The 142,278-nt window shown below is 39.9% G+C and overlaps 2 protein-coding genes across 2 annotated transcripts; one reads left to right on the top strand and one right to left on the bottom strand.

Moving 5' to 3' along the window:
• Positions 1 to 39,461: 39,461 nt before the first annotated feature.
• Positions 39,462 to 60,052, bottom strand: LOC130866211 (elongation factor 1-alpha 1-like). Its single transcript, XM_057757434.1, has 3 exons — positions 59,927 to 60,052; positions 53,340 to 53,400; positions 39,462 to 39,961 (listed from the first exon to the last, which is right to left on the bottom strand). Exons 1-3 carry the CDS (start codon positions 60,050 to 60,052, stop codon positions 39,579 to 39,581), a joined length of 570 nt encoding a protein of 189 aa, XP_057613417.1. The 3' UTR covers positions 39,462 to 39,578.
• Positions 60,053 to 91,754: 31,702 nt separating this feature from the next.
• Positions 91,755 to 95,827, top strand: Avpr1a (arginine vasopressin receptor 1A). Its single transcript, XM_057757915.1, has 2 exons — positions 91,755 to 92,938; positions 95,244 to 95,827. The coding sequence occupies exons 1-2, from the start codon at positions 91,957 to 91,959 to the stop codon at positions 95,528 to 95,530; spliced, it is 1,269 nt and encodes a 422-aa protein (XP_057613898.1). The 5' UTR covers positions 91,755 to 91,956; the 3' UTR covers positions 95,531 to 95,827.
• The last annotated feature ends 46,451 nt before the right edge of the window (positions 95,828 to 142,278 follow it).

Raw genomic sequence — 142,278 nt, 5'->3', positions numbered from 1 at the left:
CAGTGGGCTTGTGAGGAGTACCCATCACTTGCTGGTTGGCTCACAATTAATTCAACATAAACACACCAAATCCATCTTACGCTCAAAAATAAGAGGTAACAGTTACCACATTAGTCAAGGAGGGCTCATCTTCTCTAGTCCCAAACAAGCAATAAAGAACAATAGCAACAGAGTCTGGTCTCCATTAGTGTCATCACGTTTCCCAAATTATTGAGAACCAACAACGACATCGTTTATGTATTTGCTCATTTGTTGGCTCAGCGTTCATACACTATTCTCATGTGATCAACTTAATTTTTCCCACTTCAAGAGTTGTGTGGAGAAGATAGGATGATGCACACATCTGACTAGTGTGCAATCAGAGCAGAGAAGAACACACACACAGTACGCAACGGGGAAGCAGGATAAATGATTAGTTAATGTTGGAATAATTGTTCATTGTTTGGGTTCATTTTTACTTTTATTTTTGAGATTATAATTTAATTACAATATCTCTCCCTTCCTTTCATCTGTCCAAGGCCTCCCATATACTCATCCCTGTTCTCTTTCAAATTCATGGCCTCTGGGTTTTTTTTCTTGTTTCTGTTGTTTTATTTTTTAGCTAACTAATTACATAAATAATAAATTATTATTTATTTACATAAATTACATACTGGTTACATAAATTATGAGAATTTTTATTTATAGCTTTAATATACATCACATGAATGTCTTATGCTGGGTTTTCTTAGATCCAAACTCTTAACATAAATGCTCAGTTGAGGGACAGTGTTCAGGCATAAGTAATAGGCCCTTCATTTCAACTACATTTTGACACACACAGGCCTTTTGCTTCCACAGATAGTGTAGGTGAAATCTTGTGTATAGATTCTGGAATCCTTAGAAATACCTTCTTGTCCAAGGTTATGTTTCTTGGCCTCAGAAAGGAAAAAGGTGGCCCAGTGCTATCAGAGAAATAATAGTTCTTTCTCATAATCTCCTTTGCTTACATTTTCTATCTACCTTGCAAAATTCCTGCCAACATACACCAGTGACCAACCATGGATACTGGAAGAAGAATTGACGATAAAAAGAACCACAGCCAGCCAAATGTGCTCTCCCTTCACCCAAATTCTCAGCCACCGTACAAGAGGGATCTGTACAGAACTGAAGGCAAGCAGATAGAGGTCTGGGGGACAACTGACATTTAACAAAGACACATCAAGGTTTTGTGGAAACTATCCCCACTAAGAAAGTATTGGAAAGTCTACATGTTTCTGTGGCAACGGCTGCTCATGCTGTATCCTGTGGGACAGAAATACAACAGCAAACACAGCTGTGTATGAACCGAGTCATTTTTATGATCTCTGTGTATCTGGGCAGAAAATAGAAAGAACACATTTCTGGGCCCTTTTTTATTGTTTTTATTGAGATATATATTATTCTCTGCTCCCCTCCCTTCTTCCTCCCTCACTTTCTACCCTTTCATATGATCCCCATGCTCCCAATTTACTCAGGAGATCTTGTCTTTTTCTACTTCTCACGTACATTAGATCCATGTATGTCTCTCTTAGGGTCTTCATTGTTGTACAAGTTCTCTGGGATTGTATATTGTAAGCTGGTTTTCTTTGTTTTATGTCTAAAAGACACTTATGAGTAAGTACATATGACATTTGTCTTTCTGGGTCTGGGTTACCTTACATTCATCCATTTGCCCACAAATTTCAAGATGTCATTATTTTTTTCTGCTGTGTAGTACTCCATTGTAAAAATGTACCACATCTTCTCTATCCATTCTTTGGTCAAGAGGCATGTAGGTTGTTTTCAGGTTCTGGTTATGACAAATGCTACTATGAACATAGTTGAACACATGTCCTTGTGATATTATTGAGTATCCTTTGGGTATATACCTAAAAGTGGTATTACTGGGTCTTGAGGTAAGTTGTTTTCCAATTTTCTGAGAAATCGCCATACTGAAGTACAAAGTGGCTGTACCAGTTTGCACTCCCACCGGCAATGGAGGAGTGTTCCCTTTACCTCACATCTTCTCCAGCATAAGTTGTCATCAGTGTTTTTGATCTTGGCCGTCCTTACAGGTGTAAGATGGAATCTCAGAATCGTTTTGATTTAAATTTCTCTGATGACTAAAGATGTTGAACATTTTCTTAAGTGTCTTTCAGCCATTTTAGATTCTTCTGTTGAGAGTTCTCTGTTTAGGTCTGTACCCCATTTTTTATTGGATTATTTATTCTTTTGATGACCAATTTCTTGAGTTCTTTGTATATTTTGGATATGAGTCCTCTGTCTGATGTGGGGTTGGTGAAGATCTTTTCTATTCTGTAGGCTGTCATTTTGTCTTGTTGACCGTGTTCTTTGCTTTACAGAAGCTTCTCAGTTTCAGGAGGTCCCATTTATTAATTGTTTCTCTCAGTGTTGGTGCTACTGGGCTTATAGTTAGGAAGTGGTCTCCTGTGCCAATGCGTTCAAGTGTATTTCCCACTTTCTCTTCTATGAGATTCAGTGTATTTTGTTTCATGTTGAGGTCTTTGACCCATTTAGACTTGAGTTTTGTGCATGGCGATAGATATGGATCTATCTTCATTCTTTGACATATTGATGTCCAGTTATTCCAGCACCATTTGTTGAATATGCTTTATTTTTTCTATTTGATATTTTTTGCTTCTTTGTCAAAAATCAGGTGTTTGAAGGTGTGCGGATTAATATCCGAGTCTTCAATTCGGTTTCATTGGTCCTCCTGTCTGTTTTTATGCTAATACTAGGCTGTTTTCAGTACTGTATCTCTGCAGTGGAATTTGATGTCAGGGATTGTGATGCCTCATGAATTCTTTTATTGTACAGAATTGTTTTGGATATCCTGGGTTTTTTTCCTTTTCCGTATGAAGTTGAGTATTGTTCTTTTGAGGTCTTTGAAGAATTTTGTTGGGATTTTGCTGGGTTTTTGCATTGAATCTGTAGATTGCTTTCAGTAAAATTGCCATGTTTACTATGTCAATTCAACCCACCCAAGAGTATGGGAGATCTTTTCATTTTCTGGTGTTGTCTTCAATTTCTTTCCTCAAGGATTTCACATTCTTGTCATATAGGTTTCCACTTGTTTGTTTAGAGTTATATACAATTAGTGGCTGTTGTGAAGGGTGATGTTTCTCTGATTTCTTTTTCAGCCAATTTATCAACCGTATAAAGGAGGGCTACTGATTTTTTTCAAGTTAATCTTGCATCCTGCTACATTACTAAAGGTGTTTATAAGTTGTAGAAGTTCTTTAGTAGAATTTTTGGGGTTGCTTCTGTAAACTTTCATATTATCAGCAAATGGTGAGAGTTTGACTTCTTTTCATTTCTGGGCCCTTTTGTTCCACATTTATCATTTCCTTTTTCTGTGAAGCCAAACTCATTACTTCCTCCCCTTCCTTCTCCCCATCCTCCTCTTGCCCCCTCATACCCCTCTTTCTCCCCCATCTCTTTCCTGAGTCTTTCTATGTATCCCACACTGAACTTCAACTCACAAAACTTGTGCTTGTATCCCCGTGAGTGCTGGGATTCAAGGTGTGCAGCTGTCTCAGCTAGGGCTCTCAGTTATAATACAGTTCTGGCTGTCTGTAAGATTTGGGCAGACACCATCCACACTAAATAGTTTTATAGTAATCTTATGTGAATTGTTACCTCCGTGACACTCAGGCCCTTGTTGTAATTTTTGTGTTCTCACAGGGGGTATACGATGACTGACAATTTCATTTTCTGCTTTTTACTGATAAAAAAAAAAACTAGTAAATGGCGGCAATGGGCTTAGCGCCAGACCTTGAGAACATGACAGCGCCGTGGCGCACAGAGCGCCGTGGTGCGCTACAACTTTGAACACAGGCCACAGGATAATTACAGAGCTGGTGCAATGACGTGGTCCAGTTGCAAAAGCATCAACCCTGTGTGACTGTGGAACAAAAAAACAATCTTCTCCATCCATGGTCCTGGGATTCCTAAGAACTGTCAAGATCAGAAAGCCCAGGGGGAACTGGCTGCTGCTAATTAGGCATGCAGAGATGAGTTTTTGGTAACTGGCAGAGATGTGACCTCTGCTGCACTAGTAGAAACATATTTTTTCTTTTAAAGCCCTCTATTTTTATTACATTTCTCTGTAATAGTGTGCAGGGCCTGTGTGGAAGTTAGATGACAGCTTGCAGGACTTGCCTCTCTCCTTCTACTGTGTGAGTCCCAGGGACTCAGCTCAGGTCATCAGAAGTTTAATAGCAGACACCTTTACCTACTGAGCCACCTCACCGACCCAAGGACAGAATGGAAATTCTCCATGAGTAGATGAACTTCATATAAAATGCTAAAGTTAGGACCATGGAGGGAAAAGTCAAGTTTAAGTTATAGTGCTCACAATCTAGTCTTATTTTACTTTTTACCCCACTGAAATTGGCCCCAAGTTTTTAGCTATGACAAACCAGATAGACAGATGGATCCAGGACTGGGAATGGAGCAAAATGGCTGAACAATGTGTATGCAATGTGTAGACCAGAAAACTTATGTTTATGTAGGTAAAATGTTGTGTTGTCAAGAGTCCCAAAGGCAAGCCTCTTTAAGTCAAAGCCAAACCACTTGGTCAGTCTGGAGATGCTTGGGATTTGACTGGGTAGCTTGAGGCAGGATGCAGAGACCTGCTAAGTAAGGGTCCTGGACTATGGACGAGCCATGATGTCAGTGTTTCCTGCAGGGTAGTGGGCTCAGAGCACACAGGCTTAAACTAGAGATAAATATAAGAAAAAAAAGAACTTATCTAGGACCTGCTTGCTGGAATGTAACAGAGATGAATCTACATGAATCTGAAATCCATCCTTTGATTTAAGGAAAAGAGCCTTTTGCTTTCTCTCTTGGGGAAGTATAAGTTGAAATTAATATTAGAGTGTGGGGTTGAATACTCTCTAAAGTAGTTTTGAAAACCTAGATCATTGATCACATCTTTTAGTGGACAGCTAATCCTCTCACCCCCAGCCATGTGTGAAGAATACAGACACCATTTCTTCCTTGTGGAAAACACTTACATTTACAAATTATGATGCCACTCTCAGATGAAGTGGGTGGGATCTACACAATAAATTACCTGCTGTCATCCATAACCCATTTGAAGAATCTAAAAGTGGAGTGAATTCTACAGGGAAAGCCATAAATTTTACACTATTCCTTCTTCTTATTGCTCATATGTTTTTATTTAATCTATAACAAATAATTTTGTTTAACATGTTTTATGTTTGAAAGTTTTTTAATAGTTGGGTGTGGTGGTTGCATAACTACCGCCCAGCACTCCAGGTCTGATGCAGAGGAATTGACAAGAGTGATTGATATGAGTCTGAGGCCAGCCTGGGCTATCGAGTGAAGTCTGCCTTACTCAAAACCTTAAAGGTCTTTTATCACATATAACACAACAAACTAAGTGCATTTAAAATGTCACTTTATTATAAAACTTATTTTGCTTGGGTTATAATCATATTTGTAATTGATGATAAAATTATATTGATCATTAAAAAGTTTAAGAATTACTAACACTAGTAAAATTTGCCATAACAACTCATTTAGTAGATGAATGTGCTAACTCATCTCAATAATTCATACATTTCAAAAAACATTTTGCCTGGTGGTGATGGTGCATACTTTTCATCCTGGCACTCGGGAAACAGAGTAAGGCAGATTTCTGAGTTTGAGACCAGTCTGTTCTACAAAGTGAGTTCCAGGACAGCCAGACCTACACAGAGCAACCCTGTCTCAAGAAAACAAAAATAAAAATTGTTAAAAAACTCGATGTAGGTCCTATGGTAATATCTTGATTAAAAAATCATTGATAAAATTTACTTGAGAAAGTAGATAGTAACAGCTATCTTGAATATTAGTAATATTTCTGTTTGAAAAAATACATATTGATGTATTAACCAAAATATTTTAAGCAGTGTATAGACTCACCATTGGCCCAATCTTTATTAAGTTTTGTTAAGAAGAAGATGGTATGGAGTTACAAACAATATTCATTACTCGGTTTTCAGAGTCATTCCCCTCCTCAGTACTGTGGAGAAGAGAAGAATCATTGTGTGTTTGCAGGGTTGACTCGTGCCAGTGAGATGTTCTTGTTTACTCTTTTCTTTCTTTTTAAAAAAGATTTATTTATTTATTTATTATTGTATACAGTGTTCTGCCTACATGTATTTCTATATGCTACAAGAAGGCACCAGATCTCATTATAGATGGTTGTGAGCCACCATGTAGTTGCTCGGAATTGAACACAGGACCTCTGGAAGAGCAGACAGTGCTCTTAACCTCTCAGCCATCTCTCCACCCCCGTTCACTAACTCTTAATCAGATATAGCTTGCCACGGCCCGGCTCAGGGGAGCCACTCAGACCGTGGGAGAAGTAGGGTCCTGGTAACAGGAAGGCACAAGTTCGGCGAATGACAGACAGACACAACACACAAGAGAGTGGTTGGAATCTGCTGCGATTTTACTGGATTCATGTTTTCATTATATAGTATTCAAACAAAGAACAAATCAGAAGGTCATGTATCATTGGTTGGCACAGTATGAAAGCTTCTTTTAGTCACATCAGCGATATTTCACAAAAGTATATTATCAGGAACAGGTGTTAGACATAAAGCATCCTTAGAAGAGGAAATCTTGTCCTTGGGAATGTAAACCTCAGGCAAGTGGTTTCATCTTATGAATAGAAAGTTTCTGTCTCATTATCGCTATCATAGCCCTTCCTCTTCCCAACCCTTTATCTCATCTAGTGACCAAATATGCCTAATCAGTTCTCTGCACCTGTTGAACTATACTTTTTAGTACCTTCTTATGCAGCAGACACTATGGGGGTTGGGATCTAGCAAGTCTATCCATAAAGTTCAAAGTATAATATAACAGTCTTTGTCCACCAACGTTAACCCATCTATTCCCTTGCTCATCATACATCCCGTGTATGACAAGGGTTCTTATACATTCCCATACTGTGATTCCCTATCCCAGAGCTGTTCCTGAAGAGAATGATCCTTGTCTTGTAGGTATAAAGACTATCATTATTATAAAAGAGATTGTGCAAAGCTCATATCCCGTATAGCCAGCTACTCGAGAAACCTGTTTATGCCTCAGTGGTGGCTAATACCAGGCTCTCTGCCATTGACCTCCAGGAAGCCTAGTCCCATAGGACATGTAGCTCCCGTCCGGCATAATGACATATATCATGTCACACAGATGACACTGGAGTTGGTGTGGCAATAGCTGTTGTTGAAACTTCATGAACCTTGCTGTTGTGATTCTGTTGATTATGTCCCTCCTATGAGAGCTCTGTCGGAGCTACAAGGAGACGAATCAAGACAAGACCCATAGCATCCAATGCCAAACTCCTAAAATCAGAGGGCCATTTTCCCATCAAAGTCAGGTCTCACAGAAGAGGATGGAGAATGAGCTGTGGGGTAGATGAGTACCTGAACATCTCCCTGTGTATTTTCTATAGCCATAGAAAATGTGTCCAGTTTCACTGAGTGTCAATTTCTTCAATATTAAATGGAATAGTAATTCTTACACTGTCAGTTTTAAGTATAGATTTAAATCCTATTTGTGCACATGCTTCCATGTTTCTGGAACCAACTTGATCTTATTGTTGAGCCTTCATCTCTTTTTGGTGCCAGAACACCTTCAGTGAGGGAATTCCACCTATGGTCTTAAAGTAATTTGTTCCAAGTGATTAACCACTTACTATGGGACAAACTCATTCATTTTCAATTTAAAATGTTATCTCCAGGCTCCCTTCTCTTCTCCTTCCAGGGCATTACAGACCGGAAGGTGCACATGTAACTCCTCTGCGTCTCTACTGACTTCTCCTGTGACATATTACTGCTCTTGGTCTTCTGCCAGCGTGTCTGCTCTCTTCTGGTCATGGAGCGTGACATCTGATCTCATAGCAGAGATACACACAGTTACATTTCCCACAACAATGCCAGGGACCTACAGTTAGCTTCACCGTGCCTGTCTGGATGATCTTCAAGAGAGGAAGCTTCATACTCCCATGAAATCTTGTCTAAAGTTTGTCTACTCACAGCCTCCACAAAAGAAAGCCCTCTCTTGTCTCTGCTGCTCCCTGGCAGTTCCTCCCTTTTAAGGTTTTCCCCATTTCAATATTTGGGGTTGAGATCATTGTGATAGCCTATATCTTCTCATTTGGTCCCTTAAAGGTTAAAACCAAGAGGATTAAGGTATGCCTTCAATGAGAATCAAAGAGTTTATTCCTTATATATGTATAAATCTCATTTTACTATTATGTATTTATTATATCTTATATTTGATGCATATACAGATAGATACATTGAAGGTTATACCTACATATTCTGGTGTTTGGTAAACCAGATAAAGTGATGTCCACTTCTCAGTGTTGTAAAGATTAAATGAAGATTCAAAGCGAAGCTTCAGGCATGTGTAGTAGATAGTTGGTCCTTTCTCACAGGTTTCTAGTTAAGCACGGCAAATTCGAGAACAATTCCACTGAAATTTCATTCTGCCTGTCTGGGATTATTGCTTAATTAGAGTGCTTGGTTTTCCTTGCTGGCTGTATTAATTTTTAAGGAAAGAATTCAGAATATTTTGATGCAACTGACATATTCTGTCTCCATCCCGAGTTATGACATAAACAAATTGTTGCTGCAATCTCAGTGTCTCTGGGTGCAGATATTAAGGAATATCCTATCAAGAGAACTGAAAATTACTGAATTAGAAACTCAGTTGGGAGACCGTGGGATCTGAAGGAAAACACCAGGGAGGATAAAAATGTAATTCTGCTTCTGAATTGAATTGCTGATTCACTAAAACATTTGGGAGGAGTTGCCGCACTTTGTGCCTTTATATTTTGTATCTTATCAGTGAGTAAATTAAAAACAATTTAAAAATAAAGGTATAAGAAATTAAAATAGCACTTTATTATTTAAATTAATATTTTACTTTGCGGTATAATGTTTGTCCAGTGTGCAAATGGTCCTAGTGCTGCAAAAAGCATAAATAAATATAAGTGTGTGTGCATGTGTGTGTGCATGTGTGTGCGCATGTGTGTGTGCATGTGTGTGCGCATGTGTGTGCGCATGTGTGTGCATGTGTGTGTGTGTTACTATATATTTAGGCAAAGAGGCAATCAACACTCTTAAAACTGTTTCCTGTGCCAATCTCCCAAAGCTTGCAAGTGTGAGTGCAATTGGGTTAAAGTCATTAGTATCTCTGTACCTGCTGTCTGGACTGCCCATCCCAAATGGTTATTTTACACATTTATGTTTTGTGTATTGTATATGTAACGAGAGTAACACTTTGTCGCCCTAACAGGCATTTTCCTGATTACTAAGGATCCACTCTTTCAATCATCTAGTTATATAATACGCTAACTTTAATCTCTTCCTACTATATTTAATGACTCCTTCTGTTGTTTATCCATATATTTTGGCAATATTTTCCCATTCGAGTTGGCTTGTTTTCTTCTTGACTGAATCATTTGTTGTGGTTTGCACATCAAGTGTCTCTCCCACAAAAGGCTCATGTGTTGAAGTCTTGCTCCTTCGCTGGTGGTGATTGGGTAGCGAGGGGGTTGAATTCATTAGTGTGCAAACTGTTTATAAGTCTATACCGAATCATCCCTTAGGATATGGGGCCTGATTGGAAGAAGCAGGTCATCGAGAGCATTCTTTGATGGGTGTGCCTTGTCCCTGGCCTCTTCCTGTCTCTCTTTGCTTCTTGGCTGTCATGAGGTGATCAGCTTTTCTTTGCCAGGCTTTTCTACCATGAAGCATCTTTCTTGCCACAGGCCTATAAGCAATGGAGCCAGCTGACTGTAGGCCAAGACCTCTGAAGCTTGGAACCAAAGTCCATCTTTCTTCACTTAAATTTTTTCTTTCAGGTATTTACCAAGATGTGAGAAGTCTAACAAACATGCTGTGCTTTATCCATCGCATGTGTTGAGTGTTTTCTGTCAGATTTGTGTTTGTCATTCAACTTCCTTCTTGTGGTTTCCAACAGACAAAATTTTATGCCTCTCATATTAATAAGCAATTGTTCTTTCAAATAATCTAATTATTTTCTAAATTTTAACAGATATGTAATGGTTTTATAAGTGTGTGTGGTATAATGTGATATTTTGACATGTGTATATGATAAAATGAGGCGATTTGCATATCTGTTATTTCAAATATTTACCATTTCTCAAAGTAAAAATTATAATACACTGATATTCACCATAGTCACCCTACTGTGCAGAAGAATGTCTATTGATATCATTTTTCTGAGTGGTCATGATATCAAACTACCTTCTAAATATTTGTGTTTATATCCTTAGATTTCTGCTGCTCCCAACCTTACCTGTAGAGGCTTCTTATTGCTGTGGGTCATGGTGAGCATGGAGGCGCATCACTGTTCAAGGTGCTGAGTGTGTAACCTTGAGATTTCAGCCTTAGATGGACACTAATATCAACACGTCCTCCCAAGGCTCCGGAAACTCACTGAAGAGGAGGCAGGAAAGCCTGTAAGAGCCACAAGATGTGGAGGAGAGCTGTGAAGCCGTCTCCCCTGGATATGTCATGGCTGTCACAACCATGGACTCACGGCAGCTGTGGTTACCTATGCACAAGATGAAGCCAATTAAAAATTCTGGCATATAGTAGGACGGGGCTCCCAAGCCCCACCCCATATGAGGAGCTACTGGCTGTTGATGGCTGCTGGAGGAGGGAGAGTATTTTTTAAAAAATGAATATGGATATTGGTATGTTCATGCCATGAGTGTATGGGCAGCACTAACTGGATTTAGTGGGTTAAAATCAACCAATCTATCAATAAATAGATGCATGAAATTTAATAGGGGGCCTTGGATAAAATTTGAGATAAGAGTAACAGCTGTTCAAGATTCATTATATGCATGCATGGAATTTTTAAGAAATAAATAAAGTAATTGGAATTATTAAATAAATAAACTCAACAAAGGTACTGTATGAAAAATGTAAATTTAGTAGTTTTCTCTACATTAATAGAAAATTATCTGAAAAAGAAAGAAAAAATTCTCATTCACGGTAGCAAGAGCATCAAAAACTGCCTAGAAATAAACCAGTGGGGAGGGAGAAGGAAGAGGATAGAGGGGAGGGGAGAGGCCACTTAAATCAAGGGTTACTTGAGTGATAGTATGGAAACCTATCAAAGCCAGAGGATGGGAAACTTTACAACAAAAAGTTATTTTCTGCATTTTCCATAAGCATTGGCCCCATGAACTCCTTTAGCTTTAGCTAGCCGCACACGACCGACACAATACTGGGCCCATCATCATGTCGTCATGAATAGGAAGGGCCTCATGGGAACTCCCCCGCCCTAAGGGACTACAGGAAGTTAGTTAGCGGTCATTGGGGGAGTGCTGCCAGGTTCTTCAGTGGTGCAGCCTTCACAAGCTGCCCATGCTCCAGAAAATAACCTCCCATCCACACTTAAAATTCTGAACTCAGTGGATCACAAACAAAAGGGAGATAGAAAAGTAAGAAAAACTGGTTGTGAAGGAGGGTTTTGGTGGGAGAGGGGAATGGGAGTGAAAAGAACTAAAATTCATGAAACTGTAAGAAACTGTTACATAAAAAGTAAATTAGTAAATCCCATTTGGTCCTGAAACAAGTCTTAATGTGTTAATTATTCTACTTAGCTTTCTTACTTAAACATTAATGTAAATTTCTAAATCTGGTTAAGTTTTAGGGTACTCTTGACATGCATGAAGAATGGTTAATTTTTAATGCTTTTCATTAGTGAATAAAAATTTAACATCATTGCTGAATTAAATAATGAAAAATGTATTACTGATGATTACAAGATGTAAAACAGAACAAATTTATTTTATCATCTCATGTCTTTGTTAAATAGTGCTTCCTTCAGTATTTCCCCTGTCATATTATAATCTCTCATTGCTTCATATCATTTATCATAAAATTTGGTTTTGGTTTATCTTTATTTTGGATCAAAGATGGCCCTTCACACATGCTGCAAATGCTCTATCACTGAACTCTATCCCAGCCCATTATTTTGACTTACTAGCTTTTTCTTGTGTGGATAGGGACTCTGAACTCTTTCTTGTGTGGATAAGGACTCTGAGCTCTTTCTTGTGTAGATATGGACTCTGAGCTCTTTGGTTGCTGCTAGATCCCAGCACCTGGTAAACCAACTGCCTTTGAGAAGAGACTTTGTGGAATATTAATGAAGAGGCCATGAAGCTACTCCCATTTCCATGACAGGAAATAGAGACAACTTTAGAGTTGTGGTCCAAAATTTTTCCTTTCAGACACCAATTTCTGAAGTTTCTTTTGGTTGAAACATTGCTACCTACTGAAACAGTTTCATAGAATGTCATTTCTCAAGACCCTCCAAACTTTAAATAGTAATGATAAAACATTATCCTACATCAATGAGTTTTTTTAAACCATTGGTCTCATTTATCCTCTGTGATAAAAATTGATGTTCCTACTAAAACATTCTCAATTTATAGCAAAGGAGAGGTAACATCAAATATCAGCCATTGGAGCTGATTGGTGAGAACAGTGTATACTCTTTGTATGACTGATTGTTCATTGACTTGATAGTGTCATCTTTGGCATTCTGTTGAGAGTTGGTACGTGCGTACGCTTTTGTGTTCATGTATGTGCATATATATGTGCAGGCAACTTTGGGTATTGGTCATCATTGTCTACCTTGTCTGAGACTTCATCCCTTGTGTATCACTGTGTACACTAGGCTAGCTGTCCTTTATGCTTCTGGGGGGCCTCGTGTCTCCACCTCCCATCTCAGCCTGGGAACATTAGAATTATAGAACTATGCTTCTCTGTCAAGCTTTACAAAGGTTCTGGGATCTGAACTCAGGTTCCCAGGCTTGTTTGGCAAGTACCTACTGAGACATCATCCAAGCCCCTAAAAGTTATTTTCATAAGTAAGTCTTGTGTGAATTTTTCGAGCAAGTGCTTTATTATTTTTAACTAGGCACATTACCCAACACATTACGTATTTTGAAAGAAGGCTGTTAATATAACTCGCTATATTTCATTCAGTTCTCTATGTGGGATGAGACAAGTTCATGGAAACTCTCATGGGAAAAACATGACACTTGACTGATTTAAACACATTGACAATGTGCTCTAAGAAAAACAGACTCATAATTTTGCTAGGATCAAAGCTCTTTAACTGTAAGAAGTTCTTGGTAAGATGGCCTCACGCAATGGGGTCATACATAGTACATAGCCCAGAAGTTACTTCTACTCTGGTCTAGATAATACATACTCATCATGGGAAGAAGAACCTCGGGAGCCACACAGTTTGGTCCACGTCTGCTTTCTCCGGATTTGGTACCAGTACTCTTGAAATGATAGCATAGCTTGATAGCAGATAAGCTCTCCGATTCACAGGACTAAATTACATAATCGAGTCTCTGTGTTAGCACACCCACAGTTCCTTCTCGATTAATTTTGATGGTGTTTGTTCAGACAGTCTTACTGTGTAGCACAGTCTAGCTTTGAACTAGGGATCTCCCTGGTGTTGCCCCCTGATCACTGTGATTACAAGCAAGCACCACCATGCCACAGATTCTATTTGACCCTCAAACCCATAAAATTAATGTTTATTCTTAATTGTTTATTGCATTTTAAAAAGGAAAACTGAAGCATAGAGAAGTTAAGAAATCTACTCCATCCCAATGAAGCTTCTAGTACCAGACTAGGTTACATCTAACTGAGTTGTTGGTCAAAGGGGTTCCATGGAAACTCCCAAACAACCCAGATTGTTGACAAAGCTATTGGTTTCTTTACACAAACTGATGGCCCGACTGATGAAGATAGCAACTACACAATTCATCTGAATAAAAAGAAGTCAAACTGGTGCTTACCTAAAGTCTTCATCTCTCTGAACTAACGATCACAGTATGGAGAATGCTCTCTACATGCTACCAAAGGAGAAAACTAAACACCAAACCAGCTACAAACTCTTCCATCCACAATGATGGTTCACCTCTCCCCAACTAGTGCAATAGTAATACAAAGATTGTGAGAGTAACTAATCAATATCGAATTGGATCTAAGGCTCATTTCATGAGATGGAACCCATCTCTGACACTGCTTGGGTAGACAAGAATCTGGGAATGTACTTTAATGTCCACCTGATGCTAAAGTCCTCATTCTTTCCATGACTTGGTTTAACACATTTAAATAAGATATTTATTACTTGGAAAATTTGAACTTTATCATCTCTAGAAACAAGCCAGATGATTTAGAGTTGAAGGCAATAAGTCTTCCATTTCCTTTGAACTTGTCCTTCCCACAAGTTGAAGTTCACTATAACAGTGACAAGCACATTGACAGCTTCATAGGCTGAAATTGGTAGTATATGATGAAGCATACATAGCAAAATCTCAGGCGGCTGCTACAGAGGGCAGAAAAACAGTGTGGCACAGCATCAGGAAACAGATGGCCTGAATTTATACCCACACCTGGAGCTGCTTAATAGCGTTCACCTTTCATGCACTACAGAAGGTGTGGAAGGGTCCCAAATCACCTGAAGCAGAGGCACAATCTAGACAGAAAATCCGCCTTAGAGAAAAACAGGTAACGTGTATCTTGAACACCAACTCTGGCATTTGCCCAATCTTGCATCAAAATAGAAAATGTAAACCACAGCTAAATCAATACAGAAACAAACTTGGAGTAGTTCTAGTGAGCAGGACCAGGGACTGTAAGAGGAAGGTAAATTCAGTATCGAGAGGGAGGGGAAATGGAGTAGGGGGAGGAGAAGAGGAGTGGGGATAGGGAAAGGGGAGTGGGGGGAGGGGCAATACTCGGGAGGAGGGGGAGGGAAATGGGATACGGGGACAGGTGGAAATTTTAATTAAAAAAGAATAAAAATAATAATAAAAATTGAGAGCCTGAGGGCAAGGACACTGGTTGAAGGTTAGAATGAGGGAACAGTGTTTGAAGAAAAGGCACTAAAGAAAGCCCTGTGCCTACGTTAGAACAGGGACTATGGATTCTCAAAAGAAGAAATGAAAGTGGGTAATGAAATATGAAAAAGCCATTTTTTTTCCTAATGATAACTTTCACCAAACTATCAAGAGTTTTAAAAAATAAAAATAGTAGTCTGGCTAAAGAGGAGGTCAAATTCACAGTGGGAACATAACTCCTAATGGGAGTTTAAGTGAGTAGTGTATTTCTGGAAAGCGGTTCAGTAATATGTATGCAGAGCCTTAAATATGTTTACATTGTCGAGTGAATTTGACACAAATGTAGATGAAAAGAAAAATTACATATCAAAATAGGAATTTTTATTGATTCTTAGGCAAAAAGGCCAATTATAGACTAATCATATAGCATAAGATGTTATGTATTATGTAGGTAACAAGAATTATGTTTTCCTTCATTGGATATTAAAATATAACCAATGTATTATTTTTAGAATTAAATATAGCATTGTATGAATATTCTGGTGGCCAAAATGTTCTGATATGGTAAGTAGATTTCCTTTGTGTAAAATACATGAATTATAGAACTATACTTGGAAGGGAATGGAGGAGGGAAAAGTGTGTTTCCCTAATTGTTCCAGGCAATAAATTTCCCAAGACTGCAATGCTGTTGTGTCATGGTATTGAAACTAAGATTTGAGAACAGATGTGCAGCTAAGACTTTCTTACAAAGGAAACAAATTGCTTCTCTAGGTACATGTTGTTAAGGAATTAGGCACTCACACTTTTATTTATAAAGGATGATTCATTAAATATAAACAACAAGATATCAGAATCCTATGTTGTATTTTTAGTGTATTATAGGAGTAATATCTATTTTCTTAGAAAATGCATAAAGAAAATGTCTAAATATGAAATAGTATTTTATATGGTTGGTAGCTTGTCAGCTGTAACAAAATCTGCATAAATTTAAAGGCCGAGGCACTTCTCTTATCCAGCATGAGACACTTCATTTATTCAGTGCTTGGACTGACATAGGAGTTCATCGATTTCTCACAATAATTTTATGGCCTCTTAGGGAAAATTAGGAGTAGCTATATAGAGTATAACAAGATGCAGCTATCAAAATTCTGTATTCTTCAATGAGAATCCAGTAGACTTGAGAATATTTCATCAGAGCTGCTACACTGGTAATAAAATAACTTCCTTCTCCACCAGAGTATGAAAAGGACAGACTTTGCTAACTTTCTTTGACTGTGACACAACACTCAAGAAATTAGCCCAAAGCAGGGAGGGTGTACTTCAGTTCACAGTTTCTAAGACATCATTCCACGATCTGCTGGCTTCATGTCTATACGCAGATAACATGGCAGTGGGAGCCTGTTCTAGAGCAGAGTTGTTTATCCTCATGGTGGCTGGAACACCGACAGGTAAGACAAGATGCATCCTCCGTAGATATGCTCCCAAGAACCTGCTCCCTTCAACTAGGTCCACTCAGCTTTGAACTCATGAGTGAACTGACTCATTGATAGGGTTAACATCCTTATGATCCATACAGCTGTCAACAGTGTCATCAGTGGGGGACCAAACTCTCAACACATAGGTTTTTATTACTACTTTATACCCAAACCACAATATTCTGCCCCTGACCGCCAATGACTCAAGTTCATTTTTGATGTGAGAAGTCCTGTGTTGCTTTTACTGGTTAATGAATAAAGAAGCTGCTTTGGCCTGTGATAGGGCAGAATAGAGTTAGATAGAAAACCTAAACTGAATGCTGGGGAAAACAAGACAGAATCAGTGAGGAGCCATGTAGCTGCAGGAGGAGACAAACACTGGAACTTTGCCCTGTAAGCCACTGTCACGTGGTGATACACAGATTACTAGAATGGGTTAATTAAAGATATAAGAGCTAGCTAGCAATATGCCTAAATGATGGGCCAAGCAGTGTTTTAATTAACACAGTTTGTATGATTATTTCTGGTCTAGGTGGCTGGAAATAAATGAGCAGTCTCTGCCTACACAAGTTGCAATACAAAGTGTTATATTTGTTTCATCTATAAGAGTTTCAAAAATTCTAATAGTCCAGCATCCCAAGTTCAAAGTCTCTTCTGAGACTTACACAAACTCTAGACTGTGAGTCTCTGTAAATCCTTGATGCCTAAAAAGTTAGAACAAACATGATTTCTTCGCTGATATAGTTACTCTTTGTTTCCTTCAGTCTGGTGCACCAATAGAATTCTTACATCTGAGTGGGGTGAAGTGGTGACATACAACTCAGGAGTAAAAGCTAATCTAAAGTAAGATAAAGGAGTCGGGATCCTTGGACCTTCTTTCTGCCAATTAACGTATCGATTCAAGAATCAACTTGAGAAATTCATAAATTAACCAGAGTCACTGAAACTAGGAGAGGGATTGGTGTGGGATCATGGTCTATATTCTGTCAATTATATTTTAAATAAATGCTGATTGGCCAGTAGCCAAGTAGGAGGTATAGTCAGGACAATCAGACAGGAAGCTGAGGCAGATCAAGGAGAACAGGAGAATTCTGGGAAGAAGGAAGCCCATTCCTCTGCAGTCTGACCCAGCAAGAGAAGAAGCAAGATGTGACTGCCTTGCTGAAAAAGGTACTGAGCCATGTGGCTAACATAGATAAGAATAATGGGTTAATAATGGGCTATATAAGTTTTAAGAGTTAATATGAAGCCTGAGCTAATGGGCCAATCAGTTTATAACTAATGTAGACCTTTGTGTAATTTCTTTGGGACTTAATGACTGTGGGGACCAGGTGGGACAGAAAACCTCAGTCAACAGGGGATTTGGGAGCACTCTCTGCCAGAGCCCCAATTCTTAACAGTAGGACCCTACAATACCTCAGAGTAAGAGAGTCTTCTTTCATCTTTCCCAAGAAACATCTAGGGATTTCTGTGTACATCGACTGCCTTAACTTTTGTGAGGGCTGTCCAAAGGATTGGCTTCTCTCTGTCAAATGGTGGAATCCCTATAGGACAATGAGATACATTTGGTCAGTAGATGGTATCAATCTGCCTTCTGAATAGGTGCAGAAAAATTCCAGCTTCCACCTTCTTAGGACAGGAAAGAGCTGATCTATGTGTCTGTGTCTAATAACCCAGTTTCTCATTGCCCCACTATGCAATTTTTTTTTGTTTTTTAAAATTGTTTTATGGGGTTAGGGAGGCAGCTTGGTGACAGAGCAAATGTTTACTGGCACCAACAAGATCCTAGGATTTGGTTTTTTAAAAAATTGCTTCATTCTTTTGAGACTAGCTTTATTAATGTAATAAATTTATACTTTTCTCACTGGGGACATTTCTGACCCTGACTGTACCCCAGTCTGTAAATATAGGGCAAAGACTAGCAACACATGACCTAAAGCTGACGCTTTCCTGCTCCATAATACAAACGTGATTCATGACATGTAATTTTCTTGTTTTAGTTGAAAATAATTTTTATACAATATATTCTGATCATGGTCTCCCCTCCCCAATTCCTCTCAGATGCTTCCTACCTCCCACCCTTGAATCCATGTCCTTTCTTTCTCTGTTTAGAAAACAAACAAGGAACAAAAAACTAAACAAACTAGAATTTAGAAAAACTACAAGAAACACACACAGCAAAATAAAACCCATAAAAACACACAATCAGAAAACATAATATACCAACAGAAGACAAGACCTTCCTTCAGGCTTGCTTCCTTTGAGAAGCTTGAGGAGGAGTGTGACCGCAGGACAGATGTGTGTAGCCCAGGACTTAGCTATGTTCAAAGGGAGATCTCTTTGCCTCTGGTCATGATAAGGCCATCTCTGGAGTTCTTGGAGCATCAGACTTGATAAGAATATCTTTATTTGCTTGGGGACTTTGGAGCACATAGTGTGATCTAATAATATGATTTAACATAGAAACTTTTAGCTAAGCTAAACAAATGCTAATAACTTAATATAGTGTGTGGGCTTTTGATGACATTTTATCAGTTCACCTGGAGACTAAGACCAACTATATGGATAACCTATCAGTCTCTCTCTCTCTCTCTCTCTCTCTCTCTCTCTCTCTCTCTCATCTAACTATTGTTAATTTAGCTATCATCCATCTGTCTGTCTCTTTCTTTCTTTCTTTCTTTCTTTCTTTCTTTCTTTCTTTCTTTCTTTCTTTCTATAATCTATCTCTGCCTATCTGTCTGTATGTATGTCTATTATTTCCCTATCATGCTTTCCTGATGAAGACCCAGTGAGCAGTCTGGATGTGACAGTTACTGAGAATTTGCCTGTCAGTCCATACCTCATACCAATGCCAGGAGTGCAATAAGCTCTGACTGCACAGAGGACACCAGACACTCTGCATTTGGTGCTTTTCTGGAGTCTATGTACTTCTTTCCTGGATTATTTTAATCCTTATCTTTGTCCTTATAGTGAAATGTGTGATTACTCTTTCTACTCACTTACAAATTCAAAGTTGGTTTTGGTGATTCCTCTCATCTTGCAGTCTGTTATAACTGATGGAGATCATTTGTTGGGATCTGCCTGCTCACATTAATGTCTCATCTGTCTAACTGCTACAGAGGAAGGGCATTAGGGTAGGGGAAGGGGGGTTATGGAATGATACATTCTGTATTAGTTTTCTGTCTTTCTACAGAAATACCCAATATAAATTACTTTTGAAGTGAAAAGAGATTGATTTATTTGGTGGTTTTAGAAGGTTAAAGCCCAGGATTTGCCAGCTTTATTGGTTTTTATAGAGCATCAAGTCAAAAGTGTGTAGAAGCATATGCTCTCCAACAGCAGGGTCAGGGGAGAGACTGTGTGTAGTCCCACAATCCATTTCTAGCATCCTTCTGATGCTCTAAAAGACCTCTTAGCAAAGCTTGGTGTTTCAAAGATTCACAGAACCTCCCAGTATTGCCACGAAGAGCTAGATGAGAGAGAGAGAGAGAGAGAGAGAGAGAGAGAGAGAGAGAGAGAGACTGATAGGTTATCCATATAGTTGGTCTTAGTCTCCAGGTGAACTGATAAAATGTCATCAAAAGCCCACACACTATATTAAGTTATTAGCATTTGTTTAGCTTAGCTAAAAGTTTCTATGTTAAATCATATTATTAGATCACACTATGTGCTCCAAAGTCCCCAAGCAAATAAAGATATTCTTATCAAGTCTGATGCTCCAAGAACTCCAGAGATGGCCTTATCATGACCAGAGGCAAAGAGATCTCCCTTTGAACATAGCTAAGTCCTGGGCTACACACATCTGTCCTGCGGTCACACGCATGAGAGACGAGAGAGAGAGAGAGAGAGAGAGAGAGAGAGAGAGAGAGAGAGAGAGAGAGAGAGAGAGAGGAGAGGGAGGAAGAGGGACAGAGAAGAGAGATTCGGGTGGGCTAGGCTTTAAAACCTTAAAGCCTGCCCCCAGTGCCAGGTACCATTTCCAGCAAGACTCCTTCTTCTAAAAGTTCCATAACCTTCATCAACAGCACCACCAGCTGGAGACCAAGTATTCAAACATGAGCCTGTGGGGACATTATACATTCAAACTGCTACATAGAGTACAATAAATTCAGCTACTTACTGTGACATTGTTTTACTATGTCAAGAACTATTGATTTCACTTGGTACTTCAGGCCATTAGGAAATAGGTTGATTTAGTTCAATCCTAATAACATATATTAATTCTCAGATCATACACCTTGATTCACATGATGGTTTATAGGTGGTAAAGTAGTCAAGGAAGGGGTAAAACAACCATAGGATTCACAGGAACCTTACTTCAGACAACAGCAGAGGGCTGACAGAGATGCAGAGTCCCTGCTGGTGTTGGATAAGATATTACTGAATGCGATCAACTCAGTCGAAAACTCTTCATGAATAGGATTGCCAATGTCTGGAGTTCTTTCAAGGCATAGAGCTGATGAAGGGCATACTGAATCCAGACAAATGACAGTTTAAGTAGACAGACTGAACTGAGAAGGAGCAGATCATGACTTTATCCCAATTTGATCATAAGACATGTACAATGATTGTTCCAATAGATATTGGTGGGTGCTATGATACCTACATTTTAGGAGCCCCTCCTTTGATATGATACAAAGGGGTTGATCATTTGCCAATCTGGTATGTTTAATAAGTTCATAGGTCTAACTTCTATGACATTTTGATATCCACATGTACCTACACATTCTTGATTTGTAAGTTCATTTGTGGTACTATTTTATAAAGGTAAGTTATTTATTGACATGTCTAGACATATGGAAGTCATTATCATATATAAGAATATATATGACATATATTGTATGTTATCAATATGTCTAGACATATGGAAGTCATTATCATATACATAAGAATGTATATGATATATATACCCTATGTCTAGATATATGTTATTGATATGTCTAGACAGATGGTAGTCATGACCCTTGCATAAACAGGATGAAGAGTCTTCTACCTCAGTATTTCTACTCAAATTAGAACAAATTGCTGCTGTATAAAATGGAGTCCCTTAGGGTAAGGAAGATATAGCCTGAAAGCTGCTATTCTATACGATATGAGCAAGAGACAGAATGTTCTGTACATTTCTTCAATTTGTGAAGTCTTGCTGTTTTTCCCTTGTGGTTAAGAGCAAATTCGGTATTTGTCCATTTTGCTCTTGTAAAACATTTTTACCTCCCGGGTTCCTCCATAAAAGATAAAAATAAATACAAAAGCTTTTGTGTTTACATAGTTGTTTCAGTGTTTGGTTGGACCAGGTCATTTGGATTAACTGGCTAAAAGAGACCAAGGCCAGATTCTCTCTACAGCTTTTTACCTTACACTGGCGAAGGGAGCAGATGCTCGCAGAGACTTTGATGGAAAACACGTCACAGTAGATGTAAAGGTGGGGGTCATACTTCGGAAATGGACAAAAGGGAACATGTCCTATGCCACTAGCAACTAAACAGCATCTAGACTTACTGTTGTCTGTGATAAAATAAATAATCATCTCAAAGATTCTGGTTTCCAATTCATTCCACATTGCAGGGCAATTCTAAAATTTGCCTTTGTAAGTCATCTAGGGATGTATTTCATCTATTCATCTGCTCTCTTTATGATGGCGATATTTATGTAGTTTATTCTTTCTGAATTAATGGCCTAAGAGTTCTCTGCCCTCCCCCATTACCACATTTAAATAAATTTCTCGTAGTCTTGAATAGGGAGCAATGGTCTGTCTCGCTCAGACATTTTGTACTTGTAACAAGTACCCAAGGCAAACAACATGAGTGGAAAGATTATTTATTTATTGATTGATCTCATGGTTTCAGTTCCTCACGGCAGAGGTGACATAGTGGACAGGGGAGCAGAGCTACTCTCTATGGTGGTTGGGAGGGAGAGACACAGAGAGATGCATAATAGTAGGAGAGAGGACAGGAGACAGAGAGGGAAAGAGAGAGAGAAAGACACTGCATTATTAGTGGACTTTCTCCTCTTCCTTTTTATTCTAACTGGGTCCCCAGCCTATGGGATTCTGTGACACACATTTAGGACTGACCCCCTCTAGGTCTACTCTGGGAACACCCTTGTAAGTCCCTCAGAATCTTGCTTTCCTCGTCGTCTAGGACTGCTAAGTCTAATCAACTTGTCAGTAGCGATGAAGCTCCCTAAGTCTACCCCTTGTCAATTTGACACTCAAGTACACCTCCTGGAACTCCCAACACCATGCATATGTCCTCATGCAAAATATACTAAATTCATCTCCATGAGTATTTATTGTCTTGATAATTTTAACATTACTCAAAAGTCCAAAATCCAAGCGTCCTAGTTAGGGTTTCTATTGCTGTGATGGAACATCATGACCAAAGGCAATTTGAAGAGAAAGAACCTTTTTTACTCATGGTGCCATACAAACAGTTCATCATCAAAAGCAGTGACATCAGGAAATCAAGCAGGGCAGGAGCCGAGAGACAGGAGCTGATGCAGAGGCCATGGAGGGGAGGGGCTTACTGCCTTGCTCCCTAAGGGTTGCTTAGCAACTTTCTTGTAGAACTCAGGGCCACCAGCCCCGGCATGGAACCCCTCCCAATGGACTGGGTTCTTCCCCATCAATCACTAATTAAGAGAACACCCAGCAGGCTTTCCCACAGCCCCGTCTTATGGAGATATTTTCTCAGTTGAGGTTCCCCCCTTTCAGATGAGCCTAGCTTGTGTCCAGCTGGCATAAAGCTAGCCAGGCACACCAAATTTAGACTGGGAATCAAAGAAAACTCTTAGCTAGATGTTGCTATAATATTAAAATGAAATGTATGCATTTCAAATATACAGTGGTGTCTTAGTTAGGGTTTTATTGCTGTGAAGAGACACCGTGACCATGGGCAAATCTTATAAAGGAAGATAAACAATTGGGGTTGGTTTACAGTTCAGAGGTTTAGTCCTTTGTCATCACGACAGAAAACATGGCAGTGTGTAGGCAGACATGGTGTCGGAGAAGGAGGTGAGAGTGCTGCATCTTGATCCCCAGGCAGCAGCAGGAGACCTGTGCTGTACACCCTACGGACCAAGCATTCAAACACATGAGTCTATGGGGACTATTTTTATCAAACCACCACAAATGGCGTAGTCAATAGCTACCGTCCCATAATCAAGGTAGGACTTAGACTTCCTGTTTCTACAGCCTTTCTTATTACAGGTGACGTGACCTCTCAGGCTCCCGATGTTTGTGTATGGCTTTCCTTGGCAAACTAACCATGATTCTGGCATCCCCAAACTCCTGACATTTCCACTGCATCTTCGCTTTTCCCCTTAGCACTTCACTCAATGCCCTTTCGACATTTCCCCTCAGGGATCACAGCCCTGAAGAACATTTCCTGTCTGCCAAGTTTCCGTGAGATCTATGAACAATTCTTGCATTCTACGTGACTCCATTATATTGCATGGATGGTGCTAAGTTCTGTGGCCAGCTTGAGAAGTAGCTGGGCCACTTAGCCCATGACTACAGTGCCTTCTGGGTACTTGGGAAGCTAATAAAGGGAACTCTTCCCTAGGCAGCCTTTCGTCTGCAGGGATCCTGGGAGTTTTCTTCTCCCAGAAGAGTCTTTTAAATGAGTTTACACCTTTATATCTTTAAATTTAGGGTGAATAGGTAACCTCCTTAGATGCCCTCAAGGCATCCTTTCTTATTGCCTGTTGTCAAGTACTTGGCTTCATTCTAGTGGGGGCTAATATCTCTATCTTTACCAGACATACCTTTCTTGACATTTTCTGTCTTTCTGGAAAAACTGCCTGATACATACATACATATATATATATATATATATATATATATATATATATATATATATCCCCAGTATATATATTTCTGCTCTGTGCTTTGCTTCCAATTCATACCTGGCTAAAATCAGCCAGCAGAACTCGCTGACTCAGCTAGTATTCTGGGATGCCCAGAAATTTCCATGAACAAGTTAATTAAAAAAGCCCATCAGTAATGATTAGTACTGATTTTCAATTTGAGAGATTCTAGAATCACCTCAGAGATGGGCCTCTGGGCATGACTGTGGGGATTTGTCTGTATTGCATTAATTGGGGGGGGGGGAATCCATCTTAACTTTGGTTTAAGCCATTCCCCTAGCAGAATCCTGGAGAAATGGAGCTGAGTAGAGGACTGAACTCAGGATTTCCTGTTTGTGATTGCAGATGCCATGTGGGCAGTTGCTTCAAGAGCCTCCTGCCTCAACTTCCCCTTGAACCTTGAACCTTCACTTTTCTTGCCTTGTCAGAATAACTCATCATAGCAAAGAAACTAAGCCATCAGCCCACCACAAGTTTCCATGGAAGGGATGGAAGGGAGGTAAGTTCTTTACCACAACGTAATGTGAAGGATATGCGTCCAATTCCAAACCAGGTCCTTACACCTGAAATCGCACAAATACACTCTTACCTCTTGTGGTCAGAACGTTCATCCTCTGAGCTTCCACCAGAATCGTCCAGGTCAAAATGTTCACCCTCGGAGCTCCTACCAGAATTGCCCATTAAATTCTGCATATGGTTTTCTAGAGCTCCTCCTGCCCGTGTTTCCAAACTTTTACAGATTTCCCCTTTTATCCAAACACTTCTGCACTGTTTCTTTAGGAACTTCAATGGAAACAACTCTACTTTTCTGGTACCGATTTTCTGTATTAGTCAGACATTTCCATGGTTGTGACACAATGCCTGGCAAACACCTTAAGGGGTGGGTTATTTTGGTTCTAGAGTTTAGTGCATCATGGTGTGGTGGGCATGGAACATGCAGCTCCCAAGAGCAGAAGGCATTGAGGCTGGCTGCATCAGGGGGCTTGTACTTTCCCCTTTGCTTCTGTCTAGGGCAGTGGTTTTATCAGCCTTCCTGAGGCTCTCAGACCCTTAATACAATTCCTCATGCTGTGGTGACCCCAACCATAAAATTAGTTTTGTTGCTACTTCATGACAGTAATTTTGCTAGTTATGAATTATAATGTGAATATCTGCGTTTTCCAATGGTTTTAGGAGACCCCGTGAAAGGGTCCTTTGACACCTAAAGGAGTTATGACACACAGACTGAGAACCTCTGCTCTATGTCCACAGCCTATGGGATGATGACACCTATATTCATAGTAGATCATCCCCAACCTTAATCAACCCGTGTAGAGATGATTTTTTTAGGGAGGGAATATAAGAAAGATGGACTATGTCCTCAAATATTACTTAATGGAATTAAATAAGAAATTCAATTTTCAAGGCAAAATTGTTAAACCAAACTTCTTCAGAACAATGGATCTGTAGCATTAAAAAATCAAAACAAATGAAAACAACAAACAAATAAAACATTGAACAACCGCAGATTCTGATCTGAAAGAGGTCTTGGACAAGTTCTCTCAGTTTTCAATAGTAGAGCCAGACAGCAATTGGGAGATTATTGTAGTAATGGGGCGAGCAGGCCTGCTTTTCGTCCTGCCTGGCTCCTGCATGGTTAGCTTTACACCCGAAATAACAACACACAAATTGTATTCATTTAAATACTGCCTGGCCCATTAGTTTCAGCCTCTTATTGGCTAATTCTCACATTTTGCTTAACCCATTTCTAATAATCTGTGTAGCACCACAAAGTGGTGGCTTACCGGGAAAGATTCAGCATGTCTGACCTGGTGGCTGGCTCCATGGCATCTGACCAACTATGCTTTCTTTCTCCCAGCATTCTGTTCTGTCTACTCCACCTATCTAAATCCTGCCCTATCAAAAAGCCAAGGCAGTTTCTTTATTAACCAATGAAAGTAACACATAGACAGATGACCCTCCTCTATCAGATTAACCCTGGGACAAAAGTATTTATTTATCATGATAAGTTGGGGAAGCAGAGAGTCATTGACTATATAGTGGCTACAGGTAAGAGGGGAGGGAGCGTGTGACACCAAGAGAGCTTGGGGATTGGAGAATTATCCATTAGGAAAAGTGATTGCTGCTTTTTCATTGGTTAAGGGTGAAAGAAAGATTTGGAGAATGGACTATATGTCCATGTGTTGGACAATATGGAATGGTCTTTTATTTGGGGCCAGTAGCTTTTTAACTCACTGGATTTCTCCATATCTCCTCCTCTCTCTCCTATTACCCTTATAATTGAACTTATGAGATATAATTTTTTTATCTTATCAGAATAAAAACCAAACATGACATGTTTATAGTGATCTTTCCAGGAAAGACAATCAATCATGCTGTATTTTTGCATGTTTAGAGATGGATGTTTTATGCAGCTGGGAAAGAGGGTGATCTAGAGTAGACACTTAAAAGAAAAGTAGGCACCTCCCTGCAAGTAAGTATATGCTATAAAGATCAGAAGAGGGTTCTTATTCCTTGAAACTAGAGATATTATAAGCATTCTGTGAATGGTGGCAAGTGAACCCAAGTCCTCTGCAATAGCAACAAGTGCTCTTCAGCACTGAGTCGTCTTTTCCGCCTCCTGAACAGCCGCCTCTTGGGAGGCCTGAAAGGCAAATGTAACAGGAAAGAAATGTTACACACTTGGTAATTTATTTGCCCCTGTTTAATAAATAAATGACTTGGGGATTTATAGAGATGTAGATAACAAACCAGTTGCTTTGCCTCTGAATGAACCAGTCAGTATTCCATACAAAAGCACGATAACACAACTCTGAAGATAATCTTGGGCATCAGCCACCACGAGAACACATCTTGTAAACTGTGGATAACCCTCTGGGGTAGATCTAGTTCACTTGCAAGCACAATGCCTTTTATTTAGTGCAGGCTATGTTTATCAAATCAGCTAAGAGAGCTCACAGGAATCACAGAGCATCACATTTGTGCTTCCAGAACTCAGCCTGTGCTGTCTGGAAACCGCTACCCCAGGTGAAGTGCCCAAGAGCCATTCTGAAAACACGTTTTTAAATTACTCAATTATTCGACTTCTATTCATTAGCTGTTTTCAGAAATTTTCATGTTCAGCTGAGCTGACATTTGGGGGTTCTGTGAACATTCTAGAAAAATATGCTTCAGCAGTGTTTCTTGACATGCTGAGTATGAGTGCTTTTATAGACAGTTCGTGGGGACACAGTGAGGTGTTCCGGAGAACTTGTAGAGAAGGCAGAAATTTATGCCTGGGAAATAAGTCCCTGAAGTCAGCACATGATGGGAGGAGACCGGATGTCTCCTTGCTTAAAAAAAGTCCTTGACTTGCTGCAAGGACACGGCTCAGCTTGAAATGTTGTTCCTAAGTGTGGAAGAATGAACAGCGGCTGGGGATCAACAGCAAAACCAAAACAGAATCTGAATTTAGGGAACTGAAAACACTAGAACTCTTTCTTTCTCTGGCTTTCCAGGAAAATACTCAAATCCTTTTCCATCATTCCTCAAGGAGACAACCTCCTTCCAGTTACTGTTTGGGGACTGGCGACCAAGAAGGCACGAGCAGCTTCACTGTGAAAAAAGAATAATGTTCCAAGCCCTCAGGCAGAAGTGTCTGAATGTTAAAGGGCCCCACGGGACCCACATGCACGCATGCATGGTTACATCCACTATGACTCAGCTTAGCCCTTGCACACATGCGTGAGCCCATCATCTGTGTCATCTGCGTATGACGTAGTCATGCCAACCCCTGTGCGCATGCTCTAGGCAGCTTTTAAGAAGCTAAACACACCATCTTTCTCTTTCTCTCTGCACACCGAATTCCCCAGGCCTGTACACACCCCCTCTAATAAACTCCTAAGCAGGTTTGTTGCAAATAATAATAATAATAATAATAATAATAATAATGTTCTAAGTTACATCTGTCTGGAGAAATGACTGTTCTGGTAGTCACAGATTAATCTTGGGGTACATCAAGCTGGGGACCAGGTGTTGGAATCTGAGTACATTCGGTGGCTAATTCCTGTCCCGTGGAGTCACCTAGGCAGTTAGTCCTCTGCTGGGGACTCACTTTCAATTCCTCCTGGTGGATTTTTCCCCACATTTAACTTCTATGTGCACATTTGTAACCACGGAGTTAATTATTAAACACAGGGCATTGGGAGAGAAGTAGGCCACAGTTATTAGTAAACACTACATGCAGGAGTGTGGGTTAGAAAATTAATAATTACTTTATTCTTGGGAAATGAGATTAAACCTTTTTTTTCTGGTCACACAGAAAGCCAGTCTCAATGGTACAAGTCACTGATTTTTATAGTCAAGGCCATCTCAAGGGGCTTCCCTACCCCATGTGTAGAAAGTCAAGAACAATTTAAAACCCTATTAGGATGATCTCTAATACTGAATCATTCAAAGAAGATTCTTAAATACACTATTGAACTAGTTTCTGGGTCATTTCTTCTTTAAATCCTGTGTGTGTGTGTGTGTTGGGAAGGAGATGGGGGTTGAACCCATGTTAGATAAGTGTTCTATAATCTAGCTACAGCCTTATTTTGCCTAGTGAATTTAATTAGAACATTTAATGATGTATGGAGAATTTTTTTTCTAAGAACTGACCTACACTGGTCGTCTTGGGCATTGTATGGTACCAAGGATTGAATCCAGGGCCTTGTAGATCCCAAGTACTACTCTAAGATTGAATTCTACTCCTAGCCCTAGGGTTTTTATTTTAATGTTCTTGCTATGCTAAATATGAGAGAGGGAAAGTGTGTGTTCTTTTCAAAATTGATTCTGAAATTTATTCATGAAAACATGGTAAAAGAAGGAGCATAAACCTAGAAGCCCGTAATTATTATATCACTAATCTTTTTCTATAAAAACATAAAAAGGCATAAAATTTATAATGTCCTTTTTGCTAAGGATTTTGAAAACTACAATAGAGTGTGTTTAGGGAAACAGATACATTTTCTATCACGCCCTGTAGTTGAAACACTGTGTGTGCTTACTGTGGTGACATGTATTGATCCGTGGGCACTGGTGGGGTATTCTCATTTACACATGGGGATTAGTCAGTGCTGAGATTAGTAAAATTGTGTGGCGGCAGCAAGAGGTAATGCAATGCTTATGTTAGCGTGATAGTTCATTCAAGATTGGAAGCTCAGTTATGGCTTACACTGGTCAGATCTGTAACTGGTTTGCCACATGTCATGAGTAATCTTTGATGGTCAACTTGAGTCAACTGAGAAATACTTAGGAGCCTAGTGAAGTGCAGAGTTCTGAGTGTGTCCATGAAGGCCTTTCCAGAGAAGGAGATGAAGGCTAAGAACCCAGCCTGAAGGCAGGGGTCATCATCTGGTCATCTGGAGACTTGATGGTATGAAAGAGGGGGACGATAAAGCCTTTTAGCATGAGCATGCTCTCTCTCTGCTGCCTGGTCATTCCCATTGCCTTCTGTGCCCTTCCACCATGAGCTTTCTGCCTGATCATGGCCCAGAAACAGAGAAACAGCCAACCATGGACTGGAATCCCTGAAAATTAGAGGGAAAAACAAACCAAGACACAAAAATACCAAACAACAACAAGAAACCCTCTTTCCTCCTTGTAATCCATTTCTCCCAAGTGTCTGTGACAGCAACAAGGAATGAATTCAGTGTAGAACCTGAACTCCCTGATCAGATACCTACAAAACATTTAAGCTGTTTGAAGAGTTTGTAGATGACCCAGGGAAATACTCAAACTTCAAACAGATACATTTAAAATGATATTCTTGTCAAAGAAAAGATGAAAAAAGTATTGCTTCCAAAGTGTATCACTGTATATTTTTAATTATTTTATTTCACGGGGTTAAACGAGAAAAATGCTTTAAGCTATGGGCCTCTTCAATTTGGCCTTCTCTTTATATTTTGGATGAGCACGGAGAATTTTTATTTAGATTTTATCACAGTTTTCAAGAATGATAAGACAACATGTTTGTTTTAAAATGATATTTCCTGTTTATTGAGAAGAATTGGAATTAAGTAAGAAAGTATAAACATTGAAAAGAATCTTTGGATTGATTTCAATCTCCAAAATAATAAATGGAGAAAGTAAATCCAAGTAAATCCCCCAAAAGTTTGGCAAACTACTCTATGTAACATATTAACGGAAATTAGTAAGTTTTGCCTTGGGCTGCAAGTTCCACGAGAACGTTACCACAGTATCTGTTGTATTTTGAAGGTGAACTGATCCCATAGCTGATGTGTATGAGTGTTTGTTTCCCTGCTGGTGGGTCTTTGGAGGGAATCTCTAGGAGATGAACCCTTGCTGGAAGAAGTGGGTTACTAGGGTTGATAGCCAGGTCTCCTTCCTGTTCATTCTCTGGTTCCTGCCTGCTGATGCAGTGTGGCCAGCTGCCATGCCTTCCCCAACATGATAGGACGTATCCCCTTCAGTTGTAAGTCAGAGCAAGCACCTTTCCCTACACTGTCTCAGATGATGTGTCAAAGCAACAAGAAAAATAACATACATCATCTTGGTAAATATACTCTGGAATTCCTAAAGATGGTCTAGGAGAGTTCAATTCTTTATTCAGTGTTACTCTAGGGAGGTTCCTTGCCATTTTCAGCACCAAAAACTAGTCAGTAAGGTCTAGTATTTGAGACTGGGGAGAGGTCATTTTCCCAGCTAGCTTGAAACTTGCTGTGTAATGCAGGTTAGCCTTGAACTCACTATCTCCCTGCCTCAGCCTCCTGAGTGCTGGTATGGAATCATAGGCATGCACCACCATGCCTCCTAGCAAGCTCTACTCCTAGTCACTGTGTCTGTGTATAAGACCATGACAGAATGGAAAGCCAGACGTCACTGTGCCTGCGTGTAAGACCATGAGAGAGTAGACAGCCAGACGTCACTGTGCCTGCGTGTAAGACCATGACAGAGTGGACATCCAGACGTCACTATGCCTGCGTGTAAGACCATGAGAGAGTGGAACATCCAGACTAGGCATCACTGTTCCCAGCAGTTTTTGTAGGTGAGAACTATCACAGAAGAGCAGAATTGACTCACACCTCCCTAACAAAGAGTAGAGTTGACTCACACCTCCCTAACAAAGGATAAAGCAAATGAGGACGAGACTCTAATTACGAGAGTGTTAAATCTAACACCACAGTCTGTCAGTGTAAATGTCCTGAGCCTCGTTACCACTTGTCATGGAACTAAACATGTTCTAGTCCTACCTCTGAGGCTCCAGCAGGTTGCAGAGCCTTTATGGCACTTCCTCATATTTAAGTTAATGAAAGCCGCTGATTGGCAGATGTTAAGGAAAAAAAAAAAAAACCAGCAAATACATGCAAATGGCTTAGCCTAATCTATGCTGGATATAGAAAAAGTGACGAGCAAATTTTGGCTAATATGATTATCTAAATTCTTTTGCAAAACCCCACAAATCCGGTCCAGATGTAGAAAACACATCCCATGTTGAGTATAAAAACGTCATAGTCTCTCATATACATAGGTATATTGATTTGGAATTGGTAGCTGTTCATCTCGAGGAAAACTACAAGAGTCCTAGCTCAGATGTATGAAGATAAGGTTTTAAAAATGGGTACCCAACTTTTTGTGCCATGAAATTGATCACACATAATGAAAAACATATTTTATGGCCTTATGTCACATAATAGATTTTAGAATTATTTTGTTTCACTGGCTTGAGTCATGAAACTCAGGTAATGTTTTGATTATAAGATTTAGTTTCCAATATGCATTAATAGAAGAAGCACCATGGGAAAATATTTATTGACCTAATCCAGGGTGAAAATATTCTTAAAAACATATCACATGTAATTTCATTATTTGCCCATTCTAAAATAAACCTAGCAGTTTCCATTTGAATGACTAGGTCATTTCCCTTGCAAGGCAACACATTCTTAAAAAATGAAGACTAAATATATAAAGAATTTGATTGTCACTGGACAGTTGAGAATCTTCTAGATTTTCTATTGAGAGGAAAGTGATTGAGTGAAAGAAATGTTTCAATTCTAGATACAGAGGTAGAAATTAGAAGTCAGTGATTTTCACAAGTTCATGAGTAGTCACCAAATGAGAACACTGGGAATTACGTTATCAAATGTAGATAATTGGACCACATTATCCAGATATCTAAATGACAGCTTTCAAACTGAGACACTTTGGACTCTGCCTCAACACCTATGTTCTGAAGAGCCATCTGATTAAAGGAGTGCAGGCTAGAACTGTACGAGAAGCTGAAGCAAAAATAAGCAAAAGAATGCCTCACCTTCGTGATTTTAATGTTGCTCACTTGGTGGAAACAACCTTTCATTCTGTTTCAAGTCTGGTGATTGCAAGTAAATTTATCTTAAAAGCCTGATATATTACTCTAGCTAAGGCATTTTTAAATCACCACAAAAGAAAAAGAATGGTGATTCAAAATATATTCAGATTATTAATAGTTAACTAAATCAAACATACTGTTTGATCTCCTGATGAAAAACTCATGAGTGTTCCCCTTACTGCTTTAGACTGATTGAAGAGGGTGTCACCAAATGTTCCCAAAGAAAATAAGACTTCAAGTTAACGTGCTCGGGAGTAAGCTTTCACTAAAGCTCATAAGTGTCACCAAGTCCCTGATCATCAAGAGCTAACTGTTTTGAAAGGCAACAACAAGCCAGGCATGATAGTACCTCCCTGCTGTCCCAGCTACTTGGGAGACTGAGACAGGGGCATTGTGCATTCAAGACCAGCCTGGGAAACACAGTGACATCTTGTCTAAAATCAAACAACAGCGCAAGCCCTGAGAATAGTAGTAATTATAAAATTATGATTCATCTTGCCAGAGGCTAACAGTTAAGCTTGCCTGAAGATAATAAACGGGGAGCATCTGGATGTCGGAGTGTGAAATCTGCGGTTAGGCCTCGCTTTCCTCTAACCCTCGCTCACAGCAGATACTCATTGTGATTCTCAGATTTAAATCACATGTCAAGTTCCAGGGCCCAGTGATAAAGGGCTGATGAAGCCCTTGTCTGAAGAGGCGACTGACAAATCATGGAATTTCAAGAACACAACAAATACCTTAACAGAAAAACATGTCATGACAGCTCCAGGTAGATGGACCTGGCCAGAGCAGGGCAAGGGGAGACCTCACTGAGCTGGTGGCTTGTAGGTGGGGATAAATATTACAGTCAGACTGAAATAAGTGTCGGAGTGAGAGTGATAGGAGTTGTTGGGAAGATGGGGACAGAATGCATAAATGGTGTCTGTAATGGCTGGTTTTATGTCAGCTTAACATAAGATCTACAACTGTTAGAGAAGAAGGAGCCTCAGTTGAGGAAATGACTCCATGAGATCCAGCTGCAATTAGTGATCAGTGGGGGAGGGCCCAGATCATTGTGGGTGGTGCCATTTCTGGGCTAGAGCAATCTCTGGGTTGGTGGTCCTGGGTTCTATAAGAAGGCAGCTGAACAAGTCAGTAGGCAGCATCCTTCCAGGTCCTTGTCCTGCTTGAGTTTCTGTCTTGTCTTCCTTTGATGATCAACAGTGATGTGCAAGCCAAAGCCAAATAAACCCTTTCCTCCCCAGCTTGCTTCTGGGTCATAATGCTTCATTGCACCAAGAGAAATCCCAAAGAAGACAGTATCTTAAGCCATGTAAGGAGATAGATATTTTTAAATTTTTGTTAGATTTATTCATATTATTTTATGTGGTTTGGACTTTGTGTATTTCTGTGTTCTAAGTATATATTTGAGGCTCAAAGAGTTCACAAGAGGGTATTGTGTTCTCTGACACTGGAATCAAGGATGGCTGTGAACCAGCACCCGGGTGCTGAGAGTAGAGCCTGCATTGCCTACAAGAGTCCCAACCATTAAGCCACCTCTCCAGCTCCATGGAAATTAATCTAATAGACAGCCATAAACAGATTGCAAAAAGAAAGCGTATAAAAAAAATCAAATTTGCAATTTAGAAATATATTGGGCCATAGAGAGAGAGGTGGATGAATGAAGCCCAGCTATGAACATTTGGAGGCTGAATCTGTAGTCCAGTGGGAGAAAGGATGACATTGTGACCTCCCGGAGTGCTGGTGGTGGAAGAAGGTTTGAGCGCTATGAATTTCTTAGAATACAGAATGGACAGGAAGTCCCTAAAGTTATGGAAGACATGTCCTCAAATAGATTGTGGGGAACATCCCACCCTCTCCCCCTTCTTGGCATTTGATATAGATGGTTCTGCTCCATAAGACCCTATCATGTTGGACCCTTTGCCAAAGACCCAAAACAATAGGGCCTCCTGATCGTGGACTGTAGATCCCACAGTATAGGCCAAATAAACCCTTTCTCTTCATACGTCAGCTGTCTCTGGTGTTTCCTTACAGTGATGGGAAGTTGAATGATGTAGGTTTCTGTCATTTTCACACATCAGTGTGGACAAGGATGAATATTAAACCTTACAAAACATGCAGTTTATTTCACTGCACCATGATACTTAATAATGCAGATATTATCTGGTAACAAAACCGATAATCATGGGGAGCTCAGGAGAGGGAGATTTGTAGTATAAATATAGATTTGGTAGTTATAATATAGTAACAGTATTAGAAATCAGGGACTGGTGGTGATTGTTCTCAAAACAGAATAACAAAAAGATGTGGAGAAGAGCCAGGACCTACTTAGGGAAACACAAACATTAACACTACAGACTGAGAAAAACAGCAAATCAAGAAAACCATGGAGTAGCCAGAGATGGCAAGCAGTGTATTGTCATAGAAACCATGTGGCCTCATTGTGCCTGCCGGGAGCCTTGGAGATGCACAGCAAGAGAATGGCACTGTATAAATACACCTCCCCATCATCACTGGATAGCAAGCTATTTAAAGCAATACCACATTTTAGACAGAGACTTTTCTCACAATAGACAGCTACAGGAAGGGAGTAAAGGGGATGGAGAGACGAGAGCAGTAGAGTGCCATCTCAGGGTACAGATGAAGTCAGTAGACACTAAACTGTGGAGTCTGGGGAAAGATTTTTAAATCTTAAAAATTTTGGATTTAGTTTCAGTTTTATTTAGATATAATTTCATAACATCAACATCACCCATTTTAAATTCAGCTTTCTGATTTTTGACAATTGATACAAATAGCATCAGAACCCTAGGCAACCACTTGTCTACTTGTAATTAATTTTATACCTTTAAAACTGTTTCAAATAAGCAGATAAGTCAGCGTTTATAACTTTTAATGTGTTTTTCCTACACATGTTTTCATCCATTTATCCCCAGGTATTGCAAGGCTTGGGATTTTACTTTCAATGATATACTGCTAGTATATGAGAATATCAAATTAAATGTTTTCTACACTTTGGCTACTGGAATTTCAATATTTCCTACATGGTGATAATTTAAGGATCCAGTAGCCCATTACTTCTCAGTATCACTTCTTTTTCTAGAAAGTGTTTTTGCCCAACCTGGTGGAACTCATGAGCATATTAACTAATGGCCCAACAGGTCCCCTGTGCAGATTCTGAGAACTCTTTATCTGCATAGCCCTTTTTTCTTGGCTGCTCTGCCCACAAATTCCAGTCACTTTGACAATATAATAATCCTAAAATTGCCTCCAAGCTGAGGGCCTTATCCATAGACAGGCTCACGTTCCTTCTGGACCACACCCCACCATCATTATCCAATTTCCAATTTGCATAAATTCTTTTTTGCTTGCATCAGAGGGAAAGTCTCATGGGTAAAATATCAACCTCCTATTCTTTTCCATAGTATAGGAGTTTAAAGTAATATTCATAAGTTTTTCAGAGGTACTTTTCCAAAATATGAAAACAAGAGAACAGAGAGATGAGCATAAAGAATAATTGCATAGGAATCTCCTAAATGATTTCATTGGTATTAATAAATATCCACCTAGAGGGAAAAATAAATTTAAAGAGTTGGTTTGAAGACATAATTTGTGTTCCAAATCATTATTATAAATTTCCCCTGACCCACAGGCTCACACATGCAGGGACTTGGTATTATCAGTGCCCAGAGCATATCTGACTTGGAAGGTTTGCACACTGATTTAGTTCTCAAGAGAATGATAAATAAACAAGAATGCCAAAATGCACTAGGGATAAATATGAATACATAACTTAGTTCACATCCCATCTCCTTCCCTTGTTGGTATCACATTTGAAAAGATGGTCTCTTCTGCTTGAGTTTCCATTTTCCTGTGTGTAATAAAAAAAGATAACAGTGTCTAACTTCACAGGTCGTCTGGGGGTTACGGGAAATGGCATAAAAGCCACAGGCAGGGCAACACAGAGCCAGAGAGCAGGAGCTCTGGATCTAGGCTTTCCATGCGTTCACATCTTCTTTCTACTAACTACTTGCTGGCTGACCTTGGGTGAGTCATATACATGCTCTTATTTTAAAATGTTCTTATTTTATGCACCCAGAAAAGGTGGATGGCCTGAGCCCCCATCACACCAAGTTATTTTAAAGATTAAACAGGACTACCTGTGTGAAGTGCTTCCAAGATCATTCACTTGGTGAGTGTGAAGTTTTGGGTAAGCTCTCTTGCCATGATGGAAATGGACTAAAACAGGTTCCCCACAGGAAAATGGAAGTTTGCCTACTGACAGAGCACTTAGCCTAAAGTAGCAGTGAGCTATTGCAGTCATAGAGATGAGCATGGGGCGGGGGAAGCCAAAGGAGTACAGATAGCTTAGAAAACAATAAATAAGTCAACTAAATTGTTTCCACTAAAACTCTCAATATTTATTTCCCTAGGACTCAGTGCTAAAGATAGGGACATTAGCATTCACAGAGTTGTTAAATAGCATGTAGTCTATGAATTCTGAGATTAGTTAGTCTGGGATTTGGATCAGCTGACCCAAGTAGCTCAACAAGTGGCAGTTTTGAAGGCAGAAACAAACACAGAAATCTTCCATGGATACCTTCAGAACCCAGGGGGTTCTGCTTGTTTGTAGCTGGATACGACATGGAAGCCAGCTTTAAACCTAAAAGGCTTCATAGACCCTGTGGTTCAGGGCATGGAAACAGTGGTCTAGAAGAATGGGAGCTTTGGGAAGTTAGAGGTTAATGTCTATTGTGTTTGCTGTTACATCTGCAAAACCTAAACAATGACTCATAAATAGTGCAATACTTTGAATAAATAATTAGACATAGACATATATTACTTTGATGTCAATCAACTTCCTCCCAAGAAAATATTAGGATTACCTCATCCAGCCTTGATGCAAGGGGAGGAGCTTAGTCCTGCCTCAGCTTGATGTGCCAGGCTTTGTTGGAGTTCATGGGAGGCCTGGCCCTTTCTGAATGGAGCCAGAAGAGGAGGACTGGATAGGGTGGGGGTTGGGAAGGGAGGGAGGGGAAACTGGTTGGTATATAAAATAAATGAAAAAAATGTTATTTAAATAAAAGAAAAAAGAAACTACCAAAAAGAAAAAGATAGACATTGCCAGAATGCACCCTTGTGATTAAAAATTTTTCTTTCCTTCCATTGCTGTCCTGAATCTCTTCTGATTGTGATAGTTCCCTTTAACTGTTTTAATATATTCAGGCTGATTATATTATTTATTTATTTATTTACTCTCTCATTATTTTTCAATGTATTTAGGGAGCATTTGCACTTACTATCACATAAGGCTATATTGTATTTACAACAACAACCAAGTTTTCATTCTCAGAGTACCAAAAATCAATCAATCAATCAATAAATAACTGATACAAAGAAAAATATTAACTCAGATTTTCCAAGGTAAAAGTTACTCTATAGTGGAATTATTAGCAATTTTCAAACTTTAAATATAGTGAGGCTGAGTTGAGTCTGCCAGTATCGCTGTACAGCAAATTGACTTCACAGGGAAGGGGGATTCACTCCTAATAACTGGTGGCTGACATACAGTTAATATGCAACTGTCAGTGAGGCAGTTGGATGGCAGTGTGGTCAATGCAGGGAAGCCTGGGGCCTACATAACTCATTCATAGTTATAGCTGTGTTTATCATTGTTTATGGAAGCAATGAATCAAAGAAAAAACAATGTTATTTAATCTTAAAACTGCAAGCCAACGTCTTCTAAGCATTAAGATGGAAAAGTCCCCAAAGAAGGAAATTTCAGATTCCTACCTCTAGCAAAACTGCCTCTGGTATATTCCAGAAAGGTACAGAAGAAGAAAAATGCTACGTCATGCTGAAGAAAAATCTCCTTCATTCTTCATACAAAGTTCTCCCCATGTGCAGACATGCTGCTGTTGAATAAGGAAGAGGGACCATCATCTCCTAAGTATTAAATGGTTGAACCCAACTACTCCCTCATCCCTGTTCTACACTAGAATTTAGAGAGATGTAGCTGAAGCTTGTAGAGCAAGGCAAGATGTCCAGCTTTGAAGTAAAGAACAGGAAATCCTATTGAGATATTAACCCCACTTTGTACTAGACTTTCTTTTAGGCTACCAACCAGATGCCAAATTATGACATGGAGATTTGTTAATGGTTATGAATGCTTGTCCTTAGCTTATGCACATTACTTGCTAGCTCTTATAACTTAACCTGTTTCTCTTCATCTATGTTTTACCTCAGGGCTTTTTACCTTTCTTTCCTTCTGTATGTCCTACTCTGTCTAGTGGGCTGGTGGCTGTCTGGGTGGCTGGCCCTGGGTGTCCTCCTTCTTTTCTCCCTGTTCTCTCCTACTCCTTCTCTCCCCCCTTTGTCTAGATTTCTCCTCCTACTTTTTCTCTCTGCCCGACATCCCCACTGTCCCTCTCCTGTCTAGCTATTGCATATTCAGCTTTTTATTAGATCAATCAGGTGCCCTAGTGAGGCTAGATGAAACAAATGCAGCATGTCTTTACATAATTGAACAAATGCAGCACAAGCAAGTGTAACACATCTTTACATCACTAACAAAGGCAGCAGAAACAAATATAACACACATTCACATAGTTAAAGTAATAGTCTGCAACATAAACAATGTAACATATTTTCACCTAGTTGAAATAATATTGCACAATGTCTATTAGTTTGTTTCCAAGAAGTAAAGAGGGTAATGTACATGTTCATTAAACAATAGCACTAGACAACGTGGGACACAGTACGAGGTTCACAGAGCAACAGTGTGTCTCTTAGTAGCATTTATTTAAAGTAGATCGCAATGCATTGTTATCATTAACCAGTCTTTTACTATTAAACTTAAATGGCCAATTGAGACAAACAGTTCTGAGACCGTTCTTCCACCACTGATTAAGACTGGGGTGGCAGGTGTTAGGGATAATATTCATTTAGCCTTCTGAGCTTTTGGGGCAGAATTGGTGACCTTGCCAGCTCCAGCAGCCTTCTTGTCCACAGCTTTGATGACACCCACAGCAACTGTCTGCCTCATGTCAAGAACAGCAAAACGACCCAGTGGAGGATAGTCAGAGAAGCTCTCAACACACATGGACTTGCCAGGAACCACATCAACAATGGCTGCATCACCGGATTTCAAGAATTTCGGGCCATCTTTCAGCTTCTTGCCAGAACGACGATCAATGTTTTCTTTAAGCTCAGCAAACTTGCATGCTATGTGAGCTGTGTGACAATCTAGTACAGAAGCATAGCAAGCACTAATTTGGCCTGGGTGGTTCAGGATAATCACCTGAGCAGTGAAACCAGTAAAACCTTCAGAAGGAAAGGAGAATGTTTTGTGGACCATTGTGTGTGTGTGTGTGTGTGTGTGTGTGTGTGTGGCAGTTTTAAGTTATTAGTTTTCAAAATCAGTACTTTTTAATGGAAACAACTTGACCAAAAATCTGTCACAGAATTTTGAGACCCATTAAAACAAGTTTAATGAGAAAAAAAAATAAAGTAGATCACAAAACAATGAAAGAGTCTGTAGAAGGATGGTGGTGAGTGAAATTTGAGGTTGTTTTAGAAAAATATCTTGTAGTGACACTCGTTTTTCTCAGTAGCTAACCCTGTTGCTTTTCCCCAGAAGCCCTTCTTGGTCCTCTTGCATTCTGTGCCACTCTGAATACATTATTAGCAGCGTAAGTTTCTCTCTCTGTGCAGCACTTGTGCATTTACTCCTTCTTCTCTGACTTGGAAGCCTTCAGTCTAGCAGTAGAATTGGCTTTGCATGTTATTATTTACTCCACATAATGGCTTGTTCTATTCCACGAATGGTGACTACTTTATTCTTTAAAAATATTTTACTTGGTGGAGTGACAAAGTTATTGAATCATTGATTAGTATTTGGACACATAATTTCTAATCTTTTCCTGGGTAAGAATCTGTTGTCAGTGAAGTGCCTCTTTAAAAAAACAGAGTCAATAACTTCTATCACTTGCCAAATCTACAAAAACATGGATAATATCAATGAGAGGCTTTTGAGAGGTTTTGAAATTTGCATAGGGAAGATCAACACCCATCTGTGTATAGTAAGACTTCATGCTTTCCAGCCTTTCAGTGATATTCTAGAAGATGCACACAGCATAATTTGCTCATCTGTGACCACTGAGGCATTATTCTTAATTTTTAGCGATTATTTTAAAGATCTATCATGAACATTTATGTGCGTTACTTGTACGACATTGTGTTGCACAACTTTAGGTAAATGTCTGGGTCATGCTGGACATATATTTTTTAAACTGAGAAACAGTCAAAATATATATGAATTGATTGTAGCTTTTCTCATCCCTGTTGTTTGTGCGTGAGAGCTGAGGTTTTTCACACTCCTGGCCACATTCAATATGGCCAGTCTTCCTAAGCTCCAGTTATTCAATCAGTGCCTTGGGATGTTTCAGTATGGTTGTGAAATGCCAGCACATTGTTCTATGCATTTTTTTGATCAATGCTCTTCTTTTGTGAAATGTCTGTTCAAACACTCTGATCACTTTATCCTCAAATTTCATTTACAATTTTAAAATGCCCTGTATATTTAAGATGCAAATTATCAGATTGAATATCTGTCTGTTTGTCTCCCCATTCATCCATCATCCATCCATCCAAACCACATCTAGGCTATGACCTGTCATTTATCTTCTCTCAATATTGGTTTATATGTTTCAGACTGCTTTGCTATATTTTGTCAGATGTACTGGTAAGTGTTACATTTTTTTCACCCAGTTGCACAGACTCAACAGCCATAAATGTCTAAAAGTTGTCTTGTTGGACAGTCTGGAAATCAGCTATTTTTTTAAATCACTACAGGACGTAATATTGAGCAGTGAGGGTCCCAGAGTGTGCCTATGCATTTGATACTCTCTTCTACATAGATGTTTCTCACATCACACACACCACCGAGAAAAAAATTCTAAGATTATTTTGGTATTTTGGTATTATGTAACTTAATTTTTTTTTTTAATTTTTCGAGACAGGGTTTCTCTGTAGCTTTTGGTTCCTGTCCTAGAACTAGCTCTTGTAGACCAGGCTGGTCTCGAACTCCTAGAGATCCGCCTGCCTCTGCTTCTCGAGTGCTGGGATTAAAGGCGTGCACTACCACTGCCCGGTGTTTTAAGAAAATAAAACAAACTATCTTTTTTCATTTTACATACCAATCCAAGTTCCCACTCCCTTCCTTCCTCCCATCTCCTCCAGCTTCCTCCTCACCCCACCCCCAATCACTCTCCAGAGAGGGCAAGGCACTTTGCTCCAAGGAAGGACCAAGGTCCTCCCCACTATATCCAGGTTGAGCAAGTTATCCATCCAAAAATAATGGGTTTCAAAAAGCCAGAACAAGCAGTAGGGATAAATCCTGCTGCCACTGACAGTGGGCCCCCAGTCTGCTCCAGCCATGTAACTGTCACCCACATTCAGAGGATCTAGCTTGCTCCTATGCTGGTTCCTTTTCTATCCAGCCAGAGTTGATGAGCTCCCATTAGCTCAAGTAAACTGTTTCAGTGGATGAACCCTTCATGGTCTTGACCCTTTGTTCATATTCTCTCTCCTCCCACTCTTCAACTTGACTTTAGGAGCTCAGCCCAGCACTCTGCTGTGGGTCTCTGCCCCTGTCTCCATCAGTTGCTGGATGTAGGTTCTACGGTGACATTTAAGATAGCCATCAATCTGAGTACAGGGCAAGGCCAGTTCAGGCACCCTCTCCAGTATTGCTTAGGGTCTTAGCTGGGCTCATCCTTGTGGATTCCTGAGAATTTTTCTAGTTCTAGGTTTCTGGCTAGTCCTGTAATGACTCCCTCAATCAAAATATCTCTTTCTTTGCTTTCTATCTCTGTCCTTCCACCATCCTCGACAATCCTATTATTTCAAGTTCTCCTCCCCCTCCCCTTCTTCTCTCTTTCTTCCCTTCTACCCTCCCTTCTCTGATGGAGGTGGGTCATCTTTCTATCTGTTGTTTCATTGGTTAAGTAATAAAGAAACTGCCTTGGCCCCTTTAATAGGACAGAAAATTAGGTAGGCGGAGTAGACAGAACAGAATGCTGGGAGAAAGAAGCCGAGTCAGGGAGTCGCCATGATTCTTTCATTCCAGACAGACGCAGGTTAAGATCTCCCTGGTAAGCCAGCTCATGGTGCTACACAGAATATTAGAAATGGGTTAGATTAATATGTAAGAGCTAGCCAATAAGAGGCTGGAACTAATGGGCCAGGCAATGTTCAAAAGAATACAGTTTCCATGTAATTATTTCGGGGCATAAGCTAGCCATGTGGGCGGCTGGGTGCCGGGGACGCAGCCCTGCCGCCCATACTCTTATTACAACAGAGTGGCACCCAACGTGCTAATGAACTCCACGTAAAACCTGAGAGGGCTTGAAAAGGAGAGAGAGAGAGAATTTAAGACAACTTTTTGCTGTTTGTGGGTTGAGTGCGGCAAAGAAATTGTCCTGACTCAGCAACAGGAAAAAACTGGCTGTTTTAAAATGCCGGCTCTCTGGGCTGTGCCGCCATCGCAATCTCTGTCTGGCTCCTGCTGGAGACAGAGCTTTTGAATGGAGCATTTGGAGTAAAGTGCTATGGCTTGCTTTATGGCATTGTGGACTGCTGTGTGCCTGGAACTACGTGTGGCTCAGGGGCACCAAATGGCTCTGAGGCAGGAGGGCTCAGCTCCTCCATGCTGAACTGTGCTGGTCTCAGGCAGGAACTACCATAATTACCATAATAACAGCGCAGTTAAGGTTTGGACTGAGCAGGACATAGGCGGTACCGTATTATCTGTACATGGTGCAACTTAAGTTTTTAAGAAGTGCTTAACATTTTAAGAAATGCTCCTGGATAGTAAAGAAATTACAGATTCACAATAGAACTGATTCAGACATTGTTGGATGAATGTACGTAGGCTAGAGAGAGAAGAAACAAATATAGAGAATAAAGTTAGTGGTTTAAAAAAAAAGGGTAAAGTCTTTAAAGAGACAGTACAGATAGTTGTAGATTAAAAGAAATAAAGAAAAATAAGCCACATAAAAATGGAAAATTCACAGAGAGTCTGGATTCTTTGTATTATTGTGTTTTCTTTAAAATTTTTGACTGTGAAGGAGCTAAGTACAGAGAGACATTTCATTATATGGGCTGCCAAGCTAAACCAGAATGGATATAAGGGTATTATGATTTCAGAATATGGGTCTAAGGATATGATGCTTTGGAGAGGGTCTTCTTTTGTTTTCACAGAGGATGAGACTCTGTGGATTGCGTCTATCCCAATATGGTATGATAGACCACGCCCTCCTGAAAGGTTGCTGTGAACACCTTCAGAAAATTACTTCACTCAACTGCCGACTGAGATGACCCTGACACACAGGTTACACCATGAAAGATCTGAATACAGCGCCCCCATTCAGCAGGAAGCAGTTTGGAGAGAAAAACTGCGCCCATGTTCCCAAATATGGTTTATAAATGTTCTTTTACATTTAAAGGGGGATATGATATAGATATGAATAATTTGCTTTGGTGTGGATTTGAAGGTCAATTTTGTTATATGTATATGCATATTTCTAATCTTGATTAAGGTATTGTGACTGTATAGTTCATTTAAAAATGTAATGTATATAGGTTGTTAATGGATAATCATCAATAATTGTCAAGCTTTTAGTCATGTTAGTTAGATTTTCTAGATGTGCATAGATATATTTCAGCTAGATAGGCATTCTTCATATCTTTCAAAGACTGCAGAATATGGCATTTAATGTTTTAATAACTTAGGGCTTTTCATGATAATGAGACACGTCTGCTCCTGGCAGCACCAATCTACTTCAAGAGGAAGATGGGCACCGAAGAGGCTCCTTAAGGAGTTTGATAGCCATTTGGGCAAGAAACTGCTCTTGCCTGGACTGTTGCATAAACAGGACACAGAGAACCTGCAGAAAGAGGACTGCTGAACTTGCCTAAAGGTGAGATGGTCTTTCGGGGTTCCTGACTCCTAAAAGAGTCTGTGAGACATTCTGCAGGACACAGCAAAAAGTGACTGAACTGTCTTTGGAATTTCCTGCTTGATGAAAATGTCTGCTGGATACTATGGGCCTGAAGGTTGAAGATGGATGCCCCAACAGTACAAAAGAACTTTGGGTGACTGTCCAGGCAGTGAGATGTCTCTGTCATTTCTAGAGTTTTGGATCTCTTATTTGCTTAGGTAATATTATATCCTTCTGGAGTCTTTGATGGAGTTGAAGAATGGATAGATAGTTATAGTTTTCCTTAGTTATGATAAAATAGATATAAATATTGTAACTGTAATTCTTCCTTGATAACTATTTTGTTATATGTAATCTTACTATGTTAAAGTGAAAGCCATTTTTTGTTTAAACAGAAAAAGGGGAAATGATGGAGGTGGGTCATCTTTCTATCTGTTGTTTCATTGGTTAAGTAATAAAGAAACTGCCTTGGCCCCTTTAATAGGACAGAAAATTAGGTAGGCGGAGTAGACAGAACAGAATGCTGGGAGAAAGAAGCTGAGTCAGGGAGTCGCCATGATTCTCCCACTCCAGACAGAAGCAGGGTAAGATCTTTCCTGGTAAGCCAGCTCGTGGTGCTACACAGAATATTAGAAATGGGTTAGATCAATATGTAAGAGCTAGCCAATAAGAGGCTGGAGCTAATGGGCCAGGCAATGTTCAAAAGAATACAGTTTCCATGTAATTATTTCGGGGCATAAGCCATGCGGGCGGCCGGGTGCCGGGGACGCAGCCCCGCTGCTCATACTCCTATTACAACACTTCTCCCCCCACCCACATGCTCCCCCAAAAATCAGTAACCCTTTTATATACAAATGATAAAAACGCTGAGAAAGAAATCAGAGAACCATCACCATTCACAAAAGCCACAAATAACACAATTTATCTTAGAATAATATTTAACCTAATTTTATAAAAGATGTTAAAGAAAATTAGCTTATTTTAAATAAGAAAAAACTCATGAATTTCAACTTGCTAATTGTGTTTTATGGTTATAATTTTGGGTTAATTAAGAACATAAGCATGGACGTTTCCTTTGGATATTCTCTATATAATGCCTTGAAAATTTTAAATTTAAATTAGTTTTACTGCCAGCCAACATAGTCACATACATTAAAACATAACTCAAAATTATAACCATAAAACACGAGAAAAGCAAAATGGAAAAAACAGTCATTCGATAAATCATTTTGAGATTGAAAATACCCACCCAATTTTCAACTCAATGCTACAAGAATAAATAAATATGAAAAAATGATTTATCTTTTTGATGGAAAAAGCCATCCTAATTGACTCTTTCCTTCCAACAGTGTTTTCTACCAATGTCCACCACCTCCTTTCTGGTAAGAAGTGCCTCGAATCTTCCATCTTCAGAAACCCCTGCTCAGGAAAGTTGCTTCATAAGCCACTCAGCAACCATCTCCGTTCTTATATTTATTGTTCTCGGTTGAATTTTAACAGGTTACAGCTAATAAGCAGCCGAGTTGATCCGTCAGAATTTCCATGAACCGAGAGCTACTTCTTATGCAAAATTATCCAGCATTCATTACTTAAGAGATACATTTAATAAGCCACAATGATTTACCAGCTTTGTAGTATTTTGCCCTTTCTATTAAATAAATTGGACTGAAGCTATGACAATGCTTTTTCAATTAAACTTCTCATGTGGGCAGGACAATGGAATAACTTAGTCACATGAATGAGTGCGTGAGTGAATGAGCAGACAGAGACAATGAGGATCCCGTGAAGCCAATGTTTTATTTTCCGTCACAATGTTCCCGAACTCTAATTAAATGCCCACCAGAGCCAGATAATTCATTTCCTTTCCAAAGAAGTCCATTAGGTTTTGCACACTCTAGTTGCTACAGATATTATTTATGTGGCCCAGAAATTGTTCCCCCTATATTGGGAAACTATGGGGTCTGTCTCGATATCTTTTAGATATTTGAAAACACAACATGAATTTTTTTACAATGATGCATGTACAGTCAGCCAAATCTTTTCTTTATTTTGCATAAACTCTTTATTGTCAGTGTTTCTTCGTGGTTTAGCCTCTAGGTCTCTCAGTGGCTTCTGAACCTAAGCTTGTGATCTGTCCTTAAAGCAGGTGTCCAGAGCCAAAACACAATTCTGATATGGCCGGGTATAATCAGAGTAGGTTAAGGTAGGACCAATTTTCCCTATGCTGTCTTAGCCTTGTTTGTGGCCAAACTAGCTTTTGCAGTTTTGAACTATTTTTCCCTGACCAATTAAGGTTATTAATTATGTAGGTCCTATCAGAGGCAGAAACCACACTGGCTCACTCTGATCTCTGTGAATTAAATTTGTCTCATTTTGATCTTCCAGACCTGGATAAAACCATCCCTTCTTCATCTGCCTAACTGATTTAGAGAGTTTTAATGTTGCTTGGGAAAAACTGATATTCTGGGGTGGGCATGACCTATCTACTATCACATAGTTAAATATGTGCAGATCTGGGAGGAGGGGCGGGGACAGCATAGAATCCCACACTTCATGTTTTCTCCATTACAGTCCTGTTTTGTTTAGAACTGTCGGGAGGTCCACATTAGATCCTACTGCATTTTTTTTCAGATAGCAGGTATCAGAGTTATTTGGGTTTGGTTATATCATTGGATTTGAGTATGTTTGTTTGTTTGTTTTAATTGTAACAATAGTTCACATTGCTCAAGCTTAAAGTGTACCCCAAACACCAACGAGGCAGACTCACACTGAGTAGTTTCTAGTTTATTGGTTTATTTCATCACTGTTTACTGTCTCGGATTTCCTCTCAGATCTTAGTTGTGGGATTGATAAGAATCTCAATTGTGTTCTTATACAAATGATCACTAAAACTGTTTGACTACATGGAACTTCAGATTCTAGAAATTTCCTATCATACACTAATTAAAAAATCATTGCCTGTGTTCACTCAACCAGTTATAATTCCAATCACACTCTTCCCTGTTTTTTACTGAGTCATCACTTCACCTCCAGAGTCCCTTAAAGAATCCCAAGAGCTTTGCCAGCTTCATGGATAAAATAAATATTTTCTGATGTTGTATAATGTGAAGAGATTTTACCCACAGCCTCGCTATTCAAGGTGTGAGATAACAATCACTGTGTTCAGATGACCTGGGAGAGAGTAATGATCACAGAATCTCGTCTGGATCCTCAACCCTGTGATGCTGAACCAGAATCCACAGTTGGAGAAGATCATTGGCTTGTCTTTTTCCAAAGACATCTTGCTGAACAGAGCAACTTCATAACATAACTAGCATGTTTAATTTCTTTACTGTTACCTTTTTAGTACACCCAAAAGAAACAAACTGTTAAAAAATAATTCCAAAGAAGAAAAAAATGAAACCACAGGACATAAAACTATAAAGATGACAGATGATAGATAAATAGATTGATTGATAGATAGAAATGCATAGAAATACATAGTGCAACATACTGTGTAAAAAAATGAAAACCAGAAAAGATGGGAAGGGTATGTTATAAGATACATTAAAACAGATTAGAGTCTGGGGATGGATGTAGCTGGCTGAGCAATTGACTAATGTTCATGATGCATGGTTCCATTTCTAACACCAGAAGTTAGAAATATGAACGACTTTAAAAATTTGTGATTATAAACACAAATTGTGTGATGTTAGAATAGACTGAGTAAACAGGGCCTCTGAGGATCTGAATCATGAAGCGAGAAGATGATCTTATTACATGGTATATTAAGGGACTTTGTGTCAGTTGCTCATCTCACCGTTATGACAAAACCAACTTACATGAGGAGGGACATATTTTGACTGACATTTGAAAGGACAGTCCATCACCATGGCATTGAAAGTGTGAATTGCTTGCTCACAACTCAGCAGATCAGGAAGCAGAGAAAAGGGGGTATCTTCGGTCTTCCTTTTTCTGCTCATTCATGGACCCCAATACATGGGATGGTATCTCCCACATTCGGGACTAGTCTTCTCTCCTCAGTTACACTTCCCTGAACACGTTCTCACGGATACTCCAGAGGTGTGTCTCCTAGGTAATTCCAATAGTCATGGTGACAGTGAAGATTGCCCATCACGGTCTTCACATTCTGCTTAATGGAAATATATTTTCAAGTAATGCTTCTTTTAGAAGTAGTACCAACTATGAAAAAAATAGCTAGCCACACTCTACATATTACTTCTTTAGGGTGAAGAAGAGCGAGCATTCAGGACAGTACACATGGTTCTCAAAGACACCCATTGGGGTCTATACACCCCAGAACTGAGTGTTCTCCGAGTACATCACAGAGACTCAGGGTTCCATTGGCAACTGTCAGAGACACTACTTACAGACTCAGATTAGATCCTGTCCAGATGCTAACTGTAGGTACGCTGCCATAATGGAATGACTCACTCTGGTTGAGGGTAGCAGGAGATACAAAAAAAATAAGGAGATTTAATAAGAACGTAGGCTCCTTCAGCTGGACTTCTCTTATGACTCACACAAACAAAATTATTGATCTATCTTTTTTGGTTTGTAGTGAGCATTAAGTTCAACTTTATGTTTAGTTGTTATCCAAATCTACATTGCATAATTCTCCAGCAATGTTTTCAATATTTATAAATCTCCGTGTCAAGTAATCTATAAGCAAGTTGGGATAGAAATTTGATGTCAGTTGTTTACAAGTAACTGTTGCCATCGTGGGCCCAAGTAAGAAAAACCACATACTCAATACCTGTGATGAAATTTTAACTATTAACAGATTGTTAGCCTTAGGGGAACATGAGTGATTTCCTCTGTGTTTTTCTGAATGCTCCATCTCTTCTCAAATGACTTCATATTGGTTTATTTAAAACTTCCACTTGGGCTTTCTTTATCCCTTCTACCACTGAAAACTCTACACATTAAAACATACTTAAGACATGTTAACTAATTTAAAAATGGATGTATTTGAATATTTAATTAAAGTATAAAATTCAATAGTGTTTGTGAAATATTGAACATTTTAATATTGTCTGAGACTTTCATGCTGTTAAGACCAATGCTAGTTTTGATGTAACCATGACTTCATGTTTAGTTTTTAGTTGCTATAATTAAAGATAAATATACTAAAGAATTAATGGAGACCTAAACTCTCCCTAGAATTAATGTGGGAAAGAGAGTAGGTGGACCAGGAACTAAAGAAATGCTGCCATGAGTGTTGAAACTGGGGGCAGACTATGGAATTCACTCTATTGTTCTGTGTTGGCATATATTTAATATTTTTCATTAAAATAGTTAAAGAAAATCATGAAATAAGTTTCCATATTAATTGAATCACTTAATTTTGTCTTTTAGGAATGTGCTTTTGCAATAACGCAATTTTAGAAATATAATTTACTTAACCAGTCTCATTCTTCTAACAAGTTGAATCCTATCTGAACATACCACAGGATTAGCTCCTTTGGTTAACCATACACGTTATGCTAAAAAGCCCTCACTCAATCTTTTCCTTGGTGCACTTAACAATACAGAAAATCTATCTTATTTTCTGGTAATTTTTCATTACAAATATTTTGCTATCAAGTTTATTTATAACACCTAGGAAACACCCAAAGTGATAACTAACAAGCCTACTTCTATTAACTGGTAATCAGAGTTGAAAGAAATATGTATCTGTAAAGTATGAAAAAATGATAACTTGCTCTGCAGTCATTTCCCTGGGTACTTTTGTGTGGTCTCTACTTTGACTCCCTTGACCACTTTGACTGTCATCCTTCTACTTTGTCAGGACAGTGATAAAACTGTGGCCTGCTGAGAGGTAGAACCCACACACAGTCGGAAAGCTGGTGGCAATCACACTTTTAAATCCCCAAATTTCTTCCCAGTGCAACCAGAAAATACTTTTCAGCCCATATCAAACAACTTTGTATTTCTCAGAGAAAGTTTAGCTGCCAGCTCTGGTAGCACACACCTGCAGTCTCAGTATTTGGGAGGTGGAAGCAGAAGGATGAGAGAGTCAATGTCATCCTCAGCTTAACAAGTTTGAAGCCAGACTGGGATTTAGGATCATTCAATAGCCAGGCAGTGGTGGCGCATGCCTTTAGTCCCAGCACTCGGGAGGCAGAGGCAGGCAGATCTCTGTGAGTTCAAGGCCAGCCTGGTCTCTGAGAACTAGTTCCAGGACAGGTTTCAAAGCTACAGAGAAATGCTCTCTCAGAAAAAAAAAAAGTTGGAAAATTGTTGAATCTCAGGTTTCTCAGAATCATTCAATATAAAAACAAGTCCTAGTGACTTCAAACACGTGCTGGATAAAGATGGGAGGTCACCAGAAGACCATGAGAGATAGGAAAGGGTACTACTTGATCATAATTCTAAATTTTCTTTAGGTCCCCATAAAATTATCAGCACCCCAATCAGCAGGAAGTAGCCTGGAAAACTATGTCCACATTCCCAAAAAATGGATTATGGATGTTTGCCTTTGTTTAGGATGTTGGTTACAAGTGATTATGGATGATGGTCAGTAGAAAAGCTGAACAAAGGAGATTTAATTTAGAGTTCTTGTTCTAAAAAGGGGAGGGGGAAGTGCTGTGGGACAATGGTCTGTACCCTGCTATTTGTATTTTAAATAGGTGCCATTCTATTGACAGAGGTTTCTGTCCCACCTGGTCCTGCAGCCATTCAGTCCCAAAGAAACACACAGAGGTCTACATTAATCATAAACTGGTTTCCCTATTAGCTCAGGCTTCTTATTAATTAATTCTTATATCTTACATTAATCCATTATTCTTGTCTGTGTTAGCCACGTGGTTTGGTACCTTTTTCGGTGAGGCAGTCACATTTTGCATCTTCTGTGTCTGGGTGAGGACTGCAGACTGAAACTTCTCTCTTCTCAGAATTCTTGTTGCCCCACCTATACATCCTGCCTGGCTACTGGCCAATCAGCATTCTGTTAAAATACAATTGACAGGGTACAGACCATTGTCCCACAGCACTTCCCCCCTCTTTTTTTTTTTTTGGTTTTTTGGTTTTTCTAGACAGGGTTTCTCTGTGGTTTTGGAGCCTGTCCTGGAACTAGCTCTGTAGACCAGGCTGGTCTCGAACTCACAGAGATCCGCCTGCCTCTGCCTCCCGAGGGCTGGGATTAAAGGCATGCGCCACCACCGCCCGGCCCCCCTCTTTTTTTAAAAAGAAAAAACAAGAACTCTCTCAGCATTTATTTAAATACAAGTGACAGGGTACAGACCATTGTCTCACAGCTGGTGCTAATTAACTCAATCCCAAGTGCACAACAAAGTATATATAAATACAGATCAGATGTGACTACATTGAATCCTTTTGTAAAGTTCATAAAGATGAGTTCTGTAGATTCATGGAGAGAGCCAAGATAAGGGTCTGGGGGAAGAGCCAGTGCCACAAGCATCTCTAGTAACTCAGATAGTGCAACTGCTCCAACCTTCTGGGTAGGTAACAAGAATTGCATTCCTTCCCCTGAGGGAACAATGCCATGTGCTTAACTAGGGTTCCCTAATCTGTGAGCACAAAGACCTCAGCACCTCCTATACAGCCTTCGTTGTTTTTGTTTGCTTTTGACTTTGTGTGTGTGTATGTGTGTGTGTATTATCTTAATTTTAGGGTTTATTTTTGAGACAAGTTCTTAGGATTTAAGACATTATCATGTCCTGATCTTTCTCCTTATAAAAATAAAACAAAAACAAAAACCGTATTTAAACAAGGCATGGTGGTGCATGCCTTTAGTCTTAGTACTAGAAAGGCAGCGACCGGCAGATCTATTTGGGTTGGAGGCCAGTCTGGTCTACCAGCTAGTTCCAGGCTACTTAGTGATACATAGTGAGACCTTTTACACACACACACACACACACACACACACACACACACACACACATACACACAGGCTTTTAAAACCTAAATCAAATGATAAATTTAATTATGAGTATCAGGTATACAAATGTTGTGGTTTTTAAAAATATAAATGAAAAATATAAATGTATTAATAGTTCATATCTAAACAGCAGAGTCTAAACAATGTTGGATAGAGATAGGTACTGATTTTCTGTGCCCCCCCCTTCTCATACTCACCCCTCACCCAGAACACAAAGGTTCAAGTTTGCCTACTCATTAGCTTACCTATTTTGGTCTTTCAAAATACCCTGTTTGTTTGATATGAGCGCCAAGATATGTTTGGGCAACAACTGTGATAAATGTTTACACTAACACCACTGTCTCCTGACAGGATGAGAGTGTAAATAACCTCCGTGGTCTAGTTCATCCAAAGTTATATTTCTAGTTGATAGCGCTAATTATTCCATGGCCTTTGTACCTTCCATATATCCAATTTTATATCATGTGGCTTTTACATTAAACATGATTGAAAAGTTGGACACAAAGATTTCCCCCTTAAATCTTATCCTGGCCTCACGTTCCAGGCTGTGGGACATCTTTAAAACACCTGCCCTACTTTACTATGTGTCCTGTATTCCTGATGAAGTTTGTACTCACGCCCAGTTGACTTGTGCCCCACATGTCGTTTGTTTTGAAGTTTCAGTTTAAGAGTTCTGTTTACTTGGGTTCCATGTGCCAATCTATTTGTTGTTGGCAACAGAGGCACAGAACTGTGTCCTTTCCTCCTGGGGTTCTGCACATTCCTTTTGGCTTTGGCATGAGCAGTTTCCACTCACCCGAGACACACTCGCTGCTGAAACACAGAGACTGGTCTGTGGTTAGGACAAAACTTGAGGCCTAAAGAAATGGATTGAGAAACCTGTACAATAAAAGTTTCTAAAAGAATGGGCACAGTACAGAAACGCAGTCCCCTGTGATGATGGCCCTAGGCTACCTGTTTTAAGTGCTCACCAGGCTTCTAGACACAGATGTGTCATAACCCCTCACCATGCTTGAGAAGTTGTGATGAATCTCCAGAGGACTCCTGAAAGGAAGGCGTGTGGATCTCATTGATTCCACAATCACAGGGAATGATGCTCTATCTACATGCACTGAAAACATCTTTCCTCCGTGTTCTTAAGTGTAAGCAGGGGTTGTTCCTATGACATAATATTTTGTAGCCAAGAAAGCCTACTTATTCAAGTTCATTATAATGTGTTGAAGGCCAACAGACTTTTGTAAATATTTTTGCAATTTAACATTTTAAGCAATCTATAAATATAAATAAATTTTCCATTTTTCTGTAATTCTAATAGTTAAGCACAAATAGATTGATAGGTGTAGATTTATTACAAAGTGTAACAAATTTATAATATGGCTTCCAATTTGTAAACTATTTAGAAAATAATAAAGAGGAAATAGAATGATTATATCAGGCTAAATCAATTCTCAGAGGATGCATATATACCCATGTATATCCATGTCGATGTACACATATACACTAATTATGTTATGTGGATCCATTGTATCTTTTCTCATAATTCATCTTTTTTGTATAAGTATTCACTTTACTCCTTGAACATTTATCCACAGGTATAAAGACAAATGTTTAGTATATATCAGAGATTATGCTGGTGTGGTCAAGGGGTGATTGGAAGTTCTCTTCTAAGTCCCAATGACTTCACTGACCCTGAGTAGTTAGCTAGGTTTTCAGTACCAGGAATAATTTTGTTGACTGAGTTTTAAGATCAATTATAAAGCTATTGGTTACCACCAAGTTACATATGCCACTACTGCACGCTTAGGGTTATCATGCAATGCTGGTCATCATTTTAGTTCATGTAAAATATATAATCATAAATAATTAGAGAAAATGGCCTATGAGTTGAAAGAGAGCATTGGAGGGTTTGGGGGAAGGAAAGAAAAGGGAGGATGGTGTAATTATATTAATCTCAAAAAATAAAAACTTAAAAATACAAAATTAAATAAGGCAAAACATTTGACATGGTATGTCCCTTGGCAACTGATAATTATTCATCCAGAAGTCACATCAGCAGCCAGCAGATGCCGAGGGACTCTGAGAGATTTAGCTGTGTCATTTGCCTTCATCTCAGTTGGAAGAGAAAGCCGTCAACTGTAGCAACTGAGTTCTATAAAGTCCATCAGCCCTGGAACTTCAGGTGAGTGTTTGGAATCCAAGCCTAGCACATGCTGTCTGAAGCTTGGGAACTTTTAGAAGCCACTGTGATAATGATATGAGGATAAGCATAACTATGCTTAGGGTAAGCAATCATCACATATCATCTTAAACATACCTAACTTGATAATATATGAGTAAATAATTTGGGGTACATGATATTTGGTTTTATAATTGTGGTTGTGTGTTTGGCATAAGATGGAGTCATTTGCCTCAACATAAAACCAACCACACTGAACTTTATATAAGAGAAAGTGGGAAGTACACTTGATCGTATTGGCACAGGGAATCACTTCCTAAATAGAACCCCAGTAGCACAGGCACTGAGAGAAACAATTAATAGATGGGACCTCCTGAAACTGAAAAGCTTCTGTAAAGCAAAGTACACAGTCAACAAGACAAAACGGCAGTCTGTAGATTGGGAAAAAAAATCTTCACTAACCCCACATCAGAAAGAGGTCTGATCTCCAAAATATACAAAGAACTCAAGAAATTCATCTCCAAAAGAACACAAATCAAATAAAAAATGAGGTGCATATCTAAAACAGAGAACTTTCAACAGAAGAATCTAAAATGGCTGAAAGACATAGATATGCTGAACATTCTTAGTCATCTGAGAAATGCAAATCAAAACAACTCTGAGATTCCATCTTACACCTGTAAGAATGGCCAAGATCAAAACCACTGATGATAATTTATGCTGGAGAGGTTGTGGGGTAAAGGGAACACTCCTGCATTTCTGGTGGGAGTGCAAACTGGTACAGCCACTTTGGATTTCAGTATGATGATTTCTCAGAAAATTGGAAAGCAACCAACCTTAAGACTCAGCAATACCACTTTTGGGTATATACCCAAAGGATGCTCAATCATACCACAAGGACATGTCCTCAACTATGTTCATAGCAGCATTGTTTGTCATAGCCAGAAACTGGAAACAACCTAAATGCCCCTCAACAAATGGATAAGGAAAATGTGGTACATTTACACAATGAAGTACTATACAGCAGAAAAAATAATGACATCTTGGAATATGTGTGCAAATGGATAGCTCTAGAAAATATCATATTGAGTGAGGTAACCCAGACCCAGAAAGACAAACGTCATGTGTACTCACTCATAAGAGGCTTTTAGACAAAAAGAAAAAAAAACAGTCTATGATTTACAATCCCAGAGAACCTAGAGGACAAAGAGGACCCTAAGAGAGACATACATGGATTTAATGTACATGAGAAGTAAAAAAAGACAAGATCTCCTGAGTAAATTGGGAGCATGGGGACCTTGGGAGGGAGCAAAAGGGGAGGAGAAAGGAAGGAAGGGGAGCAGAGAAAAATACATAGCTCAATAAAAACAATAAAAAAGTGATATTAAAACAAAACAAAGATGAGGTCTTTTGAGTAGAAGAAAACTCACTTGAGAAAATGTCCCCACCAGACTGGCCACGGGCAAGCCAATGCTTCATTTTCTGGATGATGATTAATGTTTGTGGGCTCAGCCATTGTGGGTGGTGGTATCTCTAGGCCAGCAGCACTGGATGACTTAATAAAGCAGGCAGAGCAAGCAATGGAGATCGAATCAGTAAGCCACATTTCTTGAGTTCCTCTCTTCCTACCTTGACTTCCCTCAGTGCTGGGCTTCAAAGCTGTAGGAAAAATAAGCCTTTTTCTCCCCAGGTTGCTTTTGATCATGGCACTTTAGCAGTAGAAACCATCGAGGTCAGAAACTGGTACTCAGGGGTGGACTGTTTCTATAATGGTGAGCTTGGATAGTAAGAATGCTGAGTGTACAAATGATGGAGGCTTGAACTGTGAGGTTTTAGAGGGGAACAATACTAAACATTCCAACTTTCCAAAGTCTTACTATCTTACAAAAATTTCCAAATACTTTTCAAAGCTCAGTCTTCTCTCTAAAATAGCAAGATCTCTCTGAATCTCCAAAGTCTCACACCTGGAGTCCTATAAAATCAAAAATAACTTACAACCTTTCTTATTCCAAGAGAAAAGAACCAGAGCAGAGTCACAACCAGATCAAAACAAAACCAAAGACCAACAGTACAATGCTCAGTGCTGGATTCTTGGGACTCGCAAACTTCTAGGTTCTGAAGGCCTTGGCAGTAGCCCTTCTCCAGCTCTGCTGTCCACAGCATGTGCCACTTGTCCCCTAGGCTCAGGGCAGTTCTACTCCAGCTTCTTCTGTCCTTGATGGTCATCTGATGGTACTGGTATCTCCAAAATGCCGTGGTCTTAACTGCAACTTGTCTGTACCTTCAGCAGTAGCTTCTCTGGGGGCTCTCTTCCGGGACTCTAACCCTGACATCTGGTGTGAACCTTAGCCTTTCTCCATGACATCTTCAATCCTGGGGTTGAAGCTATGACGGCTGCACCTTCACCAATGGCCTCTCTATGACAGCTGAGCCTTCACCAGTGGCCTTTCTTGTCTTTTTTTTTTTTTTTGATTTTCGAGACAAGATTTCTCTGTAGTTTTTGGTTCCAGTCCTGGAACTAGTTCTTGTAGACCAGGCTGGCCTCAAACTCACAGAGATCCACCTGCCTCTGCCTCCCGAGTGCTGGGATTAAAGGCGTGGGCCACCTTAGCACAGCAGCAGATACCCTAAGACAAAGGCAAATACAATTTTGCTGTGAAATGAAATTAATGATGGAGAAAATAATTTAATTTAAAATGTGCAAGTGTTATCTATGTAATGAGAACTTCGAAATGTGGGTGAGAAGTGGACAAAAAGGAAGGAGTGTGTTGGAGTGATATGGAAGGGTAACGGGGGAAGGGAGTTAAACGTGATCAGATTACACAGTATACAGGGATGAAATTCTCACACAATAAAAATCTTAAAAGCGAGCAAAGAATAATAATTCTCCTATCAAACGATTTTAATTAAAGGGGTTCTGGGAATTACTGTGAGTTCCTTCCAAGGGCTGAGGCAGGAAAGGAGGGTGTAGCTCAGCTTGGCAGAAGATCCTGTTCTCTCCAAGGAGAACAATTAAAACATCAATCAACACAATGTGTAGACTGGGCTGAAAGGACAGAAACACATGGCGGTGGAAGCACTGCTGACTTGAGCAAACACACCGCAAAAGTGGTCTCGTCAAGAGAGTGAGACTCAGTGCCAACCTCAGAATCAATATGAACACACAACAACAGTGGTCTTGTCAAAGAGATGAGACTCAGTGCCAACCTCATAATCAATATAAAGATAAACTCTACTGCCCTTCACTTCAGTGCAGCAGGGAATCTTCTTCTTGTTAATGCTACCATTGCCATTAAATACAAGAACTGAACAGAAAATTTGGAAAATTCACTAGGGACTGTGTGATGGGATTAAGACATTCAATAAATCTTTCTTCGAGTTTGGGACCAAATCTCTTGGTATCTTTTTAAAAAAAATTCACACATATATGTACACAAAACATATAGTTGAAAGTGCATTTATATATATGTATGTATATACATATACATACACACACAAACGCACACACATTTGAAAAGTTTAAAGTGCATTTATTTTGATTGGGATATATTTTCCCGGCAGTAAAACAGGTTCAATCCAAGGGAGAAGGGAAGAAAGAAAGATAAATATACTGAAGTGGTTTCAACAGGAATGCCCCATAGGTCAAATATTTGAGTGCTTGGTCATTAGGGAGTGAAGCTTCCTGAGACAGATTAGATGTGGCCTTGTTGGAAGAAGTATGTCACTGGTGGGCTTTAGGGTTTCAAGTGCTCAAGCCAGGCCCAGTGTCTCTCTTCACCTGTGCCCTGTGAATGCAGGCGTAGAACTCTCAGCTACCATGTCTGCATGCCTGTCGCCACACTTCCTGTCATGACGATAATGGATTAAACCTAAGAAGCTGTAAGACAGACCCAATTAAATGTTTTCCTTTATAAGAACTGCTGTGGTAGAAAACATAGCCTAGGGTTTCTAGCCCCAACCGGCGAAGGGACTCCACTAACACCTCCGCACCCACCGGGAGGCGCTGGAAAGCTGGGCACTATTACAATCTCCTTGTGATGAGGAAGCATGGTCCTGCCCAGTGCTATGATGGACTCAGACAAAGAGACTCACATGCAGGTCTAGGGTGGTTTGCCCAGGCTCTGAGGAGAAAACACGGGTCCATCTGGTGCCACAAGGGCACTATTCTAGTGAACAAATGTATGGTGTCCTATGGGAGACAGAGAATCAGAATAGTCCATGTCCTATGGACAAAGACGTATCTAAAGAGGCCAGGGAGGTGAGGAGCCAGCTGAGGTGCTGTCTGGGTCTGGGCTGCTGCTGGGGCCCACGTATGGGTTCATGGCTCTGATGTATCTGTGGTTTCTGATGAAGTTCATGACTCCTGATACCTCCGAGTTCAAGAGAACAGGGCTGTAGACTTGACCCGGTCTCTCACTGGCCGCAACACTAGGAAAAGCTGGTCCTGCCCATCACTGGCTGAAGCACTCGGGAGAGAGGATCCTACACCTCACCTGGGAACTCAATAAAGCTGACTGATCTCAGGGGTATGGACGAACTGACACTGAGGGCACGAGAATGGACGAGCAGGTTGTGCCTCTCTCATATGCCACGTGGTGGCATGGGTAAGGAAAAGATGCTTTCTGACCCTCCTCACATGCAGCAGGTGGGGGACCAGATCCAATCTGTCACCAGCTGCTGCACTCAGGAAAACAGGCCCTGTGCCTCACCTGGGCAGCACAGCAGAGTTGACCCTGCAGTCACTGGTGCAGGTAAGCCAGCGCTGAGGGTATGAGAGGGGCATAGCTGGTACTGCCTCCCTCGTCTGTGGGGGGGTGATGGGAGCGAGGGAATGATGCCCCCCGCCCCCCCCCCGTGCCCCTACTGCCTCCAGCTGGTGAAGGAACTTATCCTTTCTTTTACCAGCTGCAACACTCTGGAAAGCCGGCCCTGTATTTCATCTGGGCAGCACAACAGAACTGACCCTGTTTGTGGGTGGGTGGGTATGGGTGGACCTGCTGAAGAATATGAGCATGAGAGATTCACCCCTGCCCCTCATCAGCCATATGGCAGCACGGGCATGAAGGAGATGCCTCCCCCACCCATCCCTCTATGTCTGAGGTAGGTGGCAGAGCTGACCCTGAGGTAATAAGAGTGGGAGAGCTGCCCCTGCTCCTTACTACTCCCCCACCCCTGTGGTGGACAAGGCAGCTGACCCTCCCCTATACCAGCTGCAGCACTCGGTAAAGTGGGCCTGGCACCTGCCCGGACACCACAGCAGAGCCGATCCTATTGACAGGGTACCCGCGAACAACCCAAGAACGTGAGCGTGGAGATCTGGCCCTGCCCCTCATCGGCCATACAGTGTGGGTGGGTGTGGGTAGGGTGGGGGCAAGGGGGTGAGAGACGCCTCACCCCCACCCTCCTCGCTGCCTGTGATGGATGGAAGAGCGGTCCCTGCCCCTCACCAGCTGCATCACTCAGGAGAATGGCCCCTGTACCTTACCTGGGCAACACAGTAGAGCTGGCCCTGGAGGTATACCGAGTGAGGGAAAGCAGAAGAACTGGCCCCACCCCTTGCTCATTGCTGCCAGAGGTGAACCAGCCTGGGCAATGCTAGAGAGCTCACCCTGGAGGTGAGGCTGGGGAAGAACTGGTGTCCTCACCAACCCTGAAACTACTCAGGCCCACCCCAACATACAGCCCATCTATGATCTGCTGGATCATGTGAAGGTACAGGTCCTGCAGACCCAAAGGCATAGGCTCTCCATGTCCCAGTGAGGGCCCAGCATCGATAGTATAACAGAAACCAGAGCCCTTGAACCAGACCAATGACTTTTGCAATGAACACTGTAAGAAATGATACAAAGACAAGAGTTTACCATGTGACTCACTGTGTCGTGACACAAAGAATAAATGAAAAAAAAAACGCTAATGAAGAAAATCTGAAACACACACACACACACACACACACACACAAAGAGTTGCTGAGGTAATGGTGTCTCTTCATAGCATTAGAGCACTGACTAAGACATAAATGATTTCAATGAAATAGATAGTTTCTTTCAAACTCTCAGATCTTCCCCAGGTCTGAAATCCACAATCTAATGAAAACGTACAATAAGCTGTGTCCAGACATCTACTAAGATGTACAATGTACTACTGTGTCCAGACATCTACTAAGATGTACAATGTACTACTGTGTCCAGACATCTACTGAAGATGTATAATGTACTACTGTGTCCAGACATCTACTGAAGATGTATAATGTGCTGTGTCCGGACATCTACTGAAGATGTATAATGTGCTGTGTCCGGACATCTACTGAAGATATACACTGTACTATCGTGTCCAGACATCTACTGAAGATGTACACTGTACTACTGTGTCCAGACATCTACTGAAGATGTATAATGTGCTGTGTCCGGACATCTACTGAAGATATACACTGTACTACTGTGTCCAGACATCTACTGAAGATGTATAATGTGCTGTGTCCAGACATCTACTGAAGATGTACACTGTACTACTGTGTCCAGACATCTACTGAAGATGTATAATGTACTACTGTGTCCAGACATCTACTGAAGATGTATAATGTAATACTGTGTCCAGACATCTACTGAAGATGTATAATGTGCTGTGTCCGGACATCTACTGAAGATATACACTGTACTATCGTGTCCAGACATCTACTGAAGATGTACACTGTACTACTGTGTCCAGACATCTACTGAAGATGTATAATGTGCTGTGTCCAGACATCTACTGAAGATGTATAATGTGCTGTGTCCAGACATCTACTGAAGATGTACACTGTACTACTGTGTCCAGACATCTACTGAAGATGTATAATGTGCTGTGTCCAGACATCTACTGAGATGCAATGCTCTTTAGTTGTACTAAATCTGCACCATCATTGGGTCCTCTCAGCCGTTCCAGCACCACGTCTGCCTGCACGCTTCCATGTTCTCTATTCTATATGCAGTTTGAAAGACAACCTTTAGTCCTCTTGAGCTGCTATGATAAGATGCTATAATTAGATAGCTTATAGACAACAGAAAACCATTGCTTTCCACTCTAGAGAATGAGAAGGCCAAGGTCAGGGGCAGATGAGGTTTCAAGTGAGAGCCCATGCTTCCTGCCTCAGAAGCGCAAGGGAAGTTCATGGAGGCCCCTTTATGAGGACCTCTGGTTCAGAGGCCTCGATCTGAGAACCTCCAAAGGCTCCACCTCCATACGCCTCCATACTGTGATTAAATCTCAACATAGGGATCCAGAGATGGAATGTCATGGGCATGTAGACTGTCACACAGGGAGTCATTAAATTCAGTAATAGCAATAATAAAGTACTCTGCCTGGAAGAGTGGTTCTCAATCTGTGGGTCACAACCCCTTTGGGGGTAAAATGATCCATTTGCAGGGGTAGCATATCAGTTAGTCTGCATATCAGGTATTTATATTAAGATTCATAACAGTAGCAAAATCACAGTTATGAAGTAGCAACAAGATGACTTTATGGTTGGGGGTCAGCACAACATGAGAAACGTTATTAAAGGGTCCCAGCGTTGGGAAGGCTGAGAGCCAGTGGCTCTAGAAAACGTTCTGGATAACGAAGTGTCTAGGAGTCAAGTCTTCACCCTTCTTCGCCTTTTCTGACACTGCCTTCTGAAACTGCTCAGTCATAGTCTCTGCCTACTGAAGCATATGGTGGCATGTTAATACAGTGACAGGTCACATGGTTCCACAGCACTTTATACTTCCGAATAACAACTTTGTCTATGCCATGGAATAAACACACTATTCAAACTGTGTCAGTAAGCCTACATTAACAATGTAAAATTAATTAAAAATAATATGAGTTATTTATATTAGTTTATGTGGTACAGATGTACTTGATGATAGTTTTGTATATGTCAATGTTAAGTTGTCGTAACTGAAAAAGATGAATGTCACTCTGATCTTATTAAAATCTATAAGAATTAGTAGATAAGGTCAGCCTACAAGCTGCTTCTATTTCACCTCCCTAGACACTGTTTTCAAAAGAAAAGGAAGGAAACACTCAAGGAAAGTGAGATAGAACTTATCATAAATAGACAGAAAGGATATAAATCTCTTTTAATTTGCTTTTTTTTTAAAGTTGGCAATAAAATTGTTGATGTAACCTTTATATCTGGGTTTCTCTTTTTCCTTCATCAGTAAGCAACCCCACAATCTTAACTGAGCACATTCCCGTCAGTCTGACAAAAGTCTGTCTGTCCTACAGCCTTCCTTATAACTGGTAGTCTGGTGGTGTGTGAAGGGAGTGAGCTGAACATCTCTTCATGAAGCTTCTGTGCAGTCTCCTGGGTAAGCTAGTTGTCTGATTCTTTCTCTTCTCCACTAAGTAGAATGTGAGTGTAGACATGAGCCAAGCCATGAGGGCAGAAACACCATCTTTAGACATGGCAAGGCAGTAAGAAGGAAGAAACATGAATACTCAAACAAAGCAGAGGCCAATTCACCTTGGAACACTCATTCCTCCTTTGATCTATTGGAACCAGAACTTGTGTCAATGTTCGTACTTACAAAATGTCTATTGGGTTTGCTACTGAGAACTCAAGAACAATGGGTTTTTGATCCTACTGCGCGTACTGGCTTCGTGGGAGCCTAGGCAGTTTGGATGCTCACCTTAATAGACCTGGATGGAGGTGGGTGGTCCTTGGACTTCCCACAGGGCAGGGAACCCTGATTGCTCTTAGGGTTGACGAGGGAGGGGGACTTGATTGGGGGAGGGGGAGGGAAATGGGAGGTGGTGGCAGGGAGGAGGCAGAAATCTTTAATAAATAAATAAATAAATAAATAGCGAAAAAACAACAAAAAAAAGTCTATTGGTATATAAAGTAGAAGGTGCTCCTGGAAGCCACCCGTGTGGCTTGTGAGCCTTCGATGTGCTCCACGGCCTTTCTTGTCCCCAGCTCCTGTTCTTACAGTATATTTTCATTCTTTTGTAACTAAATCTCCCTAATCCTCCTCGTAAGGAAAGTTCTCATAAAAGTTACATTTAAAAGCTCCCCAGTGGAGACATGGTAGCATGTTTTCTCTCAAGATCTCCTTTATTTTCTGTCCTTGGTCCTTCTGTGTACGGTCTATGTTCTGTTCGTGTGTGTGTGTGTGTGTTTTGTATGTTTGCGTGTTCATGTCAAGGCCAGAGGTTGGTGTCACTGTCTGCCTTGGTCTCTCTCCATTTTATTCTATGAGACTGGAATCTTTCTTTGAAGCTGGAGTTCATTGATTCTGCTAGTTTGCCTGCTAATGAACTCCAGGAGTCTGGGTTTATAGTCATGCACAGCCCTGATTTTTAACAAGGTAGTTGTGGTTCTAAACTCAAGCCCTCATGTTGTGTGGTGAATGCCTTACTGATTGAACCATCTTTCAAGAGCCTTAATCTAACATCTACATCTATTGGTATATAAAGTAGAAGTCGGGGATTATATGGGTGGTCCCAGGTATGTTTTGTGGGGATGCATTATTCGATTTACTTGAGTGTTCATGTAGTCATTCCAGTTCAGACTAAAATTCATTTCATCATCAGAGAAAATTTAAACCTTTTCATGCATATTTTATCTTTTTTATTCTGTACTTGTGTTCTTGGATTTTTGGTGTTCACATATGAAAACTGATACTCAATATTCTTACTAAAATTCAGCTTGTTAGATTTAATCCCTTGAGCAGCCTATGGCGAACATTCTATGGGTCATTCTTCATCACATTCAGTAATGTGTCTGCTTAATTTTTAAAGTATGGCATCAGAGGGTTTCCAGTCGGCATTGTTTACCGTAGTTTCTACGCTTCCTTTGTGATTAAGTCTGAGTGTACATTGGGCGGATTGTCACAGCTGAATAGTGCCAAGACCAGAACTGAAAGGACCAACAAAACTTTCAAAAAAAACTACTGAAGGGTATTGCTGAAAGTCCGATTTACAGTCTCTAAAAAGGAGCTGTCTTGGTTAATGGTAGTGCCATGGATGGCCACTTTTGTGTGAACCACAATGAATGCCAGGGAGTCCTGACCTTATAGTCTGTGCAGAAAAGCTAGTCCTAGGTTGAAAACATAAGAGATAGATTTCCATTTTTTCCGTGGAAGAGAATCAACAAAATCTAAGTGCATAATTGTTGGAGGTGGGTCATTTGTCTATCTGTTGCTTTCATTGATTATTTAATAAAGAAACTGCTTGGCCTTTGATAGGCCAGCCCTTAGGTGGGTGAAGTAGACAGAATAGAATGCTGGGAGAAAGAAGCTGAGTCAGGCAGTCGCCATGACTCTCCTCTCCGAGATGGATGCCCATTAGACTAATCCCGGTAAGCCACACTCAAGTGGCAATACGGATATTAGAAATGGGTTAGATCAATATGTAAGAGCTAGCCAATAAGAGGCTGGAACTAATGGGCCAGGCAGTGTTTAAAAGAATACAGTTTCCATGTAATTATTTTGGGGCATAAGCTACCAATGCGGGAGCCGGAGCGGCTGGAACGCAGCCCACTGCTCCACTTACAACACATAATCGCCTTAACTATGATCAGATGGGAGATCCTAACCAGTCAGAAAAAACACTCATGACAAAGTCAAGGTATGCTACTGATGAAGACATGTGGAGAGTGTCCATGTGCTCAGAACTGTTCCAGACCTTTCTACAGCATGTTATGCTATGTAAACTTAACAGCAACCTATGGTGTGTTGTGTACAGACAAGTCAAAAGGAGATTAAGCCATGGTTCATGGTAAAGATTTGAATGTGGCACCCTGCTCCAGAAACGAGACTTGTGGCCCCCACAGTATCCTGCCATCTCCGCACAACTGTCTTGTATTCTCACAGTGCCGATGCCTTGCGCACCATCAAGAACAAACAGCTGCTGAACTGAGAGCTGAATAGGAATCAATTGAGTATCAATAGGAATCTATGAGTAGAGGATACACAGGAGAAACTACACTAGAAGACGATCAGTTTTCCTTCATCAAAAAGGTGCATAGGAATCCTTATCATCGGACGAGATTGAGCGTATTCAGGGTGGTGTGGCTGCAGACACATTACAGGATTCTTTTTAAAGATGGAACTCTAAGCTGAGCAGTGGGGAATGACTGGCCAGACCTGACCCTCTATTCTGAGGAAGCCATATTGACTGACATGGAACTTTAGCCAAGGCTGTGGGTCCTTTCCTGGTGACGGTTTTCTCAGGACAGAGAACGTTCCCATAAGCACTAATGGTATAAGAACTGCTTCTGCTGCTGAACATCTTTAGAGTTCCAGTCACCTTAAATATTTTACAGGTAGCAACTGTCACCTTCACAGCCCTCTGAGGTAGGTGTCACTGTCATCTCATCTTACAGAGGAAGAAACAAGCAGCTCACCTTAGACCCTGCAAAGAAGCATCAGATCCAGGTTTAGGAAGGGCAAAAGGTAGAATCTGTGGTTATTCACTGCCATTTGTTGCTCAGAAGTTCCTACAAATGAAATCATTGACTCACCGTTCGTAATAGACAGAAGGAAATACACATCAGTATTTGTTATTGTTATTAATACAGTGAGTCATGCATGTTTTCTAGGGGCTTAATATCTAGTTAAGGACTTTGAGACGATTAATGCATGAGAGGTACCAAACAAATAAATTAATCAGTCGGTCAGTCAAACCAACTCAGAGGCATATCAGTAGTCCAGTGTAGGGGAGGATGGACAGAGGGACTGTCAGGCTTGGGTGGTAGCTGGCTCAGTGCTGTGTCTGCTAAAATTTTACATGAGAAGCCTGCATGCCACAAATAAGCAGCTTTCAATTCTATGTGGCTGATATAATAACATTCTGAATGTTTGACTGCATGGATTAAACACATTAAAAAAAAAAAACCCTCACATGAGGCATCAAAATTCAGTCAGTTTGAACGCATTATAATAATAAGCTCCAAGTTACCAATAAAAAGAAAAAGAATTCTTATCATCATAATCTAGTCCAAAGAAAGAGCAACATCCTTTGACTAATAACAACCCTTCATTGATTACTATTAAAAAAAGAATCCCGTGATGCTCCCACAGCTAAAATAGGGCCCAGATTGGCTAAGTACCATACGCATTATATACAACTCTTTTTTGTTGTTAAAAACGCATCAGAAATGCAAAAGATACACTAGAATAAAAGGAGCAAGTGTTCTGATCCAGTCATGGAAGATCGCCTCTCCTCTTCCAGCCTGCCGCTTTTGTGTCTCAGCAGTTCTTTAAACACTCGTTATTTTATGTTTCTAGTAAAAGGGAGAATAGTTGTCAAAGTTCAACTTGAATGAGACACATGGGATGGAAAACAAGCTTTGTGATCAATATCTCTTATTTATCTATGATTTTTTCTTCATTATAGTATAAAATGAGGTGTAGGATTATGTGATTTTTCTGGCTTTTCTGATACTAGGTAATGAACAGCCTGCTATTCTGTCTGTGTCTTATTTTAGTGCTGTGCTTGTATGGCCACTGAGTGAGTCTCCATTTAAGGTGATCTGGACAAACAAAGGCCTTTCCTCAAGGTTCTTCTGGACTGGGGAGCTGTAAGAACGTGTTTCTGTTTAGAGTCACGATTCTAATCCCAGCAAGTGTTATCCTACTGGGTTTCCCTGGAAATGGTCCTCCAGGGCCGAGGGAAAGCTCATTTTCTTCTAAGTTGGAAAGAAAATGCAGAGAGGAAAGAAATATGTGCCATTTCTTGAAGGGCTTCATCCTAATAGTGTTGACTTTGTCACTGAACGCTCAGCACAGTATCTGAACATACTGAAAATTTAGGCCAGGAGGGTTTTGCAGATAACTGAAGGCTGTATGATGCCCTTCCTCAAAATTACATTGCAGAGTCTGTGTGGACTGTCGGGAAACCATTTGCTGGTTTTATGACTTCTGGCTTCCAGTCCACTTAGCATAGACCTTATCTGGTCATCCAGTGATATTTCCACAACAACCAAGTGATAGGATCTTTGCCAGTATTGTCTGCCTTGTCTTGCAGCTATCCTTGGTAGCCTTGTTATTTGCTCAGACAGAGCAAAGACAAGTTGTTTTCTCCGTAGAATCACTCATGTAGCCTTTAGGTTGTGGTTACAACCACATTAATACATAGATAGACTTCTTTCTAGCCTTGCTTCGAGGTCTCAGGACTGTTTCTCAAGTCAGGTGGTTTTCATTTACATCCCTCCCTTATTAACTTGGACCAGCTCACTCACCTTGTCACCGAGGGTTTGCTGTGCGTATCTAGTTCTATGCTATATACATAAGTGGACAACTCATGACTATTCTTATAGGTCCAGTGGTCTGATGGGGATGAGGGATACATAAGTAAACATTAGAATACCACATGTCACATAGTATGATAATAAGGTCTCCCGGAAGAATGCAATGGGAACAGGGGCAGTAGGAAGCTCTGTGCCTCCCTGCCTGCTGTGATGATGGTCATTGACTCTAACCCTCTGGAGTCATAAACCCCAATAAACATTTTCTTTGATAAGTTGCCTTATCCATGGTATCTTTATAGTAATAGAAAAGTAGTTAAGACACTATATTTACAGCAATTTACATTGTAATTACTTTTTAACTGGATATAAAATTCTAAGTCCATTTTTCCTTTGTAGTACCTATAACATACTACATCATTATCACCTTGCTTCTTATAACTCTGTTCCAACATTTCATAACAATATCACTCTATTTTCTTTAGAATTCTTTTATTCTATCTTCAATGTTAAGAATTTTCTCTTTGGGGACTGGAGAAATGGCTCAGTGGTTAAGAGCACTGACTGCTCTTTCAGAGGACCCAGGTTCAATTCCCAGCACCCATATGGCAGCTCACAACTGTCTGAAGTTACAGTTGCAGGGGATCTGACACCTTCATACCAATGCACATAAAATAAAGTTAAATAAACCATAAAAATATTTTTAAAAAAGAATTTTCTCTTTGATGTCTTTATATTTTATAATAATTTGTCTATGTGAAATATTTGCTTGCCGTTTGCTTCTGAGACATGGTTTCCTGTGTCCCAGGGTGTCTCACTCCTGCTATGTAGGCAAAGATGATTTTGAACACCCAATCCTTGCCTCTGCCTCTGCTTCCTGAAGACGGAGCCTCCTGCCTATGCTAGTTGACTATGGCAATAATGATTCCATTCAGTGCGACATTTTTGCCATCATCACTCTTCTCCACCCCTCCTTATCCTGTCCTCAAAGAGAACATATACCTGGAGACACACACACACACACACACACACACATCCAAATCACTGGTGGTGAAAAAGACAAATACAGAATAAGTAAGGTATGTGTGAAGAAATTAATTTATCTTGCTCTAAAACCCAGTGAGCCCCAATCTGTGGGTTTCTCCTTTCATTTTTACTGTGATTCTCAGCCACAACAACACATTATAATCATCTGTAATTTTAAAAGCTTTCCAGGCAGTTCTCTTGTGCGCCTGGGGCTGATAATCACATGCCTTATCCAACCAAATATAATGTTTCTTAATGTTAATATGCTGGGCAGAGCACAGCTCTGGATATTAGAGATTGGCTTCAAATGTGGCAAGCAGAACATCACAATCAGCAAAGCTTCGGGGTTTTGGAAGAATCAAATGGGGCTGGGTTACCAAGGGAAACAGTAAATACAAGCATCAAGAGACAAAATTGTTTCTATAACCACACTGCATGCTATAGATCCGTGGTAGGGAAATTTATTAGAATGTGGAAAACCACAACTGCTCCAGTCTAAGATCACATTCTCCGTACCAACCGAGTGCACTGAAAAACATGCTTGTGATGGAGGTCATCTCTAGGAAATCGAATTAGCAGGCCAGAAATTTACTCTTTGACAAATACAAAAGCACAATCATGGTAGCTTTGTCATATTTAATTAGAAACAAAAACTATTTTCTTAGTTTTCCTTCTTACAGAACGACCCATTCATTTTATAAAATGCTTTGCTCCTGTTCCATTAAGAATGTCTGATATATTATTTTTAATCTGCAGAGAGTTCAAATGCCATACTCTTTGAGACGTTCTTCTTGGCCATAATGTCAGAATAAATTAACTAGCCTTGCCTTTGAGACCGTAATATGTGAAAAGAATAAACTTTCTCAAAATATTTGACACTGCAGCTGAGAAAGAATGAGCCTCAACAAAAGTAATTAGTTTGCTGCTAGACCCAAAATTCCATTCTGAGTTAAACTATCAAACTGCCAGCAAATATTTACTTTAGGTTTGTGGTATATGAGGTTTCATGCTAGAAGTATATCCCAGCTATTAAGTGGCTGTGATTCTTGAGTAATTCTTCCAATAGGAAAATATATACTGGTAGGACTTTCAATTATATTGGATTAGCTTAATCTTTTAGGTAAATATTATATTAGTTCAAATTCCTTATCAGGGTAATTCTATCCAGTCAAAGAACTCTCCACCTTGTTACTCTTCTGAATGGAAACCCATCCACCATACAGAAGAGGCTCTAAGACAGGGCTCTCTTACCCATCACTGATAGTTTCCAGTGGTGCCTGGATGAAGCTTAATTTATGTTTCCTGGTCCCTCTCTGGCAGCTCTGACAGATCTCCTGCTGAAGTGCTGTAGCTGCTAATATTGAGGGCATTTCTTTTCATTACGAGGAAGGAATTCCACTCCTGCTTCCTTGTAGACTCAATCTGTCTCTACCGCATCTCTTATCAGATGCTTGGAGTTCTAAACTCATTTCCTTTGCTGTGGGCCCTGCGCATGCCCCCTGTGGGGTTAGTTACCTCACCTCTCAATCCTTGGAGCACACTTAACACTGCTAGCCCCACCCGCATCACTAAGAAACATTTAAAGGTCAGTTTGGGAGCTGGTGAGGTGACTCAGTGGTCTGTAGAGTTCCCGATTTAGGTTCCCAGCCCCCACATTGGGCAACTCATAATGTCCTGTATATCCAGCACCAAAGGATCTGATTCTCTGTTATGACTCCTACATGTACCTGCACACACACACACACACACACACACATTAAATCAAGTTAACTACCGCTTAGAAACTGATCATTGAACATCACTGCCTGGTCCATCTTTAGTATTTGTTTCCATCAATTGATTGATTCTCCTCTCCATCAACCATCACAGACTTCAAGCCATATTTGAGGACCTAAGTGTTTCAATGTTTTCATCACTACGCCCTAAACTGTAATTCGTGTTGACAGCATTTTTAAACCACCTTTCAATACTGTTTTACAAATGTAATGTTTTGATGTCACATGTAACTATCCAGCTCGCTTCTCCCTGAACCCTAAAACCTTGTCATTGTCCCTGATGTATCTTCTTTTCACTAGCATTCCTCCTGAATAGAGTCACACTGTTACTTGGGCCTCTATAGACTGAGTTACACAGGAAAATCACTTTTCCAAAAGATTTTAAGGTTTTTAAAAGAGAACGGAGATATCCTAGTATAAATAATTGGCTGATGGCATGGACAAAAGCCCAGAATTCCTGGTCCCTTCTGGTTCACGCCCAGATCCATGGGGTGCTTCCATCCCACCTGGGGACAGGTGTCTGAATAGTGTGCTTGTGACTATAGAACACAGGAGTAACATCATCAAGGGGACGAGTCAATTCTATGTTTTCATTTTTGTATCCCAGTCAAATGGCAAGATGCCTGCACTTAGCGTTAGGATCAGTTAGGTTCTATACACTACCCCAACCATTGCAGTCAACTTAATTAGAAGCTCTGAAGACAAGACATAAATGGAGCTTGTTATGGATACATGGGGAGAGAAGGTACAAACCTGCTCTACTCCAATTAACTACCTATTGCCGTGCAGACTGTCTAAATGAATAGCTCAGAATGGGAAACTAATTCTTTCATATCTTCGTATTTCTTTTCAGAGTTTTATACCATGTAGTTTAATCTCTCTCAGAAAGAAAATATATCAAAATTAAATCTCCCTTTTCATTCTGCATTATTCCCACCGGATTCTTTGTTTCATTATGTTCTGTTCTGCCCGAGTTTTAGTTAGAAGGAAAGCTATTACAATATTACTTCTAACAATAAATAGAAATCCTTCCTCTTTTGCCTTCTTCTGTTTGCATACTCCCAGCTTTAAAATGCCGTATAAAGCCCTTCAGTCTGGCTGGGAGAAATGTCACATAGAGACAACACTAGTGTGGCTTCGCATGAAAATTTTCTGACCCTAACCATGGTTGGGTGAGTCATTTGCCAAGGTAATTATCTCAAATTAACTACAGAGCTGATTAGTTGCTTACTACTTTAAATGCTCTGATAGGGGAGCAGAATGACTGAGGGTGGCTTTGTGAGGGAGGGGATGTGGGCTTTCTCTGAGTTCTGTGAAGGAACTTTTGGTAGCGGTAGGGCATGGAGTTCTGGTGAAGCACTGGTCAGAACCACAGATTCTAGGCAGGCTTTTGCATACTGTGCCCTTTGCCATTTGGAGAGGTGGGCTCCCCAGCCTAGACTCCCTCCTTTGCAGAGGCCTCTGAGAGCCTGGGCTGCGTCGTGATGCAGAGTGATCCAGCCTAATCGTGATTGGTGTGAGCTGATGCAATCTTCATGCAGAGGAGCAGAGATGCAAGCTCCATTATTCCAACACTTCCAGTCATACCTCAACACCAAGCCCTTACAATTCTTTCCCTTCACAACCCTGCTTGTTCACATAGTCAGTCCGCAGTGGTCGCTCACCTGGTATCTCTGCATTAATTTTCATCCTCCATCATGTGCAGGAAAAGCTAGAGCGATGTTTAAGACATGTAGATGATTGTGTCTCTCCCTTGCTAAGTCTTCCAACATTCTCTCTTGTACATCAGACTTGATGTCTCTAATGCTGCATCTACAACTGAATATGTGACTACTGCAAACCTGTGTGGATTTAATTAGCATCACAAAATAACCCCTGCTTCCTTCCTCAAGAATCCTCTCTTACTTTCTCTATTTCCTTCTTAGTATCTTTCTCTTTGCCTGTCATAAAAACATCTTGAATCACTGGGTCCCTGCGCTATTCACATATTATCACGAATATGCTAAGAATCAGCTTAAATTTTTTCAGATAAATTGTTAACAAAGTACAGTAGTTATTACCTGGTTTTAAACATGTAGGCAAAGTCATGATGTTACCCCTGTTGCCCACAGGCTGTTTTGATGCTTCTAGCTATCACGTAGGTCTTGGTTCATTCATATCAAAAACATTCAAAGTTGATAAAATCAAAAAACTACTTTCATTGTAAAAAATTATTTTTAAATATAATTTATAGTAGAGTTCTCTAAAGCAGTTTAAATTTAAACTTGTTCTAAATTATTATTTGAGTCTCTGAAGCTAATTTATACAATAATCATTGGAAACAAAGCATTTAGTCCATAGGGAGCCTATGATGTTGGGTCTTCTATAATCCACTGAAGTGGTCAAAGAAACCAGAGTCCAAATAAGTCTGGGTACTGGGTGACTTGTTAGAGAGTGCCCTGAGATAGGACCAGTGGGCAATCTACTAAGAAAACACAATATTATGCTAATGTTCAGATATTCCATATTTTAAAAATGTATTTAATTCATAAATATTCCTTTTAAATTAAGTTAGAGCTATAAATACAAGCACAAATGGGAGAGAACTTCCAAGACTAAATAGATACTCTTTAAATACCTATTTAAATATCTATTGGTGAATGAAAAAAGGAACAGAATGAGAGATGGAAGCAAAGCATCATGGAAGACCATCCTGGGGTGACGCCAGGCCAGCTAAGCTCGGCCAAAGCATGCTAAGACTGGCAGAAACAGAAAAGCTAGCAAGTTTCTAGAACTGTGGAGGCAGGAGTCACTTTTGCTGATAGTTCAGATGACCAACCAATGGAAACTCAGAGGAAACTTTTCTTTCTAAACATTAAGGTAAATTAGTTGTTTCAGAAGACAAGGGATTAGAAGAAATCGACATTGTCCTTACAGGTCTGAAGATGTTTCCCAAGGTCAACATTTCTTGTAAGGTGTCATAGCAAGAAACTTCACTTCAAAATTCCTGCCCTTCAAAACCCATCTCATCTGTGTATTATTTCCATGAAATATAACATTTTGTTATTCCTGTAGTCCCCTGGGCTTCTCTTTATATACAAACTGCTTATCTCACATCACACATATTGCTTGTTTTATTTATTTATTTATTTATTTATTTATTTATTTAAGATTTCTGCCTCCTCCCCACCACCACCTCCCATTTCCCTCCCCCTCCCCCAATCAAGTCTCCCTCCCTCGTCAACCCTAAGAGCAATCAGGGTTCCCTGCCCTGTGGGAAGTCCAAGGACCACCCACCTCCATCCAGGTCTAGTAAGGTGAGCATCCAAACTGCCTAGGCTCCCACAAAGCCAGTACGTGCAGTAGGATCAAAAACCCATTGCCATTGTTCTTGAGTTCTCAGTAGTCCTCATTGTCCGCTATGTTCAGCGAGTCCGATTTTATCCCATGCTTTTTCAGACCCAGGCCAGCTGACGTTGGTGAGTTCTCGATAGAACATCCCCATTGTCTCAGTGTGTGGGTGCATCCCTCGCGGTGCTTGTTTTAGAAATCATTATTTTCTAATTCCCTTCACACACCTGCCTCCTTTTTCTAGACTATACTAGGGAAATTCTTTGAAAACGAGGTAGTTCACCACCTTACATTAGACATGGTGCCAAACCCTAAAAAAGACGGATGAAACCTTTGAAAGCACAACAGTGTAACAGTCCAGCAACTGCTGCACAGCTGGCGCAACTGGGTTCACTGAGAGATGAAGGAGTGAGAGAAATGGGCTCTCCCTAGACATGCTCAGAGTTGAGATACTTAGATTAGTGTATGTACTCACAAGCAGCATGTATGTTCTCTCATTATACCAAGCCTATTCAGCAATCAGAAGTTTCCTCTTCTCCTATATACCAGAGTAAGCTATGGATAACATAAGTCCTGCTGTGGTTCTTTATGATTACACATAGCTCAGTAACTTTAAACAACAGTTTCATTTTCCCCATAGATCTTACAGCTCTAGAAGAAAGGACAGGCTCTGAGGGAGAGCTTGTCTGGGGTACCTCATCCAGCACAGCTGTGGAGAATGGCCTCCCGACTCGGGTATGTGCTCCCTTACTCTAGCCCCGTCCCACAAGGCAGCTCAGTGTTGTAGGCCGCTCCATGTACCTTAGGCTTTGCACAGCTTGCTGGTCTTGGGATAGTCAGATGTATCGTGGAGCTACCAGTTTCCAAGGATGGTCTAATAAAGAAAAGGGAATGCTTTCAAGTCTTCGTCCAAAGTTTCAACAACATCATGTATGCATGCTGCAAGGTTAAAACAGTCACAATAGGTCCCATATTCCTCTCAAGGAAAGGAAAATAATTACATCCTTTAACAATTGCTACATTGTTACCATATCACTATTGAATGAGGCTTTACTCTGCAAATTATCAGCCTGGTTTGCTTCAGACACATGGTCCTTTAAGCTACAGTCAAGAGGAACATTGCTGGCTAAAATAAACAAATCCTACATGCAAACGTGAGCATTTTCTAGAACTGCCTTAGCTCAAGCAAACCCGAATGGCTTCTCATTTACATCACCTTAGCCTGAGCTCAACACACCAACCTTTCCTATCACAGATAACAAGCCCAGAGTCTAATTCTCAAGGGATGTACAGCAAGGATGTGGAATTCCCTAAATTGTTTTAAAACTTTGTGTCCATGCAGTATTCACTCCCCATCAACTCTTCCGAAGGGGTTGAGAATTATTCTACCAGAGAGTTCCAAGTTCATTTTCACTCTAGCTTTCTGTCTTCAAATGCCTTTGTGGTGGTTGAAGAAGATACAGTGTATTACTAATTCTCTGACGGGTCAGCTGGTTCCAGATGTAGGCAAGTATTGTACATGCTGGCTGTGAATCCAAGGAAGTTTATAAATGACTAGTTGTCTCCACCTCACCTGAACATGTTGAAACTTTAAACAATTCAACAACCGCACACATGGGTCCCCTGAACTTCTATCCCAAGCAGCTTATTGGCTATTACAGAGATTAAGTTTTCTCTCTGTTAAGAAAGTTCTTTTGTTGAATTTCGATAGTCATTAAAAATACTGGTTTAGCCCCATTTTATCCATTTTTAGTAATAGGGCCGATCATAATTTTAAAGACTCCCTTTTCATTCATGCAATTCACCCTGGGCTGTTTTCCCTATTTTTCCTGTTTTAGAGGACATGTATGTTAGTCATGTCATAAAGTACCAAGTCTATAGAAGAAAGAGTCTATTTGGCCTGTGGTTCCATGATGGAGCGGACGCATGGTGAGCTGAGGACCAAGCGTTCAAATAACGGAGCCTATGGCGGGCATTTCTAATTCAAACACTACCTGTAACTCAGGTTGTACCCAACTGTCTGTCACCTGGACTTAATGAAGCTTATATGGTTCATCTTACACAGAATTTGGAAATTTTCTTTTGGGTCATTCTGTGAAGAAACTAAAAGCTGTGTATCTGCAACAGTTAAGATCAGTATGCCTAAGGATGATGGGATATACAGAAAAAAGAAAGATGAAAGACTTCACAGGCATATTTTGGTGGCTTTTAAAATGAAATAGACAAAAACACACTTTAGCACACAATTATTTGAGAAATAGGAGCAAACCTTATTACTGATTAAACTAGATCTGAATTGCTTCCTTATATTACAAGTTCAAAATCAGAATTGCTACTTGATTTTGACTAATAAACTCAACTTAAAAAAAAATCACAGCATATAACCCAGAAACTGTCTCAATTAACAGCCACTCACAAAGTAAAAAATAGTTTTCTCCAATGGAGTCTCACAAGGTATACACATGTTATGTAGTAAATTCATGTGTAAAAATATAAGCAAAATCAATTTTATCACTGTGGGATTTGTATAAGTTACCCACTCAGAGTTATAAAAATCAAAGTACCACATTAATATAATGCTTACCACTCCACTGATGGACCCACACCAAGATAATGGCTACCACTCTACCAGTGAATGTGTAGGAATCCCTTCTGCCAACTTCAAAGTCTTGAAATTTTTAAGTCACTCCAGTTGAAACAAGCAGGAGCTCATTCCACAAAAGTCTCCACAGACCCTAAAGTACGTCCAGGAGAACTGGAGAAGAGAAAAGTGGGTGTGACTAGCAAGGAGGCACTGGGCCAACACACTACATTTTAAATTAGAAATGACTGTTAGCTGGGTTCAATCAGATTGTGCCTCACCCTTCCCTCAAAGAGTGTGTAGAGATATGAGTTATCTGTTTCTGTTAGGATAAACATGATTGTATACCTGTGATAGTTTGGATGCAATTGGCCCTCATAATCTCACAGGGAGCGGCACTATTAGGAGATGTGACTTTGTTGGAGTGGGTGTGGTCTTGTTGGAGGAAGTGTGTCACTGTGAGAGAGGGCTTTGAGGTTTTCTATGCTTAGGATACTGCCCAGTGTCTCAGTCTACTTCCTGCTGCCTACAAGATGTAGGAAGGACTCTCAGCTACTTCTCCAGTGCCATGTCTGCCTGTGTGCCACCATGCTCCTCACCATGATGATAATGGACTGAACCTCTGAAACTGTAAGTGAGCCCCAATTAAATGTTCTCCTTTATAAGAATGTCTGTGGTCATGGTGTCTCTTCACAGGAATAAAAAATCTAAGATAATACATCAAGTTTCATATTTCCAAATAGACCGCTTGTTACACTCTTTGCTGCACCCATACCTTGAACTGATTATCTAAAGCAGTGGTTCTCAACCTGTGGGTCTCATATCAGATATCCCACATATCAGATATTTACATTACGATTCACAACAATAGCAAAATTATAGTAATGAAGTAGCAATGGAATCATTTTATGGCTGGTGATTACTGCAACATGAGGGACTGTATTAAAGGGCCACAGTATTAGGAAGGTTGAGAACCACTGCTCTAAGGGAAGAGGGACATGCAGGTTTGGCTCTCCTCCTCTTGGATTTGCCTACTTTAGATCTGTCTCCACCATGTATGGAAAAGAACCTTTGTAAGTTCAAGGCTGATGCCACTCAGCAAAAGAAAAATTAACCAGAGAGAAGTATAAACATTTACTTAATATGCTTTAGGGTCCTTTAGAGTCATCTTTGACATGAAGGTCTCCATCAAAAGATGAAGACCCCCAAATGACTGTAATAAAGTTTGATGAATAGCTTGTCAGATGTAATGAATAATCAGCTAATGATGAAGTAGGGGAAATTTAGCAAAGCTTTTCTATTCGGTTCTCCTGTGTCCTAGTGTTTCTAGAGGTAAGACATTCCTTCCTTCTAGCTGTGAGGCGACCCTCACATGAGGGTCTTATGCTTCTAGAAAATCTGGAAGGACTTCCTCCACATCCTACCTTTCACATTCCCTGGAGAATAGCGTGGCCACACCCTCATTACACTCCCACACACCCTGGAATGGTCTTTGCCATGTAGAAAGCTATCTGTCCATGTCAGACACCGGTGCTGCTCACACAGCCACACGTTAGGTCAACGTTCAGTCTCTCTGCTCTAGTTGATATGTCAAATGTCCCTTAAAATACATGTGTAAATGCTTGCTCATTCTGGTGCTGTTGGGAGGTGGAAGGAAGGGAGGGCTCTTTAGGTCATTGGAGGCATCGCCTTAGAGTATAGTAGAACCTAGTTCTTTCCTCTTCCTCTCTTTTGCTTTTCTGTCATGAAGTATGCAGTTTCTCCATCTTGAATTCCCTGCCTTGATGCTGTCCTTCATATCTCGTGTCCTTCAAACTTCATACAGTCCCAAAGGGAATGGAACCAAGTGACCATGGCCTAAAATTTCCAAAACCATGAGCTACAATAAGCCTTTTTTCTTTGTAAGTTGAATGTCTGGGCATTTTTGTTATAGTGGCTGGGACATTAACAAATACGCTCTTGTTCTTTTGGCCAAGCCAATTCCTAGGACAAAGAAACTCCATGCAAAACATGAAAAAAAAAAACTACAGTAATACAAAAGTTGTTTATCTAAATCAGGATATCTATTATAAGGAAAATTTCAGAAAGGGAAAGAGTTAATAAATATATCATAAACAAAACCCAAACATACACAATCACTGTAATGGGTAATCTATATTCTTAGAAAATGTATTTAGCCTATTTAGATCTTCTCCCCATCCTCATATGTAATATGGTAACTAGCTTGTTCTCTTCAAGAATATGAGGATTAAAAAAGATAATACATGCAAAAACCTCATTACATTTTCCTGATAATTGTGGTCAATAAATACCATGAACCAATTTTTCCGGAATAGTTTGTAACAGCTCAGAGAGCAGAAATGAAGCTAAAATTTCTTCCAAGGCATCCCTGTGTCCTATTCAGTACTCCTGGATTCTGTTTGTAAGTTATTTAGAAAATTATCACCTTAAAAATGCCATAGGGCTTCTTAGAATAACAGTCACAAGAGAAGAATACTCCCATTCTTCTGTTATTCCCGGAGAAGCTGGCCATGCCAATTACATGTGAACCGTGTACAAACACAGCAAAGAAAGATGAAAAGATAAATCACAAGGGACCAGAAAAGTAAATACCCTAATAGGACAACTATATTATAGGGTAAATTATGTGTAAATTACTAGGGAATTAATGTATAATCAAATCCAACTAGTGTATGAGTTAAAACTCTGGCTGTTCTCTGGCAGCCACTGAAACAGATGTCTAAGAGGGAAGAGCTGTCTTTTCCAAAGACGATGACATCACCCATTCCCTGTGCCATCTTCAGCTCTTCCTTCCAGAGATGGGGTCCTATTTTCTCCTCTCCAGGCTCCATGGGACTATAATTAAGGTACAGAAAACAGACCCAAGAGGCAAAATTAGAAGGGATTTTCTAGTCTCATTCATCCAGTCACATTGCTATGAGGGAACCCAATAGCTATCTGGTGGGAGACATCATGACTACATATCCATTCAGCAGCTCCCTGGGAGGCCATCAATGCCCTGAGCAGGCGAGATCTGTATGACTTCAGGCTAGCCTTAGCGTCTTCGCTGCAACAAAGATAAGCCCTGCTCACTTGTACCCTCCTCCTCCATCTCTGATCCAAATGATTTGTAAAGAGAGTCACATGTGTGCTGTTGACTCTGAGTGGCTTGTTCTGCAGCAGACATATGGGGACTCACCTTTGCATCGGGTCTCCTACATGATTTGCAAATGGAACATTCTCGTTGCTCTGGGAGTTCTAGTTAAAAACACGTGTTTACATGAACATTTAAACAAATGTATAGATATGTAGCAGGAGAGCTGCGGAGGCAGTCGGGACAAGCATTTCCAAACTCACCACTACTGTCTCTAGATCACCATAGTACATGACTGCCTTTTCAGGTAGAAAACAAAACTAACTAAAATTGAACAAAGAAAGCTTATTACTAAGAGAATATGACAAGAGACTGGTAAGTAGTTCCATGTCAAAAAAGATAAAACAGGACCAAAATCGTAAACTGATAATACTGTTAATAAAGATTTCTAGTGAGAAGGCTTAGAAAACAATGGGAAGAACAAACTTCAGAATTATGCAAATACATGTTCTGGTTTCATTTCTCTTTGTGTGATGAAATATTGTGACATGAAGCAGCTGCTTAAGGGAGAAAGCATTTGTTTCAGCTTGCAAGCCAAGATCAAAGTCCATGATAGTCAAGGCAGTAGGAGCTTACAACATGTAACTGTATTACATCCAAGAGCAGAGAAAGCAGTGATGTGGGAGTTCCTTTTGCATATGTGTTGCTTTTATTGGTTAATGAATAAAGAAGTACTTTGACCTGTGATAGGGCAGAATAGAGCTAGACAGGACAACTAAACAGAATGCTGGAAGAAAGAAGGCAGAGTCGCAGAGAAGCCACGAGCCAGTTGAAAGTGTGCCAGTTGGCCATGACCTTGTGGTGATGCCCAGATTAATGGAGATGGGTTAGTTTAGGATATAAGAACTAGCTAGCAATATGCTTAAGTTATTGGCCAAACAGTATTGCAAATTATATAGTTTCTCAGTGATTATTTTGTGGTCTGGGCAGCTGAGAACAAACAAGCAGCCTCTCGCCTACAGAACAGAAATGCTAGGAGCTTACAACAGTTAATCACATCACATCCAAGATCAGAGAGAGCAGAAATGCGTGCATGACAAGGGCTCAGTTAGCCTTGTCTCCACTCTTGTACAACTCAGGACACAAAGCCAGGGAATGGCACCAACCCACAATGGGCATAACTTCCCACCTCAGTTAGTGCAATCAGGACAATCCCCCACAGGTTGTCTTGGGGGTCAGTCAGATCTGACAATTCATCATTGAGACTCTCTTCTAGGTTGAGACAAGTTGACAGTTAAAACTGACCATCATAACAGAAATAAACGTATGCTCTTTTTAAAATAATTTTATTTATCTTGGGTATTGCCCTAAATATATTTCTAAGCCTTAATTATAATTATAAAGTAGAAGTTATACTGTCAGAGTTATAGTTTACTTATGAAAATTAAAAGACAATATGCTTATCTATAGAACCACAATATCTGCAAATGGCACCAGTTACTACTACTCCTCACAAAACATCCACATTTCTCTGTAAGTAGACAGGAAAACACGCAGTTAGACAGGTTGGCTTAGCGTCTCAGGCTCCCTCTGCCTGCATGCTTATTCTGAAGCCCAGTTAGTAAATATAGTAAGAGTAAGATTGATATTAACCTTGCCTGAAATAGGTCACTTTACACTAAAAGCCCCTATACCTCACCCAGTTATTGTGAAGACAACGTGTGCAATGTGAATGGGAAGCACTTTATGAATGAAAACCATATGAACTAAACCACAGGCATTGCTAGCTCTCTCCACTAGTCTTTCTTACACCAGTTTTCCTGCAGTCTGGTCATTGTCACAGATTTTGTTTGATTGTTTTTATAACTCAGAAGTTCTCAAATGGGTACAGGGAATTTTATGAGATGAGAGAGTCGGGGCAGAAGAAAAAGGAGAGGGGGTTGGGGGAGCCGGCCTGTGCATTCTCCTGTAAATGCAATTCGTATGAACAAACAGTGCTCAGCAGATTTCCCCAGATGTTTCCAGAGATAGGTGACAATATTTCTAGCATGTTCTACTTCATTGGAGCTTGAGAGACTTTTACCTGTAACTTTAACAAATTAAAAATTTCAATGCATCTATTGCTCAAAAAAATAGGATAGTGCACTTGGCTTTTTTAAAGCTTGATTTATGATTAAATCTCAGAGAGAAATATTAGCCCCTGAATCAGGAAATTGTGTGTGATGTATCTAAAGCTGTCTGTTACACCAGAGGAGGTAACTCCAATGTGCAAGAGAGCTAAGGAGATCCACAGCAGGTGCTGGTACACAATCAAAAGTATTTGATTTTTGGATAATGGGCAAATAACAAAAAAATTATAAACAATAATCACCTCTGACACTCTCAAAATTACTTTCACAGTAAAAAAATCAGAAAGTTGTGAATAAAGTTGTTGAAGCTATTTTCTTCAGCCTTTGCATTATCTGCAGCCACAAAAGACAGGGGAGATGACATATGAATTATAACCATTTATTTTCCGTAGCACCATTTACTTTAGTTGTTCAGTGACTAAATAGGTTTAAATTAACATGCAAGACCTTTGAATGCTCAGATTGATATTCTTATGCAAAGTATTCCAACATCTGTTCTGTAAGCCTCATGGTGCTGCCACTTGGTGAGCTGGGGAAGTTGGGTTGGAGCATGAGAAGGGCATTGCTCCCTTGCCAAGAATCCACCACAGACCTTCCCAGAAGAGAGGAATGAGCCTCACCTGGGATAACCGCTCAGAAGCTCGAATCTTAATCTCATCTGTTGTTTTCTCAGAAGACCGAGCGTGACTTCCACCTCCCTGTCAATTCCCGCAGTAGTGAACTCTGCAGATGCCACACAGGAAAAGCACAGGATTGGTGGGCAGATAAGCATGCGCACAAACAGCCACGTAACTCAGAAGCTGTGTGATCTTCGGTAAACTCCTTACCAACAGCGGACCTCTGGTTCCCCAGCTGTTGGGCATGGGATCATAGCAACCAAGTGAATGTTTATGCAGAGAAGAGTACCAACAAAAGACATGCCTTAAGGTGCAGCAGATCATCCTCCCATCACCCTGTGATGATAAATATCCCAAACCATACCCACATGTATCATGCTCTAATTGTCCCGAGAATCTTGTGGGTTCCTAAAAGCGCAATTGACGCCATAGCATCAAAAATAATCGGAAGTAATATTGGAACAAACACAGTAAGGATGACTCCAATTTCACCTCTCAATCTCTTAACACACTTTTTGTTTTTTAAATCTAGCCCAGTGACTATCAGTTTGGTGACTTTTGGCACTGTCTAGAGACAGTTTTGTTGTTAAAACCGAGAAAGTGCCTGATACCTACCGTGATAGAAACAAGCACAGAGCTGATCATTCCATGCTACAAAGAACAGAAATATTTCACCCCCCAAATGATACAATGTTCAGGGAAACCCAGTGTAGGTTTATTTATTTATTTATTTATTTATTTATTTATTTATTTATTCAACAAACACTTCTTGAACAGCCATCATATGCCAGGCATTTTTGTCTGGATAAACCAAGGGCAGAAATATCTAGTAAAGTTAGGGTTTGCACAGTGGTGGAAAAGATAATCAAATAAGTATAGAATATGTGGAATTGCTTTGATAAGAAAGAATTTGAAAGTCTCAGTGTTTCTAGAAATAAGTAAAACCATCAATGGTCACAGTAATAAATAACCAAAGAAGTGATTATTATAACTTTTTCCTAAGCAATCATTGCTGTCTATGGTTAGGGGGATAATTGTAGGCGGGGAGGGGGGTTGTATTTATTTATTTTTTTTTTGGGGGGGTTTCGAGACAGGGTTTCTCTGTGGTTTTGGAGCCTGTCCTGGAACTAGCTCTTGTAGACCAGGCTGGTCTCGAACTCACAGAGATCCGCCTGCCTCTGCCTCCCGAGTGCTGGGATTAAAGGCGTGCGCCACCACCGCCCGGCAGGGGGGATTGTTTTTAAACTTGTTTAATTGACCAAGGACAGCTCATATCACTAAAACAAAAGGACATATACATTCTAATTTTTCTTAATCCCACTGAGGCATGTGGTATTTAACCACTCTCTCTTGAATATACAGAATTTCTTTATTTTGTTTAGACAAGGCCCTGCTATGCAGCCCTGGCAGGCTTGAAACTTGGTATCCTATTGCCCCAGCCCCACTAGATCTGGGATTACAGGCATTTACCACTTTGCTCAGCTCAAAATAAGCCTTGGAATTTGTAATACAGCATTGACCCACATCAGGTCATTCATCAATTTTTTTTTACATTTGTTTGTTCATTTGGATGGGGTAGCAATGCCATTCATGAGGAGGTCAGAGGACAATTTGCAAGTATTGTTCTCTTTTTTCCATTATGTGGGTTTAGAGATTAAACTTGGATTATCAGACTTGTTGGCAAGTGTCTTTATCCACCATGCCATCCTGCTGGCCTTCAGGGTGTGTTTTTAGTTTCCCTCTCAGGCTGGAAGTATGCATTTGTTTTCACATATACCACAAAATAAATAGGTCAATTTCCATTTGCATTAAAAATTATTTTCCACACAACCTGCTGTTTACAGAATAAAGAGATCAGAGTTAAAACTGTGAGGATGAGATTAGAAAATTCACTGCACAAAAGCTCTAAATAATTCATAGTAAAAACAACAGACATTAAAATATACTGAAGTTGATGGGATTATGGATACACAGATCCATAATTGTAATAGTAGGTTTCCAGTCACTCATAAAATAAAGAGACAGAAAGTCATCGAGACCACTGAATTTTTTAGCAATTCTATCAAATGCTTAAACTTGATTGACACTCATAAAACTGCCACCTACAGTATATGCATATACTTCTCAATTATACACAGAAAATCACATGACTGAAAATACTTGCACAAGGTCTGTATAAGAATGCACACGTCACCAAAAACAATCTATAGATTCAATGCAATTCCCATTAAAATCCCAACACAATTCTTCACAGACCTTGAAAAAACAATAATCAACTTCATATGGACAAACAAAAAACCCAGAATAGCCAAAATAATCCTATACAATAAAAGTACTTCCGGAGGCATTACCATCCCTGACATCAAGCTCTATTACAGAGCTACAGTAATGAAAACAGCTTGGTACTGGCATAAAAACAGAGATGTTGACCAGTGGAATCGAACTGAAGACCCAGATATTAATCCACACACCTATGAACATGACTTTGAGAGGGAGGATGAGAGGAGGACACAGGAGGGGTGGGAAGGGCGAAGAGGAGTAGATATTATCAAAATTTATTTTGCTCCTGCCCGAATGTTTATGTTAATGTTTATATCAATGCAGGAATAAAGTCCTAATCCTAACCACCTTGGTCACCTCTCCTGACATTCCTCCTGTTGATTTATTGTATAATAAATAATAAAAAACAGGTCAAATATACTCGGAAACATCAAGATGAAACTCCAAATATTTTAAGTTTATTGTATTTTATACCCATATCTTAAATAGTCAAGTAATTAAATGTTGGAGATTCTCACATACACATTGAAACTGCTGTGGAAATGGCTCTGGCCTCCTCTCAAGCAACGTGTTTACTTTTCCAGGGTCAAGTTGCTTATAAATGTACAATCATGACTGTGAAATCCTACTAGAAAATAAAATGTCACATATTCCATGTTCCTGGTGTGATAAAGAGGCTTCAGGAAGTTTGGAGATATCTGACAATGTTGTAAGGTGGCAGACAGAGAAAGGAAGAAAAGGGAATAAGCAAAAGTAGAATGTATTTCTTCTAAACTAACCTGTGTTCAAACTAAAGAATATGAGAAGAAAAAAAGAAAATATTTGTTCATGTTACAAAAAAGTATTCGAACCAGAAAAAAAGATCATGGATGAAGTCTCAATTCCTTATGTTAGCTTACACAGCTTTTCTCTTCTGATAAAAGGGTCCAAAGAAAGGAAAACAATGAGTCTAAAGATCATCAAATCCCAGACAGAATATCAAAGACACTGTGTGTGACTATGTAAATAATCCAAGTGAATACCAGTAATTAAAAGCCAATGACTTAAGCACAACCATTTCTGTTTTTCTAATTTTAAAAAGTTTGAAATATCAAATAATTTTAAAATGCAAACTGATCTAAACATGACTTATAGTGCATGGACCACACTCAGAAGTAGTTGCCCAACACAGCTGCACTTTATGGGAGACAGACAACACCTGGAATTGTGTTACAGAGGTGGGTGGGGGTGGGAGGAATTGGGGCTGGGAAGAGGGGTGAATACAATCAAAATACATCTCATGACATTCTCAAATAATTAATGAAAATGTTATTTTTATAAAATACTGATTTAGGAAATACTTCCTATGGGTGAATTCTCTGCTGACGTTTCAGTGACTGCATTGTGAATGCTAGAGGCAGTAAGTGATGAGAGTCCAAATTTTCATCAGCAAACATTGGAACGCTTAAAAGTTTGCTGAACGTAGTAGCTCTCCTTTTGTGTTGCAGCTCTGCACTCATGTACATAAGCTCTGTTATCAAAGAAGAAAATAAACCTCCAAAATAAGATCAAAAACTGTCCTCAGTTTCAGTTTTACCCTAGAATAGAATAGTGAAGACTTAATGCTTTTTCATGCTTGACTTGAAGCATTAGAATCGTGTGTGTGTGTGTGTGTGTGTGATTTAAAAGTTCATTAATAATAACATATTATTTTTGCTCCTTGTACTTCTTCCAGTTCCTGCCCACTTCTCCCACCCAGATACACTCCCTTTTTTGTCTCTCATTAGAAAAGAACAGGCTTCTAAAAGATAACAACCAAATATAACAAAAAAGGTATAATAAAATAAAACAAAAACCCTCACATTGAAGTTGGACAAGGCAACCTAACAGAAGGAAAAGAGCCCCAAGAGAATTCACAAGAATCAGGAGTCCCACAAAAATACTAAACTGAAATCTAGGAGATATATGCAGATGATAACTTTTTAAATCAAATAATAACCAGTCCAGTACAGAATTTTTAAGGCAGAGTGACTAGCATCAACCCATCCTTTCCAAACATAAATGCTGACCTCCTCCTTCAGAGATATGCTATAAAATATTAAATAGTACTCAAGGCTTCTATTGCAGCATTTGCTAATCCATTCTACAACGGTACAATTGGTGTTGATGTGTATGGGGAGCACTGAGTCATGGAAGGTAGAGCCCTACTCTTCACATGGCCGTGTCTTTGCTTCTTGCTCAACCACTTGGAGCACCATGACGTCATTACTTAAATTCTGTAATCTTTGTTATATCCATCTTTAAAGTAGGACGATAATAACTTTCTCCACACACAGTTTATTGTACCATTTTAATTCATGAGTAACAGATTAATCAGTGCTTCTACTATTATTGTCCTGCAATTGACTTGTCAAAGAAGAAATCAGAAACAGGTAAGAATCAGTGAAAAATCCCTCACAAACTTCTAGTCTTAAAGGAGAAAATACCGTGTGTATTTGGCACGTTAAATGATCATAGGAGACTCCTCGTGTGTCTGTAAAAGCCAAGAAGAGGAGCATGAGATTTACAGATGGCAATGTGATGTAGGGCTATGTGAAAAACTCTGCTGGAACCGTCTCTGTGTAAGTTCTGATCCCATCACTAACCAGCTATGCTACCCAAGGCTGGTTATTCATGCTTTTATTATCCCCTTTTCCTCTTATGAAAAATGAAGTAGTAATATATATCATAGAGACATATGGCAGTGCCTATGACAAAGTGCTTGAAATGTTTGTTATGATATTATAAATAAATTTATTATTTATAAGCAGCCTATGACCTAGTAATAAATATTACTAAAAAATTCTTGTCAGGTACATGGGTCATATATGTATATGATGTATATATCATATAAGGCATTCAATAAATCTTTCTGGATTTGTTAGGGGCAATAATCTGAATACTAGATTGCTGGCTTGCACCACAATTAATTTAAAATCAAAGAAGCAAAAAGTCATTGTGCACCATTGAGATAAAATGGATACATGGATAATACAGAACACCTAATCTCTTCTGTTTTCTCAGTAATGAGGGAGAAGGAATCTGACAGGTTAAAGGGAGGGAGGGAGATATATTGAAAGTATTTACAGAAAGTACATAATCTACCATGGTGAAGCTAGCGCAACCTATAGAAAGGGTTCTGCTGCTCTAGGAGAGTAAGTTAAACTTGTTGCCAGCTTGCCGTTTCCTATCTTAGATAAGTCCAGTGGTGGTCCTTGGGCACTCCAGACATCAAGTCCCTTTACTCTATGCTACTTAATCGATGTCTATTGCCTGTGGAATGCCCATCATATTTCTATGAAGAATTAAAAGGCTTTGTGGACAGGCAGTGGGGTGTTGGATTGGGAGTTTATGATCAAGTAACTTGAAGAAATTTGACAGATCAAGTTGAGCAGTCTTCTTTTTGAAGCATTTCAAATCCATTCTATGAATAATATTGTGGTTTGACTGAGAATGACCTCCTCCACATAAGCTCATATATTTGAGTGCTTGGTCCCCAGTTGGTAGAACCATTTGGGGAGGATTAGGAGGTGTGGCCTTGTCTGAGGAGGTGTATCACTAGGTGGGGTGGACTTTGAGTTTTCAAGACTTCTTGGATTCCTAGTGCTCTTCCTCACTGCCTCTTGTGGATGAAGACATGAGCTCTTGGCTGCTGCTCTAGCTCTTCCTGGCATCACACTCCTTCTCTGCCATCATGAACTCTAACTCTTTGAAACTGTAAGTCAATTGCACACTTTCTTTTATAGATAGCCTTGGCCATGGCGTCTTATTACAGCAATAGAAATATAACTAAGAGAAGTAGGTTTCCAGGGAGGACAGGATGCATACTCAGCTCTCTTCCATGCATTCCACCATTGAACTCTAATCACTGACAATGTATCCAAAGCTTCTAATAAACATAAAAACTATGGAGGTGTGGTGCTTTAATTTGTAAGAAAATGTTCAGTTGCGAAATAGCAAGTAATACTGAGGAATACATATTTGCAAAAGATGGATGAATATTTTGACCACCCACGAAATACCCAAAAAACAAACAATCATTTATGTAACCCTCAAAGCAAATGCATGAATGTTTACCACAAATATTTTACAGGTTGAAGCATTTGAAGCACAAAGATTAAAATGATATCCCAGCTAGTAAGGGAAGGTCACTGTTGCTTCTGTAGGCTGAGCATCTGGAATTGCTGATAGAAAGAACACTGGCAAGTGAAAGACAGCAATGATCCCAGGAAATATATGCCTTAATTTCCATCATTTCACCCGTCTCCAAAACAAACTAACGGAAATCCCTGGAGAACAGATTAAAAAATCTTAATGCCAAAAGAACAAATTCAGAGAGCTAGAAGAAAAAGCATAAGATACCATGGAAAACACCACTGAGTTCTTTGCCCTCCCAACTCCACAATCCCTTTATCCTTCTGGGGGAACATCTGAAGGGGCCCAGCAAATTACACCTATTTTAATGGTCTTATTTTCCCTTGAATACGGAACCAGAAAAAAAATGACATTGTTTTTGAAGCATGCGAGTTGAAAAAAAGAACTGATTCTGGAATTTGTAACACTTTTAAATCTAACTGTTAAACACTGTGGTACCCAGGTAAATGCATACATATTTGTACACACACACACACACAAGTGTGTGTATACAGATGTATATGTGCATATACAGGTAGCTGGTAATGTTATTACTGAATAATATAGTATCTCCCAATTGTGTCCATTGAGTCAACCTAACAAGCTACATGTATGAATGGGAAACTTAAACATGATTTGATTGTTACATCAAAACTGCTTAACATTTGTGATTTCCCGAGAATCCCATCTTTGGACTAAGAACATCCATACCTTCTTCCAGGGAAACAAAGTTCAAATGTGTCCTTCCAAGAGCTATAAGGATTCATAACTCTGGTCAATGGACCTCTTTTGCAGACACTTGAGTTTCTCATACAAAACGCTAATAATGAAATTTGTGTCTTCAAAAAAAAAAAAGTCACCACTCTCAGACAGTGACTGTAATTGAATTGCTTGAAGATTTTGTTTTCTTTTTTCTTAAACAAGAGATTTAGAAACCTTTCACTTTTGATGATTTTCCACCTTCACAGTATTTGTCCCCCAGGACATTACATTCTAGTTTACTTCGTCAATGAGAACAGCACATACTTTCATTGTCAATTTTAAAATGTAGACCTTGGTTTATCTAACCATGGTGAAACTCAACTGCCTCCATATTTAAAGCCCCTCACTCTTTCCCTTCCTTCCTTCCTTCCTTCCTTCCTTCCTTCCTTCCTTCCTTCCTTCCTTCCTTCCTTCCTTCTTTCCTTATTTGAAACAAAGTTTCTCTGTAGCTTTGGAGCCTGTCCTGGAACTAGCTCTTGTAGACCAGGCTGGCCTCAAACTCACAGAGATCCACCTGCCTCTGCCTCCAGAGTGCTGGGATTAAAGGCATGCATCACCACCACCAATAAGCCCCTCACTCTTAACATAACAACTCCAAGGTTTCTATACACATACATAGAATTATGTAGCAAAGCTACCTGTGCCAAAGAAAATATTTTGATTTTTGTGATTGACCTTCACAAAAGAAAATATTTTCTTTTGTATTGCCACAAATAGACCAACGTTCTTAAGAAACTTAAATTCCTTTCCTTGTATCTATGAAGTTTGTACTCCTCTTCAGAAACAGCTCCCCCTACTGTCCTTGGTGGTGTCCCTTTGCCAGAGTTAAGACAGTTGGTGGGGTCTGTAGGTGTTTCTGTCCCTTTGAAACTCCGCAGCTGGACTCGGTTGTCCAGAGCAAACAATCTTTAGTATGGGAGTGGGTGGGGTAGTTTTCGACTCTTCCTTTCAAATGCCTGTTTCTCTCTCCCTAACTCCTAGCTTAAGAGCCCAGACGGACAGACAGAACATCCCCCCCCACACACAGATAGACAACACCACTGTGAAAGAGATAGACACAGAGAGATAGAAACACACAGAAACAGACAGACAGACAGACAGACAGACACACACACACACAGAGGCAGATAGAAATACATGCATACATACATACATACAGACAAACAGAACACCCCCCCATACACACACAGACAACACCAACTGTGAGAGACAGACACAGACAGACAAGACACACACACACACACGGGGGGGGGGAGAGAGGAGAGAGAGAGAGAGAGAGAGAGAGAGAGAGAGAGAGAGAGAGAGAGAGAGAGAGAGAGAGAGAGAGAGAGAGAGAGAGAGAGAGAACCAGACATCCAGACATCCAGACAGGCAGACAGACAGAGACAGTGATAGAGATGGAGACAGATAGATCACGCCTCCCAGTTCTCGCCACCCTGTTGCTGTGGGAATCCGGCTTTCTAGAGAAACTCCTGTCATCCTTACTGGTTCCCGCTGGACATGTGGAATAACCAAGGTAGATTATAGGCACCCCTCTGGAGGAGGGAAGGGTGCAAGTAGGTGGGTCTTATCTGTTCGCGGGCAAAGGCAGGGTGACTAAGTCACCAGAAAAAGAGATCCATTTAAGTCACGCTGTTTCTACTCCCAGACAACGTGTAGCGGGAAACCGAGCAAGAACGAGCGGAGAATAAAATCTGCGTGAGCGGTAGCCTAAGCGCGGAGCTGGGGAAACGCTCGGTCTGGGGGACCAGGCAGAACCCAAGTTCAGGTGCGCTGAGTTCGCAGTCAGCGGCAGCAGACTCAGATCTCTGAGGACACATTTGCACTTGTGGATGTCCTGCGTAGCTTTAAATTGACTTGTAAAGAGGGCGGGAGCAAACCCTGAGGAGCCCAGAGAAGTTTGGGACAGAGCGGGAAAGCGCCTGGCTCTGCAGAGGAATCCAGGAGTCTCAGCTCCACCCCTGCTGCAAGAGAAGAGGACAAATCACAAACGACTCGGAGAGGTGGGGGTTAGGGATGTGGGGGCAGTCTCCAGCCAGTAGGACTTGAGGGATCGCATTCTGAGACAGCCAAAGAGTGTATCGGGAGCGCGGAGTGTTGGAAGATCTCGGAACTATCAGGAGCGGGTCCACGCACACATCCGACCCCAAACCGCTCGCCTGGCGCTCTTGGGGTTGCGCAGCCGAGAGACCAAAAGGAGGGACAACGCGCGGAGGAGCTTAGGACAGGGTTTCTTGGAGGCGGGAAGGAAGCAGCCCACGCGAAACAGGGCTGCCCCGACAGCATGAGTTTCCCGAGAGGTTCCTATGATCGGGCTGCCAACAACTCCAGCCCATGGTGGCCTCTGAGCGCTGAGGATGCCAACAGCAGCCGGGAAGCAGCGGGGCACCAGAAAGGTAGCAACCCTCCCGGGGATGGGGATGTACGCAACGAAGAGCTGGCCAAACTGGAGATCGCCGTGTTGGCGGTGATTTTCGTGGTGGCCGTGCTGGGCAATGGCAGTGTGCTGCTGGCTTTGCATCGCACGCCACGCAAGACGTCCCGCATGCACCTCTTCATCCGACATCTCAGTCTAGCCGACTTGGCGGTCGCCTTCTTCCAGGTGTTGCCGCAGCTGTGCTGGGACATCACCTACCGCTTCCGCGGGCCGGACTGGCTGTGCCGCGTGGTGAAGCACCTACAGGTGTTCGCCATGTTCGCGTCCGCCTACATGCTGGTGGTCATGACTGCCGACCGCTACATCGCGGTGTGCCACCCGCTCAAGACCCTGCAGCAGCCCGCGCGCCGCTCGCGCCTCATGATCGCCGCCTCTTGGGTGCTGAGTTTCCTACTGAGCACGCCACAGTACTTCATCTTCTCCATGATCGAAATCGAGGTGAACAACGGCACCAAAACCCAAGACTGCTGGGCTACCTTTATCCAGCCCTGGGGTACCCGTGCCTATGTGACCTGGATGACCAGCAGTGTCTTCGTGGTACCTGTGGTCATCTTGGGTACCTGCTATGGCTTCATCTGTTATCACATCTGGCGCAACGTCCGTGGGAAGACGGCTTCGCGGCAGAGCAAGGGCTCTGGGGAAGACGTGGCTCCCTTCCACAAGGGGCTTCTGGTCACGCCTTGTGTCAGCAGCGTGAAGACTATTTCCCGTGCGAAGATCCGCACGGTGAAGATGACCTTTGTGATCGTGACTGCCTACATCCTCTGCTGGGCTCCTTTCTTCATCGTCCAGATGTGGTCAGTCTGGGATGACAATTTCATCTGGACCGGTAGGTAGTGAGAACATGGAGGCTGCGTGTGTGTGTGTGTGTGTGTGTGTGTGTGTGTGTGTGTGAGAGAGAGAGAGAGAGAGAGAGAGAGAGAGAGAGAGAGAGAGAGAGAGAGAGAGAGAGAGAGTGCTAAGCTTCTACATGTATAAGAATGGATGTCTTATTTGCAACAATGCAAATTCCTGAGGCCTCCACCCCAGACACAAGAGGGGCCAGGGCTCAGCATGCATGACCATACTAGACTCACCCACTAGCTGCAAAACAATAATGACATCCTGCCAAAAGACTTAGACTTTTTGACTATCCTGCTTTCAAGCCCATTGAGGCTCAGGGTATATTCTTAGTGTCAGGATGGATTTTTCTTGGATTTAGGAAACTATCCTAATTAACAGCAAACTTTGGATGAAATTCTTCCAAAGTCAAGGATAGGGATGGACACATTTTTCTGGAAAAGTCTGGGAAAGGACTCAAGAAGTCTAGATTGGCATTTAGTTTGTGCATCCTTCCTCATAATAATAGCTTCATTTTTCTACCATAATAACTGTGCTTCTGGCACTCTGAAGTGTTGATCATCTAAATTTGCTGGACTCATTCATTAGTCTTTCAGTACAAATTTGACAAGGAACTATCCACACCACACAAATCGCTCTGGAATTTACTGTGCAAGTTCCCCACTCCCATAGGCTGGTTTCATTTTATTTCCTTCACAAAACAGAAAAACTCATTTCCCGGGAAGCTGTTATTTAGCTTTATGTCTTGTAATATATCTTCTTTTAATAAGAAAAAAATCCATTTTCCAAATCCAATGACTTACAGAAGTGTTCCTGATGAAAACTCCAGACAGGACAGAAATATCTGGGGAAGCCATATCTTTTTGCAATTTTAGGATTGAGGCATGAAATATATATGATGTATTTTATGAGTATTAATTTTTAATGTTTGTAGATTTCACTTAACTAAATACTTTTGTAGGTTATATCGCCAATAATGAGGAATAAAGCAAAGTCCTTTGTATTTACCTTTCCCCTTGGAGAAGCCTCTAAGTGTGCCAATCAAATTTTAAGATTCTATCACTTATTGAAATTTGGACATAATTACCGAAATGTTTTCGTGTGCTGCACATGTTGAGGATGTCTATTAATTTTACTTGCCATGCTTGGCTTGTGGTCATCTGCAGCACCTAACTCAGTACTGACTGATCCACAGCCGTGGTTCTCAACAATCCCAACGCCGTGGCACTCATACGGTTCCTCATGTTGGGCTGACCCCCAACCGTACGATTATTTTCGATGCTACTCCATAACTGTAATTTTGCTACTGTTATTATTTGTCACGTAAATATCTGAAACGCGGAATGTTCTTAGGTGACCCCTGTGAAGAGGTTGTTCAGCCCCCAAAGGGGTCGCGACCCACAGGTTGAGAACCCACTGGTCTACAGTTCATTTTTTCCCATGGTGAAAGGGAAAGTGAAATAAATGATCCAAGTTCATGTGGTAATCAGGAGAAACTGGTGTTTGGTGTTTCTTCCTGTTTGTTTTCTATTATTGGTGCAATAATTCCACTTTGAAAAGTTGTGGTAGCTGTGTAGCTTGCCAGGGGTAACTCACAGAATATTTCAAAACCCTGTTTGAATCTCAAATTCAGCTACTTGGGGTTTTGTTTCTATCCATTTTGATTATGTTGTTTTGTTTTTATTATTTTTATTATTTGGAACAGGGTCCCATAGAACCCAGATGTTTTTCTCATAATTTGTTTGAACTACAATCAAATATGGTCTTTAAAAATCAGGCCAAATGCCTAATGGCTCTCAAACAAGCTGCTAAATGACTAGAGCTAGCATCCTTGGAGATCTATTTCCACTTCCCTCTTCCAGAGAGTTTCATTCACATTTTCTAAAGGCAGCTCTTATGGCATACTGTGCCCACGTTATTAGGATGAACATAGATTTCCATTCTGTGAACACCATGTCTATCCGCAAAGGCTTCTATGTACAGAATACAGTTTTCAAATAAATTATTCAATAACTTCACCTTCTTGGAATTCCTATCCATTACACCGAGCTGCTCTAGCTGTGGTTGGTTTGAACTATTTGCACTAATTTTTTAGATTTTTTTTACAGCCAATTTCCCAAAAGCATTCATATTCCTGAAATACCAACTGTTTTCCTAACAAATAAAATGTTTATTTTTTAAACTACCATGCAACTTTTCAACTCATGAGTCAGGAGGAAAGGAGATCAATGCAGTGTAGTATGCAGGGTCTTGCTCTGACTGTTTAAACAATCTCTCCCATGATGTTCACACAGATTCAGAAAACCCCTCCATCACCATCACTGCATTACTGGCCTCCTTGAACAGCTGCTGCAACCCCTGGGTATACATGTTCTTTAGTGGCCACCTCCTGCAAGACTGTGTCCAAAGTTTCCCATGCTGCCAGCGCATGGTGCAGAAATTCAGCAAGGATGACTCGGACAACATGAGCAGAAGACAGACTTCTTACTCTAACAACCGGAGTCCGACAAACAGCACAGCGACGTGGAAGGACTCCCCTAAATCTTCCAGGTCCATCAGATTCATTCCTGTTTCCACCTGAGCCGCACAGCCATGCAGCCCGACTCTAGGGGGAGGGGGCTTTGGGGTCCAATGTCTAAATCCGGCTAGAAATCATAAGAGCAGATGAGTTTATGTGAGGTAACCACGAATCAGGTCAATACAAACATTGTTTCTAGCTGTGTTTTCCTCATTGCTGTGATCCAAAGCTGAATTATTTTTGCATAAACTGTTAATGAAGATGTGCCACCCTGAAATGTGTAAGCCTGGTTCATAACCATACTGAATTTATATTTTGGGGTTGATGTTTTTTTTACTGTATTTTTATTTCTGACATAAGTGGGCCTTGATTGGTTTAAGTCATGTGATGTGTACTGTCTCTCAACAAAGTGAACTCATGATTTGAAGATTGCTGTTGCTGTCAATTTGTACATCGTGAAGTGAACAAGAGGTGTGGGAGGTTTGGGTTGAGAATGTTAAGGAGAAAGCCTGGTACCTGGCGGTCCCTTCTTTGCAGTCCCAATGTTCTATTGTCTCTGAAAAACATGCTTGCTAAGAGGCTAAAGGTTTGACAATGTCATGGACAGTCCAATAGTTTGTATAAGGGATGCCACATTTTATAGAAGCATAGAACAGAAGGTGCCTACAGACATTCTCTTGGATATTTTAAACATACATTGACCAGCATGATAAGGTATCCTGAGCTATGCCAGATGTTAACACTATGTATCTACTTGGTGAATCCAGGTTAATAAATTTTAAAAAGTCTCTTAGAGTAACTCCAGATATAAGATGCTCACATCAGGTTTGATTAAAAGCTGTTTACTTATTTCTTCCTGATAAGATGCTCACATCAGGTTTGATTAAAAGCTGTTTACTTATTTCTTCCTGTTTCCAGTCCACACAACAGTTCCAGAACACAAAGGGTGAAGAGATATGGGGAAAGAGGAGACAGATGGAAAGAGAAGGGGTCTGAGCCTTGTCTGGGTTCTGTCATTCACTGTACCACTTCCAGCAAGACTTAAAAGTATAAAACGTTTGTTTCTCGGCTGTACACTGGACTTTCTAAACTCACCTTGCAGAGTTGTGAGGATGAAGTGAAATTAAGTGTGTGGATGTTTAAAAACATACAGTGCTATCGATCAGCAAGCAAGTTGTTTTTATTATACTCTTGGGATCCTTTGAACTACAGATTTTTTTTATTTCGGCTTATTTTTCACTAACTAACATTTGTTGTTTCATGTCTGGAACACAGAATCCTAGGATTTAAATATAGATCTGCTGATTCATGGTAAAGCCTTGTCAGCCACTACTGAGCCTGGCTCGCCTATGTCACAGAAGTCTTCCAGCACATAGCTAGAACTGGCTTTCAGAGCAGATAAGCTAATGCCAGCTACGATCATCACATTCTTTCATTTCTAACTGAAGAGAAGTTGCAACACTCCTTGACTGTGCATTTTTCTTTTTTTATCAATGAGACTCTGTTGTCTTTTTAGCTCGTCAAGATCAGGCAAGGATTTGATGACACATCACAGATATTTAGCAATTCTCAGAGTAATGGTTGCTTTTAATAGCATTATCGAACTTCTTTTTTTTTTTTTAATGCTGTAGATAAGAGGCTGTTGGCTGGATGGCACCACAACAACCTGAAACTCACAGCTTCACTCCCCTGCGTTCTGCTGCATTTCCAAGTCCTCATCCCTCAGAATCTCTGGGTTGATAGGTCAAAAACTATTTCCAAACATTCGGGAGAGATAGTCCCCTTAGGTTTTAGAATTCTTCTTCCTAAAATAACAAGTTGTGCTGTGACATGGAGAAGTACTTGCTTTTTAATCTCCAGCACTGAAAAAAAAATCACATCAAGCAAAAATTGTGTGTGTGTGTGTGTGCGCGCGCGTGTGTGTGTTAAAAGTCACAGTTCAACCTGAGCCAGCAACTCCAGCAACTATGCCTTTACTGTTTGTGTTAGAAAACATAACCAGAAGCCTGTCTCTATTAGATGGTCAGTCTATTTGACAATGTCTCTTCAGTTATTCGAAAACTAAAGCTTTTAGATTAGAATAAACAAGAGCCTACCTTTCTTTTCTTTTCCTCTCCCCCCCTCTCTTTCTTTCTTTCTTTCTTTCTTTCTTTCTTTCTTTCTTTCTTTCTTTCTTTCTTTCTTTCTTTCTTTCTTTCTCTTTCTTTCTTCCTTGGTGTTTTGAGACAAAGTTTCTCTGTAGGTTTAGATCCTCTCCTGGAACTAGATCTTGTAGACCAGGCTGGCCTTGAACTCATAGAGATTCACCTGCCTCTGCCTCCAGAGTGCTGAGATTAAAGGTGTGTGCCACCACCGCCTGGCAAGCCTACCTTTTCTAAATCCATTTCCAAAACATTCCAAAGACTTTTGGGCATCCTTTCTGTTTCCAAATGCCAGCATGTGCCTCCAAGTTAAACACTTCCATCTGACCCTTTTCCTAGGAGTGACATCAACCTACTCACGAGGGTGTTCTCCCCTTTTTATGGTGGTAAAAACCAAAAGTATCATGATCTGATATGGCAATCTGGCTGTGTAGAAGTTAGTTTTCATTGTGTATCACATCATGATATCCTATTATCATCCTTTTTGGAATATGTCAAGAAATTAAGGAGTGATCCAGGAACCTAAGAAGAAGCAGGTGCTAGTTCTGCAGCAGGTGGGTATGAAATTACCCTCTGTGGTGTAGGAATATAAAATCTCCCTAATGCTAAACCTTTCTGATGGGGAGTACTCAGAGACAACATGCATATAATAGCCCCAAGCAATATTCTACATTAGAAGAGGCCATCTTTCCATCTCAGAAGAAGGAAGCTACAGGCTAAAGGTAGGAGATGTTCCGGGACAGGAAACTTTCCTGTCCTTGGCCAAAGGGAAGATCTGAGGGACTATCGATGCTCGACGGAGTTTACAGTCAAGTGGAAGTATGTCACCTCCCTGAGGGAGGTCCCTGCAGGTACACAGCACTAACGTATCTATGTGGGTATTAGATACGTGCTTGAGTAAGGCCCACTAGAAGGGGAATGTGGATTATTAAGTTGGTTGATAAATATCAACAAATGATGATAAATAAGCATTTTGCAGTATATATTCCATACCTAATGGATTAGTACCAGGACATAAATTTTTAAAGTCTGAAACTAGTTGGTGTTTTCTCTTATAAAATCTCTGAAGCATAACCAGACAGAAAATTGGTGAACTGTATTTATGACCTAAGTACACAATTATTATCTTCACAATGAAGGTTTAGCACCTTCATGACTAAGAAAGTTTGGTCAAGACCGAGAAGGATGTGATGACTGGGAATGGCCGCAGTTTCAGAAGAGAAACAAATCAGGTAGTTTTAGCAACTTAATGGCCTAAGCCAAGTTTATTACAGCTTCTAGAGAGGCCAAATGATTGCGATGAAAATCACAGATTTCATCTGTTATTACATAAATAAACCAATACAATTAGCTTCAAGTTTATTCTTCTCCAGCTCTAAAACCTAGAGTTTTAAACTTATTTCAACACTGCCCACTTAAACACTTGGCTCCACTTATGACAATAATTAGGTGTGGTGGAGAGAGAAATTGAATGTACTCTTTTACCATGAATATCAGAGATTAGGATCCTAAAACTTGCAAAAATGGATTCATGCTGAGCAGCAGCTTTGTTAGAGAAAGCCAGTGTGTGTGTGTGGGTGGGGGGGGCATCCTGGATGCCACTCCTTGAAGAAGCCAACCAGCCAAGGTAACTAAACCCATGCATGTGGACTTTCAAAGCCAGTCAGTGCCGTGATGTGGACGATGAGTAACAGAATAATCCATCTTAGAGAATGATCTGTGGTTAGAATTTGACCTCAGCCAGTTTGAGCCCACGACGGTTGTCTCAAGACAGCGTCAATGGGCTGAGTGTAGATGACATTTCCATTTATATCAATGGATATTGTTATAACACCATCCAGCTGGACTGCATCACCATGAACCACAATATACACACTAGTGAGCCCTGTTAGCACAAAACACGCATTATTGCAGATTTCTTTGAATGCCACTTTTTATATTTGCCGAGAGTCAAGCCCAGGGATTGCCTCACATATTCAAGACAAATACTTCACTGCTAAACTGTACTGTCAGTCCCTTCTTTTCATAATTAATATATGTGAATGTATTATATGTGCATATATTGGTTTATGACTTAAATAAAAGCAGTCTCATTCAATGAATTAAATAATTCTATAGTCTATGTTCAAATTAGCAAATATAGAAAAATAAGTTTAAGAATAAATCTGATATAAGAATTGCTAGTAATCTGTAAAAATTAACATTTCTATGCATGAAAGTGATTGCAATAATATAATAAGATTTCCAAATTAAATGTATTGTCGTTTGGCACTTTAAGTCAGTTGTATTGTACTTTAACTATTGCAAAAAGTTATTATGAACTAATATCTAATGTTTTGTAATTATTTTTCTATTTATTTATTTATTTGCTTGTTTGTTTATTTGTACTTTATGTATGAGTGTTCTGCATGTACACCCTTAGGCCAGAAGAGGGCACCAGATCCTATTAGAGTTGCTTGTGAGTCACCATGTGGTTGCTGGGAATTGAACTCAGAACTTCTGGAACAACAGCCAGTGTTCTTAACTACTGAGCGAGTCATCACTCCAGCCCCCTGGAATTATCTTTCAAATATGCTGTGTCCTCTAACTTTTTATGCTGAGTAGAAGAATTTCAGCCTATTCTTCCTGGGTTTAGTGTATGACTCCAGTTTCACATAGGCATTGAAATATATTGAGATTATATTTAATATTTGGTTCTTTATAGAAAAGGGCTTATGGTGTTGTATTATTATATTACATAATGTATACCCCATATTATATATTATTATATGGAAATAAAACAATTTTATTTTGAACTGGTATTTTTAGGAATAGGAATATTTTAGTTGCAGACCTGCTAGAAATAATTATTTTTCAACTCACTTTAACAATGAAATATATTTCAGATTAATTATGCTAATCTAGAAAATCAAGGATCTATCGGCTAATAGGTTGAGGATGCACCACGAGCAGTCCATTGCCTTTTCAAGAAACTTTAAAACTCCAACTGTCCCACTCCTGAGCACACCTGGAGGACTCGAATGTACCATACAATAGCCGTATCCACACACCCATTTATTATGGCACTTGGAATCAGCCGAGGTTCCCATCAGTGGCTGGAAAAAGGAAATGTGGCATACACGCAATGGGGAATTGCTAAGCCAGGAAAAATGAAGCCATGTCACTTGCAGGGACGTGGATGGGTCTGAAGGTCATCCTGTGTTTTAGTGACTTTCCTTATTACTATCGTCAAACACCTGACAAGAAGAGCAGCTCAAGGGTGAAAGGGTTAATTCTGTCTTACAGTTCAAAGAGACAGTCTATCATGGCAGGGAAACACAGTGTCAGGAGCTTGAGGTGGCTGGATCCTTCTATCTGCAGTTGGAAAGCAGACAGCTGATAACACATGTGGTCTGGGTTAGAAACTCAGCGTCCAATCCAGGGACTCACTTAGTCCTGTGAGACTCTGCCCTCCCATGAGTTCCACTGTCATTCTAAATAGCATTACCAGCTAGAAAACAAGTGTTCAGGGACATAAGATTGTTGGGGACATTTCATGTCCAAACTATAACATCATGTCAGATGAAACAGACCAGGCTCAGAAAGAGAACTAGTACAGGCTTCTCTCACATGCTCAATCTAGGTTTTGAAAAGAATGTGAAGATAGAGGGAGAATTACGCGGGAGGTGAAAGGCGGTGAGGGAGAAGGGACGGACAGAGGAATGGGGCAGATACCATCAAAATGTTTTTTTAAATATGTATGAAGTATCCTGTAAATCCCGTTATTTTGTGTGCTTAATATATGTCAATAAAAGAAAAAATGGCCATATATATATATATTGGAGTTACCGACATTCCACTTTCAGTGTCCTTTGTAATTTAATTTCATTTTTTGAAATATAATTTTTCAGTTATCCATCTGGAATTATTTTTTTCTGCCTTGAGACTTCATTTCATATTCCTTTTTAATGATTTCTTTAAAACTGTATGTGCGTTGGCATTTTGCCTGCACAAATATCTGTGTGCAGGTATCTGATTTCTTGGAACTGGAGTTGCAGACAGTTGTGAGCTGCCATGTGGATGCTGGGAATTGAACCCGGGTCCTCTGGAAGAGCAGCAGTGCTCTTAACCTCTGAGCCATCTCTCCAGTCGTATTTCACATCGTTGAAGCTGTCCCCATAGTCCTCAAATGTTCTCACTGTTTTGTTTATCCTGGAAAGGTTCTGAAAGATAAAGTGTCAAGGTCTAAATTAGCAGACTTTGCTCCCAGCGTCCTGTGCAGCTGCACCATTGTGTCCTTGCTTTTGTTGCTCTCAGTAACCAGTGTGTGGTTACTTCTGCCTTCCTCTTTGTGAAATCCCTTGGCCCTTTTCCACAGTGTGTAGCAATTTCATCATGGCATGCTTTGGTGTGGTTTCCTTTCTGTTTTTGCTGCTGTTTAAGAACCTTTTGGATCTGTGAGTTTATAAATTTTGTTGCTGTTGCCCAAGTCTTCTTTTCCACTCTTTGCGGGATTCTGGCACTTTGAATATTACCCCACAGTTCACATGCAATTTGTCTCTTTTTTTTTTTTTTGCCTTTTCTTTTGTCCTCTAATTTCCATCTTCAAGGTCATTGTTCTTTATTTCTGCATTGTTTAATCTTTTAATTCTATCCAATGTTTATGAATGAATGTATATTTTATTCATCTATGAAACAGTCACTTAGCTCTTTATCTTCCAAAACTTGATTTATGGTGCTCATATTTTCCTTTGAATATCAGGACACACTCATTATTGTTTTTAAAATTTCTGCTTATTTATGTATTTTATGAGTCTGGATGTTTTGCCTGTATGTTGTGAGAGCAGTTCCCATGGAGGACAGACGAGAGCCTCAGGTCCCTGGGATTGTAGTTTCAGACAGTTGTGAGCTGCCATGAAGGTGCTCGGAATCAAACCTGCACTGAGTAGTCAGAGCTCTTAACCACTGAGCTTTTAAAAAAGTTTTATTAGTTTTTTGATAATCTTACCCAATATTTTGATCATATTTACCTGATTGCTGATATCTGTTATAAAAGGAGCAGCAGGCCTCTTCCTGCTGTCCAGCTCCTGGCTAGTTTACACCCAAAATAATTACACAGAAACTGTATTTATTTTAACACTGCCTGGCCATTATATCTAGCCTCTTCTTGGCTAATTCTTATATCTTAATTAACCCATTTCTATTAAATCTGTGTATCACCACATGACTGTAACTAACCTGCAAGAGTCTAACCAGCATCTGTCTCAGAGAGGAGAGCCATGGCGTCTCCCTGACTCTGCTTTCTTTCTCCCAGCATTCTGTTTGGTCTACTCCACCTATCTAAATTCTGCCCTATCAAAAAGCCAAGGCAGTTTCTTTATTTAACCAATGAAAGTAACACATAGACAGAAGATCCTCCTACACCAGAGATCCATCCCCACTTCCCTAACTACCCACTTAGTGTCCTATTTTTTTTTTTGTGACCCATGAAGTCTGTTTAGTGCTGCTCATGCATTCTTCTGTAAAGTCTGTATAAGGACAGTTTTTATTGACTGACCCTTGTCTGGAACATAAGCTATATTTTATTGGAATTTCTAATAACTGCTTTGATCTATGAGATGCTGAATATTGTGAATTAGCATTGTTGAGTGTCTAGGAGAAATATCTTAAACAGAGCAGGTATGACTCCTATTAGGGTGTAATCCAAGCCATGCAGTCATTGAGGAAGTGTTAAATTTGTGCTTTGACCTGGGACAGAACAGACAAAGAACTTACTCAGGTATAAATGAAAAAGAATTAATCTTTGTTCTCAATACCCTTACTTTTCAACTTTCTTTGCTCTCCAGATGTTACTACTAGCATATTGGTTCCCAGATGAAATTTCAAGCTTATCATAAAGTTCAAAAATGATTGCCAGTGCCGGGCGGTGGTGGCACACGCCTTTAATCCCAGCACTCGTGAGGCAGAGGAAGGCGGATCTCTGGGAGTTCAAGGCCAGCCTGGTCTACAAGAGCTAGTTCCGGGAGAGGCACCAAAGCTACAGAGAAACCTTGCCTCGGAAAAAAAAAAAAAAAAGATTGCCAGTGATATTTTTGTCATTGGAATTGTGTAGGTGTTATATATTTAGCTAAGGGGAAAAATACTACTTTCCTATTCAAAACCTACTATATTTGTTAAATTTTATAGATCCTACTAAACTTTCATAGCTTTATTGATGTGTAAATGGAGACTGTTCTTTTTCATTTTCCAGCTGCCCAGACCTGAATAACTACACAAAACTATATTAATTACAGCACTGTTTGGCCAAGCATATTCCTAGCTAGTTCTTATATCTTAAGCTAACCCACCCCTACTATTTTATATTTTACCACGAGGTTAGTGGCTTCTTACCTCTTGCTTCTTGGGCGGCCACATGGCTTCTGCCTGATTCTGCCTTTTTTCTCACTGCATTCAGTTTAGTTTTCCCACCGAGTTGTATTCTGCTTTGCCAAAGGCCAATGGCAAATAAAACATATTTATTAACCAATGGCAATAAAACATATTCATAGAATACAGAGGGGAATCCCACATCATCTCCCCTTTTCTGTCTAAATAAAAAGATGGTTTTAATTTTGACATAGTTAAATTACATATAACAAAACAGGTTCCAAGCAAGAATTATAGGTGTAAGTTTCTTTGTGAGTCTAAAGTTTCTGTGTGATTATTCAGGGCAGCTGGGGAAAACGTACAGTCTCCACCTACATTAATGTAAGTACTAACACTTTGGATGGAGTTTATTTCCCAACATTATATATTATTAGTTCTGGGAAGGAATTTTCTTCCAAACTTCCTTTGATTAGTGATTAGCCAATGAAGGAATTTTCTTCCAAACTTTCTTTGATTAGTGATTAGCCAATTAATTCCTGAGTGAATGTGTAATGTGTGGATGAAGTCCTGAGTAAGTTTGTATTGTTGATATGGTACAGGCATGTTCAGAGTCAATGCCTCAGAATCACAAGAACTGGCACAACCTTCCTCTGGTCCAACTACAAATGTTTATGAACAGCTTATCAGTGTGTACAACTAGGAATTCCAGGATCAAACCATATAGGACTTGATAAACTATGATATAAATTAATCTTCTTTGTTTTGCCTAGTATTCTCACACTAATTTTAATAACACTGAAAAACACTATTTGAGATTTTAGCAGGACTCCATTCCATCCTGTAAAAATTGGGATGTTTCTCTCCATTCTACCTCTGCACCTCTGTTTGTAGTCCATACTTCCCTACGTCTTGAATACTGTTTGTTAGGAATATTTCCAGGTTTAATGGGAGTTCTGCACTCTTGGGTGGCCCTGAGGGGGAAACAGGGAAGCCTTGGAAATGCGACCTCCTGGAGGAAGAAAGGGAGACCATGTGTTTCTCTTTTGAGGGATCACTTAAATACCCTGGGGAGTGGTCCTGGCCTGCTGGGATTTGGAGTCTAGATCAGGCCTGGGGGCTGGGAGAGATGCAAGGGGCAGGGGCCTACACTTCCAACTTGACACTGTTAATACGTGAAAACATCACATAGCAATGCTAATTAAGATTCTGATTAGCTCTGATAATTTCTAGACAGTATCTAATGATAAAAGATGAAATCAAGAGCTCTTGTTGCAAAGCAGAATACCATAAAGCTTCAAGTGAACTCTCTTCAGCCTTATTGCAGAGCTTGAATCCTAGCCATAAATTTCCTAATAGTATAAACTGAGGTGGATTTCTCTTCTCACTACCTTGCTCTGTCTCACTTCACAATGGACTTTGCAATAGTTTCTACACCACATGGTTGAGATGAGGAATAAATTAATATTTCATGGAAGGTACCTACAGGAGTACCTTGACAATCCACAGTGCGCGTTTTCTCTCACCCATGGCTTCTAGACACCTTCCACATGCACCAAGACCAGCCCACCTGTCAATCAGCAGCCCGGACACAATGGACCCACTGATGAGTAGCAGCCTTGACATATCAGACCCACTGATGTGTGCACTGCTTTTTCTCCTCTTCACTTTCCCCTCACTCTCTTTTTTCTGAACATTACAAAGTTCATTTAGCAAATGTTTTATATCAACTGTATTTGACCCAATTCTATATCATAGTCAAACAGACCCTTTGGAAGGGACATGACTCTTCTGCTGAGCCATTGTTTATGTGGGCACTGTCCCAAGCTTCTCACATGATGATGTTGGTTTCTCACAGGTCCACCATTCAGATTTTATTCTACTGTCCACTAGTTGTCATCTGTACATGCTCATCAATCACAAGGTTCACAAAGGGATCAAGATATGCCTGCCCCAATTTAACTTCATTCTCCATCTCTGGAGGGCAGGCCTTGCTACTGATGGCTTCTCAGTGGGCTCCGAATGGCACCAAGGAAAGGGCAGCCTCCTTTCTCCCTCATCTTATGCTGGAGTATATTAACTCAGCTCAGTGTTTGCTGTTTCAACATTCTCTGAAGAATGTTGTTTCCTCTTTGCCATCTGTATAAATGAATAGCATTTGAATTTTTGTAGATATCAGCTACTAAAAGGAAATGTTAGTTCTCAATATTCTTAGGTTCATTCTTTCTCATTCTTCATAAACAGTATATTTTTTTATTGTGAAGACACTGGAAACAGTAGCTATGTGATCCATTTTTATCCTAGTCAACACCAATAGTTAGCATGAGGTGCAATAAGACAACCAAATTTGGAGGTTTATTGGTACCTGGTTTCAGACATATTCCCTTGTCTGTGGGGTTTCAACTACCTCAAATGTATCATTCCATCACCACACTGAAATTCCATCTGTATGCTAATGTGTCTCATGTGTTTTGCTTTCAATTCTATCCTCAATTGATGGGGAAAGCCTTGTTAACCAATAATTTTCAAGAGGTGGAACCTAGTTTAGGCATGGCTTTCTGGGACTGGAAGATAAAAGCCTGTACACCACTCATGTGTGCTCTCTGTGTAGCTTCCCCCACGGTCGAGCAGAGCCTGGATCTTCTGTTCCTGTTTCACGAGTTTTCACCTTATAATAAATAAAATATAATTGTTTTATCTTTAGATAGCCTGGTTATTTCAACGGGTGGCTTCCAATGTGTTGGATATAGAAATCCCGGCCCTAGTATGTGGGCACTGGGAGCGCATCCCCCTGTGTGTGGCCGTGGGCAGCAGGTGGGAGTGTGTGAGTGACTGATGGTGCTAGAGCGATGGCCACTAGTCCTGAAGTCATGCACCGTGAAAATTCAAATGGGACACAGGCTTCCTGGTCTCACCCCGCTGCAGTCCGTGGCTGCCAGTGCACAGAATGGGTTTGGCTTTAGGTCAGACTGAGCCAGATTCTACTGCTTGGGTGAGGGCGCCGACCAATCAGGGATATCCACGGAGTACACAGCATGTGATCTATATTAAAATAACTGTTTTTAATTTGAGCATATCTTTCAGTATTTAACTCTAAAATCAGATTCATTCCAGCCACCTGGCTCCAAGTGCGCTGCGACACCTACTGGCAGGTAGTGGTTATTGCACCTACTCCAGATCTATATCAACCACAGGTAAGATTCATAATTTAATATAAATTAAAACTTTATAATAAAAAATGCAAAATGATGGACAATTTGACCATACAGGGTTTCAATAGGCTTTTCACTTACACTATGTATGAGGTATTGCGAGACTTATATGATTTCCCTCCTACACCACTGTATCTGATTCTGGGAATTAATTTTGTCTTCCATATTCTTTCCTTAAAAACATGGCTTGATAATAGGGCCAAGAATGAGGCACTCTTAGAAATGGTAAAGTCCTTACAGACTGATACCACTCTTTTAAAAGAGAAATTTGCTACTATGGAGAAGGATAATGCTGAGACATTGTCTGAGAGACTTCATACTGTTGAATGTATTAATTGGACTCTCTCGAAGGCTTATGATAGACTGACTGATAGAATGTCTTTCCAGGAAGGTAATATGCATGCTATAAAACTTATGTCCAAGGAGGAGACATTATCTTTACTGTACAGACTTCACACCTTGGAATCCTCAATGAGGGCATTAGAACTGAACGCTGAACAGGAGTTCCAGACTTTACAAAAGGCAGTACTGAATAGATTTGAAAATATTGAGGAATTTATTAAATTTGATGACCAGAGACTAAAGATACAAAGACAAAATTTAACCTCATCAGTGTGTAAAAGCCTCCAGGATAGCTTACCCAAAGTTCTGCCTGCCTTTCTGGTGATAGGATCAGAAAGAGCATCTGGCACAAAATACCTCACCCTGTGCCAATATTTTGTCAGTCAGCCATTGGAAATATTACATAAGCAATTTCCTAAGTCTATAATCTACCATTACATGAATGATATTTTGTTATCTGATTCAAATGCAGATACTTTAGAAAGAATGTTTGAAGAAATAAAGAGTTTTGACTAAATGGGTGTGACAAATTGCTCCAGAAAAGATTCAAGGAGGAGATTCTATTAATTATCTAGGTTACAAAAAAATTAGAACACAAAAGGCACAAATTAGGAGAGACCAGTTGCAGACTCTTACTGACTTTCAAAAATTTTTAGAAGAAATTTTCCAGTCTATGATCAGCTATTGAGATAATACCTGAGCTAATAGTTCATTTAAACAAAACCTTAGATGATCCCAGAGAATTAACAGCTGAAGCAGAAAAGGAATTGGTAATTGTTGAGGAGAAATTACAGGAGGCACATGTGGATAGGATGAATACAAATCTTAATTGTATTCCAGTCATATTTTCTTCCAGAATTTCTTTTACAGGAATTATAATGCAGAGGGAAAATTTTTTATCTTAGAATGGATCTTTTTACCACATAAACAAAGTAAAAACTAAAAACTTACGTGGAAAAAGAATTAATTATAAAAGGTAAATTGAGACTCTGTCAATTAGCTAGTATAGACGCAGCAGAGATTATAGTGCCTTTCACTACTGATGAAATAAAAAAGTTATGGGAAGACAATGAAACACAGCAAAGAGTTTGTGCTAATTTTTTTTGATAAATTAATAGCAATTATCCCAAAAGCGATAGACTTAACCTTATAATGAGAACTTCTTGGATTCTTGCTAGAATTGGACGTGATGCACCAACAACTGGAGCCCATATATTTTATACTGATACAAATAAATCAGGGAAGGCAGGTTACAAATCAGAAGAATTAAGTAAGGTGGAACACGACCTGTATAATTCTGTCCAGAAGGCAGAATTATATGCTATTCTCATGGTACTAAGGGATTTTAAAGAACCTCTCAATATAGTTACTGATTTGCAATATGCAGAAAGAGTTGTCTTGCATGTTGAAACCACTGAATTTATACAGGTTAATATAAAATTGACTTCATTATTCATTCAGGTGCAAGACATAATCAGGAATAGGCTTTGGCTCATATACATAACACACATCTGATCCCATACAGGTCTGCCAGGTCCTCTAGCATAAGATAATGCAGAAATTGATCAATTATTGATTGGAAGCATATTGTAGGCCTCAGAAGTTCATAAACGAACATCATGTCAATAGCAAAAGTTTAAAGAAAGAGTTTCCTATTACATGGCAACAAGCTAAGGAGATTATAAAGAGATGTCCTACTTGCTCTTTCTTTAACCAAACACCATTTCCTGCAGGGAGTAACACAAAGGATACTGAAAGGAATGAAATCTGGCAGATGGATGTGTTCCACTTCGCAGAATTTGGTAAATTAAAATATTTGCACCACACAATAGACACATATTCAGGTTTTCAATGAGCAACTGCCTTGAGCTCAGAAAAGACAGATTCAGTAATCATCCACTTATTAAAAGTTATGACCATCATGGGAATTCCTGCACAAATAAAGACAGACAATGGTCTAGCATATGTATCTAAGAAAATGAAACATTTTTTGATTATTATAATATTAAGAATATTACATATATAATAAATAATCCTACAGGTCAGGCAGTTATAGAAAGATCAAATCAAACTATAAAGGATATGCTAAACAAACTGAATGGGATGGAAAATACCTCCATAAATAGATTACATAATGCTTTATTAACCTTGAATTCTCGTAACGCTAATAAGAAAGGAAAACAGCTGCAGAGAGACATTGGATAATGGAAAAAACTTCTAAATTGAATCAACCAGTGTATTTCAAGGATGTGTTGACCTCATAATGGAAACCAGCAAGTGTACTACATTGAGGAAGGGGTTTCACTCTTGTTTCCACAGGAGAAAAAAAAACTATGGATACCATCAAAATTAATAAAGATTCACCTTGAAAAGGAGAAACCTCTTGAAAAAGAGAAATGACAGCTCATCCACAATGGTGACAAACATACAGGTGTTAAGGAAAGCATATAGGGTTGGGGCAGGGTTCTTATCTTTACAGAAAATACACATCTTCAAAAAATTCAAGAGACCCTGGATGTTTGCATGCTGACAGAAGGAATAATAACTATCCACTAAGGATCATCAAGAAAAAGGAATATGAATTATGAGGTCAGGTAATGGATACACACACATTTAAACATATATATTCAGCTGGTTTTAGAGTTGGGCAACGGCTCTGTACTTCTCCAAATCTAAGCTTGTTGTTAAAAGGAACATTCAGAGTTTTTGTTTCATATCAGGAGCCATCTGGTATGGGACAGAAGGAAGACTTTAGGAAAAATTTTACTTTGCCATGTCTATTTTGTCTACATCATATTTTATATTGAATGTATGTCTCTATGAATAATGTTTAAGTTTTCTACCATGAACAATAGATTTTCCTACAGATCCTTTTTTCTGCAGTAATCTTTGAAGTTTACAGGAAGAAGATGGGGCCCCACAGCAACAACTCTACCTCACTGAGATGACATCATGATGCTGATAGCACTACTATAAGACTGGTCTTTGGGGTAACAGCTGCTGAAATAGTGCACTTTCTCATGACGTTCTGGCCAGAACACCAAATAAGAACTTTGGAAAAAACCCTATTGACTGCTCGGAAATTGTTTGCAGCTATACTAGACAGTAATTTTGAAACTTAACCATCACTTTACTTTTGCAGGATCCCATAAAGAGAACATCACCCCTATGATAGTGGAAAGCAATTCTAGAGGATGACACCTCCTCTCCCAAAAATGTTGGGAACACCATTTAGGGGTTGTTGGTTGTTACTTGTATAAGGTAGAGGGTTGGGATGGAAACTATGTTTATTTTTAAAAAAGGGATAACAATAGTAGGTAATAGAGTGAATATTTGTGAGCTATTTTTATGGATAATTTACATTGGTATAGTTTTTGTATATTGATACAAGTTCAAATTATATTTGTTATTTCTGTTTACAATGTTTGTGCATCTATGCAAAATTATTTTGTCAGATTGTATACATCATGTTTCTACCTCTGTATAGGACATTTTGTATATTGATACAATCTTTAGGATATATTTTCATATTGTGTTATGTATTATTCTTACCTCTAAACAAGATAATTATACATTGTTTACATTTTGAGGTCATTGTCCTCATTTGCTGCACTTTTGTTTACAGATTATAATATTCTGACATAAAGTCTTAGTCTTTAAGTTATACAAGTATTAAATATTAGGTCGATAGTTGTTCATGTTTATTATTCATACAGTTAGATTAATTAGGTTCTTTATATACATAGAGATTGTATTCTGTCTAGGTAGTCAATCTTTAACCATTTCAAGGATCTGTAGAACATGTCATTTAAAGAACTTATGGTACTGTTGATATGGGACATGCTTGCTCCTGAGGGCACCAATCATTTCCCGAGAGAATGTTGAACACCAAATACACTCCACTCAGAGTTTGTTTTCTTCTTGGTACATTTGGCATTTGGGCAAGGAACTGCCCATGCCTCAACCACTGACAAAGTATACGGAAATGGATAGGAAGGACACAAGAAAAAAGACTGTCAAATTTTGTCAAGACAGTGTAAGATGGTTCTGAAAAATTTCCTGCCTCTGAAAATGGCCTATCAGTTATGCTAGGCCTTAGCCAAAGTTGATTGCTTCAACATTGCAAATGAGACCTTGGGTGATTGCTCAGGTAGCTAATTGTCTCTGTCATATATTGCTCACTTTGGAAGCTCCTTGGTTGTACTTCCGGCTTGCTCAAGTAATATTATCTCCCTTCTCAGGCCTTCGATGGGGTTGAAGATTAGATAATCATTGCTACATTCCTCTTATGATTTAGCCAAGCTTATTTCCAATACAAGATTTAGACTTTTTGAAATAGAATGTTTATTAAAACATTTGTCTTGTGTTCCTTGCTTAATATTGCTCATGTTGCTTGTAATTTTATACTTTATATCTGTTCCTATTGTATATAGTTTTATATTGGGTTTGGATTGCTCTTGTTTAGGCAAAATGGGGAGAAGGTGGGGAAAGCCCTAGTTAACCAATAATCTTTAAGAGGTGGACCCTAGTTTAGGCGTGGCTTTCTGGGACCGGGAGATAAAAACCTGTGCACCACCCATGTGTGATCTCTGTGTTGCTTCCCCCACGGTTGAGCAGAGCCTGGAATTTCCATTCCTGTTTTGTGAGTTTTCCCCTTATAATCAATAAAATATAATTGTTTTATCCTTAGCTAGCCGGATTATTTCAACACTCAGTCCAGCTCAAATTCATGGATTCACCCATCCTTGGGTTTTTGTTTGCTTTGTCTTTTGAAAACAGAACAAAGACCAGTTATCCTGTAGTTTAGGTTGGCCTGGCTTTCTATGTAGCCAAAATTGGCCTTGAATTTGCAGTGATTTCCAGCCTTAGCCTCTTGAGTCCGGAGGTTGCAGGAATAAGCCACCATTCCCAATGTTGGACTGTGAGTATGTGTATTTGTGAGAGAGACTAGATTAAATTCAGGGCCTGCACACAACAGGCAAGCTATCTACTACTGAGGTACCACAGCAGTCCAGCGGTCTATTTGAAATCCTTGCTATTTTTGTTAAATAGATTGGCTGGAAAACATCAACATTTGGTAGACTATCTATTGGCCTGAATAAAAAGCCATTATCCCTTTGTCCTCTGGCTTCATAGAACTTATTTTCAGCTGACTTATATTTCTTGTTGGCTTGATTCTTGTATTTCCTCACAGGCATCTGAGTTCCATGAGAACAGGATTTTATTTTCTTCTAAAATATACCTGTTTCACTAGGAAAAAATTTGACATCTAGTAAATATTCAGCAAATATGTGGTACAAGAACACTGCCATTGTAAAGATGCAGAATTTTTGGTAAGTGATATTAATTACAGGAATTTGTCCATTTCCTTTAAACAATCTACAGATTCAATGCAATACCCATCAAAATTCCAGCAAAATTCTTCATAGATCTCAAAAGAGTGGTCCTCAACTTCATATGAAAAAGCAAAAAAACCCAGGATAGCCAAAACAATCCTGTAAATAAAAGAACGTCTGAGGCATCACAATCACCAACTTCAAACAGACTGAAAGCAGCCTGGTATTGGTATAAAAACAGACAGGAAAAACAATGGAACCAAATAGAAGACCTGGATATTAATCCACACACCTTAAAATACCTGATTTTTGACAAAGAAGCAAAAAATATCAAATGAGAAAAAAAGCATATTTAACAAATGGTGCTGGCATAACTGGATATCAACATGTATATGAATGAAAATAGACCTATATCTATCACCATGCACAAAACTCAAGTCCAAATGAATCAAAGACCTCAACATAAAACCAATCATATTGAGCTTCATAGAAGAGAAAGTGGGAAGTACACTTGAATGCATTGGCACAGAAGACCACTTCCTAAATGTAACCCCAGTAGCACAGACACTGAGAGAAACAATTAACAAATGGGACCTCCTGAAACTGAAAAGCTTCGGTAAAGCAAAAGACACGGTCAACAAGAAAAAACAACAGCCTATAGAATAGGAAAAGATCTTCACCAGCCCCACATCAGACAGAGGTCTGATCTCCAAATTATACAAAGAACTCAAGAAATTGGTCATCAAAAGAACAAATAATAATTTTAAAAATGGAGTACAGACCTAAACAGAGAATTCTCAACAGAGGAATCTAAAATGGCTGAAAGACATTTAAGGAAATGTTCATTATCCTTAGTCATCATAGAAATGCAAATCAAAACAACTCTGAGATTCCATCTTATACCTGTAAAAATGGCCAAGATCAAAAACACTGATGACAACCTATGCTGGAGAGGATGTGGGGTAAAGGGAATACTCCTGCATTGCTGGTGGGAGTGCAAGCTGGTACAACGCCTTTGGATGTCAGTGTGGTGATTTCTCAGAAGATTAGGAAGCAACCTTCCTCAAGGCCCAGTAATACCACTTTTGGGTATATATCCAAAGGATGTTCAATCATGCCACAAGGACATGTGCTTAGCTATGTTCATAGCAGCATTGTTTGTCATAGCCAAAACCTGGAAACAACCTAAATGCCCCTTGACTGAAGAATGGATAAGGAAAATGTGGTATATTTACACAATGGAGTACCACATATCAGGAAAAAATAACGACATCTTGAATTTTTCAGGCAAATAGATGAAGCTAGATAACATCATTTTGAGTGAGGTATCCCAGACCCAGAAAGACAATTATCACGTACTCACACATTAGTGTTTTTTAAACATAAAAGAAAGAAAACCAGCCTACAAACCACAATCCCAGAGAACTTAGACAACAATGAGGATCCTAAGAGAGACATACATAGATCTCATCTACTATGGGTAGTAGAAGAAGACAAGATCTCCTGAGTAAATTGGGAACATGGGGACCTTGAGAGAGGGTTGAAGGGGAGTGGGGAGGCAGGGAGGAGAGCAGAGAAAATATAAAACTCAATAAAAGTCAATAAATCATAGATGCAGAATTGTACGCAGTTTCAAGTTAACAACGTGAATGTTAAAAATAACGAAAAACTTTCTTAGAAATTAGTATGGCCACACCTGCTTGTTTCTTCACCTATAAAAAGGCACAGACTAAGAGATTGGATACGAAAACAGGATCCAACATTCTGCTGTTTACAAGAAACACACCTCAACCACAAAGACAGGCACCTACTCAGAGTAAAGGGCTGGGATAAGGCTTATCAAGTAAATGGACCTAGGAAACAAGCAGGTGTGGCCATACTAATTTCTAAGAAAGTTGACTTCAAACTAAAATCAATCAAAAGAGATGGAGATGGACATTTTTTACTCATAACAGGAACAATTCACCAGGATGAAGTCTCAATCCTGAATATCTATGCCCCTAATATAAAAGCACCCACTTATGTAAAAGAAACGTTACTAAAACTCAAGGCAGTCATCAAACCACACACACTAATAGTAGAAGATTTCAACACTCCTCTCTCACCAATGGACAGGTCAATCAGACAGAAACCTAACAGAGAAATAAGAGGATTAAGGGAGGTAATGAATCAAATGGACTTAACAGACATCTATAGAACATTCCACTCAAATAAGAAAGAATATACCTTCTTCTCTGCAGCTCATGGAACCTTGTCGAAAATAGACCACATACTCGGTAACAAAGCAAATTTACACAGTTACAAAAAAATATCGGTAACCACCTGTGTCTTATCAGATCACCATGGATTAAAGTTAGAATTCAACAACAATGCTATCCCCAGAAAGCCTATGAACTCATGGAAATTGGACAGTCAACTACTGAACCACAACTGGATCAAGGAAGAAATAAAGAAAGAAATTAAAGTCTTTCTTGAATTCAATGAAAACGAAGACTCAACATACTCAAACCTATGGGACACTATGAAAGCAGTGCTAAGAGGAAAGTTCATAGCATTAAGTGCCCACATAAAGAAAACGGAGAAAGCACACATTGGAGACTTAATAGCCCACCTTAAAGCTTTAGAAAGAAAAGAAGCAGACTCACCTAGGAGAAGTAGAAGACTGGAAATAATCAAATTGAGGGCTGAAATCAACAAAATAGAAACACAGAAAACAATCCAAAGAATCAATGAAACAAAAAGCTGGTTCTTGGAGAAAATCAATAAGATTGATAAACCCCTATGCAAACTAATCAAACGGCAGAGAGAGAATACGCAAATTAACAAAATCAGAAACGAAAAGGGAGACATAACCACAGACACAGACGAAATTCAGAGAATCATTAGATCTTACTACAAAAACCTGTATGCCACAAAATTGGAAAATGTAAAAGAAATGGACACTTTTTTAGATAAGTACCATATACCAAAGTTAAACCAGGACCAGGTGAACAATCTAAATAGACCTGTTAGTCGCGAAGAATTAGAAGTTGTTATAAAAAACCTCCCCACCAAAAAAAGCCCAGGTCCAGACGGCTTTAATGCAGAATTCTACCAGAACTTCCAAGAAGACCTAATACCTATACTCCTTAATGTATTTCACAATATTGAAACAGAGAAGTCATTGCCAAATTCCTTTTATGAAGCTGAAGTTACTCTGATACCAAAACCACACAAAGACACAACCAAGAAAGAGAACTACAGGCCAATCTCACTCATGAACATCGACGCAAAAATACTCAATAAAATACTGGCAAACCGAATCCAAGAACACATTAGAAAAATTATCCATTATGATCAAGTAGGCTTCATCCCAGAGATGCAGGGCTGGTTCAACATACGAAAATCTATCAATGTAATCCATCATATAAATAAACTGAAAGAAAAAAACCATATGATCATTTCATTAGATGCGGAAAAACCATTTGACAAAATTCAACATCCCTTTATGATAAAGGTCTTAGAGAGATTAGGAATACAAGGGTCGTTCCTAACTATAATAAAAGCTATTTATAGCAAACCGTCAGCTAACATCAAATTAAATGGAGAGAAACTCAAAGCTATTCCACTAAAATCAGGAACACGACAAGGTTGTCCACTCTCTCCATACCTCTTTAATATAGTGCTTGAAATTCTAGCAGTAGCAATAAGACAACATAAGGGGATCAAAGGGATTCAAATCGGAAAGGAAGAAGTTAAACTTTCATTATTTGCAGACGATATGATAGTGTACATAAGCGACCCCAAAAACTCCAGCAAAGAACTCCTTCAGCTGATAAACACCTTTAGTAGCGTTGCAGGATACAAGATCAATTCCAAAAAATCAGTTGCCCTCCTATACACAAAGGATAAGGAAGCAGAGATGGAAATCAGAGAAGCATCACCCTTCACGATAGCCACAAATAGCATAAAATATCTTGGGGTAACTCTAACCAAGGAAGTAAAGGATCTGTTTGACAAGAACTTTAAGTCAATGAAGAAAGAAATTGAGGAGGATACCAGAAAATGGAAGGATCTCCCTTGCTCTTGGATTGGGAGGATCAACATAGTAAAAATGGCAATTCTACCAAGGGCAATTTATAGATTCAATGCAATCCCCATTAAAATCCCATCAAAATTCTTCACAGATCTTGAGAGGACAATAATCAACTTTATATGGAGAAACAAAAAACCCAGGATAGCCAAAACAATCTTATATAATAAAGGATCATCTGGAGGCATTACCATCCCTGACCTCAAACTCTATTACAGAGCCTCAGTATTGAAAACAGCTTGGTATTGGCATAAAAACAGAGAAGTCGATCAATGGAACCGAGTAGAAGACCCTGATTTTAACCCACAAACTTATAAACACCTAATTTTTGATAAAGGAGCTAAAAGTATTCAATGGAAAAAAGAGAGCATCTTCAACAAATGGTGCTGGCAAAACTGGTTGTCAACGTGTAGAAGAATGAAAATAGATCCATATCTATCACCATGCACAAAACTCAAGTCCAAATGGATTAAAGACCTCAATATTAGTCTGAACACACTGAACCTGATAGAAGAAAAAGTGGGAAGTACTCTACAACATATGGGTACAGGAGATCACTTCCTACGTTTATCCCCAGCAGCACAGACATTAAGGACAACATTGAATAAATGGGACCTCCTGAAACTGAGTAGCTTCTGTAAAGCAAAGGACACTGTCACTAAGACAAAAAGGCAACCCACTGACTGGGAGAAGATCTTCACCAACCCTGCAACAGACAAAGGTCTGATCTCCAAAATATATAAAGAACTCAAGAAACTAGACTTTAAAATGCTAATGAACCCAATAAAAAAATGGGGCACTGATCTGAATAGAGAATTCTCAACAGAAGAAATTCAAATGGCCAAAAGACACTTAAGGTCATGCTCAACCTCCTTAGCAATAAGGGAAATGCAAATTAAAACAACTTTGAGATACCATCTTACACCTGTCAGAATGGCCAAAATCAAAAACACCAATGATAGCCTTTGCTGGCGAGGTTGTGGAGAAAGAGGCACACTCATTCATTGCTGGTGGGAATGCAAACTTGTGCAACCACTTTGGAAATCAGTGTGGCGATTTCTCAGGAAATTTGGGATCAACCTACCCCAAGATCCAGGAATACCACTATTGGGAATATACCCAAGAGATACCCCATCAAATGACAAAAGTATCTGTTCAACTATGTTCATAGCAGCATTGTTTGTAATAGCCAAAACCTGGAAACAACCTAGATGCCCTTCAATGGAGGAATGGATGAAGAAAATGTGGAATATATACATATTAGAGTACTACTCAGCAGTAAAAAACAATGACTTCTCGAATTTTGCGTGCAAATGGATGGAAATAGAAAACACTATCCTGAGTGAGGTATCCCAGACCCAAAAAGAGGAACATGGGATGTACTCACTCATAATCGGTTTCTAGCCATAAATAAAAGACATTAAGCATATAATTTGTGATCCTAGAGAAGTTAAATATGAAAGTGAACCCAAAGAAAATCATATAGTCATCCGCATGGAGAGGGGAAGTAGACAAGATTGCAGGGCAATAACTGGGAACTTGCGGGTGAGGTGGCATGGGGCAAAGGGGAAATGGGATGAGAAACATGAGAAGGGGAGGATGGGAGGAGCTCGGGGGATTGGGATGGTTGGGATATAGGAAGGGTGGATACGGGAGCAGCGAAGTATATATCCTATCTAAGGGAGCCATCTTAGGGTTGGCAAGAGACTTGACTCTTGAGGGGTTCGCAGGTGTCCAGGAATATGTCCCCAGCTGGTACCTTGGGCAACTAAGGAGAGGGAACCTGAAATGACCCTATCCTATACTGATGAATATCTTGCATATCACCTTAGAACCTTCATCTGGCGATGGATCGAGGTAGAGACAGAGTCTCAATTTGGAGCAACGGTCTGAGCTCTTAAGGTCCAAATGAGGAGCAGAAGGAGGGAGAACATGAGCAAGGAAATCAGGACCACGAGGGATGCACCCACCCACTGTGACAGTGGAACTGATTTATTGGGAGCCCACCAAGGCCAGCGGATCTGGGACTGAATAAGCATGGGTTGATTCTGGACTCTCTGAGCATGGCGGACAATGAACGCAGATGAGAAGCCAAGGACAATGGCACTAGGTTTCGATCCTAATACATGAACTGGCTTTGTGGGAGCTTAGCCTGTTTAGACGCTCACCTTCCTGGACGTAGATAGAAGACCTTCGTCTTCCCGCAGGGCAGAGAATTTGGACTGCTCTTCAGTATCGAGAGGGAGGGGGAATGGAGTGGGGGGAGGAGAAGAGGCGTGGGGATAGGGGGAGGGGAGTGGGGGGAGGGGGCAATATTTGGGAGGAGGCGAGGGAAATGGGAAACGGGGAGCAGGTGGAAATTTTAATTAAAAAAGAATAAAAAAAAAGGAAAAAAAAAGAAAAAAAAATAAACTTGCAAAAAAAATAACGAAAAATAATGCTTGCCATTATTCTGCTGAATGTTATGTCTGTATAAAGACTTTATATAAAGCTTCTGAGAATGGACCCTTTAACCAATAGTTTCATTTCTGCTTAGATGCTGAACTTTTCAAAGATTAAAACATATGTAAGCAGGATAATTTCAAAAAGGAACTCAAAACCACATCAAATCTGCTAAGACCTCAGGATCTTTCAATAGTGGAAAATCCTGCATTTCACTCATGAGGGAAACTGTGTGTGCTGGCTTGTGATGCTGTCTTTACACAGAAATAGAAAAGAAATCATGTATGCCTGCATTTCAAATCTTGTCTGTATGTGGTGTGCCTCTGGCCTGTGGCTCACTGTTCTGAGCCCTGGTTTCCTAACATACCTTCCATACTTGATGCTTTAAGGATCCTCCAATGGTGTGCTCTTTCAAGACTAATCTTAGACAGGTTCTCGGTGGCTTAGGCTGCCTTCACATAAGAAAAAAGTCCCATAATTTTTATGTGTAATGAAGCCCAGAAATATATTGCCGGTTGACAACTTGTGGAAATCCTTCTCTTTATTTAACAGTGAAATTCTTTTTTCCACCCTTAAAATAGGGTCTCCCACATGCAGAGGACCTAGTTCACTCCATTCCATATGGTGGGATGCCTTGCTCAGCCTTGACGCAGGGTGGAGGTGGTTTGGTCCTGCCTCAACTGAATGTGCCAGGCTTTGTTGACTCCCCATGGGAGGACTTACCTTTTCTGCGGAGTGGATAGGGGTGGGTTAGTGGGAAGTGGGAGGAGTCAGAGGAGGGGAAGAAAGAGAAAGTGTGGTTGGTATGTAAAATAAGTTTAAAAAGAGAGAGAAATAAAATAAAATAGGGTCTCAGGAAGTTCAATCTGGTCTCAAACTCAGTCACAATTTAGAATTTTTGATCCTGCCTCTACCTTCTAAATTCTGGTGTTAAAGACATGTGTTACCCAAACTAGTATATTTGTTTCTGGTGATTGAACTCAAGGCCTTGTGCATGCTATGTAGGTACTCTACCAACTAAGCCCCATCCCTAGCCTACCCAGTGGAATTTCTATAACCACATGCCATCTTCTCTATATGTGCCGAGTCTGTAGTCTAATTTTCTACAGCATATGATGTAACACAAAGATATTAAGAATACTAAAAACACACATCAAATTCTCATATTCAATAAATGGAAATTTTGATTATAAAATGTCAGTGAATAAAACTAATATATGAAAATGTATATGCATATCCAGATCATATATACATATATAATACAATAATATGAATATGTATGCATATAAATTACATATAAGTCATTACCAGATGAGATTTATCACAGGAATGTAAAGTTAAATTCTTTAAAATCAATCACTACAATTCATCATATTAGCATAATTTTGAAAACTATGCAGTCATCTCATTGAGTGCAAATAATGCATTTGTAAGATTCACCACTCTTGACTGATAAAAATTCTCAGCAAATCAGAAATAAAAGAATATTCTTAAGCTGATTATTAAAAATCTACTAGAAACATACATACACATGGACATATATACATATACACACACATAGACACATGCACACAAACATACATACTCACATATATACATCTAACCCATCTACGCACATGTACACACATGCACACACACACACAGCCACACCTATATTTAGTATCATACTTCATGGTGAATGACTGAGTATTCCCCAAGATCAGGAACAAACAAAGACTTCTATTTCTGCTATTATCATTTCACAGAGGACTGGGAGTGTCTAGAAAACACAAGATACAGAGACAAATGGACAGTGATGGGAAGCAGGAAGCAAGCTGATTTTTGTTCACAGATGGCATCATACTTTCTAAGGAAACCATTAAATCTATCAGAACTAACAGGATGGCTTAGATGGATTAGACACAAGGCCTAGATGTCAGAATTAACCATTTCTATATGATAACCTATCATTGGGAAATGATAGGCTGTGTACAAGAGAGTCATTTTAGACTAGAGGACATTTCAAAGATGAAAGAAAATAGATTAAAAAATTATTCCATGCAAACTGAAACCAAAAGATAGCAGAGGTGACATCATTCATATCTGATAAGATAGACTTTAAGCTAAGACTTTTTATAAAAAAGTTATAAAGATAACATCAAACAACTGTAAAGATATGAAAAACATTATTTTCAACAACTGTTAAAACCTATGTAGATTAAGCAAATATTACCAGAGTGAAGGGAGAAATAAGAAGACAAAATTAGTAGGGAATCTAACGCCTTATTTTCATTGATGGACAGCATATGCAAACAGGAAATCAATAAGGAAAATAAAGACCTGAGCAATGCACAGAGTGAGACACAGTGAACCTAACTGATATTTACAAAACACCACACAGAGCGGCAGCAGAATAAAACCTTAAATAGAGATCACATACAAGGTCAAAACTAACAGGTCCTAACCACGTCCAGGAGGATAAAATCACAACAAATGTATTTTTTAGTCACAATGGAATAAAACCGGAAATCATTAACAGATGAAAAACTGGAAAATTTGTTGGGACACAGAAATTTAGAACACACTTTGGAACAACAATGAATCAACATAGAATCAGATAAAGGGGAACTAGAGAATGTCATGGGATGAGCAAAGGTCCTTCACACAGCATTGGAAGAATAAGCAACCTACCCCACTGGTGGCCTCTGAGGATTCTTGGCACTCTGGAAATGTCATGAGATATGGGCTTTAAAAAATAAGCCTGTGTTTTTCAGACTTCTTATTGAGTAGAATTTTATCTGTCAGAAACATCAAGTGTAGAATTTCCCTTTTAGCTTTAAGGCCAGATTTATAATGAAAGACATATTATTCATCATATGGCTACGTAGAAATCGGGTAGGTTCATGCGAAAGCTGAATATGTGATTCATATAAGAAGGTTTTCTTTAGTAAAAACATTTCTGTTTCTCTTCAAATCACCTGCAAAGGCCTCCATCTAGTTGATAACTGTATGGATTCTCGTCGCCATTGGGCCCCTTCTGGACTTGATACGGATGTCATGAGTTCTCTTTTCTGCACCCAGCTCTAGTGTCCTAGGGATGAAAACTTCACACTCGTTGTTCCAGAATTCCTGGTCATCCTATTGCCTGTCAGGTTCCCTCACAGGAGGCACAGTGGAAGGGGGTAACTCAAGAGTGCCGTGTGCTCCTCAGCTCTAGAACTGAGTGACAACTCCAGATTCTGCGGGTTTTCCGCAATGACAGTATTTCACTCCCACACCAACAGGTGTTCTAAATTTCAGTACAGCAGTGATAAGACCTCGCCCCCTGGGAGTGTCAGCACCACCCGTGCAACAACCACGTAGGTAGGAGGCCAACCCTAATTACAGACTCCTCTCCTTCGCCCGCAGTCCGAGATAAAATGCATGGTTTCTAACATCTGTGCCATTTCCTTAGTTTCCCCTTTTTCGCTCTCAGCATTTTAGTACGATATAACCAATTTCCTCTCCAAAGATCTCTCTGAAATACATTACTGTTGTTTTAGTTTGCGGATATGGGCATTGTGGCCCTATACAAGTTACCTGCCTCCTTTGATGATACATCATCTCTTCTAGGCTTTAACCTCTCTCCTTTGACTATGGACAGGAAAATACCACACACTTGATGTCAAAACTATTTTTGAAAGGGGGAACAGTGTTCTTTTACTTTCCTACACACAAAAGGTAGAACAAAAAAACTAAAAAACAACAATCAAACAAAAACCTCCTTACCTGAGCTATTTGAAATGTCTATTCTAGAAGAGGAAGCTCCTCAAAAGTGAGCTGATTTGAAACAGGCTACCACTACTGTTTTGCTTGACGCTGACCTTAGAGGGTCACAGGAAGAGCTCACAGCAGTTTTTCAATGTTATTGTCACAGACTGAGACTTCTTCTTAAGAAAGCTTTGTCTGTATACCTGCAAGCTCAAATCATCCTTTGTGTGACAGATTTGACCACTGACAGCCGTGCTTTTCCAGCTTGCCAAGTGTACTTGGGATTACGATGCGGCTTGAGCAGTATTTTGACATTACTTTTATTCTTTACATTCTCCTCACTGTCAGTAGCCAATCTGACACTTTTGCCAATGTCATGGTTTTGCAGGTGTTGTTTTTTTTTCCTTTGTCATTATCCCGACTGGGATATAACCTTGCATAGGTTAGGAAAGCACTCTACTACTGATACATGCCCAACCCCTAAATACTTAGATTTTAAAAAATGAAATAGTACATAAAGCATCTTTCACAAAGCAGTATCGTATATGTGTGAAGAATGACATATCACCATTTCTGTGGTGCTATTTCTGAGTCTGCTTACTGTACTATCCATATTATACCATCTTCCTTTCCTAATTTAGATTGTCCACAGCTGTAAAGGTAATATTAAAAAATATTTCTGAAAGCACATTGTTTTTCAGACCAAGAATTTTTTTAATAATAAATCCTGTTGCTTCTCAAGCTAAGCTCAATTTATGTCTATGGCCTCCACCATCTTTCAGTTCAGTGAGCTAGAATTAGCATGGATGAGGAACTCATTGGCTATGACATAGGTAAGCAGACACTACAATGGTCACAAAACCTGATAAATTATGAAAGAAGACTATCTTAGTCTCTTCACTCTGTGGCTGTGAAGAGACACAATGACCACAGCAATTAAATAAGATTTAATTGGGGCTTGACTACAATTTCAGAGTTTTAGTCCATTACTAGGGTGGACAGCATGGTGGCATGCAGGCAGATATGGTGCTGGAGAACTAACTTCGAGTTCCGCAACTGAATGCAGGAAGAGAGAGCCTTGGTTCTTGGAATGGGCTCCTGAAATGTCAAAGCCCAACCCCAGTAACACACTCCTCCACTCAGGCCACACCTCATAATGCTTTCAAATAGTGTCACTCCTTGACATGTGTTCCAATATATGTGCCTATGGGGATCATTCTCACTCAAAACACTACAAGGAGAATGTAGAGGGAGCCTGAGTTGTGTGGGGTTTCCTGGGAAGATGTCACTTCACCCCCAGATAGGCATGGATGACAAATCAAAGAAATGATTCCTTCTGAGTCTACTTTATTGAGCCAGCAAGTTTATTGGAGTACTTTACAGGAGCATGGCTAATCCAACATGAATCTCAGCCTAGGTGAAGACTCACAAAAATACTGTCAAGAACCTTGCCCAACTTTCAGATAACTTGGAGGGTGGGCAAAACTCTTCTTTCCCTAGTAATAGTTAAGTCTTTATATACATTTATCATAATATATATTTAAATACAGATATTATATATGAAATAAACATATGTAATATTATATGCATATGTCTTATAAATTTCAGGAGCTTTCTGAGCCTTGTAAGTTTCCTAAGTTTCCCAAGTCTTGACTCTCTCTTCCATACTTGGGGAGTTCAATTTGGAGGAATTAACTAAACAACACCTCTGAAAACATGATGTTTGTAGACTCAGTTATTGGGCATTAAAGAAAGCTTTCCATAGCTCATAGAAAAACTCTACACTGAGTTTTAAAGGTGTTATGAGTGTGAACTAAGATAAACTAAGAGATCTAAGTAGTTACAGTCTATTCAAACTTACAGTTCACAATATGAGAGTGTATTTGCTAGGTCTATGTTCCTAGAACATCCAGCCAATACCATTTCCTATTTAAATGCACAATTTACTTACTGGAATGCAAGAATCACCTTGCTGTGTTTTTCATAGACTTAACCCTTTCTACCTTTCCTTTATTCTGATTGCCTTCGGTGGTCTGCCATAGAGCTAAGCCCACAGTCCATGGGGTCACATTCAGCAAAAGGATAACTATGCAATGCATTCCAACACAAAATCATAAGCTCACTAAAAACAGTGTGAGTATTTTGCTACAATTTTCTTTGGGGAACATAATTGCACAGTTTTCAAAGATGAACTTTGCAGGTGATAGTATCATATTTTAATATCACTCAACATAAACTTACATATGCTCTCTTTATTTGTAAACATGTCTAGCCTTAGTTCTTTTTTATTGTATCTACTTGATTTGTATGTGTGTTTGTGTGTGCACTCATATGTATTTTCTATGACTTGTGTATGGAGATCAGAGGAAAATGTGTGAGATATTTTTTCTCCTTCTATAGTATATGGCCCAAAGAAGCTAAAACTGTGGGCACCCCTGCTTTAGAATGTAGTTGGCTTCCCTCTTCCCTCAGGCTTGCCTCTACAGGGGCATAAACTCTTTGTCCAATTGTTTTACACCACAATACAATGTACTTTATGTACTAGTGTATTATTTAAGTGAGGAAGGGGAAGAGGAGGAGGACCCTTGGATGTAAAAAATATATTTATGGGGGGTCTAGTGATTAGATATGGAGGAAGAAGATTACACAGTGTGGCCTTTTTTTACAATGTGGATCTTGGAATGGAAATCCGTCTGTCAGAGAAGTTTCTCTCAGTTTGGATCAATTACCCTACTGATTTAAATCAACCCTGTTGATTAAATCATTACAAAGTAAATTTACAGGATTGTCTTCCAGGAGTTCAACAAGTTACACACGTGACATTTTCCTTTTACACTATCAAGATATTGCTAAATTTTATAAGAAATATAACAAAGTACAATGCAGGAAGAATGAACCTATTTCCACATAGAGCATGTTATCATCTAGAGGACGTGAGTACGCTCAGAGACAAATTCATATACTGGTAAACAAGCTTCAAAGAAGTTATTTCACAAATACAATAAGCTGAAATAAGATCAACCACAGGAATATATGCCACCCGGTCCTGCCGGGTTGACAGACGTGAGCCCACTTTTGTAGCTTCTTGGTGAAGAGAAGATGCAATTGACTACAAGATTCACAGTATTTGTAAGCTACAGCCAAACTAGCTACTCCAAAACACAGAATGTTCTGAAACCGAGAGAAAAAAAAACAAACAAGAAAATTATCTGCCATGGCTTTTCTTGTTTCACTGCTGGGGACTCTGTCTTCAGAGGAAATCATTCCCAGCCTCAGCTATATACCAGATATTCGACTCTGCTAGCCATTTCAGTAGCTTCACAATAATCCTGAAAAAGAAATTTGAAGAATTTTTTCACATAAACGGCCTCGTACTTTACATGTATAAATTCAGATGAGCTTTAAGCATTCCTTATAATGAAGCTTGCAAATGTGAGAAAAAAATTTGTTCTAGTTGTAATAAAAGCATGATGTGTCTCTCAGGGCACATTTTTGACTGAGAAGGTTTGAATCATGGGTTCTCCTTTTGTTAGCAGTATGATATCTGATGAGTTTGTGGGGTTTATCTGTGAAATGCAGGCAATGAAGGCGTGCTCTGAGAATTGTTTGATGAATGTGTATTTAGTAGGGTTCCCTGTAGAAAAATAACTATTAGAACATATATGTCTGTTATTAAAGGAGATTTATCAAATTGGCATCCACAGTAGGACCAGACAATCCCACAATGCCCATCCATACACTGGAGATGCTGAGAACACAGCAGCTGCTCAGTCCCACAATGCCCATTCATACACTGGAGATGCTGAGCACAGCAGCCGCTCCATCCCACAATGCCCATCCATACACTGGAGCTGCTGAGCACACAGCAGCCGCTCAGTCCCACAATGTCCATCTATACACTGGAGATGCTGAGAACGCAGCAGTTGCTCAATCCCACAATGTTTATCCATACGCTAGAGATGCTGAGAACACAGCACCTGCTCAATCCCACAATGCCCATCTGTACACTGGAGATGCTGAGCACAGCAGCCGCTCAATTCCACAATGTCCATCCATACACTGGAGATGCTGAGAACGCAGCATCTGATCAGTCCCACAATGACCATCCATACACTAAGATGCTGAGAACACAGCAGCTGCTCATTTCAGGAAACTTGGGGTGCTTCAGGAGCCCCTCTCTGGTCACTAGAATGGTATTGCCTCCACATTGACAGGCCAGCACAGCTGGAGGCAGCAGACCATGAGGGCAGTATAGACACAATCAGAAAAGAGTGAAGATATTTAGTTAGTGATGGTTTTTAATTTTCTTGGAGCTCTTTATATATGAACTGTTCTAGGAAGTTCCATCCAGTGTTTTTGAGGTCATCATGGCTCAGTGTCTACTGAGTACTGTTCTGTAATCCTTTCCCTACCCAATTTTAAAACTAATGTTTCTTTCAAGTGTATCCAAGAAAACAGATTCATTTGTTTGGACTTGGGGGATAGGTAGGCACTTCTGTTTATTTGGGGTTCTGACATATTTCTTTCAGATTTGATTTTGGGTCATATTTTAAAGTTATATCTACATTTATAATTGACATAGTTTTAAACAGAGTCTACCATTATATTCATCAGTTGCTGAAGAAAAATGAGACATGCTTCTCACTATATAAAGGACAATATATAGCCCCTCATTGATGAAATTTGCTTGAGTTTTATTTGAACAGAAGGTGATTTAACAGCTTTGTGTTCAATTCAGTCTAAGTTTGTTCTAGGCCCTAATTTAATTGTTAGGCGTTCCAATGAACTTGGTGTGATTTGGGCCTGAATACTACGCCATGCCACTTGAGACAAAATTAAACCACTTAGCCATAGTCCTAGAAAATTTGGGCCAATGATGTTTGGAGATTCCAATATTTATAACCACTCCGTCCTCTTCATTTCTCTCCTCTCCTCTCCTCTCCTCTCCTCTCCTCTCCTCTCCTCTCCTCTCCTCCTCTCCTCTCCCCTTCTCTCTCTCTCTCTCTCTTTCTCTCTCTCTCTCTCTCTCTCTCTCTCTCTCTCTCTCTCTCTCTCTGTTAGAAGATCATGGGTAATTATTCTCCTTTCTTCTAAGAAATCTCAACAAATAAGAAGGAACTGGGGAAGGGAACGGGTGACCAGAACAATTGGCTTAGACACCACTTTGAACAGCTCTATAGTCTGCCTTAAATTCTAATCCACCTTAACAACCCCCTCCCTAAACTTCTCTAGAAACAAGCATCACCCATATAGCTGAGCACTTGCTGGCTTGCTCTGTTCTTCAGTCTACCTGGGAGAAGCTGAAGAGGTATTTCCAAGTCTGTGCTGTGATTCACGGAAAGGAGCTGAAAGAGATCATTCGTTGCGACCTTGAAGGCTGCATTTGCCGCCAGATTGTTCTGTGAAAATATTTAAAGGTGGGAAAACGTTCTGTTAAAGAATTAAATGGACTAAGGCTACCAACCCAGAGCAGTGAGTCCCTGACTAGAGGGCAGGCCTCAAGGTCCCCGCCAGGGAAAGCGGGCCCCTGCTGCTGGGGCTGCAGTCTCTGCTGTGATCTGCTGGACCTGCTCTGCCTGCGCCCTACTTCCATTAGTCCCTGGCTCATTGGGGCATCCAGGAGTTCCTGTGTAGGTGCCAAGAAGTTTCATCGGAACGGGTGAGTGTGTACTATCCTGGGGCGGACGGTCCCGGTAGAGAGCACAAACGCCCCTACACTAAGGCTACCCAACCAGAGTGGTGAGTGCCTGCCTAGCGGGCAGTCCTCAGCAACCCCCGAAAGGGAGCACAGGCACCTCCAGCTTGTACTGCAGTGTCGCCTGTGTTCTACTGGACCCCGCCCGACCCCTTGCATTCGGCCTTCTTTACGCGGGTCATTGGAATACCACGCATCCATGTTTTGGTATTGAGGAGTTCATCTGGAAGGGAACGGTTCCTGCCCCTACACTGAGGAGATACACCTAGAGAGTTAGTCACAGCAAAGACGGGTCCAAGACATCAGGCCTCTCCTGGCTCCATTTGAAGGAAAAGATGGGCAGGCGCCAATGCAAGAATTCCCCCAACAACTTGAAAGGCAACGTGACATCACCAGGATCCAGGAATCCCGAAATGAGAAGTCTACACCCTAATCCAGAAGAATTAGAAGAATTCGACTCAAAAGTGAATTTTATGAAAATAATAGAGGACCTTAAACAGGAGGTGAAAAACTGCCACAACCAATTAGAGATTACAAACAAAAAGGTAGAGGAAATGAATAAATATCTCAAAGATACCCAAGAAAACCAAGAGAAACAAGAAAAAGTAATCAAACAGGTAAGGGAAACGGTTCAAGACTTGAAGAATGAAGTGGAAGTAATAAAGAAAACACAAACCGAGGGAAGGATGGAGATGGAAAATTTGAATAAACGAACAGGAACTACAGAGACAAGTACCACCAACAGATTACAAGAGATAGAAGAAAGAATCTCAGACACTGAAGATACCATAGAGAAAATAAACACTCTCATCAAAGAAAACAGCATAACCAACAAATTCTCATCACAAAACATTCAGGAAATCTGGGACACAATAAAAAGACCAAACCTAAGAATAATAGGGATAGAAGAAGGAGAAGAAGTACAGCTCAATGGTCCAGAAAATATATTTAATAAAATTATAGAAGAAAACTTTCCCAACCTTAAGAAAGATATTCCTTTGAAGGTCCAAGAAGCATACAGAACACCAAATCGACTGGATCAAAAAAAAACATCTCCTCGTCATATAATAATCAAAACACAAAACATACAGAATAAAGAAAGAATATTAAGAGCTGCAAAGGAAAAAGGTCAAGTTACCTATAAAGGTAAACCTATCAGACTTACACCTGATTTCTCTATGGAAACCATGAAAGCCAGAAGGTCCTGGATAAATATACTGCAGAAACTACGAGACCATGGATGCAAGCCCAGACTACTATACCCAGCCAAGCTTTCGTTCACTATAAATGGAGAAAACAAAGTTTTCCAGGATAAAAACAAATTTAAACAATACGTAGCCACAAATCCAGCCCTTCAGAAAGTAATTGAAGGAAAATCACAAACCAAGGAGTCCAACAATGCCCACAATAACTCAGACATCTAATGACCCTTCACCAACACAACTTGAAGAAGGGAAACACACAAACTCTACTACCAAAGGAAAGAAAGAAAGAAAGGAAAAATGACCGGAGTTAACAACCACTGGTCATTAATATCACTTAATATCAATGGACTCAACTCACCTATAAAGAGGCACAGGCTAAGAGATTGGATACGAAAACAGGATCCAACATTCTGCTGCTTACAAGAAACACACCTCAACCACAAAGACAGACATCTACTCAGAGTAAAGGGCTGGGAAAAGGTTTATCAAGCAAACGGACCTAAGAAACAAGCAGGTGTGGCCATACTAATTTCTAAGAAAGTTGACTTCAAACTAAAATCAATCAAAAGAGATGGAGATAGACATTTTTTACTCATAACAGGAACAATTCACCAGGATGAAATCTCAATCCTGAATATATATGCCCCTAATATAAAAGCACCCACTTATGTAAAAGAAACGTTACTAAAACTCAAGGCAGTCATCAAACCACACACACTAATACTAGGAGATTTCAACACTCCTCTCTCACCAATGGACAGGTCAATCAGACAGAAACCTAACAGAGAAATAAGAGGATTAAGGGAGGTAATGAATCAAATGGACTTAACAGACATCTATAGAACATTCCACCCAAATAGGAAAGAATATACCTTCTTCTCTGCAGCTCATGGAACCTTCTCGAAAATAGACCACATACTTGGTAACAAAGCAAACTTACACAGTTACAAAAAAATATCGGTAACCACCTGTGTCTTATCAGATCACCATGGATTAAAGTTAGAATTCAACAACAATGCTATCCCCAGAAAGCCTATGAACTCATGGAAACTGGACAGTCAACTACTGAACCTCACCTGGATCAAGGAAGAAATAAAGAAAGAAATTAAAGTCTTTCTTGAATTCAATGAAAACGAAGACTCAACATACTCAAACCTATGGGACACTATGAAAGCAGTGCTAAGAGGAAAATTCATAGCATTAAGTGCCCACTTAAAGAAAACGGAGAAAGCACACATTGGAGACTTAATAGCCCACCTTAAAGCTTTAGAAAGAAAAGAAGCAGACTCACCTAGGAGAAGTAGAAGACTGGAAATAATCAAATTTAGGGCTGAAATCAACAAAATAGAAACACAGAAAACAATCCAAAGAATCAATGAAACAAAAAGCTGGTTCATGGAGAAAATCAATAAGATTGATAAACCCCTATGCAAACTAATCAAACGGCAGAGAGAGAATACGCAAATTAACAAAATCAGAAACGAAAAGGGAGACATAACCACAGACTCAGAGGAAATTCAGAGAATCATTAGATCTTACTACAAAAATCTGTATGCCACAAAATTGGAAAATGTTATAGAAATGGACACTTTTTTAGATAAGTACCATATACCAAAGTTAAACCAGGACCAGGTGAACAATCTAAATAGACCTGTTAGTCGCGAAGAATTAGAAGTTGTTATAAAAAACCTCCCCACCAAAAAAAGCCCAGGTCCAGATGGCTTCAATGCAGAATTCTACCAGAACTTCCAAGAAGACCTAATACCTATACTCCTTAATGTATTTCACAATATTGAAACAGAGAAGTCATTGCCAAATTCCTTTTATGAAGCTGAAGTTACTCTGATACCAAAACCACACAAAGACACAACCAAGAAAGAGAACTACAGGCCAATCTCACTCATGAACATCGACGCAAAAATACTCAATAAAATACTGGCAAACTGAATCCAAGAACACATTAGAAAAATTATCCATTATGATCAAGTAGGCTTCATCCCAGAGATGCAGGGCTGGTTCAACATACGAAAATCTATCAATGTAATCCATCATATAAATAAACTGAAAGAAAAAAACCATATGATCATTTCATTAGATGCTGAAAAAGCATTTGACAAAATTCAACTTCCCTTTATGATAAAGGTCTTAGAGAGATTAGGAATACAAGGGTCGTTCCTAACTATAATAAAAGCTATTTATAGCAAGCCGTCAGCTAACATCAAATTAAATGGAGAGAAACTCAAAGCTATTCCACTAAAATCAGGAACACGACAAGGTTGTCCACTCTCTCCATACCTCTTTAATATAGTGCTTGAAATTCTAGCAATAGCAATAAGACAACATAAGGGGATCAAAGGGATTCAAATCGGAAAGGAAGAAGTTAAACTTTCATTATTTGCAGACGATATGATAGTGTACATAAGCGACCCCAAAAACTCCAGCAAAGAACTCCTTCAGCTGATAAACACCTTTAGTAGCGTTGCAGGATACAAGATCAATTCCAAAAAATCAGTTGCCCTCCTATACACAAAGGATAAGGAAGCAGAGATGGAAATCAGAGAAGCATCACCCTTCACGATAGCCACAAATAGCATAAAATATCTTGGGGTAACCCTAACCAAGGAAGTAAAGGATCTATTTGACAAGAACTTTAAGTCAATGAAGAAAAAATTTGAGGAGGATACCAGAAAATGGAAGGATCTCCCTTGCTCTTGGATAGGGAGGATCAACATAGTGAAAATGGCAATTCTACCAAGGGCAATTTATAGATTCAATGCAATCCCCATTAAAATCCCATCAAAATTCTTCACAGATCTTGAGAGGACAATAATCAACTTTATATGGAGAAACAAAAAACCCAGGATAGCCAAAACAATCTTATATAATAAAGGATCGTCTGGAGGCATTACCATCCCTGACCTCAAACTCTATTACAGAGCCTCAGTATTGAAAACAGTTTGGTATTGGCATAAAAACAGAGAAGTCGATCAATGGAACCGAGTAGAAGACCCTGATATTAACCCACAAACTTATGAACACCTAATTTTTGATAAAGGAGCTAAAAGTATTCAATGGAAAAAAGAGAGCATCTTCAACAAATGGTGCTGGCAGAACTGGTTGTCAACGTGTAGAAGAATGAAAATAGATCCATATCTATCACCATGCACAAAACTCAAGTCCAAATGGATTAAAGACCTCAATATTAGTCTGAACACACTGAACCTGATAGAAGAAAAAGTTGGAAGTACTCTACAACATATGGGTACAGGAGATCACTTCCTATGTTTATCCCCAGCAGCACAGACATTAAGGGCAACATTGAATAAATGGGACCTCCTGAAACTGAGTAGCTTCTGTAAAGCAAAGGACACTGTCACTAAGACAAAAAGGCAACCCACTGACTGGGAGAAGATCTTCACCAACCCTGCAACAGACAAAGGTCTGATCACCAAAATATATAAAGAACTCAAGAAACTAAACTTTAAAATGCTAATGAACCCAATAAAAAAATGGGGCACTGATCTGAACAGAGAATTCTCAACAGAAGAAATTCAAATGGCCAAAAGACACTTAAGGTCATGCTCAACCTCCTTAGCGATAAGGGAAATGCAAATTAAAACAACTTTGAGATACCATCTTACACCTGTCAGAATGGCTAAAATCAAAAACACCAATGATAGCCTTTGCTGGAGAGGTTGTGGAGAAAGAGGCACACTCATTCATTGCTGGTGGGAATGCAAACTTGTGCAACCACTTTGGAAATCAGTGTGGCGATTTCTCAGGAAATTTGGGATCAACCTACCCCAAGATCCAGGAATACCACTATTGGGAATATACCCAAGAGATGCCACATCAAATGACAAAAGTATCTGTTCAACTATGTTCATAGCAGCATTGTTTATAAATGCCAAAACCTGGAAACAACCTAGATGCCCTTCAATGGAGGAATGGATGAAGAAAGTGTGGAATATATACATATTAGAGTACTACTCAGCAGTAAAAAACAATGACTTCTCGAATTTTGCGTGCAAATGGATGGAAATAGAAAACACTATCCTGAGTGAGGTATCCCAGACCCAAAAAGAGGAACATGGGATGTACTCACTCATAATCGGTTTCTAGCCATAAATAAAAGACATTAAGCATACAATGTGTGATCCTATAGAAGTTAAATAAGAAAGTGAACCCAATGAAAATCCTATAGTCATCCGCATGGAGAGGGGGAAGTAGACAAGATTGCAGGGCAATAACTGGGAACTTGCGGGTGAGGTGGCATGGGGCAAAGGGGAAATGGGATGAGAAATATGAGAAGGGGAGGATGGGAGGAGCTCGGGGGATTGGGATGGTTGGGATATAGGAAGGATGGATACGGGAGCAGCGAAGTATACATCCTATCTAAGGGAACCATCTTAGGGCTGGCAAGAGACTTGACTCTTGAGGGGTTCGCAGGTGTCCAGGAATATGTCCCCAGCTGGTACCTTGGGCAACTAAGGAGAGGGAACCTGAAATGACCCTATCCTATACTGATGAATATCTTGCATATCACCTTAGAACCTTCATCTGGCGATGGATCGAGGTAGAGACAGAGTCTCAATTTGGAGCAACGGTCTGAGCTCTTAAGGTCCAAATGAGGAGCAGAAGGAGGGAGAACATGAGCAAAAAATCAGGACCACGAGGGATGCACCCACCCACTGTGACAGTGGAACTGATTTATTGGGAGCCCACCAAGGCCAGCTGGTCTGGAACTGAATAAGCATGGGTTGATTCCGGACTCTCTGAGCATGGCGGTCAATGAAGACTGATGAGAAGCCAAGGACAATGGCACTAGGTTTCAATCCTAATACATGAACTGGCTTTGTGGGAGCTTAGCCTGTTTGGACGCTCACCTTTCTGGACGTAGATAGAAGGACCTTGGTCTTCCCGCAGGGCAGGGAATTTGGACTGCTCTTCAGTATCGAGAGGGAGGGGGAATGGAGTGGGGGGAGGAGAAGAGGAGTGGGGATAGGGGGAGGGAAGTGGGGGGAGGGGCAATATTTGGGAGGAGGGGAGGGAAATGGGAAACGGGGAGCAGGTGGAAATTTTAATTAAAAAAGAATAAAAAAAAAAGAATTAAATGGTGTTCTCTGCAATGGCTCGGCAGACAAAGGTGCTTGCTACATAAATATGAGGATATGAGTTCCATCCCCAGAACTCACATGAAGATGAAAGAACAGAACCAGCTCCCCAGAGTTCTCTGACCTCCATCTTATCTCTCACTCATTCAATGATGCTTGGAATCTTTGAGAGCCAAGAGTATCCAAGAAGCTGTCTGTGGTCCCTGAATCTAAATATCTCAGGCAACCCCTTCTTCTTCCTTCTCCTGCAGTCTTTTTAACTCTTCTGGGGAAGGTAGAGGGGAATGTGAGAAGTAGAAACCTCTTCTTACTGGTATCAAGTTAAGAGAACGGAATGCTAAGCAGGAAGTTTTCAAGCAGCTGATTGGCACTTTAGAAGACTGACATTCATCCTGGTGAATTGTGGAGACATTCACACCATGGGAATCAACAACTGATGGACTGACGTTCATCCTGGTGGATTGTGGACACAGTCACACCATGGAAATCAACAACCAATGGACTGACGTTCATCTTGGTGGATTGTGGACATATTCACACCGTGGGAACCAACAACCGATGGACTGACATTTCATCCTGGTGGATTGTGGACATATTCACACCATGGGAATCAACAGCTTCTAGGAGTCTGAACTTTCTGTACTCCCCTGCCCCTTACATCCCACAACAGAGACAGTTGTTGAACATCTGTCTGCACCTCCCTGTATTCGTCCCCTTTCTTATTTCCATTACTGAACGCTACAATCATCTGCAAACTCCTTTGTCTTTTCTGTCCTACCACATGTCCCTTTCCCATCAAGATGTTGAAGTACAGTGCTGACTTCCTTAAACTGTTGATAGGAAAAGGAAAAGGAAAATAAGCTGTGTGAATAGCAAACACAAAAATTAATGTTCTTAGTCAGATGTGGTGACATGGGCCTACAACCCATCACTCAGGAGGTAGAGATAGGAGTAGCTTCTAATTCAAGGCCATTGTGGACAACGTAGTTAGACCCTCTATCACCTCCCAAAAACAATTGTAAATATTTTCCAGCCAGATAGAATTGCTGAATTTATTTAATGGAGGAAGAGGTTAACAAACTCAATTTTCAGAGAACACTGATATAGGTTTAATTATTAGATGGATAAAAGCCTTGATGTAGGACTAGTAAAATGACTCATCAGATAAAGGCACTGGAACACACATGCCTGACATCCTGAATTCTAGTTCTAAAATCATAAGAAAACTAACTCTGGAAAATTGTTCTCTGATCTCTACAAGTGTGCCATACCATACACACACACACACACACACACACTCACGGTGGGGGGGGAGAGAGAGAGAGAGAGAGAGAGAGAGAGAGAGAGAGAGAGAGAGAGAGAGAAAGAGAAAGAGAGAGAGAGAAAAGAGAGAGGATAAATATTTTAAAAGTTTTAAAGTAAGGGGCTAATGTTGAAAATTTTATAGATACAAATAACTACTATAAATGATACTTAATATGTAATATCCATGTGATTATAAAAATAGAAATCAAGAATTCTGTAACTCAGTCCAATAGTTAATTAGAATGAAAAGAAACAGAAATCAATAATAATAACAGTGTGCTGATATCTTTTCTAACATCTCAACTCACTGGGGAATTTATACTCATCCATTCAACTGACAAAAAATGAGTAAAACTGAATGAAAGTCACTGTTCTAAACACAACAAACAAAAATATTATTAAATACCTAATGCAGTGTCCTTTCTACAGGGTAAAAGTGTGTTCAGTTCTCATTTTCTCCTTTCTCTGGTCTCCCCTACACAGCATCACTGCATAGGGCATGATGAGGAGACTGGATATGGGCTCTCTAGCCATCCATCTATTCTTCACAGCACTCATTACATTCATGGAAAATTACTCATAATACTCCTAACACTAATTAAAAAACCTGTCCGTGTCAAAACTACAGATGAGATAAAATATAAAATGTACATATTTATGAGTTAGCATAAAAACATAAGGCATATTGTATGTATTGTGTTTAAAATGTCATAGTCTCAAACATTTCTTATGTTTACAGCTATTTGTGATGTACAAACTCTATTTTTATCTATAGCCTGCTCTTGAGAAATAGAAGACCATCAGAATCTATTTCTCCTAAGTATAACTGGTTCTGTATGCTAGGGATTGAGTCAAGACCTCAAGTATTTGGTGAGGGTTCTAGCACTGAGCCCCATCATTGGTTCTTTTAGCATCTTTGACCCAGTCCTCCTTTTTCCTTCCTCCATCATCCCTACTTTACTCTCAATCTCTACAAGGATCCACTTACTGTTTTTCAATAGTTTTTTAAAGTGGTACAATAAAACACAGTTTCTTCAACTGTGGATCACAGCCCCATGGTATCATGTAACTGAACGTGAGGGTCATGAAAAACGTGGCAGCAATGAAAGGCTTCTGAATGGGCAACAATCAAACATTAATTAAAGTCAAATGCATAATGAATCCAAAATGTTTCTAGTAGTGCTCACCAATGTTGCATCATGTGATTTCTCTTCAGTCATAGTCTGAATAAGCGGCATAGGCTACCCTACCCATGCCATGAGGCACACAACACTAACAGTGCCTAGACACTTTTATTCAAATTTAAGACAGTAGCATGTTATGGATTGCAGTGGTTTTAATTTAAATATGAAAATTCAGATAATATGTTCTGATTATGCTTTCTACCCTTTTCCACAAAAAATTGTTTGAAAATAATTTTATTTATTACCAGTAAATGTTTGATTTGTGTATTTATTTTATAGATCTGTGCATACATGGTACAGGAGGTCCTTCTGTTACTGTGTTGCTTTCATTGGCTAATGACTAAAGAAACTGCTTTGGGCCTGATAGGGCAGAACTTAGGTAGGTGGAGTAGACAGAACTGAATGCTGGGAAGAAGGTCAGAGAGGCAGAAGCTATGGATCCTCCTTCCTGAGACAGAGGCCCATTAGAATCTTGCTGGTAAGCCACTGGCATGTGGCAACACACAGATTAATAGAAATGGGTTAAATCAAGATGTGAGAGTTAGCCAGTTAGAAGTTAGAGCTAATGGGACAAGCAGCAATTTAATTAATAGTTTCTATGTGGTTATTTTGGGTGTAAGCGAGTTAGGCAGCTGGGAAGAACAAAAGGGCCCACTCTCTATGCAACACATATGAGGTCATATAAAATTTTGTTGAGCATAAGGCAGTCATGAGTGGGGAAAATTCCAAATGGTTAGCCCTAGATCATTAATATTGTACGTATTAGGTGTAATGTTCAAATTATTACCTCAGATGCTCATCGCTTCTTTTGAAGGAAAATGTACCAGTTAAAAAATCAATTGAAGAACAGTAAGTGGATCCTTGTAGAGATGGCGAGTAAAGTAATAATTACCAGAGTGATGAAGGAAGGAAAAGAGATATCTGTGCTAAAAAGTGCCAAGTGAGCCAATGATGGAGCTCAGTGCTCAGCCAATGTTTAAAGTCTTGGGTTGCCATAGCTGTCATAGAGGTGCAATACACTGTTGTCATCTGTAGTCACACTACACTGCTGTTATCATCTGTGGTCACACTACACTGCTGTCATCATCTGTGGTCACAACACTGCTGTAATCATCTGTAGTCACACCACACTGCTGTCATCATCTGTAGTCACACCACACTGCTGTCATCATCTGTAGTCACACCGCACTGCTGTCATCATCTGTAGTCACACCACACTGCTGTCATCTGTAGTCACATTACACTGTTGTCATCTGTAGTCACACCACACTGCTGTCATCTGTAGTCACATTACACTGTTGTCATCTGTAGTCACACTACACTCTTGTCATCCATATGTAGTCACACTATACTGTTGTCATCTGTAGTCACACTACACTGCTGTCATCTGCGGTAACACTACATTGCTAGCATCTGCAGTCATACTACACTGCTGTCATCATCTGTAGTCACACTACACTGCTGTCATCTGCAATCACACTACACTGTTGTAATCATCTGTAGTCACACTACATTGTTATCATCTGTAGTCACACTATACTGCTGTCACATCTGTAGTCACACTACACTACTGTCATCTGCAGTCACACTACACTTCTGTCATCATCTGTAGTCACACTACACTGCTGTCATCTGTAGTCACACTACACTTCTGTCATCATCTGTAGTCACACTACACTGCTGTCATCTGCAGTAACATTACATTGCTGTCATCTGCAGTCATACTACACTGCTGTCATCTGTAGTCACACTACACTGCTGTCATTATCTGTAGTCACACTACACTGCTGTCAGCTGCAGTCATACTACACTGCTGTCATCTGTAGTCACACTACACTTCTGTCATCATCTGTAGTCACACTACACTGCTGTCAGCTGCAGTCATACTACACTGCTGTCATCTGTAGTCACACTACACTGCTGTCATCTGTAGTCACACTACATTGCTGTCATCTGTAGTCACACTATACTTCTGTCATCTGTAGTCACACTACACTGCTGTCATCATCTTTAGTCACACTACACTGCTGTCATCTGTAGTCACACTACATTGCTGTCATCTGTAGTCACACTATACTTCTGTCATCTGTAGTCACACTACACTGCTGTCTTCTGTAGTCACACCTCCCTGCTGTCATCTGTAGTCACTTCCATGGGAAGTCATACTAGAACTCCTTAGTTTGACGTTTCCTGTCCTCTGATCCTAGTCTCTCCTCACTCTGTGAACTCTTCCCCCAATCCTTATAACCATTCTCTTTTTAACTTCTGTGAGATGAACTATGTAGGTCAAGTCACACTGCACTTGTCTTCCTGTTCCAGGTGTATTTCATTTAAAGCAGTGCTTTCCAGATCCATCCATCCATCACTAATGATGCAATTATATCCTTCTACTGTTAAATAATATTCCACATATATATCTGCCCAATTTTCTTCCATTCATTCATCAGTTTATCAATGTAGACTTATTCTATTTTTTAGCCATGGAATAAGCATAGGAGTAAAGATTTAGAATTAATAATTCAGACAGTAGTTTTGTTTTAAAATTTTTTGACAAACAACCAAACATTTCCCCCATAATATTTCTACTAACGTACTTTAAGAAAGATATGGATGAGACTTGAATGGGCATTATTAAATTGGTATAGAGGGAAGCTACAAATGTCAATGTTGTAAAGGTCTTTCCTGTCCCTTTAAGAGACAAGCCATGCCCACTCCCCGCCCCCCCACTGAGGCTGGCAGATCTTCCTTCTGCTCCAGCCTGAGCTCCTTCCTTTCTGTCTCTCTCCCAAAGAGGCAGCTTCTGCCTCTCTCCCTTCTTCCCCACTTCTTCCTTCCCCCCTCTCTGTTTCTCTCTTTGCCTCTCCCTCTGCTCTTCTCCCTCCTTCCCTTCCCCCCTTTCCCTTTCATTGAAGACTAACTTGTTAGAAAATAATTATTTAAAAAAATAATGCAGGATAGAATCTAGGAGATGAAAAATAAGCTAACCATAATATGAATGTATTATGCTAATTCACTAAAAGGGTAGAGAAAATGTTGCAGACCTCATTAATCTTAGAGATTTATGGGGTAGTATCAAACAAAAGAAAGAATACATAGGTTGTGCTTAAATTTGTGTGTGTGTGTGTGTGTGTGTTTCAAGACAGGGTTTCTCTGTGTATCCCTGGATCTTCCTCTGTAGACTGAGCTGGATTAAACTCAAAAACCCACCTACCTCTGCCTCCCAGGCACTGGAATTAAAGACATGCACCACCGCTGCCTGAAAAGAGTGTGTTTTGATTTTTAAAACAGTTTCTCATAGAAGTATGGGTTAACAGTTGTCTTGAAACAAGCCAGGTGTCTCATTTTTAAAAGGAAAATTTATGGAAACATAGAGAAAGCTAGAGTGATATGTGTGGCAATGTATTAGGATTAGAAAAATCGGTGGGAATTCATATTTGGTGTCATTGCAGGTACCTACAGAAATACTTACAGATGTGCATATAGAAATGGATTAGTATGCACATCTATATTTTCTTGCTATGATTGCTGAGGAAGTCTAGAAGTCATGACATTTAGGAGCAGCAAACATACCTGACATACAGACCTTGGCTTCTAATAGAATTCTATGAAAGAGGAGGAACAGGTGAAGGGGAGATTAGGAGGAGGAAAAGTAGATGGAAGAGGAAAAGAGGGAGGGGAAAGGAGAGGAGATAGGAGTGGAGGTAGAGATAATAGGACAGACTGTGATCTTTGAAGAAATATCTAATTACAAAATTTACAAGGAATAAAAGGATACACAAGTTAATGTGGAACATTTGGTGGTTTAGAAATGAAAAAACTATTCCAAAAAAAACAAAGCCAAAACCACCTCCCAGCTGAACTGATGAGGGTGTGTCGGGGAGCAGAGACACATAGCAGAATAAGTAAAGTATACATGGTATTATAATCCCAAGCAGAAGATACCCATGAGGCTGAAAAGGCTGCAGAAGAGCAACAAAAACTTCATCACTGATAGAATGTATATGAGCAGGTATTCAAGTTAATAAAAATTCACCATTTTTTTCCCAGGAGGGCAGGAAAGGGCCTCTTTGGATTACACTTCCACATGGCTGTTCATCACCAAAAGAAGTCTGTACAAGAACTCAAACAAGGCAGGATCCTGGAGGCAGGAGGCCTGATATAGAGGCATGGAGGGTTGCTGCTTACTGGCTTGCTACCCCTGGCTTGCTCAACCTGCTTTCTTTTTTATTCCTTTTTATTTAAAAGGTTTTTGTTTCTCATTTTACATGACAAACAAAGTTCCCCTTCCCTACTACCCTCCCTCCCTCCTGCCCTCAGGTTTCCCTCACCCAACTCCCCCATCCACTCCTCAGAAAGGGTGAGTTCTCCCGTGGGGAGTCAACAAAATCTGGCACATCACACTGAGGCAAGACCAAGCACCTCCCCTCTGTATTTAGGCTGAGCAAAGTATCCCTGCATATGGAATGGGGTCCAAAAAGCCAGTTCATGCACTAAGGATAAATCCTGGCCCCACAAACTGCCCAAACCACACAACTGTCATCCACATTCAGAGGGCCTAGTTTGGTCCTATGCAGGTTCCCCAGCTGTCGGTCCAGGTTCAGTGATCTCCCACCAGCTTGGGTCAGCTATTTCCGTGGGTTTTCCTATCATGATCTTGACATCTTTGCTCATATAATTTCTCCTCTTCTCTTC

The sequence above is a fragment of the Chionomys nivalis genome, chromosome 25 (genome assembly GCF_950005125.1).
Source record: "Chionomys nivalis chromosome 25, mChiNiv1.1, whole genome shotgun sequence".
NCBI lineage: Eukaryota > Metazoa > Chordata > Mammalia > Rodentia > Cricetidae > Chionomys > Chionomys nivalis.
This window is presented reverse-complemented; position numbering and strand designations above follow the sequence as displayed.

What these genes read in the sequence shown, in the direction of transcription:
- Avpr1a (XM_057757915.1), top strand. Translation starts at nt 91,957, where the DNA reads ATGAGTTTCCCGAGAGGTTCCTATGATCGGGCTGCCAACAACTCCAGC. An exon ending in TGACAATTTCATCTGGACCG is followed by an intron (nt 92,939 to 95,243) that starts GTAGGTAGTGAG and finishes ATGTTCACACAG; the next exon opens with ATTCAGAAAACCCCTCCATC.
- LOC130866211 (XM_057757434.1), bottom strand. Translation starts at nt 60,052, where the DNA reads ATGAGGGGCAGGGCCAGATCTCCACGCTCACGTTCTTGGGTTGTTCGC. An exon ending in TTTACCGAGTGCTGCAGCTG is followed by an intron (nt 53,401 to 59,926) that starts GTATAGGGGAGG and finishes CCATTTCTTTAG; the next exon opens with GCCTCAAGTTTTGTCCTAAC. An exon ending in CAGCAGCGAGTGTGTCTCGG is followed by an intron (nt 39,962 to 53,339) that starts GTGAGTGGAAAC and finishes TTCCTTCTGAAG; the next exon opens with GTTTTACTGGTTTCACTGCT.